At 43.7% G+C, this 144,179-nt stretch overlaps 4 protein-coding genes and 1 long non-coding RNA gene across 6 annotated transcripts; 4 read left to right on the top strand and 1 right to left on the bottom strand.

Moving 5' to 3' along the window:
• Positions 1–42,609: 42,609 nt before the first annotated feature.
• Positions 42,610–91,134, bottom strand: LOC120038981 (netrin-1-like). 2 transcript variants are annotated; one of them, XM_038984507.1, is made up of 7 exons: positions 90,853–91,134; positions 89,497–90,541; positions 61,764–61,952; positions 55,493–55,642; positions 54,277–54,330; positions 50,735–50,809; positions 42,610–45,284 (listed from the first exon to the last, which is right to left on the bottom strand). In XM_038984507.1, the coding sequence occupies exons 2-7, from the start codon at positions 90,509–90,511 to the stop codon at positions 44,965–44,967; spliced, it is 1,803 nt and encodes a 600-aa protein (XP_038840435.1). In that variant the 5' UTR covers positions 90,512–90,541; positions 90,853–91,134; the 3' UTR covers positions 42,610–44,964. The 2 variants fall into 2 exon arrangements, with proteins under 2 accessions (XP_038840435.1, XP_038840445.1); XM_038984517.1 differs by having other exon boundaries at positions 90,884–91,134.
• A 4,725-nt stretch (positions 91,135–95,859) lies between these two features.
• LOC120044043 (phosphoinositide 3-kinase regulatory subunit 5-like) lies at positions 95,860–106,715 on the top strand. The gene is made up of 16 exons (XM_038988634.1): positions 95,860–95,959; positions 96,840–96,940; positions 97,249–97,317; positions 97,462–97,600; positions 97,941–98,010; positions 98,159–98,336; positions 98,623–98,791; positions 99,210–100,039; positions 100,225–100,350; positions 100,457–100,585; positions 102,447–102,540; positions 102,720–102,796; positions 102,896–102,989; positions 103,188–103,270; positions 105,798–105,910; positions 106,028–106,715. Exons 1-16 carry the CDS (start codon positions 95,860–95,862, stop codon positions 106,176–106,178), a joined length of 2,523 nt encoding a protein of 840 aa, XP_038844562.1. The 3' UTR covers positions 106,179–106,715.
• A 10,944-nt stretch (positions 106,716–117,659) lies between these two features.
• Positions 117,660–118,839, top strand: LOC120044744. The gene is made up of 3 exons (XR_005476578.1): positions 117,660–117,764; positions 118,572–118,677; positions 118,790–118,839. It is a non-coding gene; the product is annotated as an uncharacterized LOC120044744 (long non-coding RNA).
• Positions 118,840–128,347: 9,508 nt separating this feature from the next.
• On the top strand, positions 128,348–131,910 carry LOC120038968 (major facilitator superfamily domain-containing protein 6-like). Its single transcript, XM_038984499.1, has 2 exons — positions 128,348–128,628; positions 128,954–131,910. The coding sequence occupies exon 2, from the start codon at positions 129,010–129,012 to the stop codon at positions 130,852–130,854; it is 1,845 nt and encodes a 614-aa protein (XP_038840427.1). The 5' UTR covers positions 128,348–128,628; positions 128,954–129,009; the 3' UTR covers positions 130,855–131,910.
• Positions 131,911–133,085: 1,175 nt separating this feature from the next.
• LOC120044611 (bMERB domain-containing protein 1-like) lies at positions 133,086–142,818 on the top strand. Its single transcript, XM_038989282.1, has 6 exons — positions 133,086–133,164; positions 138,209–138,332; positions 140,784–140,857; positions 141,572–141,686; positions 142,467–142,537; positions 142,697–142,818. Exons 1-6 carry the CDS (start codon positions 133,086–133,088, stop codon positions 142,816–142,818), a joined length of 585 nt encoding a protein of 194 aa, XP_038845210.1.
• Positions 142,819–144,179: the final 1,361 nt, after the last annotated feature.

Raw genomic sequence — 144,179 nt, 5'->3', positions numbered from 1 at the left:
CTCTCTCTCGCTGTCTCTCTAGTTACGCAGTCCAGAGGATTTTCTTAGGGTTAGTCCTATCGAATTCTACTTCTTATTTGGAGCTCAATGGAAACATTGACGTTTCAGGCACGTCCACCATGACACAGTTACAGAATATTCTCACTGAGGTGCATGTTGTGGGCTCAATGTTTTTTCCATACAAACCACAGAAACTGTTTTGTTCCATGAATGCATCTGTTGTACATGACTAATCAAATGACCTGTGAAGTCAGTTAGACATGTCAGTCCCTTTCAGATGATCCCTCAACCACTGTTGGTCCTCCTTAGTGATCTCACAGCTAATTAACTTTCCTCTTGACAATCAGAATCAGAAGTACAGTTGTCGCAAGACTTCAACTCTTTCGGGCAAGTAGTACCCTAGACTGTCCTGATCATCTAGTTGAGCATTCCAGATAAATCCTCCATCCCAGCAGGAATGTCCCATCCACATAGTGCTAAATGTAACAGATGTGAAATGGCCAGCTAGTCGGTGGTGCACGATAATAGCCTTTCAATCGGTTACGTCACTTGCTCTGAGACCTTGAAGTAGGGTTTCCCCTTGCTCTGCAAGGTCCGCGGCCTTTGTGGAGCGATGGGTAACGATGCTTCGTGGGCGACCGTTGTTGATGTGTGCAGAAGGTTCCCGGTTCACGCCCGGGTCGGGGTGAGGGGACGGTCTAAAGTTATACTGTTACATAAATACTCATATGATTTTTCAGCTCAGCATTCTTAGGGAAACATTTGCCACAAGTGATGTTCTCTGTGTTGTAAGAACATGGAGTGAGTCAACTCGTTGTCCAGTGAGTGAGGGTTGGCTGCATAGTGTTTAGTTAGTAGCCTAGTTGTGGTTCACTTCCACTAGAAGGTCCTTATTATTCCCTCCAGGTGTTTCTTCAGGCTGTTGGGGATGGGCTCAACATTTTTGCCACACAAACAGCAAAAACAGTTTTGTTCCAATGACTGCACCTGTTGAGCAATGACTGACTTGACTTAAGCCCATGGCTCCTATAAGTAGCATAGGCCAGTTCATGCCATTCTCAGTCATTTCTTCCTGTACTCCTGTACATCTCTCCTCCATGTGTTTCCAGGTCAGTGTTTCCCAACCCTGGTCCTCCAGTACCCCAACCCCCAACAGTACACCAACCCTGGTCCTCCAGTACCCCAACAGTACACCAACCCTGGTCCTACAATACCCCAACAGTACACCAACCCTGGTCCTCCAGTACCCAAACAGTACACCAACCTGGTCCTCCAGTACCCCAACAGTACACCAACCTGGTCCTCCAGTACCCCCAACAGTACACCAACCCTGGTCCTCCAGTACCCCAACAGTACACCAACCCTGGTCCTCCAGTACCCCAACAGTACACCAACCCTGGTCCTCCAGTACCCCAACAGTACACCAACCCTGGTCCTCCAGTACCCCAACAGTACACCAACCCTGGTCCTCCAGTACCCCAACAGTACACCAACCCTGGTCCTCCAGTACCCCAACAGTACACCAACCCTGGTCCTCCAGTACCCCAACAGTACACCAACCTGGTCCTCCAGTACCCCCAACAGTACACCAACCCTGGTCCTCCAGTACCCCAACAGTACACCAACCCTGGTCCTCCAGTACCCCAACAGTACACCAACCCTGGTCCTCCAGTACCCCCAACAGTACACCAACCTGGTCCTCCAGTACCCCCAACAGTACACCAACCCTGGTCCTCCAGTACCCCAACAGTACACCAACCCTGGTCCTCCAGTACCCCCAACAGTACACCAACCCTGGTCCTCCAGTACCCCAACAGTACACCAACCCTGGTCCTCCAGTACCCCCAACAGTACACCAACCCTGGTCCTACAATACCCCAACAGTACACCAACCCTGGTCCTCCAGTACCCCAACATTACACCAACCCTGGTCCTCCAGTACCCCAACAGTACACCAACCTGGTCCTCCAGTACCCCCAACAGTACACCAACCCTGGTCCTCCCATACCCCAACAGTACAACAACCCTGGTCCTCCAGTACCCCCAACAGTACACCAACCCTGGTCCTCCAGTACCCCCAACAGTACACCAACCCTGGTCCTCCAGTACCCCCAACAGTACACCAACCCTGGTCCTCCAGTACCCCCAACAGTACACCAACCCTGGTCCTCCAGTACCCCCAACAGTACACCAACCCTGGTCCTCCAGTACCCCAACAGTACACCACCCCTGGTCCTCCAGTACCCCAACAGTACACCAACCCTGGTTCTCCAGTACCCCCAACAGTACACCAACGCTGGTCCTCCAGTACCCCAACAGTACACCAACCCTGGTCCTCCAGTACCCCCAACAGTACACCAACCCTGGTCCTCCAGTACCCCAACAGTACACCAACCTGGTCCTCCAGTACCCCAACAGTACACCAACCCTGGTCCTCCAGTACCCCAACAGTACACCAACCCTGGTCCTCCAGTACCCCCAACAGTACATCAACCCTGGTCCTCCAGTACCCCAACAGAACACATTTTCATTGTAGCTCTGGACAAACACACCTCTTTCAACTCATTGAGGGTTTGATGATTAGTTGACAAATTGAATCAGGTGTGCTTGTCCAGGGTTACAATAAAAATGTGTTTTTACATATTCATTCTCGTCAATGACAACATTCTAGAACTGAGTTATGACTCATCTAAGTCTGGTATCCAGGGTAATCTGGTTAATGATTATATAACGTTGATTATGTGGCTCTTTCCTGTTGACAGGAAAGTGTTGACAGTTGTGTAGAACACTGCTAAGATGCTCAATCTTTACTTAAAAGCTACACAGGATACACTTTATTCCTCATGCTGGCCCTGACCAAACCGGTAAGTTGCCCCTCATTATAGCTGCCCTCCTCCACATGGCCAGATTTATAGTGGTCTTCTCCCCTTCTAATGCTCATGCTCATCCTCATCCTTGCAAAATACCATAAGGTCTGAAATAGTTGACATACTGTACAAACAATTATCTAGGCTAAGAAAAAACAAACATATTGTTTATCTACTGCTTTGCTAACTAGCTAGCTAGCTAAAGTGTAGTCAGTGGCTAGCTAAGACAGAAAGGGGACAAGAAGTTCAACACTTTATTCAATTAATTTCAATATAGCACATGGATTCCACATGGATTGGGCACAGAAGGCCTCTGATCGCGCTGGTGAATGGTAGCTGACAGTGTCGGCTAGAGATGACATGCAGGAGCTTCCTGCAGGAAGTCTTGCATGAGGTCTTCTCTGTTGTTAATTAGTATTTCACATTTTTGAGAGTAAATTGAGGCAAATATTGATGAAACTCACCTTGTCCGAGACAGAATTACATGTTTTTTTAATGATTACTTTTTATTTATTTAACCTTTATTTAACTAGGCAAGTCAGTTAAGAACAAATTCTTATTTACAATGACGGCCTACCCGGTTATCAAAACGTCACGCCAGGGTAAGCCTACACCAAACACATACTTAATTTGAAGTGTTTCTAAAATCTCCTATGCGAATAATGAATGGTGGAAAAACAATTGGAACCATTTTCGTGTTTGACCGCTAGGTTTTATGGGTATTATGATGCATCCACTGTGGAGCTCAATGTGGCCGACGGTGGCTTCAAAGCCTCTCAATGGGCAATACATAGCATCAGCAATCCAGGGTTTATACATATCATTGGGTCTACTGGCAATCTCTCTCCGAACTGTGCATGTGCATCCGTCAAATAAAAGGCAGTCCTTTGATATAAAGTTGTTTTTGTCGAAAATGAAAACAGTTTGTTACTTTCACAAGGATGGAGTAATAATATGTTGATCTACTTAAAGGAAAACTCCTCCCAAAAACTGTCTTTTGGTATTTGTTTCATTAGTCTGTTGTTGATTTAGTCCCAAGTGTTTTGCTTGTCAGCTATCAAGGTTTCAAAATATGTAGCTTTCAAAATACAGAAATCTGGCCTATATGATGCATTTTGCATCAAACGTTTGGGATGACAGTGGCAAGAAAAAGTACGTGAAACCTTTGGAATTCTCTGGATTTCTGCATAAATTGGTCATAAAATTAGATCTTCATCTAAGTCACAACAGACAAACACAGTCTGCTTAAACTAATAACACACAAATTATTGTATTTTTCTTGTCTATATTGAATACATCATTTAAACATTCACAATGTAGGTTGGAAAAAGCATGTGAACCCCTAGGCTAATAACATCTCCAAATGCTAATTGGAGTTAGGAGTCAGCTAACCGGGAGTCCAATCAATGAGATGAGATTAGAGCTGCCTTGCCCTATAAAAACACTCAAAATTTGAGTTTGCTATTCACAAGAACCATTGCCTGATGTGAACCATGCCTCAAACAAAAGAGATCTCACTAGACCTAAGATTAAGAATTGTTGACTTGCATAAAGCTGGAAAGGGTTACAAAAATATCTCTAAAAGCCTTGATGTTCATCAGTCCACGGTAAGACAAATTGTCTATAAATGGAGAAAGTTCAGCACTGTTGCTACTCTCCCTGGGAGTGGCCGTCCTGCAAAGATGACTGCAAGAGCACAGCGCAGAATGCTCAATGAGGTTAAGAAGAATCCTAGAGTGTCAGCTAAAAACGTTCAGATATCTCTGGAACATGCAAACATCTCCGCTGACGAGTCTGTGATACGTAAAACACTAAACAAGAATGGTGTTCATGGGAGGACACCACGGAAGAAGCCACTGCTGTCCAAAAAAAACATTGCTGCACATCTGAAGTTTGCAAAAGAGCATCTGGATGTTCCACAGCGCTACTGGCAAAATACAGATTAAACTAAAGTTGAGTTGTTTGGAAGGAACACACGACACTGTGTGGAGAAAAAAAAGCATAGCACACCAACATCAAAACCTCATCCCAACTGAAAAGTATGGTGGAGGGAGCACCATGGTTTGAAGCTGCTTTGCTGCCTCAGGGCCTGGACAGCTTGCTATCATCAACGGAAAAATGAATTCCCAAGTTTATCAAGACATTTTGCAGGAGAATGTTAGGCTATCTGTCCGCCAATTGAAGCTCAACAGAAGTTGGGTGATGCAACAGGACAACGACCCAAAACACAGAAGTAAATCAACAACAGATTCACCAGAAGAAAATACACCTTCTGGAGTGGCCCAGTCAGAGTCCTGACCTCAACCTGATTGAGATGCTGTGGCATGACCTCAAGAGAGCGGTTCACACCAGACATCCCAAGAATATATCTGAGCTGAAACTGTTTTGTAAAGAGGAACGGTCCAAAATTCCTCCTGACCTTTGTGCAGGTCTGATCCGCAACTACAAAAAACGTTTGGTTGAGGTTATTGCTGCCAAAGGAGGGTCAACCAGTTATTAAATCCAAGGTTTCACATACTTTCCCCACCCTGCACTGTGAATGTTTACACAGTGTGTTCAATAAAGACATGAACATTTATAATTGTTTGTGTGTTATTAGTTTAAGCAGACTATGTTTGTCTATTGTTGTGACCTAAATGAAGATCAGATACATTTTTATGACCAATTTATGCAAAAGTCCAGGTAATCCCAAAGGGTTCACATACTTTTTCTTGCCATTGTATACCAGCAATGAAACAAATACAAAAAGTTAGTTTTGGGTGGAATTTTCCTTTAAGACATTGGCCTCAAGTCTAGGTTGTGCCTTTAGACTTAAAACATTAACAACTAGGAATACATGTTCACTTCTCTCATTGACTTCTCAAACCCTGGTCTGGTCTGCAGAGTCTGCTTGGCAAGTGTTCCTGGAAGTCTTGTTATGTTGGACCTCTGGGTTTAGAAAATGTAATAATGCAATAATGGCGTCTTGTTGTTGGCACTACCTCCACCATGGTTCATTGAACAAAGCCTATGGGAAAATTAATGGAATTTTTGTAGGGTCCACTAGCTAAGTGATATTAATCTGGATTTTTTTCTGATCGATTTTATGAACACAGTAATCAGTTCAGAAGAGATGACTAAAGTCTAGTTGGCTAGCAATGGCGTACCAATATAAACAGCATCAAGCTCAAGAAGTGAAACATCTTGTGTATCTCCAGCCTACTGGTAAACATTTACGAAGCACTCACTTTTTTAGCTTCAACACTGATTGCCAACTTAACTTTTTTCATAGCCATCGAGGTAGCAATGGTTGGCCCAGGAGCCTCTGTGCATGCGCAGACAAAACGTTTGGACCATATTTGACCCCGTTGAGGGAGAGATTACAATGTTTCAAACCTTTCAATGGACTCAATTTTCTCTCATGATTTTGTCCAATGACTCATGCTGCAACGTGAATTGTGTGATACGTTTGACAGAACCTCTAATAATATTATATTTAATTTCTATAGTGCTTTAGATTACGCTCCACCGTCCAGGCATGCACACTCTCCTCTGCTTCTCCTTCCATGGCTCCTCCAAGAACAAGAAGGACGCAGGTGGGTACATTGGCTGACTTCATAGCTGTCCTTTTTTGCATAATGTGTTTTGACTCAGTGCCCCTTGAGGCCTCAACAAAAGTGAGGGTCATGCAAGGGCAGCCACCGTTCAGTGTAGGGGTCTTTATTGGGGTCACATCCGGCTCAGACCACCCAGCTGTGTTGAAGACACCCATTCATGACCATGTGAGCTGGAGCGCAGGCTTGTCTTTGCCATGATGACAAATGAGGGAAAAAAGTCATAATCCTATGACCTTTGGCACCCTAATGAAAGAGCGTATTTAGTGAAAAGCTGCATTTGACCTCTAGACTCGCATCGTCAGGAGAAATACGAAGAGCATCGAAGATACAAGACTCACTCCCTCTTTAGAATGTCTCACACCAAAGATTAAGTATTTGGTATAGCCTAATACAGACCTCTTTATATATAATAGCCTGAAAGACCTTTTATGCCAAACTGTCATGATTTCTGTTTACCCCTCATTTCCTGCAGAGGGCAGTGTTTTGAAGGAAACGATGTGTTCACTGAATTGTTTTTCATTCTGCAGATTTTGTGACCAGTGTCAGCACAAATCCTGATGAAGGAGCTCCCTGCTTGTTATGACTGACATGGGACTGTGGCCAAAGACAGAAGAAGATTGTTGCAGCTTTATGTCCCACCCAGGACGAAGAGGACTAGGTAGAGACACGTATGATTGGTAGTAATGTGTCAGGGACCTTCTCACAATGGGTCTCACTGTGATTTTGTGAGTGTCCATTTTAGTGCCCATTGACTCATCCTCTTATATTTATCCTGTCTTTATTTTGATGAAGACAGGTTTGATATTGTTGAGTCATATTGTTGAATGCAACACTGACATTTCAGTCCAGGAGATAAAACCGGAGGACAGTCAGAACACAGCAATTCCTGCAGATGGATGTGTAAAAAGACAGAAGAGGTGTAGGACAATAGGACACCATGTCGTCACTGAAATATCTAGATCAACAAAACATAGCCGGATCTTAAATTGATCCCCATAGAATTGAAAGTGAACAGACAAATCCGTCACACAGAACCCCTCAGTTTTAAGTCAGCCTAAACAGTGGTCTAAAAAGCACAGTGTGAGGTCTCTGTGTGCAGTGGTGACGTTACTCACGCTCGAGTAATCCAAGCTTTTTCCCCCTCTGATATCGTTGTTCAGGAACTATTTGAGGAACAGCGTGTTCATTGAAGATTAGCCAGGAAAGAGAGGAGACAGGGCTCCCCCCATTCTAAGACATTGTTGTTCCCCCTGCATGGGCAGCCCTGAGACATTCTCCTCTGTTTGACCCTGCTGATCTGGGCCTGTCCGGCAGCACTCCAGTGTGACCACAGGCTTTAGATGGGCCTGATTGGCTCAGCAGGTCTCAGCGAGTGGCTAATTGGATAAGCTTTTAATCTTCACACTATCGCCGCCCTGCTGGATTAGAGGCACAGGGAGGCAGAGATCAGTCCTTTGGTAAAATACTTAGTAAACATTTCAGGGGTGTAATATTCACAATAACCTTCTGGACAACAGAAACATGACTACCTAAAGATAACTGACAGGATGCATTCAGATGATAATAATTTCATCTGATTTGGGGACTGTGAGGTATGTGGGGGGGTTAAAAACCAACATACTATACTGCCATTTTGACCTCATGTAAGCATATTTTTTTTATCAATGTTTCGATTGGAATCAGACATAATTAAAATAACATTAAATTAAGAGATTTAAAAAAAAAAAATCTGAAAGGAGAATGTAGACAAGTGTTGAAGTCTCCGTTATGCTACTTGGATTGCCTCAATTTACATAAAGTCCACATACTGTGACATACAGTTGTTTTTACCAAACCACAAATAAACTCTCATCTGGCCTCAATGGCCCTGCACTGCCTGTAGACTGTCATTCCAGCAGGCTTCTATTACACAGCACAGAAGTGTTTATAAAGTATACCCACACAGGCCAAAATACCCACACAGGGCAAAATACCCACACAGGCCAAAATACCCACACAGGCCAAAATACCCACACAGGCCAAAATACCCACAAAGGCCAAAATACCCACACAGGGCAAAATACCCACACAGGCCAAAATACCCACACAGGCCAAAATACCCACAAAGGCCAAAATACCCACACAGGGCAAAATACCCACACAGGCCAAAATACCCACACAGGCCAAAATACCCACACAGGCCAAAATACCCACACAGGGCAAAATACCCACACAGCCCAAAATACCCACACAGGCCAAAATACCCACACAGGGCAAAATACCCACACAGGCCAAAATACCCACACAGGCCAAAATACCCACACAGGGCAAAATACCCACACAGGCCAAAATACCCACAAAGGCCAAAATACCCACAAAGGCCAAAACACCCACACAGGCCAAAATAGAGTAATTGATCGTTCAAACGGGAGTGAGTTGTAATCTTTTTATTCTTACGTCCTGTAAATGCATTTCCAAACAGCCCTCTCCAGTTACTATAGCCATACGTTGTACAGATGTTTCCATATGAATCTGGAGTCCATTCACACATAGCCTATCACACATAGCATACAACCATGCATTACTGATGAATGTTAAACTATCAATGTTGCACAGTGGTGGCTGAACATGTTGGCTAAGGCATGGCATATACCAGGGAAGAGGACACAGGGGGTATCTATGGGTTCCCGTTGGGGTGGTGGTTTGTTGCCAGCTTTTTGAGCCACATGTTCAACTTCTCCAGATGGTGGAGATGTCTTTGTGAATGTGTATACGTCTGTGTGCGTCTGAATGAGTTAGTGTGTGTCTAGAGGTCCTCTGTTGTACGACCATCAACTTGTCAACAGTGAGCATCACCAGAGACCATCATTCAGGACACGACAGCAGCCTAGTGTGGTAGAGCATCATTTAGGACATGACAGCAGCCTGGTGTGGTAGAGCATCATTTAGGACATGACAGCAGCCTGGTGTGGTAGAGCATCATTTAGGACATGACAGCAGCCTGGTGTGGTAGAGCATCATTTAGGACATGACAGCAGCCTGGTGTGGTAGAGCATCATTCAGGACACGACAGCAGCCTGGTGTGGTAGAGCATCATTTAGGACATGACAGCAGCCTGGTGTGGTAGAGCATCATTTAGGACATGACAGCAGCCTGGTGTGGTAGAGCATCATTTAGGACATGACAGCAGCCTGGTGTGGTAGAGCATCATTTAGGACATGACAGCAGCCTGGTGTGGTAGAGCATCATTCAGGACACGACAGCAGCCTGGTGTAGTAGAGCATCATTTAGGACACGATGTCAGAGTCGTGTGTATAGGTGGCAGGGAAGTCAGGCGCAGGAGAGTCAAACGGAGTGTAAATGGAGTCTTTTAATATATGTCCACTTAACATGCTCCAAACACGAAAATGTACATACATAAAATAAACATGGGTGCGAGGACCCGTCGCGCACCTATACACCAAATAAACAACAGTTGACATGAAACAATCCCTGACAAAGACATGAGGGGAAACAGAGGGTTAAATACACAAGAGGTAATGGATGGGATTGAAAACAGGTGTGTGGGAAGACAAGACAAAACCAATGGAAAAACGAAAAATGGATCGATGATGGCTAGAAGACCGGTGACGTCGACCGCCGAGCACCGCCCGAACAAGGAGAGGCAACGACTTCGGCAGAAGTCGTGACACACGACAGCAGCCTGGTGTGGTAGAGCATGCTGAAAGGATTTAAGATGTAAGTCCCAGGTTCATCAGCTCCCTGCCGACAGAGTAATTAGCTTCTGTGACACTAAATAGGGCCTTTCTTCCCTATATGTTACAGTAATGATATGAGTAGTGTTTTTCTGCTGATCTAGACGTTGCCAATGAAGATGGAACAGGGCTTTTCTGTCAGTTTTAACATAACAGGTACACACCACCTACCACAGTGTGCTATCTGAGTGATGAGTAGAACAACAGCGCTCTCTATTCCTTTAGTCTTGTAGGCCTATTCTTTCATATTACATTCCTGATTTACAAAGCCTCAGGATACCAAAAATAAAATGTGTAATCCTGGTATGACTAGGCTGTGATAACAGCATCTGGCATTGTTCACTTTACTCTTGTTTGCACTTCTCTTACCTTTCGTAGAAAGTGGATCATTTCAACATTGCTTCATGTTTTTCTTCGCTTTTTTTTACATAAGGAAAGAAAACAGGCTGTTCCAGCAATACTAGGAATTTACCATAGACGATGAACAGGCTGTTACTGAGAATAAAGAATGTCATTATAAAAAAAGAAGCTGCAGAGTGAACATAACACAATCCCAAAACATTTGTGTGTTGCACTAGTATGGACAGGGATTTAAAACTAGTTTCCAAAATGATATGTCATCCTACAAGTGGACCATTATACTCTGGAATACTTAGGTTGGTCATCATTAAATACTTCTTTTGATTTACACAATTTGATTGTCTACCTAGTCTGTGAATACCAGACAACTTTTACAACAGTAGCTTTTAGAGAAGCATTTAGAAGCTCTGTTGATGAAATAAGACCTCTGGGCTCAGGCTGTAGGTTTAGCTGCATTTGGCCTGGAGAAATATGGAGGGGAGGCTGGGCCCCTGAAGAGCAGGACACAGGGAAGAACAGGATATGTCATTTAGAATAAATGCTGGGCAGGAGAAGATCTTCACACAGCCGGACCCTGACCCTGGGACCTGCCACAACGTGAGTTACACTCAGTCCCCGTGTCCTGCAGGTCCTGCCTTCAGGGTGGGAAGGTGGTCTTGGTAGGAATGAGTGATGCTGGACTGGAGGTACTGGAGAAATAAACTGAAACACTGAAGTATCTAAGGAAATTGGTTTGGCTGAACTGGTGAGCAACAGAGCTGTTAACTGTAAGGTCCAATTATTCTGTTATCTGGCTTTTATTAATTGCCTCTGTGTCTAGCTGAGTCGAAGAGTAAGTCAACTGTGCTGTTCTGATTCCACACCACCATTTCATTGTAATGTAAGCTTGAAGCCATTTTAAAACATCACTGTTTGTCTCACATATCTCAACTCTACAGTGGATAAACTCTCCAAAGTGGTTATATCAGTTCAGAAGTACTTCATTCTCTGTGAGATTTGCTCTAGTTATTTTTAAACTCCAGAGGTTATATCGATCCATAAATCACCTGACTCACAGTGCCTAAACGTTCTGGCTTCAGCCTGCCTGTCTGACAATGGATTTATGACCTGCGGGTGGAGTGGTGAGCGGCGGCCCAATCTCCTCCGGGCCCGCTCCCCTCTCCACGGCACTCGTGTACATATTTAGAAAAGTGTGGGGTGGCGGAACAGTGTCGGGTTGTGGGTCAGACTCAGTGGTGGGATGCTGCAGTTCCTCGGCACCTCTACTGGCATCATGATGAGATACTACTGTACTGTAACAGCACAACTCTCTGTGGTCTCTTAGGAGGGAAATACAGTATCTACATGATAAACTCTGGGTCCCTGTCAGCAAGACAGAGTCATTTTCATGATTTAACAGAGAGAGGGCTGAGTGATTGTAGAGGCAAGAGTACTGTACTGGGAGTCTCGTTTTGGTTTCACATTTATCCATCTTCTCCAACTATGTGCTTTCGACAAGGTTTGGCAGAGCAATGAAAAAGGCTTGTGTGTAACATATCCCTCTTGCCAAGCTTTGGCAGAAATCTCTCATATACGGATTGTCTGGCAACAGAGCCTGGACCAGTGATGTCGTCCACAGGTCCACAGTCTCTGTCTTTCTCACCTCCATTGTGTGGAGTTTCAACAGAACAGATTTGGGCTCGTCCTTTGGCTTTTTCTCTTGCTCCTTGTCCAACTGTTCCTCTGTCATTGAGAACAATCTCTTTTGTTTTTCCTCAACCTATAAGACATGATCAGACAGGATGATGTTTTACTAGTTGGAGATTGAATCGTACCTCTATCCTGATCAGTCATAGACAGGTCTGATGGATGAGGATTTTGAAACTTTCCCCCAGTTGAATGGCAGCCACTGAGGATGGCAGCCACTGAGGATAGCAGATGTGTGCACCACCAGGCTCTCACCTCCTCTCGCTCCTCTTCTTGACTGCATCCATTATTGGCAGGTTAGGCTCAGTGGAGGGGCCTTCAGTAGTAGCCAGGGGCTCTGGGAGGGCTGTGGCCCAGATAGTGAATGGACCAGGGTCTCCATCACAGCGGCTGAGGTCAGAGGTTACGGAGGAAGCGAAAACGTTGTTGGAAAAGAGATGGACAGGGAAAAGGGATCATCGGTCCATCTATCATTCTGGGAGACAGAGCATGTCCAGTGTGTCTGTTGGAGGTTTCAATGCCCTCTCCCTACCACTGCCAGAACATCTGCTAGGTGTCATAGGGTGCAAGGTTTGGACCATTGTAAGGCACAGGCATTTCAATAATCAAGTGACGACAATACATTCATTTTCAATCATTTTTTAATGCCCATTCATTTAAAGTAAAGAATTGCTAAGTTATGAATTGTGTGACTGGTTTAGCCATTGAGTCATTTTCAGTTTTCAGGGATAGATTAAGAAGTTTAATATATGAATAGTAAAATGGGCACTATATGTATGTCCTGCCTTGAAATACCTTTCCATCTGAATACATTTTCACCCTTAAAAGTTTAAGAGGAGAAGAGATACACCAGTGGCTGCTTGGCTTGTCTTCTTGTGGGTGCCAGTGGCCATCAGTAACTCAGCGTAAGGCAGTTGTTGGCATGGCCGCAGCAGGCTGTGTGCTGTGTGCTGGCTCAGCGAGGGGACAGTGTCCCTGATTTCACGGCAGAGTGAAGGAAGCGTGTTCCCCTGTTTGACTGGGAAGAGGGAGGAGAGGCTGAGGCAGTAGGTCACAGCAGGGAGCCTATTAAACACTATCCAATGGCACCACAGGAGCTCCCGTTGTCCCCCAGGAGCAATGGGGATTATTAACCTGTGATCTAGGGGATTGTTCAGACATAGTGGGGAAGTTACTGGAGGAATGTGCGCAAAAAGTTGCTCCATAGTGCAATTCTTGAGTAGTGAGTTATTTTCATATGGTGCAGATTATTTCTGGTCCAAATGAATCATACCCACCAAGCCAAGAAGATGACATGAGTTATGTCAGTTATGTCTGTCTGTGTGTGTAAGTACGAGTGTTTCCTATCACTGAAGAGGGATCTCTCTTCCTGTGCTGATGGGAAGTTGTTTCAAGTGCTTTCTACCAAAACATTTTCATTGGCTGCAGAGCTTGTGTTCACCACAAACAACCTCTCCCAGCCAGCCTCAGTGTTTCCTCAGCTGGTGGATAACCTCCAATGCCTCACGCATCTCTTCTCTGCCATCCATTTCCCGCTCTCCATCTCCTCCTTTCCCCCCTTTCAACACTTCAAAAGATGGCCAACATCCTATACGCTGGCTGACTCTGTTCCATGATCCCAGGCTGAAGGAAATTAAATTAATATGAAATTAAAGGCATTCCTACCTAATCAAGCACATCAAGCAAATTGATATTTGAACTTTGATCCAGAAAGTGCTAGATTACATTAAGACATGCAAAGCTTAGGGTATAGTAACGTCAACAGCAGCCTCCAATTATATGTATGCATTTGTTACAAATCAACAAATAGTGGAGTTAAGGACAAATTAGGTACCAGTAATTTATTTATTGCATGTTATTTAAAAAAAAATACACTGCTCAAAAAAATAAAGGGAACACTTAAACAACACAATGTAACTCCAAGTCAATCACACTTCTGTGAAATCAAACTGTCCACTTAGGAAGCAACACTGATTGACAATAAATTGCACATGCTGTTGTGCAAATGGAATAGACAACAGGTGGAAATTATAGGCAATTAGCAAGACACCCCCAATAAAGGAGTGGTTCTGCAGGTGGTGACCACAGACCACTTCTCAGTTCCTATGCTTCCTGGCTGATGTTTTGGTCACTTTTGAATGCTGGCGGTGCTTTCACTCTAGTGGTAGCATGAGACAGAGTCTACAACCCACACAAGTGGCTCAGGTAGTGCAGCTCATCCAGGATGGCACATCAATGCGAGCTGTGGCAAGAAGGTTTGCTGTGTCTGTCAGCGTAGTGTCCAGAGCATGGAGGCGCTACCAGGAGACAGGCCAGTACATCAGGAGACGTGGAGGAGGCCGTAGGAGGGCAAGAACCCAGCAGCAGGACCGCTACCTCCGCCTTTGAGCAGGAGGAGCACTGCCAGAGCCCAGCAGGCCACAAATGTGCATGTGTCTGCTCAAACGGTCAGAAACAGACTCCATGAGGGTGGTATGAGGGCCCGACGTCCACAGGTGGGGGTTGTGCTTACAGCCCAACACCGTGCAGGACGTTTGGCATTTGCCAGAGAACACCAAGACTGGCAAATTCGCCACTGGCGCCCTGTGCTCTTCACAGATGAAAGCAGGTTCACACTGAGCACGTGACAGAGTCTGGAGACGCCGTGGAGAACGTTCTGCTGCCTGCAACATCCTCCAGCATGACCGGTTTGGTGGTGGGTCAGTCATGGTGTGGGGTGGCATTTCTTTGGGGGGCCGCACAGCCCTCCATGTGCTCGCCATTAGGTACCGAGATGAGATCCTCAGACCCCTCGTGAGACCATATGCTGGTGCGGTTGGCCCTGGGTTCCTCCTAATGCAAGACAATGCTAGACCTCATGTGGCTGGAGTGTGTCAGCAGTTCCTGCAAGAAGAAGGCATTGATGCTATGGACTGGCCCGCCCGTTCCCCAGACCTGAATTGAGCACATCTGGGACATCATGTCTCGCTCCATCCACCAACGCCACGTTGCACCACAGACTGTCCAGGAGTTGGCGGATGCTTTAGTCCAGGTCTGGGAGGAGATGCCTCAGGAGACCATCCGCCACCTCATCAGGAGCATGCCCAGGCGTTGTAGGGAGATCATACAGGCACGTGGAGGCCACACACACTACTGAGCCTCATTTTGACTTGTTTTAAGGACATTACATCAAAGTTGGACCAGCCTGTAGTGTGGTTTTCCACTTTAATTTTGAGTGTGACTCCAAATCCAGACCTCCATGGGTTGATAAATTTGATTTCCATTGATAATTTTTGTGTGATTTTGTTGTCAGCACATTCAACTATGTAAAGAAAAAAGTATTTAATAAGAATATTTCATTCATTCAGATCTAGGATGTGTTATTTTAGTGTTCCCTTTATTTTTTTGAGCAGTGTAGATACACTTTAATAGATACAGTACGTGGCATATTGAACAAGATCAACCGACAGTCACCTAACTTGTATATAGTATGGGCTTAGAATGTTGGATTTGTCCTGTGGCGAATAGTTAAAGACAGGTCTGACCTTAGAGGGGTGAGGTCATGTGTTCTTTGCTGCTAACGATAGAGTGGCTCACATCTGTACAGCAGGTTTATCTACCACCCACTTCTGACAACTTATCATATAGGCAGCTAGATGTTGATTTACTCGAACTGAATGGGAGCTGACTATTCAAAGGGATATCTGTATCAGTACAGTCATCTCTCAGCCTTTATTCTGCTTCAATAGTATCAGGTCACTGATCAACTCCTGGCTCCATGTTCCAAGGCTGACAAGAATGACAGCTTAATTATCCCAGTTTTCCTCAAAACGCCTTGATCAACTGATCAAATGGATCAAAACTGATTGACTTTTGTTTGCATTGACAATAGAATATGCTATATGTCTCTCATATGAATAAGACTGGTAGTATATCTAAGACCAACACTATACAGCATCCTCCAGATGTCCCAATTCACCTTGTGGTCCAATGCTGAAGACCCCCCTCAGCTTCAAAGTGGCCATACTAACACATAGCTCAATGATTCCTGCTGTTATTGTTTTTATGTCTCACTACTCGGTTATGAGTAGGAATCAGCTACGTGGTGCCGTGAGGAGGGAAGAGAGAGAAAGGCGAGAGAAGGAATGGGGTGACTGGCGGTACTTTGAAGTTTGGCGTTCTCTGAAAAGGGTAGAAATCACCTGCCATAAAGAGGTCCAGAGACATGAGTAAGCACTGAGCTATTTGTTCTGGTGCCCGTGTGGTTATGGGTCTCCAGGGAGGGCTCGCCCTGCCGCCCTGGTCTTTGTGAGATCACATCAGTGTGGATCAGGCAGGCAGGGGTCCAGCCGGAGGTGGAACTAATGACTTCATGTGTTCACAGACACTTCAGAGAGCCAGATGCTGGGAGGGGGAGAAGAGACACTCTGGAGTTTTCACACCACGTCCCCCAGAGAGGAGAGGGGGCGTGGTCAAGCCTCTCACATGCACACACTGCAGTCACATACAAATCAGTGTATACACACACACACCCATGGACACACACTCTCACGCACACAACACACATACACATTCAGACCGATCCTTTGTTGCGTCTATGAGGAGAGTGTTTCCACGGTTTCCAGACAGTTTTTCATTGATGTGGAATGTACTCTAATAAATAGGATTCTGGCCCACATCTATCTATTCGATATGATCTGCCTGTCCCAGTAAAAGTCACGTACAGGTTCCGGTGCTCGTGGTCTACAGTCTTATTGATGCTGTCCTGACCTCAAGGATCTGACATCTTATTTAAAGTGGTTAATGACTCCCATCTTTCAGTGTGTTACAGCTGTCATACCGGTAATCCCCCATTGGAAGGATCGCTCCAAGGGAAGTAAATGTCTGGACACTTTGACCTATGATTCTCTTGAGCAAAGTCCATTGAAAGTGGTCAATATTATCAAAATAGTGCATGACTTCTCCTTGATATAGGAGTAAACAGTGACTCAATGATCTACTCAATTTGGTCTTTGGCTGTTGGAAATATCATAATACCTGGGCTGGGTGCTTGTGAGGTGTTGTGATGGCTTAGATATAATTCGAAACATGCAGCTTTAATGAATGCCCAAACCAGATAGATGGCCAATAATGGGTCTCACAGCACTGTGATGTATTTCTTGGGTGTGAAGTATTAATTCTGCTTTCATGCAGTTCTTTGTCCACAAATTCCATTGCCTATTAATTTCAAACAAGGCCAGTTTTTCACATATTAGCCTTTAGTTGAATGTTGTTATTTGGGGCTTTGTGTCCAATAAGCGGCGGCTTACGAGAAATGCGTGTTAATAGAAACCTTGTAAACTCTAAACAGTAGCGTGAATAACACTCAGTCTTTAAGCACTGGGTTTGGTCACTTTGTTACAGACACTAAAATATAAACGATGGGGGAAAACAAGGTGTCGTGCCTGGAAGGCCAATGAAGGAGTCCAACCTCTTCCTTTGAGACAATTGCTTCCTGATAGGCATTCAGCAGTGATGCAGTATGTGGTGATGTTGTGAGATTGCCTTTGTGAGTGACCACAGCACACAGAGTTGGAATGTGACTGTCAGTAATCCCCATGTAACTCCAATCCAGACCGGAAGGCTGGCAGAGGCCAGAGAACACAGATAGAGTGACACCACCCTTTCCTTTTCTCTGTATTACATCCTGGTTCTGTAAGGATCAAAGAGGAGAGGTATCACATACATCCTCAGTCAGCCCAAGAGGGTGATTCTCATTGGAGCCTGGCCACCTCAAAGATGTAGGAAGGGGGTGAGCATCAGTGGAGGCTGGTGACTTGAAAATTGAGGAGGACCCACGGTATAGGGGCGGAACGCACGGAGACGACAAGGAGTGTTTCAAAAATCGTCAAAGACTAATTATTTTAACCTAAAGCATTTAATAAAGACATTTATAGTACAATATTATGGGGAATGGGAATGAGAGGGCTACATACAGTGCTGGAAAGGGATCACAGCAGGGATTGAATGAGGGTATGAGGCATGAGTTGAGGTGTTCAGAGGCTTGACTTCAGTGCAGGAAAGGATTTGACTGGGAAGACAAAAAACAATAACAACACACTACACAGTTAGACAAAAATGCTAAGAATGATTTCAAATCAAATGTTATGTGTCACATTCGCCGAATACAACAGGTGTAGTAGACCTTACAGTGAAATGCTTACTTACAAGCCCTTAAATGGGACATAAATACATAATGTTACCAATTATTTTACCCTGACCAAATGGACAGTGCACATACTGTAGGCTGTATGCAGCTGCTCTTATTAGTAGCCTACAGTTGATCAGAATGAAAAATTGTCTCGTTTTCATCCCATACAGCATATCAGATCTCTAATGTTTAGGTGTAGCCTAGGCTGCTGCAACATTTATGTAAGTAGTTTTTGCTTGTGTCTGTCTGGAGTGATTGTGTTTTCTTTGCTAAATAAATACCGGAGGAAAGTGGAAAGCCTACTTGAGGGCGTGTGAAATTATGCGCTGCGTCAACCTCTCTCTTTCATCTAACTTTTAATGGATGATGCGATGGAAGCTATCAAATCATTCTGAATTGATTTCGACATCCCAGAAAAGCATCGTAACGTGCAATTGCCACTGCAAGCTCCTTGTAGTTGCCCTCGTATCCTCTAAAAGCCTATACTTGCATGCCCAAAACGCAGCGGTGTTGATAAGCCGCTTGAGAACATCCCTGTTTCTTGTTACTTTATCGTTGTGTTGCGCTGTTTGAATATGCAGACCTTCGTCAAGATCGTTGCAGCTTTTTCCCAGAAGCTTAAATCTGATGTGGGCTTTTGTATGCTCCCTGCTTTTGTTTAGCGGTTTAGCTGAACGATAGATGTTCTGGAGGCTACTGTATCGCCCTTTCACACAAGGCTCAGACTTTCCATAAAGCAGGCAAGGCCAGCAATACAGGCTGCTTGTACTTTTGATCCCAATTGGTATTGAACGCCCTCACCTTTTCATCCTTCGTGAAACTGATCTCAGGCAGAGGTCGACCCTTGGTTTTAATTCGCACCTTTTCCGTGTACCCCAGAGAATGAAAGGGGTTCGTCAACAAAATTGTCGGTAGTGTTGGCGGCGAAAACTGCACACTCGAGCTGGTAGCTCTGATACTTGCTACTGAAGTTAGCAAGGCAAATTGAAATAAATTACACTAACTGGACACAAAAATAAAGTTCTAAAATCAGAAAACAATTTATAATCTACCTCCTCCGTCTCCTGTAATTTCAAGAAACTAATTTGAATTTAGTAATATCCCAAAAAATGCTCAACTATCACTTTTCAATCTCTATCCAATAATTTGCCCAACTCACCAAGCTTCTCACACATAGAACCCCCCCCATAATGCTCTGCGGCACAACCCCAATACAACATACTAGGTTAATTCTCTGATCCTAATCCTATGATTGGATGGACAACATGTGAGTTCATACTGCAAAAGCGTTGATTGGTTAGAGGTCGTCATAATTACCATGTAGGTCTGTGGAAGGGCGTGAGGCCTACGAGCCTCCTAGATTTTGTGTTGAAGTCAATGTACCCAAAGGAGGACAGAAGCTAGCTGTCCTCCGGCTACAAAATGGTTCTACCCCAGAGAGTGCTGTTGAAGTTACAATAGACCTTCATTGCAAAACAGTGTGTTTTAATCAATTATTTGGTGACATGTGAATATATTTAGTATAGTTTTATCTAAAAAGGATGACTTAATGTTTCACTATTTGTATTTATATTAAATTTCACCGAGGAGGATGGTCCTCCCCTTCCTCCTCTGAGGAGTCTCCACTGGTGAGCACTAATGAATTCTCTGAGTCAGAAAGGATAGCTGGCTGCTGGATGTAATCACAGACTTAAAGTGATCTAAGAGCAAAACTAGGCTTTAATGGTTATCACTTAGTTACTAACAATGGGGTGAGAATGAGTCAGGAACAGCCCAGGAGACTGACCCTGAAACACATGCAACCCAGCAAAACATGCACACCGTCAATTGGCTGAGTCATCACTTGCCCTCACTATAATGCAGTATGAAAATGTGTCTAAAGCATGTTAGAAAACGCTCTAATACACTCCAAACCAACTCCTATTACATCACAATCCCATTCATGTCTCTGCACTAAAGTTTTTATTTTTTAAATGTCCTTATTTGCATATTTTTGTTGTTGTAAACAGTATCATTCAAACATGGATTTATGGCACAGTGGAAAATGTTTTCAAAAAGTTAGTGCAGAGTCTTTAATTCAGAATGGGATTCTGATGTACACTCTCAGAAAAAAAGGAGAATTGTAGAATTTTAAAGGGTTCTTCAGATGTCCTCATCGGAGAACTCATTGAATAACCCTTTTGGTTCCAAGTCGAACCCTCTAGGGTTCCATGTAGATCCCTTTTTACAGAGGGTTCTACATGGAACCCAGAAGGGTTTAACCTGAAGAACCCTTTTGGAAACTTAAAAAAAAAGAGTGTAATATGAGTTGGTGTGGAGTGTTTTCTAATGTGTTAGACATATTTGCATATTCCATTATAATGAATGGGAAGTCAGCAAAATGTGACAATCAATTGTCTATGTAACGAAACAAAAAAAATGTATATAAAAAAACGTTTGCACAGAAAGAATGAAAATAAGGCCACGTAAAAATGGGTGAACTTTCCCTTTAGACTTTGAGTTTCTGCATTTCAATCTCAATGATATGATCAAAAGTATTTTTCCATTTAGCGGGAGTTGTTTTACCAGACACAGGTAATAACATGGTGCAGTGACTCAGGTGGAGACAACTAGACACAGCTTATTAAGATGCTGAAAGATTCACGCCACCCTCTGTGTGATTAGCAGTATATTGGGCTGAGATGCACTGCCACACTCCGTTAGTGGAACCGTGCCATCAGAGAGATTCAGTTCATCAGTTTGCCTCTAAATTCAAATGTTCTGGATGTTGAGTGCTAGTTATTTTCTCAACAAAACAAATAGGATACCTGTTGATTTACGTGCAGTGTACAGTAAACAGAAAATATACCGCATGGCTTTCTCCATTGTTTGTGTGTGGGCTGGCATGTGCGTGTAGCAGGTGTCGCACAGTGTCACCCCATGCAGAACCATTGAACTGAAAGGGTTTCAGAGCTGTGGTCTTTCACGAGGATGGACGGGCTGGTATCTTTGGGCCGACAAAGGCAGCCATTTCCCAGGCATGTTTATCACACTCTGTCCTCCATCACAATGGAAAGAAGGAGCTGTGTCCAGATGGGAGCCATCAGTCTACATCCCGCTCTCTGTCAGGCATCTCAAACATGACATGTCCAGCACTGGGTGGGACCAGGAATCATTGTGTTGGTTTCCCGACCCTCCCATAGCATTGTAATGACAGGGATTGCCCCGACCACAGCGGGAACCACAGGCCTTTCCCTGCATGAGAAGGGATGCTGGCGATCATTGGAGCAAGGCAATAGGCATTTGAGCCATTTGTAAAGATTCCATAACCTTTAACTATTGTAAGCTCAGCAAAAAATGAAACGTCCCTTTTTCAGGACCCTGTCTTTCAAAGATAATTCGTAAAAATCTAAATAACTTCACAGATCTTCATTGTAAAGGGTTTAAACACTGTTTCCCATGCTTGTTCAATGAACCATAAACAATTAATGAACATGCACCTGTGGAACGGTCGTTAAGATACTAACAGCTTATAGACGGTAGGCAATTAAGGCAGGTCCTCACCAGACATCACCGACAACAACGTCGCCTATGGGCACAAACCCACCGTCGCTGGACCAGACAGGACTGGCAAAAAGTGCTCTTCACTGACGAGTCGTGGTTTTGTCTCACCAGGGGTGATGGTCTGATTTGCGTTTATCGTCGAAGGAATTAGCCGAGGCCTGTACTCTGGAGCGGGATTGATTTGGAGGTGGAGGGTCTGTCATGGGCTGGGGTGGTGGGTCACAGCATCATCGGACTGAGCTTGTTGTCATTGCAGGCAATCTCAACGCTGTGCGTTACAGGGAAGACATCCTCCTCCCTCATGTGGTACCCTTCCTGCAGGCTCATCCTGACATGACCCTCCAGCATGACAATGCCACCAGCCATACTGCTCGTTCTGTGCGTGATTTCCTGCAAGACAGGAATGTCAGTGTTCTGCCATGGCCAGCGAAGAGCCCGGATCTCAATCCCATTGAGCACGTCTGGGACCTGTTGGATTGGAGGGTGAGGGCTAGGGCCATTCCCCCAGAAATGTCTGGGAACTTGCAGGTGCCTTGGTGGAAGAGTTGGGTAACATCTCACAGCAAGAACTGGCAAATCGACTGCAGTCCACGAGGAGGAGATGCACTGCAGTACTTAATGCTGCTGGTGACCACACCAAATCCCAGAGCTGACTAGATACAATTCTGTGTTCTGAACAAGGCAGTTAACCCAAGAACCGGTAGGCCGTCATTGTAAATACAAATTTGTTCTTAAATAAAAATTACATTCTAAACAATGTAAAAACCGTCGGTGAATACCGGTATTAAGAATTTATCTGTGAATGGTTTGTCCTGACAAATCAACTGTACATTTCGGTGTTCCTCAAGGTTCCGTTTTAGGACCACTAGTGTTTTCACTATATATTTTACCTCTTGGGGATGTCATTCGAAAACATAATGTTAACTTTCACTGCTATGCGGATGACACACAGCTGTACATTTCAATGAAACATGGTGAAGCCCCAAAATTGCCCTCGCTTGAAGCCTGTGTTTCATACATAAGGAAGTGGATGGCTGCAAACTTTCTACTTTTAAACTCGGACAAAACAGAGATGCTTGTTCTAGGTCCCAAGAAACAAAGAGATCTTCTATTGAATCTGACAATTAATCTTGATGGTTGTAAAGTCGTCTCAAATAAAACTGTGAAGGACCTCGGCGTTACTCTGGACCCTGATCTCTCTTTTGACGAACATATCAAGACTATTTCAAGGACAGCTTTTTTCCATCTACGTAACATTGCAAAAATCAGAAACTTTCTGTACAAAAATGATGCAGAAAAATAATCCATGCTTTTGTTACTTCTAGGTTAGACTACTGCAATGCTCTACTTTCCGGCTACCCGGATAAAGCACTAAATAAACTTCAGTTAGTACTAAATACGGCTGCTAGAATACTGACTAGAACCAAAAAATTTGATCATATTACTCCAGTGCTAGCCTCCCTACACTGGCTTCCTGTTAAGGCAAGGGCTGATTTCAAGATTTTACTGCTAACCTACAAAGCATTACATGGGCTTGCTCCTACCTATCTTTCCGATTTGGTCCTGCCGTACATACCTACACGTACGCTACAGTCACAAGACGCAGGCTTCCTAATTGTCCCTAGAATTTCTAAGCAAACAGCTGGAGGCAGGGCTTTCTCCTATAAAGCTCAATTTTTATGGAATGGTCTGCCTACCCATGTGAGAGACGCAGACTCGGTCTCAACTTTTAAGTCTTTACTGAAGACTCTTCTCTTCAGTGGGTCATATGATTGAGTGTAGTCTGGCCCAGGAGTGTGAAGGTGAACGGAAAGGCTCTGGAGCAACGAACCGCCCTTGCTGTCTTTGCCTGGCCGGTTCCCCTCTCTCCACTGGGATTCTCTGCCTCTAACCCTATTACAGGGGCTGAGTCACTGGCTTACTGGTGCTCTTTCATGCCGTCCCTAGGAGGGGTGCGTCACTTGAGTGGGTTGAGTCACTGACGTGATCTTCCTGTCTGGGTTGGCGCCCCCCCTTGGGTTGTGCCGTGGAGGAGATCTTTGTGGGCTATACTCAGCCTTGTCTCAGGATGGTAAGTTGGTGATTGAAGATATCCCTCTAGTGGTGTGGGGGCTGTGCTTTGGCAAAGTGAGTGGGGTTATATCCTTCCTGTTTGGCCCTGTCCGGGGGTATCATCGGATGGGGCCACAGTGTCTCCTGACCCCTCCTGTCTCAGCCTTCAGTATTTATGCTGCAGTAGTTTGTGTCGGGGGGCTAGGGTCAGTTTGTTATATCTGGAGTACTTCTGTCTTATCCGGTGTCCTGTGTGAATTTAAGTATGCTCTCTGTAATTCTCTCTTTCTCTCTTTCTTTCTCTCTCTCGGAGGACCTGAGCACTAGGACCATGCCTCAGGACTACCTGGCATGATGACTCCTTGCTGTCCCCAGTCCACCTGGCCGTGCTGCTGCTCCTCCAGTTTCAACTGTTCTTCCTGCGGCTATGGAACCCTGACCTGTTCACCGGAGGTGCTACCTGTCCCAGACCTGCTGTTTTCAACTCTCTAGAGACAGCAGGAGCGGTAGAGATACTCTTAATGATCGGCTATGAAAATCCAACTGACATTTCCTCCTGAGGTGCTGACTTGCTGCACCCTCGACAACTACTGTGATTATTATTATTTGACCATGCTGGTCATTTATGAACATTTGAACATCTTGGCCATGTTCTGTTATAATCTCCACCCGGCACAGCCAGAAGAGGACTGGCCACCCCTCATAGCCTGGTTCCTCTCTAGGTTTCTTCCTAGGTTTTGGCCTTTCTAGGGAGTTTTTCCTAGCCACCGTGCTTCTACACCTGCATTGCTTGCTGTTTGGGGTTTTAGGCTGGGTTTCTGTACAGCACTTTGAGATATCAGCTGATGTAAGAAGGGCTATATAAATAAATTTGATTTGATTTGATCTGTAACCTGTAAAAAATGTATTGTTTTCCGTTTCATATGTTCAAAACCCAAGACGTCCCCTAGACCTACTATAAAGAAGGCTGGTTCAATAGCAATGCGTGTCTTTTTTAAACTACCGATTTTATGATATCATTACATTTTATTCACTTTCCTGGTATTATGGTGACAATATCCGTGGCTCGCTTGCAATGCAACTTCTGGAGATGTGTGAATGCGATCTGATCTGCAAAATGGTTCCGATTATGTTCATAAAACATAGGCCTATTTGGGAGCAGTATAACGGTGAGTGGACATTCTCCCTTTCTATTTATATTGGGTCTTTGTCCAGCTACTGTGAAAAGTTTGGATGTACGTAAACCATCCATATTCTGCAATGTTTTAACATTATATGCCCATGGGGAGAAACTATGGTGCCTGTAAGTGTGACATAGCCTATTTAAAACAAGTTGTTGCTGTCACGGATCCCCAGGTCCTGCTGCTCATTCCTGCTCATTCCGTTCACCAGCTCCTGAGGTCTAAGTCACCGGTCTTCTATGGGTCACTGAACTGGATTCATTACCACCAACCCCGGACTGTCTTGTCTCATTACGCACACCTGGTTCCTATTCCCCCTGATTAGTATGTGTATACATGTGCCCTCTGTTCCCCATTGTCTTTGTCGATTATTGTCCCATGTCCGTTGGTACCTGTGCGCTGTTGTATCGGCTTTCGCGCTACGTGTTTTTGCGCACTTGTTATTACAGGTCTCGTCCCCGTGTATTATTTAGAGGTTTACACCTCGCTCTATTGTTATATATATATATATATACACAAACACACGTGTTTGTTTTGGGCTTTGTCCCCGTCGTTGTCATGACGTACTTTATTTTGGGTGGAGAAATTGAAAAAACTATTATGTATTCCTGCGCCTGTCTCCTATCATTATACAGCGTGACAGTTGTTTCGTTTCGCAACCAGGCAGATCAAAGTTTCTGATGTCCTGGTAGTCTAAGGTCATTTTCCAGAGACGTGTTTGTTGTGCACTCAGTAAGGGCAGGGGGCTGGAATTGGCCTTCCCCGTGGCTAAGCCTCCTGTCTGACCCAAGCCTTCCTTATCTGACCCCGTCAGATTGCCATCAGAGGTGTTTTTGATGTTGTATTGATGTTTGGCTTTTGATGTCAGTGCTGCTTTAATGCCGATGCTGAACTTGTATTTGAACATCACCCCGTGTTCTTGGAGTAGCTGCATTGGAGCTGATGTCCAAAGTGGAGGTGTCTGTTCCTCTTTGATCCTGACTGCTGATTTGTCACCAAGCTGACTCTTCAGCTAAAAGGTTTAAGGCCTACCGTCACCACAGAGCTCTGCACTCTTTACTCTATTTCTAAGATAAATCTTTCTCTTACATGAAGAATTAATGCAGTACCTGATGCTCTATTCGTTACAGGGACCATGAGGCAGTCAAGTAGTAAAGGAGACCGATTTCCTAGTTCTCCCCAGTGTTCTGCAGTTACAGTTATGTTCCTTTGTGACTGTTTGATGTCTTCCTGTATTAATCCGACAACCAAAAGGTCTGATTTATTAGCATCCTATGAGCACTTTGCTTTGACTGTGCTTTTAGTAGGAAGGAACTACAGGCAGACAGTAATGGAAAAACCAGACCCATGCCCCTAAACATACTGCAACATGGTAAGAGTTTTCTTGGTACAGTTTCTAACATTTTCATTGCAAAGTGATTCAATGTGTACAAGTTAATTCTCCACACAGACCATCTTTCCAGATGCTGAGACTGATATCTTCAGCAGTGTCTCAACAATATGTATTGTGGCACATTTACTTTATGGAGATCGTAGGGCAGCACTTTTGGAGGCTTACAAGCATGCTAGAAGCGCTGAACATACCAAGTCACCCTGAGAATATAAGGTTGTCTGCCTCACTCTCACTAAATGTACGCCATGAATAAACCTCAGTATCATCTTTAGGCCTTTCACACCATATATGCCCAGAGTTGTACAGTGGTTTCTTTTGGCTCCTCGGTGGTGCAACAGCAAAAGGGAAAAAAGGCAAGGGGAAAAGTGATTGTGAAATGTGGGAGCGAGTGTATTTGGCAGGGCTCGGCTTGTTTGCTCAGTAAACCCCAGGCCTGTGTTTTGCTGAGGGAAATGCCCACATTGTTGGGCCTGGAGACCGTGGTTACAGGCCACCATGGGGCCCAGCCAGGCAGGTCTGGAGAAACAACAAGATGAAGGTCAGCTAATATAGCAGTTAATTCCACTTCCTGGTCCCCATGACACCAAGTGAGGGTTTATTTGAAGATCCCAGACCCCAAAGTCACTGTGCACTTTGTTTAGTCCATGAGTATTTTTCGCCTGAGCCAACACTTGCGGATATTAATGTATTCTGATGAAGAGGGGGAAAGAGGGGGATTCTGGGCCGGGAACATTCCAATTTCACCCACCATTTTCTGACCCTATTCCCTGTTTTATTTCTGAATGCTCACAGCAGAAAAGCTTAGAAAAGTCTGAATGAAATTTTCACAGCAATCAAGTGTCCGAAATAGTGGCAATTTTTTTTTGATAATTTCTTCCTAGCTTTGTTTGGTCTCTTGGATAGTCTATTTAAACAGTGGAGAAGAACAGCGGTTTACTGTGAGGCAGCTGAAAGGCTTTCCTAGTTGAGCAGATCCTTTCACTACCATTGAGATGGTATTCCACTCATACCTACTTTGGCCCTGACAGTGTGTGTGAATAGACATTAAAATAGCTAGTTTATGAGCTGATTGTCTTAACCATAATTCACCCCAGGCCTCTGAGAATGGTGAGGGGGTTGCTGAAAAATATAGTATGCACCATCCAAAAGCAAAGTGGCTTAATCCTGTATGGAAATGGTCATGAGAAGAAAGAAAATCAACCCTCTCTATGTGCTCTTGGGTACCCAGGCAGGAATGTAGGCCTCTAGTGGGGCTTCTCCAAGATGCATAAGAAAAGCCTTTGTGCTCCAATCTAGTAAGCCAGAAATACAGCTTTTGAACCATAGGCGTTGAAAGAAAGAGAGAAATAGAGAGGAGGATGGGGGAGAGAGTAATTAAGTGAGTGAAGGGGGGTCTGAGGGTGTTAGTGTCAATTGCTGAGGGTGTAACACGTTTGGAATCCAAGAAGCTATGTGTGTGTGCGTGTTTGTGTGTGTGTGTGAGGGATGACATCAAGTGCTTCTTTGAGGCCTCCCTCGATTTAGACTCCATTAAGGTGCTTCGTTCTCTGTTTCACGGAGTCCCATTCTCCCATGCTTAAGCCTCACTGTGAATGAAGGGTGTGAACGATTAAGGGATGGAAGAGGGCCTGGAAAATAGAAACCGGAAAGGTTGTGTATGTGTATTATTTGTAAACTATTGACTGGTGATTAGACTCGTATTACTGTATTGTAGAATTGGAGGCTAGACTGTGTCGCAGCATCTTAACCATGTTACTGTATGTGTATTATTTCTAAACTATTGACTGGTGAATATACTCGTATTACTGTATTGTAGAATTGGAGGCTAGACTGTGTCGCAGCATCTTAACCATGTTACTGTATGTGTACGTGACCTGGTGTGCAGAAGTTCATCAAGGAGACAAGACTAGTCAGTCTTATTTAATGTCTGTGAGTTGATATCTATAAAACATTTGTGTAAAATTAATACAGTAATGTGTTTGTGATGGCGTTACAGTGGATAGAAGCCGTTTTACATTCCCGACCAATTCCGACTATTTCGTTTTTTTTATGCTGATCTTAACTTTCTCTGCCATCCTTTCCTATGACCGAAAACGGCTTCTGGACATCAGCACAGCGGTCACTAACCTCGATTTGGATGAAGATTTCTACTTCAATGAGTCGGCAGCTCTAAACATTCTGCTTACCAGGCACTAATCCCCGGGACTCGAAAGAGGAAGTGGTGGAGAAAGAGAGGCAGGCGAGGCAGCCTCCTGACGAGATTACGTCGCCAAACAAATTGATCGCCATTAGCCTCTGTTCTGTTCACGAATGTACAGTCACTGGAGAACAAACTCCAGTGTATGGAGTGTTCTCGTCCTAATATTTATATATTTCTTAATTACATTTATATATTTCTTAATTTCATTCTTTTACTTTTAGATTTGTGTATATTGCTGTGAATTGTTAGATACTACTGCACTGTTGGAGCTAGGAACACAAGTATTTCGCTACACCCGCAATAACATCTGCTAAATATGTCACTACAATACAATTGGTCACATACAACAGGACCTGAAGAACTGTAATATCATATGTTTCTCTGAGTCTTGGCTGAATAAGGACATGGGTAATATATATATCTTGCGGGTTTTTCCATGCGTCGTCTAAACAGGACGGCAGCTCCGGGTAAGGCTAGGGGGAGGGTTGTGTTCCTTTGTTAACAGCAGCTGGTGCGAGATCTGTAATGTTAAGGAAGTCTTGAGTTTTTGCTCGTGTGAGTTAGAATAGCTCATGATAAGTTGCAGACCATACTATTTACCGTATATATTTTTCATAGCTGTCTATTTAATAGCACAAACCGATGCCGGCACTAAGATTGCACTCAATGAGCTGTATAGAGCCATAAGCAAACAAGAAAATTCACATCCAGAGGCGGCTTGTTTCGTGGCCGGTGATTTTAATGACAACTGAAATAAGTCTTCCCTATATTCTACCAGCATGTCACCTGTGCAACTAGAGGCGAAACCACTCTAGATCACCTTTACTCCACACACAGAGACACATACAAGGCTTTTCCTCACCCCGCCTTTGGCAAATTTGACCATATATATATATCCTCTATATATCCTCCCTATATATCCTCCTGATTTCTGCTTACAAGTAAAAAGTTAAACAGGAAGTACCAGCGATGCGCTCAATACGGAAGTGGTCCGAGGAAGAGGATTCTAAGCTACAGGACTGTTTCTCTAGCACACAGACTGGAATATGTTTCCATCCGATAACATTGAGGAGTTTACCACATCAGTCACAGGATTCAGTAATAAGTACATATCCCAAATAGAAGCCATGGATTATAGGCAAGAACACTAATCCCGCTACGACCTCTGATGAGCCATCAAACAGGCAAAGCATCAATACAGGACTAAGATCGAATCCTACTACGCCTGCTCTAACGCTCGTTGGATATGGCAGGTCTTGCAAACTATCACGGATTACAAAGGGAAACCCAGCCATTGATGCAAGCCTACCAGATGAGCTAAATGCCTTATATGCTCACTTCGAGGGAAGCAACACTCAACCATGCATGAGTGGTACCAGCTGTTCCGGACGACTGTGTGATTTCGCTCTCCGTAGCCGATGTGAGTAAGACCTTTAAACAGGTTAACATTCACAAGGCTGCAGGAACGCATACTCAGAGCATGCGCTGATCAGCTGGCAAATGTCTTCACTGACATTTTCAACCTCTCCCTGACCATGTCTTTAATACCTATATGTTTCAACCAGACCACCATAGTCCCTGAATGCCAAGGTAACCTGTCTAAATGACTATCGCCCCGTAGCACTCACATCTGTAGCCATGAAATTCTTTGAAAGGCTGGTCATGACTCACATCAACACCGTCATCCCAGGATTTCAGTGACCTGGCAGTGTGGCGCCAGGACAACAGCCTTTCCCTCAAAGTCAGCAAGACAAAGGAGCTGATCGTGGACTACAGAAAATGGATGGCCGAGCATTCCCCCATCCACATCCACCGGTTTGTAGTGGAGCAGGAACTTCTTGTCAATAGGGGGGCGCTGTTTTCACTTTGGAAAAAATCGTGCCCAATTTAAACGGCCTCGTACTCTATTCTAGATCATACAATATGCATATTATTATTACTATTGGATAGAAAACACTCTCAAGTTTCTAAAATTGTTTGAATTATATCTGTGAGTAAAACAGAACTCATTTGGCAGCAAACTTCCATACAGGAAGTGAAAAATCTGAAAACGAGGCTCTGTTTCAGGGCCTGCCTATTCAACTGGCTTTTATTTATCGATATGCATGCACTTCATACGCCTTCCACTAGATGTCAACAGGCAGTGGAAGGTGGAATGGGGTGTCTAGCTTGATCTGAGGTCGAATAAGAGCTTTTGGAGTGACAGGTCCGGTATTTTCTTTGTCCTCGAAGGTGCGCAGGGGAGCTCGACATTGTCTTCTGAAAAGCGTTCGGTATACACAGCGAATATCTCCGGCTCTGATTTTATTTGATACATATGATAATAACATCATAAAGTAGGTTTTTTCAACCGAGTTTTATCAGTTTATTCAACGTTTATTGGGACTTTTGGAGTTTTCTGTTCTTTGCACCAAGAGAGGATGGGAATGTTAGCAACCTTGGCTAGCATTGTGGTGCGAATTCGACAGAAGAAATGGACATTCTTTTTTTCAATTTAAAGTTTTATTAAGTTTTCAATCAACCAACCAAACACATTCCACATTCACAGATGTGACTTAAAAAAAAAATATAATAATAATACAAAATTATTTTATATATATATATATATATATATATATATATATATATATATATACATACATACATACATACATACATACATACATACATACATACATACATACATACATACATACATACACACACACAAACAATAATTATAACAAAATTTAAATTATAGAACTTGCAGCAGCACTATCAAGGTTCTTATTAGCTATTTCCAGCCTTAGCTGAGATGACGAGCCAATAATTAGTTTTTAGATTTTACAGCACCTTACACAACACGCATCTGCTCATCTCCCTGATTCCCCCATTCACTCTGTCCAATTTGAAATATAGTTGAGTAGTGGAGACCAGAGTCTATCAAACTTGGGCTGTCTCTTGTGGAGGTCATAAGTGAGCTTTTCAAGAGGGAGAAAGTCAACAATCTGGTCAATCCACATTTTAAATGTAGGAGAAGTATTAGAGGCCCACAATAGAAGAATACATTTCTTAGCAAAGTATGTAATGGTCATGAGCAAATTTTCTCTGTCAGGATCAAGAACAAAGTCCTGCTGGGCATTAAGAAGATAGAGACACGGGGTCATATCAAACTGTACATCTAGTATTTTCTGTGCAGCAGTATGTATAGATCGCCAAAATCTGGCAATCTCTCTACAGCTCCAAAATACATGCATATAGGTTCCACTTTCAGAGGTACATATTTTACAGTTAGGAGAAATGTCTGTTTTCATTTTATGGAGTCTCAAGGGAGTGTAATAAAATTTGTACAAAAATTTGTAATTAGATTCTTTCATTTTTACATTAGTAGAGGAGCAGTATACCCTGTCGCAAACCTCCGCCCATAACTCATCACTGATAGTCAGACCAAGGTCCTTTTCCCATATTATTTTCAAAGGAGTAAAGGAGGATCCTCCTTTCTCAGAAAGGAGTCTATAGATATAGGATATTTTGCCTTTAATGGATTGTGCTGTGACAAGAAGGGTTTCAACTTCATTCAACTGAGTTCTAAACCTCCTCTTGGAAGTAAATGAGGAGATGACATGTCTAATTTGAAGATATTTTAAAAAATGGGATCTTGGCACATTGAATTCATTGCAGAGCTCTTGAAAGGATTTCAGTATAGTGGTCTTCTGATGAAATAGGTCTGAAAAGGTCCTGATTCCTAGAGTATGCCAAAGATTAAAGTTGGCATCCCTCAGGGCTTTTGGCAAGTCTGGGTTGCCTACTATTGGCGAGTGAGAACATATTTGGGAGGAGATGCCCAGGTATTTCTTACAGTCCCTCCACGCTAGTAGGGTGCTGTAAATCACAAAGGTTTTGGCTATGTTGCCCACTTCACTAAAGTTATTAATGAATATAGTTGAGCTTAGTGGCAATGAACCACAGGATTGGGCTTCTATCTGGATCCACGTTGACTCTTGTCTGTTTGTGATCCATGTTAGCATGTTGCGGATTTGGGCGGACCAGTAGTACAATTGAAGGGAGGGAAGGGCAAGACCACCCTTAGATTCAGGTTTCGATAGAGTGGAGAGCTTGATCCTAGGTTTTTTATTGCCCCATATAAATTTGGTGATGCTTTGGTTAATTGTTTTGAAAAAGGAAGCTGGGAGATAGCATGGGAGCATCTGAAATAAATAGTTCAGTCTAGGGAGGATGTTCATACGGATTACATTAATTCTTCCTACTAAGCTAATTGGGAGAGAGATCCAGGTTTGGATGTTGTTCTTGATTCGATCCAGGAGTGGAAGATAATTCTCCTTGAAAAGCCTATTCAGATCTGGTGTTATGAATATCCCAAGGTATTGAAACCCCTGTGTCTTCCATTGGAATGGGCATAATGTCTTTATAGAACTGGTGAGTGTAATATTGAGAGGGCAGACAGTGGATTTGTTAAAATTAATCTTATAACCTGAAAACGTGCCATACTGAGCAATTGTGTCTAAAATGGGAGGAAGGGATTTCTCAGGGTTGGATATGTAGAGCAAGACATCATCCGCGTAAAGCGAAATCTTGTGCTGCAGGCCGCCTGCAGGAACACCCATAATACTTGGATTGCTCCTTATCAACTCTGCCAGAGGCTCCGCCCCCAACAAGTAGAGCAGGGGGGACAGCGAGCACCCTTGTCTTGTGCCCCGTCCCAAAGGGAATCTGTCAGAGTTCAGTCCGTTAGTAGTCACCATGGCATTTGGATGAGAGTATAGTGATTTGATCCATTTAATAAAGTTTGGGCCCATATTGAACTTTTCTAAGACTGAGAACAGAAAGCTCCACTCCATCCTGTCGAACGCCTTCTCAGCATCCAGTGAAGCCAGCAGGACAGGGGTCTTCTGTGCGTTTACTTGATCAATAATATCAAAAAGACGGCGAATGTTATCAGAAGAGTATCTGTCTCTAATAAATCCAGTTTGGTCCGCTTTTATTATTTTGGGAAGAAGAGTGTTTAGTCTTTTGGCGAGCAATTTGGTAATTATTTTGTAGTCGAAATCCAACAAGCTTATGGGCCGGAAGGAGGAGCAGGATAGGGGGTCCTTGTCTTTTTTGAGCAACACTGTAATGCGAGCTGTGTGCATTGAGTCTGGGAGAACTCCGTTTTTGCAAAAATCCTCCAGCATTGGCATGAAAATAGGGCTAAGCTGGGGCCAAAAAGCTTTGTAGAACTCTCTGGGGAATCCATCTGGGCCTGGGGACTTGTTAGGTGGCATGGAGGTAATTGCCTCCAGGATCTCCTCAGGAGTGAAGGGGGAGTTGAGATCTTCTTGGTCGGTCTCTGATAGTTTAGGTAGCGAGATTCCCTCTAGGAAGGAGTGGAGTTCTGCCTCCGTGTGTTTTCTCTCAGAGGTATATAGTTTGCAGTAAAAATCATGAAAAGTTAAATTGATCTTTTTTGGGTCATGTGACCTCATCCTCTGCTGTTCGGATAGCCATAATTGTACGCTCTGACTGCTCTTTTTTTAATTGATAAGCAAGCAATCTACTAGGCCTATTGCTATACTCATGGTATTTCTGTTTAGTAAAGAAACCTTTTTTTTTAATCTCCCGAGTATAGTCCAAATTCAGTTTGGCTTTGGCTGCTTTAAGTTGACTCCAGGAGGTGCTGTCTGGGGATTGTTTATGTACTTTTTCACAGCGTTCCAGCTCCCTCTCCAGATCTAGCCTGTGTGCTTCCATTGCTTTTTTCTTAGAGGAAGCATATGCAATTAGATGACCTCTTAGTGTGGCTTTAGCAGCGTCCCACATTGTGGCCGGAGAAACAGGAGAATCTTTGTTGTCTTGTGTGTAGTTGTCTATCCATGTAGTTACCAATGTATGGAATGCTTCGTTTGATAGCATGGAGGTGTTGAATTTCCAGCTCTTTGACCTCGGGATGTTTTTGCGGAGGTGGACAAAGGCATGATCTGAAAGTGCTATGGGTCCGATTGTACACGTGGCTGAATTTATGAAACTCTTTGGGATAAAAATGTAATCTATACGGGAGTAGGTGTTATGGACATTAGAGTAGTATGTATAGTCCATAGATGAGCTATTAGTCTCTCTCCAGATATCTATCAGTCCCATCTCTTTAGTAAGAGAGTTCAACATCTTTGCAGATCTAGGATTTGTGGTGGGGACTTGAGATGATTTGTCTAGGGTTGGGTTCAGGGTACAATTAAAATCTCCGGCCAACACTCCAAAGGAAACACAATGCTCATTGAACAGGGTTATCATTTTCGACATAAAAGCAGGAGTATCTGTGTTAGGGGCGTATATGTTTAAGATAGTAATTGGTTGCCCATACAGTGACCCAGTTATCAAAATAAATCTCCCCTCCGGATCAGATATGTTTTTGTCAATTATGAATGGAACATTCTTATGGATAAGTATTGCTGTACCTCTACTGTTGGATTTGAAAGATGAGAAATACACCTGTCCCACCCAAGCTCTGCGGAGTTTGGCATGTTCAGCATCACAGAGGTGTGTCTCTTGCAATAGCGCGATGTCTGCTTTTTCCTTTTTTAGAGCACATAGTATCTTTTTCCGTTTTATTGCATGGCCTAGACCGTGGCAGTTCCATGTCAATAGATTTAAGGTACTAGTCATCGTCATCGAACAGTAATCGAACTTTAGTGCAAGTCATCTCTGGGTAAAGGTGGATAGTAGTTACAGCTGCGTTCACATAAAAGGAAAATAAATGGTTTACATAAAATAACAATCTCTGAACACCCCAGCCGAGTTCCCAAACAACTCGACATATCCCGTTGGATCTATTACCCCCCCCCCCCCCCCCCCCCGCTCAGTCACAAGTATGTGTTCCAAAAAAAAAACGGGAACAGTTAGCAACGCACAACGTCTCCCCCTCCCCACCACAGAAATGCCTCATCCTCTCCGCCCCGCATTGAGTAAATGACAACGTAGCCCCCGTCCAGACCACATTAAAAAAGGGAGAAAATAAAATCAATAGCCCAGCCTACATATAGTAGGCCTAGGTTATAATATGGGGCCTATCCCTCTCAGCTAAAGGAACATAAATATAGTTTTGGACGGCTATAATGACATTTAGCAGGGCGGGTGGGTCTTTGGATATCGGCTATATGTTGTCTTACCTCCTTTAGTAATAACAGTAATCGCATTTAGTCAATGGTCCATTTCTCATTGACCGGGGTTGTCTTTCAAAAAACGTTTTGCCTCTTCGGGAGTTTTGAAGCGTCGCAGGGCTCCTTGGTGAAGAATCCTGAGCTCGTTTGGGTATTTGAATCCCCTAAAGATGCCTCGGTCAATGGAGCATTTCTTCACCTCGTCAAACTCTCGGCGCTTTCGGCGTATTCCAGCTGACAGGTCCTGGAGTAAGGTGAGTTTGGCGTTTCCCACTGTGATGGTGTTGGTTTTCGCCGCCTGTAGGACTCGTTCCTTGTCGGTGAATCTCAGGAAACGTATGGTGATTGGGCGCGGTGGTTGTCTGGCTGCTGGTGGGGGCCTCAGTGCTCGGTGAGCTCTCTCGAGTTCTATGGGCCTGTCGGTGGACAGGTGGAGCCACTCGGGAAGTTTGTCTTGCAGGTAACGGATCAGTGGCATGTTTCCCTCTTCTTTTCGCCCAGATTTAATAGAACACAATTATTCCTTCGCCCCCTGTTTTCCAGGTCCTCTGTTTTCTCTTCCAGCTGCTCTATTTTTTTTTAGCATATGCTATTGTTTCCATGGCGTCTGTCAATAAGTTTTCCGTGGATAGGATTCGCCCCTCTGCCTCGTCCAGGCGCCCCGCGTTTATGGTTATCTTGTTGTTTATGTCAGGCAAAGCATTTTCCAGGATTGTCACCTTGCCCCCTATCGCACTGAGCTGAGCGTTAATGGCATCTAGTTTAGTGTTGAGTTCTGTACGTTGGGATCTCAGCTCAGAAAAGATGTCTTCGACAGAGTGCGAGGTTGGCATTCGTTGGGCCTCGGGGGGGAACGGGTCCTCTTTCTCCTGGCTAATGGCGCTAGCTTTTTCTGAAGCTAGCTGCTTCTTGGAGGCTTTTTCCGTCGCTAGTGCTCGAGTCCGGGTAAAAATGTCACCTGTAGTGTCGCCTTTTGTAGCCGCCATGACTTTTTGACTAAAGCTAAATGAGTTTAAACTTGAAGTGGAGGTAAGATTAGGAATTGGAAACTACTTGTGCGGCGCTCCTAGTTCATGCGGCCATCTCGTTCAGGGGTCACGTGATCCCCCAGAAATGGACATTCTAAAACCAAACAACGATTTATTCTGGAAATAGGACTCCTTGTACAACATTCTGATGGAAGCTCAGCAAAAGTAAGAAAACATTTATGATGTTATTTCGTATTTCTGTGGAATATGTAGAATCCAACAGGGCGGAGAATATGTGAGCGCTGTCTCACAATAATGTATTTTGTATGTTGTAGTAAAGTTATTTAAAAAAATCTAACACAGCGGTTGCATTAAGAACCAGTGTATCTTTCATTTGCCATACAACAAGTATTTTTATGTAAAGTTTATGATGAGTTCTTTGGTCAGATTAGGTGAGTGTCCAAAATATCTCCGGACATTCTGGGGAAATGTTGCTACGTATTCACCATGTATAACCACGATTTGCAGCTCTAAATATGCACATTTTCGAACAAAACATAAATGTATTGTATAACATGATGTTATAAGACTGTCATCTGATGAAGTTGTCCAAAGGTTAGTGATTAATTTTATATCTTTTGCTGGTTTTTGCGAAAGCTACCTTTGCGGTGAATAAATGCGTTTGTGTGTTTGGCTATTGTGGTAAGCTAATATAATTCTATATTGTGTTTTTGTTGTAAAACACTTAAAAAATCTGAAATATTGGCTGGATTCACAAGATGTTTATCTTTCATTTGCTGTACACCATGTATTTGTCATAAATGTTTTATGATGAGTATTTATGTATTTCACGTTGCTCTCTGTAATTATTCTGGCTGCTTTGGTGCTATTTTTGATGGTGGCTGCAATGTAAAACTATGATTTATACCTCAAATATGCACATTTTCGAACAAAACATAAATGTATTGTATAACATGTTATAAGACTGTCATCTGATGAAGTTGTTTCTTGGTTAGTGACTAATTTTATCTCTATTTTGTCGGTTTTGTGAAAGCTACCTGGAAACATGGTGAAAATATGCGGTTGTGTGTTTGGCTATTGTGGTTAGCTAATAGAAATACATATTGTGTTTTCGCTGTAAAACATTTTAAAAATCGGAAATGATGGCTGGATTCACAAGATGTTTATCTTTCATTTGCTGTATTGGACTTGTGATTTCATGAAAATTATATTATATGATATCCCTGTCCCGTTAGGCTAGGCTATGCTAGTCAGCTTTTTTGATGAGGAGGATCCCGGATCTGGGAGAGAGAAGCGGTAGAGGTTTTAATAGCTTCGAGTTCCTCTGCGTCCACTTCACTAAAGAATGAACATGGTCCACACCAATGTTCCCTCTAAGCTGTGCGTGGGCACACAGCTCCCCTGGGACTGCCGTTCAGAATAATTATCAGCCCATGCAGAGAAGCACGAGATTCTTCTCTTAACTTTCTAGTTTCCCCTTTAGTTAATACTATCAACTTTCCCTCTACTGTGGGAATTGACAATATTAGCCACTTTCACTTTCAATGCGAAACGAAGAACACTATACAAACTATACAAAACAACAAAACGACGAACGTGACGCTAAAAAACAAATAGTGCTGACACAAACACTACACATAGACATAGACAATAACCCACGAACTACCCAATGAATATGGCTGCCTAAATATGGTTCCCAATCAGAGACAATGATCAACAGCTGCCTCTAATTGAGAACCAATCTAGGCAGCCATAGACATACAAACACCTAGACTAGACACTGCCCCATAAACATACAAAACCCCTAGACAATACAAAACACATACATCCCCCATGTCACACCCTGACCTAACTAAAATAATAAAGAAAACAAAGATAACTAAGGCCAGGGCGTGACAAAGACTTAGTATGCAAAACTAACTATGAAAGAGATGTTCTTGTAGGCGGAACGCACCAGAGTAGGATTCTTTTGCATTGACAGGCACAACTCCTACTCTACAGACCGGTGCGCCATAACCAATCAGCTGCAGTATCCCTATATGCAAATAGAACATTGCCATATATTGATCTGTGCCATTCATTTTGAACTGGACCGTTTTTACAGAATGAGTGGTCGCGAGTAGATGTTTTGAGATCAAGGCGAGAGCTGCATGTAGCCATTTGTGCTCATTTGTTCATATTATTTGCTAATAAGTGAGTTATGAGCCCAGTTATAGCTAATTTATAGTCAGCAATGGGGAGTGGTTGCTTCCAAAAAGAGCACAAAGCATGTGCATTTCTAGCCATCTTTGAAAAGCCTTTCTGTCTTAAAGGGGCAGTGTTGTATTTTGAAACAGGCTTAAATAAGCTAAGTAGCCAATAGGCAGAGGGTAGCATAATTTGTCTGATTCTCTGTAATAGTGGTATGGGAATAATAAACTTTATTTTGTAAAGTGTTTTCTTGCATCAAACAAAACATTTTCAGTCACCTCCTTGTCAGAAGGACAAGTGGATAAACAGGTTAATGTCAAGCCCTGCATATATTTTCCCAAAAGTCTCACGGAATGTAGGCCTACATTGAACACCACACATTGGCTGCTACAGTAGGCTGAATGATAGAACAGCTATTTCCATGTTAAAATATTATGGGATGCATTTTCTCCATTGTTTTTGATGGTAGGCCGCTCTGATAGGCCTACATTATGATAAAATAGCCATAGTAGCCTACTTGACCAATGTTCTAACTGTAACTTTAAGCAGGTTCAGCCTCAGTGCTCACAATAAATGTGCGCTAGAAGTTGCACTGAATTTCCACAACGTTCAAGTTTGCGCTCAGCAGACCTGGAATTTGCTCAGATTACAATTTTTTTTTGAGGGAACATTGGTCCACAAACATCAACACAGTTGTGAAGAAGCCACGACAACGCTTCTTCCCCCTCAGGAGGTTGAAAAGATTTTTCATGTGCCCTCAGATCCTCAAAAAGTTCTACAGCTACACCATTGAGAGCATCTTGACTGACTACATCCCCGTTTGGTATGGCAACTGATTGGCATCCGACCGCAAGGCGCTACAAAGGGTAGTGAGTTTCCAGAAACAAAGGCACTGATTGTATCTACTTTTCAGAGAGAAGGGGATCAGAACCCCATGGCTCTGGTTCTACGCGATTTAAACACACCCTAAAGCTTTCCCTCGAAGAAAATGTGGAGGCACTCTTCTAAAAAGTTAAATGAAGTCTCTGTTTCACAGAGTCACTTCCCCTCACAGAGTCACTTCCCCTCAAGAGAGGAGTGGAGCGGAGGGGGAGAAGGAAGGGCTTTACTAGTGTCAGATTAACCATGGTGGCGCTTGAGGCCCTACTGCCTGTTGAGGGCCCTGGTTGTATTGGGTCTGAGAGTTTCTCACGGCACCTCTTCTCTCCAGGCTAATCCACTCTCCAAGCCTCAGACCTCCCCTCAGCCCTTCACCATCCACCCAACCCCATAGTATTCCCGTCGATGGTTTGCATCTCAAACAGCCTCCGAATGGTGTGCAATGGGGTTGGGTGGTGTAGGTGGGAGGCTGGAGTGTGTATGTGAGTCAGAGTTGTGTGGTAGTTAATCATAACAGTGAAGTGGTACTTCACAAGAGGTGTGAACCAGGAGAATGGGGGTGAGAATCTATTCCTGGATATGATGTGAAAAGTTCAACAGCGATGTGCTCATTTTACCTTCGGACATCACTGTCTCCACAGTAACAGAGTAAGGGGAAGCAGATGGTAATTCTATGCCCCTCAAAAGTTTCAAAGTGAAGCAAGGGAGCAAGGAGCGAAATAGAGATTTCAGTGTTTGAAGCATTTGAAGGTCTGATTGTGACAAAAAATATGGTCTTAAAAACACGGTCCTCTGGCACTAAAACAACCAACTGGGAACTGAAAACATGGATGGTCATGTGATGGGAGGCTCCCCCATTTACTGTCAGTGGCTGTTGTAGACCAGTGGGGGGCATAGGGACACTGTCCAGCCCTGTCCTGTCATGCTGTTAGTTCGGTCCCTCTCAGACGTGCTGGCGGAAGCCTTTGTTTTCGGAGGAGTCTGCAGCCTGTTAACAGGGAAACAATGGCAGGAGTGTGCCTGGCCCTGGGCTGGATGTTTATGGAATGTACAGGGCTAAAGGTGGGAATCCCACCCTGCTGCAGTCTACTGGAGACTGCCTGCATGCGAGCTGAAATCATTCCTCCTCCCAATGTCACTCCACAGCCCTCTCTCTCTGCATCCTGGAGTAGAGCCATGTGTTGCTCCAGATCCTCCTGTTCTCACACTGAGAGTGAGGCTCACACACACCCAGATCCCTTTTCACCTCATTTCCCATCCCTCCCTATTACACAGTGAATAGAGGGAGAGCACATCATAAAACAGTCTGAACTTTTTAGTCTGAAGTGAAAGAGTTGTTTTGGGTGTTCAGGACTGAACTGTGTTTTTGTGGAGGAGGCCTGGAGCTTGGATAGTAAGAACAGTCATCCTGGCAGCCAGCAAAACCAATAGAAACCAATAGCAGCACATAGAGAAAGGAGCAAGAGGCTTGTTGTGCAACTCCAGACACACCACATCTTATGTCTGAATGAGCATTATGAGTTTACACTCATCCATAGTGACCTCATCCTCTGTCTTTCTCTCCTCCATCTTTAAGGCTTGTTAGTTGGGATCGTTTTACGGCCATGTCGGCCAGTCATGTTATTGGTTGTGGTCCCTTTCACTAATGAAGAGCACAGGCTTTTATAAAGGGGCGGTTGGTTGGATCCTTGGGAGTATTTTGGATTGTGTTTCCCTTGAGTAGGCCTAGCCTATGACCAATCAATCCTACTGTAGTGTTGCTACAAACTCCCATAACAGACAAAAAACTAACTAAGGACTTGAGTTGGGGATGGGTAATTTGTATGATGGTTAAAGCAGGGCTAATTTTGGCCATGAACACATTGTTGAGAATGGAGTTTAGGATGTCATCCAATGACTACAATGCCTCCACCTCATAGTTCCATCTGTGCTGCGCATTAACTAAAAGCTTAGTGATATAATCAGCTTAATATCGAGTACTTATTGTCTGTGAAGATTATAGAGTTCAGGGATCTAAGACCAATGAGGATAAGGAATTGCTGAGTTAACTTCTTTGTGTTGTTGTAAATGACTGGAGCTCTTGGGCGGTAATGTCTAATAAATGTTGAATACATTTACTCAATGAACAACTCTTAGTGTTGCTGTTTTCTGAAGTCACCCTCTGTGCTGACTGTACTGAAATGACCTTTAACTAGGAACTTGGTGCTGTTTAGATTATTAATATATATATATTTTTCAACCATTATTTAACTAGGTCGGTCAGTTAAGAACAAAATCTTGTTTACAATGTCGGCCTACACCGGCCAAACCCGGACGACGCTGGGCCAATTGTGCGCTGCCCTATAGGACTCCCAATCACGGCCGGTTGTGATACAGCCTGGATTCGAACCAGGGTGTCTGCAGTGCCTTAGACCGCTGCACCACTCTTGACGTTTAATTTAATTTCCCCAACTGTAATTCACTGTTATTGCAGGAGGAAAACAGACAAAGGCTGATGCAGTCTCATAGGGTAATGACAGACTGTGGTCTTATTGGGCCACACCATTTAGCCCATGTCAATCCCAAATGACTCACTGAAGTACAGAACTAACAATGAGACACAGATGAGATGATGAGAAACAGTTGAAAGTCCACAAGTACTTTTACAGAGCTTTATTTCAGATTTACTAGGCTGTTCAATAGCTACAGACTTTTACTTTTTCATTACAGCCGTCTATTATCCAAAGCAAAGAGTAACCAAAAATAAAAACAGGCAAAAACAAAAGCCACATTGTTTCATGTGTCATTAAATATATTCATTTGTGATAAACATAATATATTAGTATGCATTACAGGACATTACACAAACTTTTGCAATGGACAAAGCTAAACAACATTTACAAGCCCAAGTATGAACACAAGCAACATTCAGATATATTTTTGTAGCAGATATCTGGTCATGACTGAGTACCATTCTCCAAATGGGTGGAAAACTGGTCTAACTTTACAGAGTGGACCCACTGACAGCTTTGATATGTGTAGATCCAGAGATGGATGCACTGGCACAAGAACAGTTGAAATGGATTGCAATAAAAATGTCAATACAAATATGTAAAAAAAAGTGTGTGGATGTGTGTGTGCAGGTGTGCATCTGCTTGCATTTATGTGTGTTTATGTATTTCCCAACTATTTTTGAGAATGTTTATTACAGGTTGTAGATAAGCTTCTCTCTGCTGAAATACACTCCTGGGTATGCATAACTTGTAAACAAGAGAAATCTGCCTCTTTTTCATTTATTTGTCTACCCATTTATTAAGTCTATGGTATTTAAAACTCTGGTTAATAAAACATGGACATAAATCTAGTAAATGTTTAACAAAAAATAGTAGCAAACTATACAGCTATATAACATTTAAACAGCCGGTCACCCCTTTTGTTGAGAACCAAGTAACGTCTTGAAAATGGAATGTCTGCAAGGTGTGAAGTGAGAATCAGATGCGGACACAGTGTGTTGATCACACAGCTTGACTCCTGTGATATTTCATCACTCCACAGGTTTATTTTACAACATAATGCATTTTATCTTTATACAGCATATACATACTGTACATATTGTCATCCACAATTTGGTTAGCTTAGTCAGCTAAGTAGTCAGCATGCATCTATTATTTTAACAAAACGTAGGTTCATTTTGATAGGTCTTATCAAACCACATGAGGTGATTCACTGTTGAAGACATCAGAATGTCCCCCCCACCCCACGATCAGTCCTTTACCAGCAGAAACAGGTCAATGCTCAGAGGAATGTTCAAGCAGTACTTCGTATTTTAACAAACGTGAACCGGATAGCAAACCAATTGCATCAATCAATGACACAGAGTCAGTGGACATTAGGTTCCAGGACCAAAGGCCAAAGGCAGCACATAATCAGTCAAATGTGTGATCTCAGTTTGAACAATCATGAATGGACATACATTAGTTCTTTGATTTTTCTGAAACCATACAGTATGTTAGTTTGTATCCTGCAAGGTGCCATTAAACACTGAACATATCTTATATGTTCTGAATACTGTTGAATAATAAAGGACTAAACATTAAGTGCACGGTCAACTCATCTATTTTAGTTCTTCTAGTTGAGAACAGAGTGCTGTCTAAATACAAAAATATTGTATAATTATATCATGCCTACTGGTACTTTTATTTTGCTGAGGTCACAACCACACTGTCAGGATGGCAAGGAAATGTATCATTTAACAGACTCTTTCCCTATGCTAGTATCTGAGGAGCAACTTCTTCATGACACTTTCATTTTGATTACATAGTTAGCAGTAATAATGAGGTAACAACCACATGAGGAGCTCTTAAATAAGAAAGGTAACTGGCAATAGCTGGCTTGTTTTTACAAGTATACGCTGAAACCACAGTAAAACCTAGTTTAAATGATCAATTTAACGTGTTAACACTCTTAGCAGTTTGCACAGTTTATCTTGACAAGGCCTGGCAAGCAGGAGCCACTCATTAAACATGAGAGAGATTCCCCTTAAGCCATGCCGTGCCACCTCAGCTTGCTAGAAACAACTTTACACAATATATATATATATATATAAAGAGCCTCTTTAAACACATATGTGATACAGTAGATTTCTTTCTGATGTTCTGTAGAAATGAACTGGAAATATAAAAATAATGGTATCACGAATAAAACAAAAAATAAGTAACTTATCTGAAATATTAGGTGCAAACTCTGCAATTCCACAATGAAACAAACCTTGAAGGACAAACAGAACAACAACTGTAAAAAGAGCTCCTTCACACGAACGTTTCTAAAACTAATATTCTCTTTTTGCTTCCACTCAAAGCAGCAGCACTCAGTCACTTTTTCTCTCTCTCTCTCTGTTCACTTTACCTCTCCCTCTTTCCTCTCTCCCTCTGGTGTTTCCTCTTTCTTTCTCCTCCTCCTGTGTTCCTCAGACTGGAGGTGAGCCCCCTCTCTTTCTCTCCTCTCTGGCTCCTCTTAACACTTGCCCCTCTTGTCGCGCTGTTGGAACTTCCTCAGTCTCCGGCCCCATAGGTCCTTCCAGGGGATGAGCAGGCTGCCCTTGTCCGCCACTACGCCACTCTGCCCGAGGGAGTCATCATCCGTGCCCAGCAGCAGGTACTTCCTGCCAAGTTTGATCTTGGGGCACTTGCAGGCCACGTCCTTGGCACGCACCCACAGGAGCTGGTCACCGCGCCGGATGCGTTGTTCACCTTGCTTGTAGACAGAGATGATGTTCACGGTAAACTTCCACCACTCCCCTGCCTTGTCTCCTTTGAGGACGTGCACTTGGACAGCTGGATGACCAATGAGAAGAAGGAGTGAAGGGGGAATAAGAAAATGTCACAATAAAGCAAGCAACTCTTGAGTATAAGAGATCCAGTTAAAAGTGAATGTACAGTAAAACATAGATCCTCCTAATAACACACAGGGTAACTAAGCAGGGAATCCTTAGCAGCCTGTGGGTTTCTGTTCCTGGGGTCCAGACTGGCCTGGGGGTGACCCCTCAGCTGTAAATGTCCTGTTTTACTATAGCTCCAATAACTGCTCCAATGTTTGAGTATGATTCAGGAATTGCTGACCCAGTGTGTGTGAATTGTTCCCCTGGTCCCTCCCCTCAGCCATGACCCCTGACCTCTCCTTGTTGTGTTGGCTAGCATGCTCCGTATTACAGCAACAGTTGCCATAGTGCTCCCCAGGGTAAAGACAATGGGTGCCCGCTGAGTACATTTGAATGAGCACCTCCCTGAGACTGGCTGTAATGTTTGACTGCTGTGGACGTATCCTTAGAAACGCTTTCCTTTCCTCAACTGACAAGCCTGGAGAAAAATAAGTGGCGGGTATACTGGGTTCAACTCAGAAAGTCCAACAGTGAAAGTGCAGCATTCAACCTTTACTAAAGAAATACCACATCTGTTTGAGGTAGAAGCTCTGAAGCAAAGCCATTCCTGTGCTTTTGATAGAATGGCCTTTCAGCTGTTAAGCAGGACGCTGCACATCTTAAGAACCCTGGGCTAGAGCAACCTGGACCTGGTAGCCATTGAACCTTTCTCCCCTGCATGGATTTCTCTGTCACATAAATCTACCATTACTTCATCACTCTGATTGCAAAAACGCCTCAGTCATCGCAACAAGGGGGAAAACAACTGAACTCACTGGGGTAGGAGCTAATCTGTGCTTGAGGTGAAGTGGTTTAGCTGGGAATGTGCTATTAACGATTGGACTAAAGTAGGGGGGAAATGAACCAACCTGAATAGTTTCCACTCACAATTGTTTGAATTGACCCAATTTGGGAAACAGTGTGTGGATGGTGTGAAATGTTTCAAACACACAAATAAATACACACACATACACAAATGCATACATGCACACGCAGACACATACACACATACACACACGTACTTGTGTGTGGACTAATGTTAGAAAAATATAGGTGGCTGAAAATAGCACAGGAAGTATTTTCTTTCTCCTTGTCTCTCTCTCTCTGAATGCCAACGCTCTCTATTGCGAGCCGCATCGATTGTCCCCCATAACAGCCTGGAACGTTCTAAGAGAACAGGAAGGGGGGCCCTGCTAGTGTGAGCAAATTGTACACAATTTCAGAAGAAAGGAGGCCTGTTGGGCTGAGTAGAGCACGCTCTCACAGTCCTGCCATTCATTAACAATGTGTCTCTGGGCTGGAGCCTACTCCTTCATCCAAACACATAAAGGGTGTGTGGGGGGGTGGAGTGGGCCACTATTTATCTTCCCAGCCACAGAGAGGCTTCCAGAAGAATCGGAATGTGTTCCGACCTCATGAGCTATCCGGGTTCTGCTCCCAGAGCCCCATCCAAGAGCAGCGTGAGAATCCAGCAGAGATAGCAGCGAGCTCCCCGGGTGAATGGACCAGACTCAGCTCTCTGCTGTCTGACACCAATGCAGAACCCTCTGTCACTCTATGGGCCGCTCAGGAAATTGGTAGTTCTCTAAGCAGATAGTCAAATACTGTTATACTGGACTGAGATTCCAGTCCATGAGGGGACCAAAGTATGCAGTACTAATCATGGATGTTAGCTGGAAAGACCAAGCAGCTCAGTCCTCACACCTCTGCACATTGCTTCAGTCCTGCTTCTCACCCAACGAAGTTCAAAGCGCCCATGGGGCTGGTGTTGAATTGAGCTCATGAATGGAGATCTAGGAAACTAAACTTCTGTTTTTCTGTTAGCAGACAATATGGTACATCAGTACTACTTGGACCATCTTAGCAGGGTAGCACAGAGGGAGGGAATGAGAGGAAGAGGGAGAGAGAGAGAGAGAGAGAGAGAGAGAGAGAGAGAGAGAGAGAGAGAGAGAGAGAGAGAGAGGGAGGAAGAGGGAGAAAGAGAGGGGTTTAATAACACAATGGCAGCCAAGCCTCCCGCTGGGTCCCCTCTCTGAGCAGTGTGCTGGGGATTGACCCGCCGACAAGGGGGCTATAATCAAATTAGAGCGTGTTTAATTTCAATACTGAGGCCCCTGTCCCATCTGGTTATCAGCTGAGTGACTGATCTGGACCCTGCTGCCCCCAGGGTGAGCTCACAGGGACCGTTGGGTGACGGGGCTGTGTGACCCTTCCTTTCACTGCTGGCCCTGAACGTCTGCAAAAGCTCTTTGATTCATTGTCCTCCCCGCTGGAGGGGTGTCAGCCCAGAATATAACCCTTTGTGGCTGCCGTCGCCGTAGCTACGGCCGCGATGGAAAACAAAAATGAATAAACACAACATATTTCTTTCTCTCCGGGGTGGCAATCCGTCAGCGTCAGCCTAATTTACCACCTGTTTGCGCCCTGTGGAATGCTCCGAGCCGGCAGAGTGCACCACTGTGTTTAAACAGGGGGCCTCTTCCCGCGACCCCGGGAGGCCCGCAGCGCCACTCACACAGGGGGGTCGTGGCCCCAAAGAACAGAGACACTGTGAACCCCACAAAGCCCCAGGGACAGCCCTGAGAAATGAATTAGATTGAGGCAGAGGAAAAGCCTCCTGAGGAATGGTCTCTTCATAAAGCCCCAGCTCAGCCACAGGAGAATCATCTGCACTCAGCTGTTTTGATGAACTCTTGAAAAACCAACCTTCTGCTTTTCATGAATCAGTCTTGTGATTTATAGATTTGTCTGTTCTTTTCATGGATGACTAGCAAGATTAAATGAATGAAAATATGGATTCTGATGGCTGTTCAGTTTTCTGGTGAACTGAAACAAGGAGCTCACATTATTGTCTCTCTCTGTGTTGCACAATATTGATTGAGAAAAGAAGAACATTTGGCCATTTATGCATTGAAACTTTGTTAAAAGTCTCTGATGTATCGCTCTGTTTGATTGATGAACTATGATTGATGATCTGGCTTTTGGACATGTGACAGATATGAAGGGGAACAGTGTGGCCAATGCAGCTGGATGTGTTTCATTAGAGAGAACACTGAACTAAGTCTTAAATGGATAGTTCACCCAAATAAAAAAATGACAGTGGTTTCCTTACCCTGTAAGCAGTCTATGGACAAGGTATCACAGCAATCCATGCTTTGGTTTAGTTGACTTGACTTGAATGGGATTTGTGCCACAAACGCTAAAACATTATCATGTGAACAGTGAAAGTCAAAATCAGTGCCAGGGAAACTACATCAAAGTATGGATTGTAGTCATTCCTTGTCAATAGACTGCTTACAGGGTAAGGAAACCAATGTGTCATTTTGTAATATGGGTGAACTATCCCCAAACCCTGATTATAGCCGATACGGTCTTGAATGAACAAATCTATTCTAACAATCAAAGGCTTAACAATTTGAACACCAATATAATGGCTATAACTACAGAGGAATTGGTGACCAAAATATTCAATATGATATAGGCCTACTGTACAGTTAGGTCTCATGCCAGGAGTCTAAGAGATCTTGCATTGTCTTTCATAAAGGAAACGTATGTGGGTATTTGGCTATAGGGAGTACGATCTGTTCTCAAATGCTGGCAGAGTGCTGGACGTGCCTCAGGGTTTGTGCTGCTGCTGCTGCGGTTGGGGAGATTTGTACGGTGGTTAGCAGACATGAATCTGCTGATAGGAGATCTGCACCATAATACTACTGTGATTAATGGAATGGAAAACCCTCAGAGGCGAGGGAATCACTCTCCATATGGAGATATGGAGGCTACACGGTGGGACAGCACAATGAAACACTATATAGGAGGCCTATGATATGATCCATGGACTGTCCCTACTGCTACTACTGTCTCTCTTACATTACCCCCCACCCTTCTCATTCTTTCTGGTCTGTTTTTAGATCTAGTGGTGCTGTTTTTTGGTGCTGATTCAGAATATAATGATACAAGTCCAGCATCATCAATCATTAAACTCAAATGTCCTTTTAGCTTCAAGTTACAGAAGTTATTTCATTTGTGAAACCGTTCTAAAAAAGCAAGCTATGTAAATACCTGTATTTGGCTTGAACATGAATGTTTTCATATTATTCACTTACTGTAACGCTGTGATATCTACAGTGCATGTAATGGCACATTTGATCACAAGTATTTCAGATGCAGATGAACTCCTGTGGAGTCATTGATGACAGAGTATATTTGTTGTGTGATTTGGCAAATTTTATTAATATGGGGCTTGCTGAAAATTCCTAATGGCCAGATCCCCGCCAGAGCCTCATGCTCCCAGGGTGCACCAGCCTTTCACCATGGAGCAATAAAACTGGACCCTACTGAGGCTGGCGGCTGAGAGCAGGGATTGCCCTAGACCATGGACAGGGGCCAGGGTGAGCAGATCCACAGGGCTTAGAGGGAGGTGGAAGGGGAGAGGAAATTGTCCGTTAGCTGTAATTGAGAGGGACTGTGAGAGGACGCAGTGGGAGCTTGTTCTGCGGCCCTCTGAAGCTCAGAGCCCTCTCTTTATGAGGTACAACTCCCCTAAGACACACACACACACACACATCCGTCAAGGTGGGACAACAAATCCAAATAGTTCCAGCTAAAGCCTGGCAGAGCAGAGCTTTGCAGCTCTCCAAACCAACAGGGGGGCTGGCTCGTGCCACAACCTCTCTCTGAGGACAGTTTCAGCTGGAGTGGAGGAACTGATATAAGCTCAAGATGTAGAGGTAAGAGTTGAATAATCCCTTTGTTTCTCTGCCCAGACACTGATGCCACTGATCTCTATCTTTGGTGATAAAAGAAGAGGCCCTGCGGTGAGGATGCCCCCAGCAAACACTCTTCTCTCTGTCCAGCTCCCCCCACCTCCAGTGAATCTCACATAGTAATGAGTGTATGTCAGTGCAGGGATGTTAGGATATGTTAGACATAGGTTTTGTGTGGCTAGCTTACAGATGATAGATAATAATATGTATATGTTTTCCATGCTAACTAATCAAAGTTTAAGTAGACTGGATACATCTGTTAATGTGCTTTACACCGTCATTGCCCAAACACAGTCTAAAGCTGTCTGGTTTTGAACACAACCTTCAAGAAATACATATATTTTTTGAATTCCATCATTCCATCATGTCTTATTTCCCAGAAAGCAGCACACCTCAGTCTAATACTGGTTGGCCTGTCCATCAGCGGGGTCCCCTGGGCTCAGTTCCGAGACCATTTCCCTTTGATGCAATGACTCTAATCCTGGGAGCTTGAATAAGCCACAGAGAGGGGCTTGGGAGTGGGCATGCCTGTGATTAATAAATACATCTGACCCTCGACAGCTGGCCGACGCCTGGGCATATAATTCCTGCACAGTGGACTCACCATAGTCTTTCTTGCAGTACTTCTTCATGTTGATCTTCAGCTTGCCCTTGGATGCCTTGCAGTGAGAATCACAGTCTGTGGAAGCGAGTGAAATAATGGGTGGATTAGGTTACAGCACAGCCAACATATCACAAACATCTAGATTTGAATTATTCTCTCTCTCCCATGGTTTACGGACTGACCTCAATTATGTTATCTAATAAATGCCTTTTAGGTACATCCAAGGGTCTACACTCTACCCCCACTGTAAGGGATTGAAAGCTTACATCTATTGCCAGGCCATTTTAGTGTACTTATGGTACACTGTCTCTTGTTATGGTGTTATGGTGTCCCTGTGGAGCTGGTGGAGGCTTAAGGCTTCCGCATGCTTCGGTTCGGCTGGCGCCTAGTAGGCGAACCGGACGAGTGTGCTCACATACCCTTAAAAATTACATACCCTGAAAAATTAGAAAAAGCGGCAATAGTACTATTTGTCCATCTTGTGGCGCCATAGCCAGTATACACTTCTTAAAAATAGTTTGAATAAATCTAAGATAACTCAAGAAATCTGTCATTCATTTTGACATTTTTGCAGAGGTGATCTTAGTCACACAATTTTACATCTAACTAAGATGTTTGGTTTAGTATTTCTCAAGTGAACAAAATGTGCATGAAAATGAGTCATCTATCATTGAATGTCGACAAACACTTCATTGAAGAATCCCTACTGTTGACCAATGACCGACGAAGGGGTGTAGACTTCGGCTACCGAACTTGCAATAGCCTCGAGAAAAAAGGTGGAGTGCATGAACAGCCGGGAAAAAAACCTTACCGAAGACCAAAACAAACAAAAACGTCACAAAATGTCATAATACACTGAGTGCACAAAAACTGATTGAAGTGGATTTAACAGGTGACATCAATAAGGGATCATAACTTTCACCTGGATTCACCTGGTCAGTCTATGGTTTTGTACACTCAGTATATATGCACACACTTTTCGGAACAGTTTAGGATGGGAAGCATGCGGACACCTTTACACAGATCCTATTGTCAGCTCACTCCCACTCTCTTCCTCCAACCTCTCCACACAGAATCTCTAGCCTGTCAGAGTCCTGGCATCCATTGTGTCAGCACTCAGGGTTGGGAAGGTCACTCACAAAAGGAGGTCACTGAAGGAAGTTAGCTAGTAGCCTAACAAAAATTAGCAGGGGCCTAAGCAGTATCCATTCCACTTAAGGCGAGAAAGAGAATACTCTCACGTTGGCCGGGGCCGATCTCTCTGTGGCCGATCTCTATGTGGCCTCTGAGAGGAGCCTGCTGCAAACAGGTGGCCAGAAAGAGCTCATAGTTATGATTAATTGCTTTCGGGTCTGGTGCTATCCCTTTGACACCAGGCTGTGTTGACCTGGGCTCGCAGGCGTGCCAAGAGGCTTTATCGATGTCCGCCGACTGTCGTGTTGTCAGGGTGCCAGGCACCTTTTGTAATGGGGGAGATGGGGCTGGGACGAGAGGCCAAACTGAAAATGGAAATCGTTTGTTCCCACTTTCCCACTGACTGACACAAATTGGAACCAGAACATCTCCTGGTTTTGCTCCCCCTCCCAGTGTAATAAGCCCCATGCTCTTTTATGGGGGGGGGGGGGGGGGGTCGGCCAGGGGGAAAGGGGGAGCAGTTAGGAGAGAGGGGACCTTTCAGTTTGCCTGAATATGGACAAACTTCATTATTTCTTCCAGCCCTCTGTCCAGTCCTCCCCTTTCTTTCCCTTTATACTCTGTGTGAATGAGGTTGCCCAGGTAACAGCGGAGCGAGAAAAAAACGCACTCCCCCCAAAAAGGCGGATTGGGGCGGATGCAGGGGGATGGGGAGCAAGTGCACGTATGTGGAGAAAACATTTCTAGTGAAACGCCTGGCAGCTTTCGGGGGGGTGTAGAAATGAAAAAGGGAAGGGAAATCCCAAAGTAAATTAATTTGACGAGTCCATATCGACCACGCCTGATTTCCATTTAAATGTGGCTAGGGCGGGGGCCCATTTGTCTCCCCCTGGCCCCTGGAGGCCTTCATCGTACCTCCCTTTGATAGCTGGCATTGCCCATTAGCCCAGCAGCACAATCCCAGGACTGGCCATCACACCCACAGCTCTCATTAAGGCCCCGGCCCCCGCTGGGAGGACAAACGTCCCCTTTGTGTGGTCTCTCTAGCGGGGCCACCACCATTCTCTAGGGTCCCTGGGGACCACACCACTCTTAATTTGGAGGGTGGTGTCTGTGTGGGGTTCCTGACAAGACTCCAAACCCCATTGCAGCTGGTCGCCAACGTATGTAGCAGGTTGGCCATTCAGCTCAGTGAAATATGTGGAGCCACACTGTTAGTCCCATGTTAATGATCAAAAGTGACAGAACCTATATGTTTTACATGCATGGCAATTTAAAGGAATACTTCGGGATTTGGGCAATGAGGCCCTTTTTCTACTTCACCAGAGTCAAATAATGTCTCTGTGTCCAGTAAGAAGGAAGTTAGAGGCAGTTTTGCGAGCCAATGCTAACTAGCATTAGAGCAATGACTGTACGTCTATGGGTATCTGCTGGCATGCTAGTATCCATTTAAGTAGAAGTTGGACCAAAAACAAGTTGGCTTAGGCAACAGGTTTTAGAGACCAATACTTTGCTCCAGGTTTCTCTTTTTCTCCTCACACGCATGCCAGGGGATCTACCTCACAAGCTTGGACTGAGCAGTGACTGAAAGTATGAGCTAAATGTTACAGTGGTATGTCACTTCAAATCAGTGTTGCACTATAGCACGCAGACTCAGAGCTGTGCATTCCAACAATAGGGCTGTAAATAAGTGAGCAAAGGTTCTCTTCCCTCTCAGCGCAGCGAGAGATGATTGGAAAACAAACTGGTGCAAATGAAGCATGCAATCAGATTATGGGCTGGAGGCTGAGTGGGAATACAGAATGGGAGGCCGGGAGAGAGAGCTGACCAAAAACCTGGATTGAACATCTCCTGACACATAGACATCCACTTAAATACTGCAATTATGGAAGCTGGCCTTTAAAATACTACAATTATGAAGGTGGCCCTTAAAATACTACAATTATGAAGGTGACCCTTAAAATACTAGAGTTATGAAGGTGGCCCTTAAAATACTAGAATTATGAAGGTGACCCTTAAAATACTAGAATTATGAAGGTGACCCTTAAAATACTAGAATTATGAAGGTGGCCCTTAATATACTAGAGTTATGAAGGTGGCCCTTAAAATACTAGAGTTATGAAGGTGGCCCTTAAAATACTAGAGTTATGAAGGTGGCCCTTAAAATACTAGAATTATGAAGGTGACCCTTAAAATACTACAATTATGAAGGTGGCCCTTAAAATACTACAATTATGAAGGTGGCCCTGAACCCAAATAAGATGTAGAAATAGAAAAACATAAAAAATAGAAACTGTGGAATGATATGAATTGTGCTCGTACTAAAATACAATACATTTGTTATGTTATGCTTTAGTAATTGCCATACCCTGTGGATACCACATGGCTCAGCAGTATCACAAACTCACCTAAGGGCTCTTCAGAGCTGGTATAGGTGGAGGTGGGCGATGCAACTGGAATCTCTGCAACAGAGAAACCACACCACAAATATAATGACATTTCACATCACTACTCAGTTTGACAGCTTCATATGTGGAAAAAGGAGCAAAGTTGTTAGAACGTCTTAGTTCAATTTCCTGCTCACCTTCCTTGGGGCTTAAATGAACCTCAGAGCATTGGTGATATACTCTCAGGTATTCCTTAATAGGTTGTCATGTTACTGATTGCTGATTAGAACACAGAGATTGTGCTTGGAATACACATTAATAGCCAGTTTCCCATTTGAGTTTCACTCTCTTGTATTCGTGGCATGCTGTATTGTAAGGTACAGAGAGCCAGGGCCCCTGGCCTTGTTAAAATTGAAGTTGTCAGGAAGTTTGATATAACAAAAATGTAATATTAAGCTATTAAACCTAAAACATATTAGCTTGAAAATATACGAGAAACCAAATAGTTTCAGCTCAATTTTCAAGACCCCCATTTCCTCCATCTTTTTTACACTACATTTGTTACTTTCCCAACAAAATGAAGGAAATCCTATTCCAGTGGGTTCACAGAATGATTTTATCGCTGTGGATCCTGGCCAAGCACACTGATTCCTTTTCCACAATGGCTTTGTTGAATTTCCAAATACAACTTTATCGGAAATGTCACCAATTGAAACGGCTGTATAAATGGTGGCCAATTGTAAATATCTATGTGTCCCAGCCATCCGCGTTATCTTATCTGGTCATGCCAGCTGTGTTGGCGGTGCTAGCCACCCATTAGCCCATCTTGTGTATGGAGGTGTCATTTATCGCCGAGAGGCTGGAATCTGTGGGCTGCTGATACTGCCAATAAACATATTAGCCATCATTACCCTGGACTGGCTGGGTGGATTTATAGGGAGATGGGCTGTTAACGGTGCTGCGGCTCACAAGGCCATGTTAGCCTAGACATTATGCCCTGTTTACTTAAGCTCTGGTCTAAAATATCCATCCAAAGTAATAAAGGAACAGGGGGAAATAACAAAATGAAATGAACTCTTGATTTCCTGCATAACAAGCATGGGTTTTGGTGCGATAGAGTACTTGTCAGCGACTACTCCTATTGATGGGGCCAGTGTTGTTACTAGCTGGGCTTTGGTTGGGCTGACTTGTGTGGTCTGTCTGAGGACATTTCTCTTAGTACTGAGGCAAGTCATACTTATGCAGGGGGCGATAGGAGAGCGGCTCTGCTGGTAGCCCTTGGCACAGCGGTTGCAGGTGATGCCGGTCACGCCGTCCTTGCAGGGACACTGGCCGGTGGTTTGGTTGCAGGTCTTGCCGGCTGCGCCAACTGGATGACAATCACACGCTGTCAGAAGGAAAGAGCAGGAGAAAACAGAGATGAGATTAAATCTGTTCGGTCTTCACTAATATTGGTTTAAAACCAATTAGGCGTAAGGCATCCTTCTCAATTCCCTGTGCTTCTCGTTCCTCCAATGTTGACTCTCTGAACTTCAAAGTAAGCTTTGAACAAGCTTAAAGTGACTCACAGGCCACCACAGATGGGGACTGGGACCTCAACCAAATTACAATTACTCCCTTTTTCCTTAATGATTATATTACTACACCTGTGTGTGTGTGTGTGTGTGTGTGTGTGTGTGTGTGTGTGTGTGTGTGTGTGTGTGTGTGTGTGTGTGTGTGTGTGTGTGTGTGTGTGTGTGTGTGTGTGTGTGCGCGCGTGCGTGAGCCGTGTGTGTGAGCCGTGTGTGTGTTTAAGCCGTATGTGACCAGTCTTTGTGTTCTCTCTGTGGAGCGTTGTGATCCACGGCGGGCAGAGCAGAGCCTGTGCACCTCTCAGATTGAGTTTACAATCTAAAGCTTTTTGGCAAAGAGCTCCTCGCAAATATATCCTGAATAATGTTCCCCATTAATGGGTGAGTGGAACACACTTCAAAGCCGTCTGTTTAAGTTGTTAGTCAGGAGGATCGCACATTAAATGTGAGAATTTAGTTTTGTGCATGTGCACTGCCAAACGTTTACCATAAAGCCTGTGTTTGAAGTTGAAGCCCAGCTCTTTCCATTAGAGTTGTATGTGTTTTATGTAGCTGAAGAGTCATTTGAAAATAGCTTTAAGTGGTCCAACAGAGGCTGGAGTTGGGTGTTATTAGCTGGGATTCAATGGGTTTCATGAATATTAGAAGTCACTTGTTAAATAAAAAAACAAAAACGTTTCTGTCCTCTTTCTACTCAATTTGCAGTATAAGTACATTTTGCCAAGTTTGTTTGACACATTTTATCGAGGTATAATAAAATCAGCATAAAATAATCCTGTCCAAAAAAAACAAAAAAAACAAGGGCATGAATGAAAAGTCATGTTTCTAATCAAGTCCTCCATCTTTACCAGCCAGAATGTTATTGTGGTTCTTACGTCAGGAAACAGTAAATAGTCCCATTAATTTAGAAACAGGATTCTAAATTGTACAGTACATAGACTGAAACTGTAGGCTTGATCTTGCTTTCTGTTGATTTAATGGGCATTATCTTCTATAGCCTTTACAAATGACTTTTTAATGCAGGGTGGGACCAAAAAATGTAAAATAAAACATGAGGTCACTCTTGTCCCTCCCGATGGCATGTGGGTAACATCCATGTGTATTCTAAAGATGTGTGTCTATTTCTTAAGGGGTTATAAGGGATTGTACTTGAAAGCCACATTAAAATAACTCTTGTTTTTGTATTACTTTATATTACTTCTAGAGATGCCACTAACCACACATCACAATAGAGATGCACCACTGTGTCTCCACTCAATCCATCCGCCACCATCTAGTCCTCTTCCTCTGAGCTCAAACCACTGCATTGTGCTCTTAATGTTCTGAGTGCTACACTGGGAACTCACTGGAAACATTAATTAATTTCGCTGCGGTGTGGAGGTAAAGAGTTGCTGAGAGGTTGAGGGGGAGTGTAATTCAGTGGACCGTGTGGCTGTTCCACTGCTGTGGGTTCCCTGGGCCTGGTGAAAGGCTTATATGGCGGAGCGGATGAGAGGACTGGGAATAAAACAAACCGTTAGAGCTGGGGGCCACCGGGGGCCGCCGGGGGCCGCGCTGTGCTCTGAGAGCCGTGTTTACACTGCGCTTGATGAGGGATGAAGTCGTTAATCTGGGAAATAAAACATGAGGCATTCCACACTGCCACTGGAGACGCCGCTGTTTCAGCTTATAAGGCGGAGGGGTCAATTTTGTAACCTCCATCTTTCAGAGAATGGTGATCCTCCATTTTGGGGGTTCAGGTTGGAGAATGAAAGCAGACTTCCTCTTGGCTGTGTTGGGACAGAATTGTGTTTCCTGTCCAAAAACAGCAGAGCGAGATGGTTGGCTGAGTTGAACAATAAATACCATGGGCCCTAACTGATGTCACAAAGCGCTGAGTATGTCACCTGAGGAGAACGCAGCAATCAGGCTGTTGGGGTTTGATCCCAGAGTATGGAACAGAGTAAAAGTTGGGGCAGAGCTGGAAGCCTTCAGGTTACTGATACAGCCCTCTAGAAAGCCTAAGACAGGTTGCTGTATGTGGTTAGTGCATTAGGGAAGGAGAAAAACTCTGTAACACTAACCTGCCCATAGCTTCCTCCTCTGCCCGCCCTTGACTGCATCCCAAATATAGACTGTAAAAATGTTTGGGCTGGCAGCGTGCAGTGAAATAATGATGCGCCCAACCATTAGTCACTTTCGAGAAGTGCAAAAGATCCATGAAATGTGTTAAGAACAACAGCACAACATGAACTACATTTGCCCTGAACTCCAATTAGGTTTGAACTCTGACAGCCACCACTGTGAAACGACCCCAAAACACTCTGGGTAAGTGGCTGAGTTTTATACATGATGGTGGACTGTGTTGATACTTTCACTCCGTGAGACTTGGAATAGTCAGTATGAGTTAAGAGTGGAGGTCCCTTGTGGTCTGCAGTAGGAAATGTAATATGTTGCAGTTCCTGTGACTAATTGGCCAGTGGTGTACCAGGCTGAAGGGCACTGGAGAATAGGTACTCCGAGAACCCGCTCTGAGCCAATAGGAATGCAGCCACGGCTGTGGTTGGAGACCACAATATGCGGGTCTGCACAGAGTCCCTCACGTGTCACTGAAGCGCAAGCTGGTCCCAGTGTAATACAGCACATTGAGATGTTGTAATCGGACCGGAAAACAAACGACTTGAAACAATATTCTGTCTTTCATACAAGGAGGATATTACACTCTTAGAAAAAAAGGTGCTACTGTATCTAGAACATGAAACTATTTTTCGGCTGTCCCCATAGGAGAACCCTTTGAAGAACTCTTTTTGGTTCGTAGAACCCTTTCGGTTCCAGGTAGAACCCTTTCCGCAGAGGGTTCTACCTGTAACCAAAAAGGGTTCTCCTATCGGGACAGACGAATAACTCTTTTTTTCTAAGAGTGTAGGATATTGCTGTCTTTTGAAAGACTAGAAGTCATCCAGTTCAGGGTAATGTGTGATGTTGGTGGATCTGATGCTGAGGTGAAATGGTTGGCTTGTTCAGGGTAATGTGTGATGTTGGTGGATCTGATGCTGAGGTGAAATGGTTGGCTTGTTCAGGGTAATGTGTGATGTTGGTGGATCTGATGCTGAGGTGAAATGGTTGGCTTGTTCAGGGTAATGTGTGATGTTGGTGGATCTGATGCTGAGGTGAAATGGTTGGCTTGTTCAGGGTAATGTGTGATGTTGGTGGATCGGATGCTGAGGTGAAATGGTTGGCTTGTTCAGGGTAATGTGTGATGTTGGTGGATCTGATGCTGAGGTGAAATGGTTGACTTGTTCAGGGTAATGTGTGATGTTGGTGGATCTGATGCTGAGGTGAAATGGTTGGCTTGTTCAGGGTAATGTGTGATGTTGGTGGATCTGATGCTGAGGTGAAATGGTTGGCTTGTTCAGGGTAATGTGTGATGTTGGTGGATCTGATGCTGAGGTGAAATGGTTGGCTTGTTCAGGGTAATGTGTGATGTTGGTGGATCTGATGCTGAGGTGAAATGGTTGGCTTGTTCAGGGTAATGTGTGATGTTGGTGGATCTGATGCTGAGGTGAAATGGTTGGCTTGTTCAGGGTAATGTGTGATGTTGGTGGATCTGATGCTGAGATAAAATGGTTGGCTTGTTCAGGGTAATGTGTGATGTTGGTGGATCTGATGCTGAGGTGAAATGGTTGGCTTGTTCAGGGTAATGTGTGATGTTGGTGGATCTGATGCTGAGGTGAAATGGTTGGCTTGTTCAGGGTAATGTGTGATGTTGGTGGATCTGATGCTGAGGTGAAATGGTTGGCTTGTTCAGGGTAATGTGTGATGTTGGTGGATCTGATGCTGAGGTGAAATGGTTGGCTTGTTCAGGGTAATGTGTGATGTTGGTGGATCTGATGCTGAGGTGAAATGGTTGGCTTGTTCAGGGTAATGTGTGATGTTGGTGGATCTGATGCTGAGGTGAAATGGTTGGCTTGTTCAGGGTAATGTGTGATGTTGGTGGATCTGATGCTGAGGTGAAATGGTAGGCTTGTTCAGGGTAATGTGTGATGTTGGTGGATCTGATGCTGAGGTGAAATGGTTGGCTTGTTCAGGGTAATGTGTGATGTTGGTGGATCTGATGCTGAGGTGAAATGGTTGGCTTGTTCAGGGTAATGTGTGATGTTGGTGGATCTGATGCTGAGGTGAAATGGTTGGCTTGTTCAGGGTAATGTGTGATGTTGGTGGATCTGATGCTGAGGTGAAATGGTTGGCTTGTTCAGGGTAATGTGTGATGTTGGTGGATCTGATGCTGAGGTGAAATGGTTGGCTTGTTCAGGGTAATGTGTGATGTTGGTGGATCTGATGCTGAGGTGAAATGGTTGGCTTGTTCAGGGTAATGTGTGATGTTGGTGGATCTGATGCTGAGGTGAAATGGTAGGCTTGTTCAGGGTAATGTGTGATGTTGGTGGATCTGATGCTGAGGTGAAATGGTTGGCTTGTTCAGGGTAATGTGTGATGTTGGTGGATCTGATGCTGAGGTGAAATGGTTGGCTTGTTCAGGGTAATGTGTGATGTTGGTGGATCTGATGCTGAGGTGAAATGGTTGGCTTGTTCAGGGTAATGTGTGATGTTGGTGGATCTGATGCTGAGGTGAAATGGTTGGCTTGTTCAGGGTAATGTGTGATGTTGGTGGATCTGATGCTGAGGTGAAATGGTTGGCTTGTTCAGGGTAATGTGTGATGTTGGTGGATCTGATGCTGAGGTGAAATGGTTGGCTTGTTCAAAGAGACTGTTTGAATCAACTCCTGCACTCCTGAATTCCATGGCAGACCTCACTTCTATTGTTAGCCACTCATCTTTTTTTCCAGAGAAATCCTCTGAGTTCTCCCCCTCCCCCGTTACAATTCACAGAAATGTAGGGCGATTCATTATAGCTCTCCAAGTTAAGCAAATAAAGTCTAATAAAATGTGGTCACTAGGGCCCGAGTGTTGGGATCCTCCCCTGCTTTAGTGATAAAGGTACTCCAACTACATTGTTTCAAAGACTCTGTCCACAGAAATGCTGTTATTACTGTCACCTGTAACCTCTATTTGAGAGAGATAACTTGACTTGGACAAGGAACAGAGGTAGAAGTTAAAGCATTTGAGGTAAATGCGCAAAATATGCATTTTATTAATCCACATCCACTCACTCAAACCTGCCCCAGCTTGTGCTGGTGTTTGTGTGATTGCATGTGTGTGTGTGTGTGTGTGTGTGTGTGTGTGTGTGTGTGTGTGTGTGTGTGTGTGTGTGTGTGTGTGTGTGTGTGTGTGTGTGTGTGTGTGTGTGTGTGTGTGTGTGTGTGTGTGTGTGTGTGTGTGTAAGTGTGTGTGCGTAAGTGAGTGAGTGACAGGTGCTTGTTTGCTCAGTGCCTCAGAGCCTGGCTTCTCTCCCCACGGTGCAGGGAGACAGAGGGAGTGAAGCTTTTCTCTCCTCACACACTAATCCTGAACAGCATGGACTCAAACCTGACTTATGTGCTCACACCTGTGAGTGTGTGTGTGGGGGGGGATGGGGGATGATAGCGAGATCTGTTTCCACTCAACTGTACGGATCAGCTCACACATCACTCAGTTTGTTTTGCTTGTGTTGTCATGGAAATCCCACTAGACTCCAAATACCAGAGTCACACAGGTCAGCAACACTCACACTGGCACAGGTGGGAGCTTTGTCTTTACAACTATCTTTCACCTGTCTCACATAATAATAAATAGTAGTGAAGTAGTGGAAAGTGCTACGCAATAAAGTTATCAAAAGATTGTTGGAAGACTTGTTTCCTGCTGATAATTTGTTGAATTTCTAGATGTCATGGCAGAACAATTCAACTACATCAAGAAAGTCCAAAACTGAAGCAGAATATCAACTAGCGTGAGGTTTGGGTGTCATGTAGCCATTTTGAGCAGCCCACCCAGCAGATGCCCAGCCCAGCCCAGGTACTGTACCTTTGCAGGCCCTCCTGTGGGAGATGGCCTTGGACATGTCCCGGAAGAAGCCCTCCTTGCAGTAGTGGCAGTGGCGTCCGGCCGTGTTGTGGCGGCAGTTGAGACAGACTCCGCCGCTCCTCCGCCCAGACAGCTTGTACAGCTCCATGTTGAATCGACAGCGCCGGGCGTGCAGGTTACAGTGGCAGGCTGCAGAAAGATGGAGAGAGGGGGAGAGAAAGAGAGGCAAGGGGGAGAATAACACAGAGGTCAGTGGGTTCGCATGCTTTTTACACAGGTGTTGAGTACACTTAATGAAGACTTTGGCCTCCTGAACCTCAACAATCAACACAAAAAAACTCCCACAATGCAACCTTGTAGTTCAGCTAGTCTAGTGCGTCATAAGCTGGAACTGAAAACTGATAAACTCAGCAATTTCATTCACATGTACAGTATATCACGGTAGGGTGTTGACCACGTTACTTTCCAATTTACAAAAGTCTAGTGGAGGGGAACCAAATAACAGCTAGTGAACTGTAGTGTATGGAGACCCTGAGAAAGTTACTGTTACTCTAATGACATCAGTGGGTCAAAGTCCTCTGGTCAGACATGTCATTTGAAGACAATGAGTTATGAAAACAGATGGATTGGCCAGGCTGTGAGCGATCCAGTTTGTAAGAGTAAATGGTGTGGTCCGACTCCACGCTCTCCTTTCCCCTCCACCTGCTTATAGATTTGACCTCTGACCCCTAGTGACGTCAGGAGAGAGATTTCCTTTCCCACAGATCTCGCAGCCTTTACTAACTCTCTTCGTTGTTTTATTGTCATAACATTATGAGGGATAACTTCCCAATTAAATCGGGTGATTCATTCATCAGTTATCTCTGTGTGTTAGAGCCAGGGTGGACATTACACCTCTGCTCTAGTGATATTCTCTTCCAAAGCACTGTGAAAGAACTTCAATGTTTTGTCTTGTATTTGAGCTTTTCTGTTTTAGTCTCATCCAGGCACGTACTGCTGTGATAGGGCTGGAGGAGGAGAAGCCCACATGGTTTCTTATTTGTGGATAATCTCTCCATCAGTGCACCCTGCCTTAAGGTTATAGCCACAAGATCTGAGCGATAAGGGCACATATGCTACACGTTCATCAGCGCTCCCAATCACGTACCAACCAACTCACACCTGCCATTGGGGACCAGGGTTGCCAGGTGGGTGGGATTCAGAGCTGCTTCCTCTAAATTGGGGCTTAAACACACACAGTTACACACAAACCGAGGTGTTTGGCAGCTGTCATGGGCTTATCACACCTCAAATCCCAGGGCCGATCAGCACACTCAGAGCACACCAGACCCCCGGAGCTTTGAAGCGTGCCCCCCCCCCCCCCCCCCCCTCTCCCCCTTGGTCTTTACCGCCTTCTTATCCCAGATGTTATCTCCACTTTGGGTGGACGTGTGAGTACAAATGTAATGGGATTTTTTATGAATGGGAAATGGAATGGAATGCTCTTAGTTTTCTTACCAGAGGAAAACATCCTACAGATAAATGCCCAAATAAAGGAAACACCAACATAAAGTGTCAAGGGCATTGAGCCGCCAGAACAGATAGATATTCTACAAGTGTCTGGAACCCTATTGGAGGGATGCTACACTATTCTTCCACCAGAAATTCCATCCTTTGGTGTTTTGTTGACGGTGGTGGAAAACGCATCTCAGGCGCCGCTCCAGAATCGCCCGTAAGTGTTCAATTGAGTTGAGATCTGGTGACTGAGACACACACACACACACACACACACACACACACACACACACACACACACACACACACACACACACACACACACACACACACACACACACACACACACACATACACACACACACACACACACACACACCCTTCAAACCCCCTATGCACCTTTGAGACCCCTCTTTTAAAGTCACTGAGATTTCTTCTTCTAGCCATGGTAACCAAAATAATGGGTAAGTGGGCATTTTTATACATGAGCATGGGACGTTAAGCATGAGACGTTAATTGCTTAATAAACTCAGGATCCACACCTGTGTGGAAGCACCTGATTACAATATACTTTGTATCCCTCATTTACTCAAGTGTTTCCTTTATTTTGGCAGTTACCTGTATGCTGGTACTGTAACTTTAATCTTCACAGTGAGTCAGATGAAAGTTGAGAGATAAGAAATACCAAATAAGTATCTGGGCACATGCATTCTGCATGCAATATAGGCCAAATCTCCTATTACTTTGACAAGCAGCATGTCTTTGTGTGGTCTGTGTGTATACAATACTGCTTCAGCCTGTGTGTGACCCACTGTGTGTGGTGTCGTTGGGGTGTCTATGTGTCTGTGAGAGAATGTCTGCATCATGTGATTAATAAGTGTTATCTCCTTGGCTTTCCCCAGCTTCTCCTAATGAGCGCTGTGCTATCTCATACACACTTCCCTGGCCAGCTCTCCAATCACTCCGCTAATTGTCCCTCAGTGCCAAGGCCTCAAGTACTGATAAGCTATATTTAGACCAGCTGGCCCAAAATATCCCTCACAGCATCTATCAGACACATTGTTGTGTTTACAACTGGGAAGCCTGACAACAAAACTACAAGTGAAGAAACAAACAAAATCTCCCTAGTTTTCAATATGTGTTCAATAAGAGCTTAAATTTTGTCCAATTACGGGAGGAAATGTGATTTCTGTATTTTCACATCAATAATAGAGATCGTAACAGTGGCTACATACCTGGCAGTGTAGCCTACACGTAGGGCCTTTTTGTTGTTATTTGAAGCACTGTAGAACATACTTAGAGGTACACCATTTCAATCTATTTATTTTCAATTGTTGTAATACTGCATAGTGAAGGACATGGTAGGTGTGAGACGCTGACATGATGAATCATCCCACAGCTTGCTGTAGGTGGATTAATATTCTGTGTTCTGTGAGAGAATCTCAAGGCCATACATGCCCTGTATTGATAGCAGGTTCTGGATTGTTGCAGGGACTCAGCACCTCCCTGCCAAAGACACACATAACCTACCTGTCACCAGGTGTCTGATGTTAACCAAACACTCTGTGTACACGGCTGCCTGTGTTCCTAGGCCGCAGACAGAGGAGTTGTGTGATTTGTATTGAGAGGAATGCTGCGCTTGTTCATGGATGAAGAGGAAAGGAATTCCAGTGAATTCTTGTTTATCCGGGATCAATTAGTCCCTCAGTCAGTGAAGGCCCATAATGATAGTGGCCCATATTATGAGAGGATGATGTGTGCCAAGCCAAACAAGCCTCTCATCCTCACCCTGTCAGTGATCTGAGAAAAACACAACATCAGTGCCCTGAGGAGATGAATATACTTGTCACATTCTCTCCGAGGTATCTAAATCAAATCAAACTTTATTTGTCACATGCGCCGAAAACAACAAGTGTAGTCCTTACCGTGAAATGCTCACTTACAAGCCCTTAACCAACAGTGCAGTTCAAGAAAGAGTTAAGAAAATATTTAACAAATAATCTAAAGTAAAAAATAATAAAAATAAACACAATAAAATAACAATAACGAGGCTATATACAGGGGGTACAGAGTCAGTGTGTGGGGGTACAGGTTAGTTGAGGTAATTTGTACATGTAGGTAGGGGTGAAGTAACTATACATAGATAATAAATAGTGAGTAGCAGCAGTGTACAAAACAAATGGAGGGGAAGGGGGGGGTGTTAATGTAAATAGTCCGGTGGCCATTTGATTAATTGTTCAGCAGTCTAAAGGCTTGGGGGTAGAAGCTATTAAGGAGCCTTTTGGTCCTAGACTTGGCGCTCCGGTACCGCTTGCCGTGTGGTAGCAGAGAAAACAGTCTATGACTTGGGCGACTGGAGCTTCTGACAATTTTATGGGCTTTCCTCTGACACCGGCAATTATACAGGTCCTGGATGGAAAGAAGCTTGGCCCCAGTGATGTACTGGGCCGTACACACTACCCTCTGTAGCGCCTTACGGTTAGATGCCGAGCAGTTGCCATACCAGGCGGTGATGCAACCGGTCAGGATGCTCTCGATGGTGCAGCTGTAGAACTTTTTGAGGATCTGGGGAACCAGGTTTTGTTGTGCCCTCTTCACGACTGTCTTGGTGTGTTTGAACCATGATAGTTCGTTGGTGACGCGGACACCAAGGAACTTGAAACTCTTGACCCGCTCCACTACAGCCCTGTTGATGTTAATATGGGCCTATTCGGCCCGCCTTTTCCTGTAGTCCACGATCAGCTCCTTTGTCTTGCTCACATTGAGGGAGAGGTTGTTGTCCTGGCACCACACTGCCAGTTCTCTGACCTCCTCCCTATAGGCTGTCTTATAGTTGTCGGTGATCAGGCCTACCATTGTTATGTTGTCAGCAAACTTAATGATGGTGTTGGAGTCGTGTTTGGCCATGCAGTCTTGGGTGAACAGGGAGTACAGGAGGGGACTAAGTACACACCCCTGAGGGGCCCCAGTGTTGAGGATCAGCGCGGCAGACGTGTTGTTGCCTATCCTTACCGGCCTGTCAGGAAGTCCAGGATCCAGTTGCAGAGGGAGGTGTTTAGTCCCTGGGTCCTTAGCTTAGTGATGAGCTTTGTGGGCACTATGGTGTTGAACGCTGAGCTGTAGTCAATGAACAGCATTCTCACATAGGTGTTCCTTTTGTCCAGGAATGCCGTGTTTCCATGACAACACCTGATTTTAATAGGTTGATATTTCTGAGTGCTGGGTTTGTTTTCCTCCTATACCACATTGCTTACTGTAAACCTCCTGGTGCGGTGGCTGTGCATCAGGTCTAACTGTGAGAGTCTACAACATTGGTTACTGTAAACCTCCCGGTGCGGTGGCTGTGCATCAGGTCTAACTGTGAGAGACTACAGACTCAGAGATTGAAGTCTTGTTTATTGAAGTTTTGTTTGGCCACGCCCTCAGGAACCTAGTGATTTCCCAATTAGAATAGGTGCATACTTTGCACATGTTTATAGGACATTTTATGAGCTATGCAGTTTGTTAAACAGCATGTTTCAATGTGCTGGTAAAACAAATCCTGGCATCATGTGAAGTTACACCAATAAACAGTTTTAGTTGAAATTAGAGAAGAAAAACGTGTGACATTTCATTCAAAGTGCTTGTTACAGAGCCTACATGATGCCTGCATAATACTTGCATAACACATGCGTGGCGTGTGGGTGAAGCTTCAGAAAATGAGTCACAAGTATTCATTAACATTCATAAAGCACTTATGAAATCAAAGTGTTCCCACTCATTCCCCCATAAATATCCAAATCGCAATGGAACTGTAATATATGAAGTCATAGTTAAGTCAAGTAACTATTTAACTAAATCAATAAAAATGACAAGTGACTAATAGCATGCCTGACTTATGAAAGCATAATGAATCAATCGTTATGTTTTATTAAGGATGAGAACCTATGGTGTTACAGTATATCGGCATCAATGTGAGGGACATGAAAGTCACTATTTGGCTCTTAAGAATTATAGCAATAGCTTTAAGTGGATGATACAATATGTTGCCTTCACAACCGACTGAAAATCACTCCTACATTACTCTTATGAAGTTCTAATACATCATTGTCATAAATATCTGGTTTAATAGAGAAACGCATATATTATACATTTTGGTGCCAAAAACATGCAAAAATCAGCAGACATGCCTCGAAACATTATTGGTAATATGCCTCCATTTCTTTGGGCCAAGGGATTTGTCACAGAATTAAGATCCAACTGTGCATTTGGTCTGTTGATACATACTGCATGACTTTAATGATACAAACGCACCTGAACGTCTTCTGTGGGGCACTCCCGTTAGATCAGTCACCCTTAAGCTCTTAGCTTCATGCCCCAGACATACTCAACATTTTCCTACAATAAATATTTCGATTGCACATTGCTGGAGCAGCTGCTATTTTGAAGAGGGAGAAAAAAACAAGGCCTTTTGGAATGAGCTATCCAGATGATGAATCATTTTACGAGTTTCCGGAATGCTTTTGATGACTTGAGCTGGGGTGAAAAGACAGAAACACCCCCAAAAAATATAGAAACATCTCATATTGGGAGGACTGATTCAGGCAATGGCCATGATGTTCTTCCATAGCAACCCGTCACCTCGGCGTAATGCTAACAAATAAATAAACAAGCGAGAGTGCAGATAAAGAGCGTATAAAGACTTTGATCCGTCTGAGCAGAGCTGACAGGTTGAGACAGACAACTGGTTGAACACGAGGACTTTTAGCATGTGTGATTTGTTTTTATTGAGACACACATTGGAGGCGGTGAGGGAGGAGGTTTTAACAGGATGCAGTGATGAACGACCCTGGGGCTGGGGTTCATCTGCAGTGGAAGCAGCACCTGTCTCAGTTCCTTCCTCAGCTATAGGAACTGAATGGAAACTCTGACCTCTCTACACTGGAAGGTCCTACATCTGCATTGTCCCCCATAGTGGCCCCTCACACCATACCACTGACACTGGGCATTCAGTAGCTCTCTCTTTAGAAGGAATGCACACAGGCATTGATGGAAATATTGCTCATCCATGAAGAACATGGAAGAACTGGACAAGAGGGTCTGCCACAGTGACAGTTAATGGACAGTTGCTGGAAATACTGCATATTGACCAACAGTTATTTTTCACACTTTGACATGCTTGGCTTAAAGGGTAGAGATGATGGAAGCAGATGAGCCCAGGTGGCCTGATTTTACTACAGAGATGTTATCAAACTAAAGTCGTTAGGACGGCCAATTAGTGGCAACATGTCTAATCCCTGGGGGGCTATGGCTTGTGCTTGGTTACCATGACAGCACTGAGTGAGACATGATGATCAATCACTCAGTTCACCTTTAACCTTTGAAGACCTGCCAAACCACACAAGAGTGCACTTTGTGCCCTGAGATGGAAGAGATAAGCCAGGCTAATGAAATGGATTTCTGTGTTATTGTAACGGCAGCCTTCCCTCTCTTCATGAGAAGAGGAGGTGTAGCAGGGATCAGACCAAGACGCAGCGTAGCTCGTGTTCAACATGATTTTAATTACGAAAATACTGAACACTAAACAAATACAAAATAACATGTGGCTTACCGATACAGTCCTAGCTGGTGCATAGAAAACACAGAGACAGGAAACAACCACCCACAAACTCCCAACACAAAACAAGCCACCTATATATGATTCTCAATCAGGGACAACGATTGACAGCTGCCTCTGATTGAGAACCATATTAGGCCGAACACAGAAACAGACAAACTAGACACACAACATAGAATGCCCACCCAGCTCACGTCCTGACCAACACTAAAACAAGCAACACACATAAGAACTATGGTCAGGACGTGACAGTTATGAAATGGTGTTTGATTCTGATGCTTTTCCATTCAACCCAAGGACCCAACCATCCTCTTATGTCAAAGGACAATGCATGGGTCAATACGCTTAGCCCATTTTAGTCTTCAGAAAGGTAAATGCTGATTTTATCAGTAACTGCTTGGCTTATACCAAGTCAGAGTGTAAGCTTATAGGGAAAACTCCCAAGGATAACCTTCCAGCTTTAAGCTATCACTCTTGCCAAGAGAATACAACACGAAGAATGTTAAAGACCTGCTACTGAAGGTAAACGTAAACTTCAGGAGCCGCTACATGGTCATGAAAAGAATCAGACTGCCTAAACTCTGAGGTATAGCACAACACAAATGTTTTCTAACACCATGACAGACCCTGACTATGACAGTGTACCATAATGAGAACGTGCACTCTAAATGACTGTACATTGTGTTTTACTGAAAGTCTGAAAAACACTTGTCCTATGTGTCCTAGCTCAAGTGGCCCCAATTTCTATGTTCCAGAAAACTCCTTTATAAAGGCCCTTTGACCTGGTAATTTCTATGTTCCAGAAAACTCCTTTATAAAGGCCCTTTGACCTGGTAATTTCTATGTTCCACAAAACTCCTTTATAAAGGCCCTTTGACCTGGTAATTTCTATGTTCCACAAAACTCCTGTATAAAGGCCCTTTGACCTGGTAATTTCTATGTTCCAGAAAACTCCTTTATAAAGGCCCTTTGACCTGGCAGCAAAATGTCAGAAGTGAAGTATGTTGAGCAGCACTGTGTGCCTGAGGACTAATAGGATCTCCTTTACGCCACCAACCCCTGTGGCCATGTTTAGCAACAACAAAGCCTCCCTAATGGGCTCCCATTTCCCACTACTAAAGCAGGTTTAATAGCAGTGTGTGTGTTCTCTCCCTGCTCCCCATCTCAGTGGGACACCCTACCCCTCTCTCCCTGTGGGCTCTCTCTCACACAGAGGCAGTTTGGGAAGGCATCTCCCCTCCGCCTCGCTACGCAGTGATGTCATGGGGAGCGCTCTCTTTTTACGAGCGCAGCTCTGTGATCTCTGGCGGAGATCAATTAGCTGAGCAATCAGGCCTCCCCTGCTTTTGTGTGAGTAACTCCTCGTAAAACAGAGCGGTTGCCTGGCGAACAGGCACGTGGCATCTCAACAAAAACAGCCACCCAATGTCAGGCCAAGCCATGCTCTAAGAACGAAGGCAGAATTAAACCGTGGTTCTCCTGTTCTGAGCATAACATTAGCTATTATATTGTAACATTAGCGAATGCTAATGTATCCAGTGTGATGTGTGGTGACTGGTGCCACTGTCAAAACCAGTTGTTAATTGGCCTAAACGATGCCAGTCTACTGCATACAAGATGTCATAACCATGGAGAAGTTGGGGTTGGATCCATGTTGTCTGAGAGTTCATTGGAAGCCTCTCAAAAACCATTGTTGATCTCAATGACAATGTTTGTGTTAGCCATCTTTCCCAAGTACTCCTTTGCTTGTGTTATCAGTTAAAAAGGCATAGCTACTGTATGGTATGCTGCCTTGTCCTTTTAGAATAGCTCAAGTGGAACCACACATCACCTACACATGAACCCACAGAGACTGCTCTGTATCACAACCCTTAACTACAAGAAAAAAGACCTGACACTATGGAACAGCAAAATGATATAATTGTGCAATCAGTAATAGCCAGAGAGCTCTGCTCCCTCCCCTCAACAACTAGTTGTGGTGCAAATGATAATACACCATGTCTTGTGAATAATAATATATAATGAGCAACATATCTCAGTCCATTTATCCTGCCTGCACAGGGATGGGAACAGGACGAGAGCATGCAGGAGAATACCTCAGTGGAAATGATCTCGCTATCAAACAGAGCCCAATCAAACTGCTACTCTCCCAATCCACAGACCTGTTCTCATGGCCTCTGGTCTGAATGAGTCACGCTCTATTTAAACACTCCAGGTCCCCACAGTCAGGAGTCATCATCACCTCCGGGGAGCTACTTATGAATGATAAAGGTCGCTAAGACTTGGCGTGTGGATTAGATGTTAGCGGCCGCACTAAGGGTAATTATGACTTATGTGAACTCCGCTGCTGCCTGGGCGGTCAATGTGGGAAAACATTGGACTATAAAATTTCCAATTAAAGTATCAGGCTGACGTGCTAGTGGCACAGCATCCTGTGGTGTCATGAGTTCCCGGGCGGTGGGAGAAAATAAACAAGAGTATATGGGGGAGGGGTGTCGGTTGGACGGGTTATCTGGGGAGCATTTCCGCTTTAGCCTATGTACTGTACAGCACCGGTGAGGAAATACGCCAGCATGAAAAATATCTCAGTGATGGCACAGTGGTCTAAGACATGGCATCTCAGTGCTAGAGGTGTCACTACAAACCCTGGTTCGATTCCAGGCTGTATCGCAACTGGCTGTGATTGGGAGTCCCATAGGGCAGTGCACAATTGGCCCAGCGTCGTCTGGGTTAGGGTTTGGCCAGGGTAGGCCGTCATTGTAAATTAGAATTTGTTCTTAACTGACTTGCCTAGTTAAATAAAGGTTAGATAAATTATAGGTGGTGCAATCATCTTATCAACAACTTCTTCATTTCTGATTTATTTGTCTATCCCCCGTGGCGGAGAGAGAGCGAGCAGAAATCCGCTGTGCTGTAAAACATAAACGATAATCCATCGTAACCCTGACATGTTTATTGGGCTTTTCTCCCCTTCTCTCCATGGGCTCATTTATAACCACGCAAACTCCCGATGTTATAATCTCTCTCAAATATGTTTTATGTTTTCAAATGTGTCAGGCCAGCCATTTTATTTCTCAATAATCAGAGGATCATTAAAGGTCCATATCCCAGTGTTGTTGGAGGCTTTCCTTATAGTGGCTTGTTAAGCTTTCTCTATTAATCAAAACAGGTGGAAAGCTCACAATGTGAGATAAATGAGGAAATGTTTGAGCCCTTTTCCCAGCTTGCCTTGGGAAAAGGGACTGAGCAGTTCCATTCTGGCGAGAGAAAATAAAATGTTATGGAATAATTGTTAATGATTGTTTTCGTGGAAACACTGAGAAGTCATTGTGAGTTGTGTTATTTCATACTAATTTCACCAAAGTCCCAAAGTTTGTTCTGGTTGCTAGGTGGCTTTCAGGAGATGGAATTGGGCTGGAGAGGAAAAGGCAGGGTTCCTCCTTCTGCACGCCAACGTTTTGTTATCTTAGGGAACCCAATGAACCTACAGTAACTACTTCTTGAGCCAGATAGAAAATACACCAATCTAACCTGTACGTTTGAACCGTCTGGTTCCAATCACTGTCAGATACAGTCTAATCCAATACATTTTACATAGACTTACATCACATTGATGTCTTTCATTTCTGTCACTTTCACTTAGGTCAGAATTATCAACTTGTTTTCAGATAAGATATCACAGAACAATCTGGCTTTTCACAATGACTTATTCAGATCAGACAGTTCCAATATGTCTTTCATTGTAACAGTATGTGCTACAGGCTTGTTATGTTGATTTCTCTGTCAGTTGTGAGTGATTGGAGACCAAGACAAACTTAGAGTCATTAAAGAAACTGCTCTTCGGTGAGAAGCCAAACCTAGAATGAAACAGTAAAATAAGCTTAAAAGTCAACCAGGGCTTGTTAATGATCTTTTGGGGGGTAATTTAAACTGGAATGCAGTGTGTATACGACATGTTAACTTTAAGGGTTTACTGTAATTTATGCACTTCCCTGAGATACGGAGTGGAAACCCTTCTGAACCTACTGGCCACTGTTTTATTTACTGTTTTCATTGTGATTTGAACATGGACACTGAGGTTGTGGCCTGGAAGTTGCTGTGACCTATAAGATCATTGAAATGGCCGTGTCTCCTTTCAATCATCTCCATCTGTTGATGGGATGGGTCAAGTCCACCATTTTGGGTTTGATACGTGTTGAGGAAATGTCACTCTTAAAGTTCAAAACATTGTGTTACAGAGCCCAGACTCTGCCATTGTTACATCACAGCGTAATCTAACTTGGGCTTTGGTCTCTGTTTGTTATTGGGCCTCTTAGCTCATTCCATTTCCCACCCGTCTGTGAGGAAACCAGATACCATATATCTCAAACTCACTATCCTGAAGAAACGAAGCTCAGTATCTTGGAAAATAAACCATCTTGCATAAAGAAAAGGTTTGTGATAAGAGGGCCAATGATCCCCATCACCTCACCAACCCCATGCACACACATTATATGCACACACAAACACGCACACGTGTACACTCAGTGTTCATCGCCCAAGACATCAGCATGGCAGGGAGGATGTTATCTCTGCCTGTGGGTGTGGACCAGCAGGAGTGGGAGGAAGTAACGCCTGAGGGTTTGGGGTTTGGGGTGTGTGGAGTGACCATGACCCCAGGCAAGTGCTGGTTCTCTGCCCAGAGTATATGACAGCCTCCCTGGTTTTCGTCCATCTTCTCCAGGACTGGAAGACTTATGAAAGGCTACGTAATCCTCTGCCTGTGCAGGGTTCCATGCTCCAGGAGCCAACAGAACAGAGATCTGCTCCACAAAGCACAGCAGCAGGAGGAGGAGGAGGAGTGCGATTGATCAATCCCCAGGTTTTTACTTCTTGCAGCAGATGGAACCCTGGGATATTTACAGTTCTGTGGGGAAGGAGGGGGGTCTGGTAGCCATTGTCCTCAAGCCCTACTGATTATATCCTACTGTTATTTATCCCCCTGGATTTTCCCCTAAATCCACTAAGTGGTTCCTTATTCGGAGAAAGGAATTGGTCACTGGGGTATGGGAAAAAAACATGTTGTGTCGGGGGTGACTGAAATCAATTTAAAAGTACTGAAGACCCTTGGAGAGGCCCAAGCAGAAGTTATTTGGACAAATAAATATAAGTGGGAACAACTCCATTTCCTTATCACGGCGGTGATTGGGTCTGCTGTTTGTTTGTTTTACAATGTTCTGGAGAGAAGTCATTCTGAGAAGTGGTTTTTAATGAGGAGGACGAGAAGAGTCACTGAAGTCGTTCTGAGAAGTGTTTTTTAATGAGGAGGACGAGAAGAGGTCGCTGAAGTCGTTCTGGGGAGAAGTGGTTTTTATTGAGGAGGACGAGAAGAGTCACTGAAGTCGATCTGGAGAGAAGTGGTTTTTAATGAGGAGGACGAGAAGAGGTCGCTGAAGTCGTCTGGAGAGAAGTGGTTTTTAATGAGGAGGACGAGAAGAGTCGATGAAGTCGATCTGGAGAGAAGTGGTTTTTAATGAGGAGGACTAGAAGAGGTCGCTGAAGTCGTCTGGAGAGAAGTGGTTTTTAATGAGGAGGACGAGAAGAGTCGATGAAGTCGATCTGGAGAGAAGTGGTTTTTAATGAGGAGGACGAGAAGAGGTCGCTGAAGTCGTCTGGAGAGAAGTGGTTTTTAATGAGGAGGACGAGAAGAGTTGCTGAAGTCGATCTGGAGAGAAGTGGTTTTTAATGAGGAGGACTAGAAGAGGTCGCTGAAGTCGTCTGGAGAGAAGTGGTTTTTAATGAGGAGGACGAGAAGAGTTGCTGAAGTCGATCTGGAGAGAAGTGGTTTTTAATGAGGAGGACTAGAAGAGGTCGCTGAAGTCGTTCTGGGGAGAAGTGGTTTTTAATGAGGAGGACGAGAAGAGGTCGCTGAAGTCGATCTGGAGAGAAGTGGTTTTTAATGAGGAGGACGAGAAGAGTTGCTGAAGTCTGCACATGTGAACTGAACATAGATAAGTTTTACAATTAGAAGCTACACGAGCTTTGCTGTATCTGAAGACACGTTTTCCAGCTGAAATGAATTGAGTGTTGATACAGCACTACCATGAAACAGTATGGATCAGTCAAAATCTTCAATCAGTCAAACATTTTTACTTCGACTTGTTGGTCCAGTTTGTTGGTGTAAAAGCAAACAGTTGCTGGAAAACTCCTTAGCTCTGACGCAAACGACAAGCCTCCTGCTGACTGTCTCAGATTCTAATGAGTCAAGCCTTCGTTCAGCCATAATAGAGCTAGTTGCCATTTGTTGTTTTTGTCTTTTTGTTTAATAGGTCCTGTATCCACATAACAGCAGGGAGGATGGCATCAGCCAAGGGCCGTTAGCTCGGCTTCCACTGAGAGTTTCACAATCATGATGTAATAGGGTAATTGCGATAACCAGCCATGCCATTGCACAGGGAAGTGTGTGTGTGTGTGTGTGTGTGTGTGTGTGTGTGTGTGTGTGTGTGTGTGTGTGTGTGTGTGTGTGTGTGTGTGTGTGTGTGTGTGTGTGTGTGTGTGTGTGGGCAGGGGGTGATAACGTCCCAGTACTGTCTGTGTTGGGTGGCAGCACAGTGGGGGATCTGGTGGGGGGTCTGTAGCTGAGCGGTGGAGCGCGGAGCGTGTCATTTCACTGGGCCATTAATCATTCCCAGACTCCCCAGCTCCAGCGCCGCGTAGGGGCTCCATGCGCTCACACTCAAGCTAGGTGGTCCTGTCGCCGCTGCCATGGCAGCCCAGGCGGGCAGAGGGTGGCGGAGGTTAAACCCATGTAGGTTAAACATGCAAACACACACACACATCAGCTTCCCATGCCTATGTCAACAGATACATCCAAACAACACACACAGATAAACAAACTAATACACATTCATTCCATCACACACGGTTATCAACAGATATAAATATTGCATATTTGCTTGTTTTGACAGAAGTGGCGATTTCTTCTTCCTTGGCTTCTCTTCAGACACTAGAAGATAATACCATCTAGCAACCAGTGTAACACACTATTTAATACCTCTCCATCCTCCACATCCCCCTGTTCTCTACTTTGGAATTACAGACTGCAGATTTTATTCTGGGGGACAGTTTATATGCCAACACAGGATGGATATATAGTAGACAGACTCCCAGCTCTACCTGTGTGCCCCCTCTCCTCTCTTGACCATTGAGAACACTTGTATATTTAAGCCTGTATTTATTTAAGCCACCCCCCAGCATCACTAATGTACCTCAGCATAGTTACCCCATAGAGACAATGAGGTCACAGATTAGCAACGTGTGCGGCTGTTCCATTTAGTTGCCAGACCCACCTGTCTCCGTTTTCACTGTGAGATCTCTGAATTATACAGTCTCTACAATTTCCTCTTGGCTTGTGATACAGCACCTCAAGCATTCATAATATGACCTGTGATATGTATAATGCAACACTTGTCAGCAGTTATCACGTATTAGTAACACTAGACAATGCATTGACTGTTTCAGGTCCTGAAGAGAGGAGAGTGCCCACCCAGATAAACAGCAACTGGACCTGTATGTCCTCTGACACATTGAAGCAGTGTGAAATGACCCCTCATACTCCTCTGACGTCAGAGTCAAGAGAAAATGAATCCTAAACCAACGCTACCATTTCCTTCCAAATGTTGAGGGCCACCTCTCCAAACCGCCGTCCACAACATAGAATATTTTCTCTATTGTCTTAAAAGGCAGAGTAAAGCCTTTTTGGCTTTACGTTGATGTCTGTCTTGAATTATAAGCTCAACAAAACAAAATCCACAAAAACATGAAGCATTTGCCCAAAGGACACTGGATTCCACCAGAGCTTGGATTTTGAGATGTCAAAAATATATGTCTTAGTTTTTTAGTCTCCCTGTATACAGTGAAACCTCCCAGCTCACCACAGCCACACAGGCTGATGTGCCAGAAGGACTGTCCTGCAGACCCACCATATGGAGATACACTGTAGTTTCCATTTCAGTTACGGAACAGAATTAGTCTGGGGATGTTTTGGAATGAGTAACAGCCCAAATGTACTGCTATTCATTACCTTGTTACTCCTGATATTGACCGCAGCTTCTTTTATTTTCTTAAGACTGCAAATTTGACGTAGTTTTTTATATACCGTAAGTGTCTCTACAAACGTGCAGACCATACTTTTTCCTTGAAGAGGCCAAACAATGTACATATTTCCCTCCTGGCACTGTGCTCTATACGCATGGTTTCACATGGACCTAATGATATGATTTTAGTCTAAGTGCAGTCTAACTGACCTTCTATTCCCAGTGGGTTGTTTAAAGGTGTCTGAGTTTTCATCTGTCTGTTGAGAGACTCCCAATACTGACCTGGCTGCAACCCACCTGCTTCCGATTAACTGCTCAAAAAGCTCTCCTGCTGCATGTACTTGTTTTCATTTTTGTGTTTTATTTTGTTGGTTATTTTTCTCTTTCATTCAAAAAACATTTATTTTACAGAGATTAATTTTTAGGTCTGCATGGCAAATTTGCTGTTGCTTGGTACCCATAATTGAATGGTGATTTCTTTCAGCCCATGAGACCTTTCTTTGCTAGCTGTGTTCATGAATAAATACTATATTCAATGAAAACAAGTAACTATCCATACAAAACAATAACTATCCATACAAAACAAGTAACTATCCATACAAAACAAGTAACTATCCATACAAAACAAGTAACTATCCATACAAAACAAGTAACTATCCATACAAAACAATAACTATCCATACAAAACAAGTAACTATCCATACAAAACAATAACTATCCATACAAAACAATAACTATCCATACAAAACAAGTAACTATCCATACAAAACAAATAACTATCCATACAAAACAAGTAACTATCCATACAAAACAAGTAACTCAATAAAGTGAAACCATTTCAGTGGTTATTTGCTCCAATATACTTTCACTTAATATGCTACATTCTTTAACCAACAAAATATTTGTTAAAACAGACAAAATAAAGGTTATTAACATAATAGAAATAACAATCATATAAAACTATTCAAAATAAGGATTAATAACTTGAAAAATCAAAACCTACAAACAGGTCACCAAATCCAGATGGACCTAACCCCTGGCAGTAGATGATGGCTGCTTGGGGCCGAAGAGTTCCTCTACAAGAACATCTATGACATCATCTTTTCAAGAAGTTAGTTTTCCTGTCACATGGGCTACAAAGGAAGCGGAATGAGACCCAGATGGTGGGCAGCCCTGGCCTCGACCCAGACTGGCAGCCCAGGGGAAGGCAGCCGGACTGGAGTCAGCAGAAACAATGTCAATGGTCCCAGTCAGCCACATGGAGAAAGAACTGAGCTGTCAATGTCACTGGTCCCAGTCAGCCACATGGAGAAAGAACAGGCCTGCAGAGAGACTCACTGAGCTGTCAATGTCAATGGTCCCAGTCAGCCACAAGGAGAAAGAACAGGCCTGCAGAGAGACTCACTGAGCTGTCAATGTCAATGGTCCCAGTCCGCCACATGGAGAAAGAACAGGCCTGCAGAGAGACTCACTGAGCTGTCAATGTCAATGGTCCCAGTCAGCCACATGGAGAAAGAACAGGCCTGCAGAGAGACTCACTGAGCTGTCAATGTCAATGGTCCCAGTCAGCCACAAGGAGAAAGAACAGGCCTGCAGAGAGACTCACTGAGCTGCTGCACACATAGAGAAGGCCTCGTCAACATGGGGTCAAAGCAGAGGTCTGGGATTTGTTAGAGCCTGTCTCGTCTTCACTTTTTACCAGACAGGTGGGATAGCTCAACCAGAGATATCACAGTTTAAACAAAGCTCTGTGTTCTATAACAGAGTCTTGTGACTGAACAACCTCTGCAGTAGAACATGAACATCTACTTTAAAAATGCTCTCTCTAAACTGTTCCCTTTGAGACATAGTGAACACAATCCAGTGGGCTTTCGGGGTGATTTAAGAGCTCACATAGAGATTCAGCACACTTTTACGCTATTTTTAATGTTGGTCCAACACAAGTATGTGCTGGACCGCCTGGGAGGAGAGCCTGTGGGATATTGATATAATCACATCCAATTCAACATCCCTGCAGGTGGTAGACGTGTCAGTCCAAACCAAGAATGACTTCTGTTTATGTTCGATAGCTGCCAAATACTTTTAACAGTGTACAAAACATGCTGATAACAATTATAGGGAAAAAAGCATCTTGTGAGAGAGTGTGGCTGTTTCATAGGTTTGTCAAAAAGGGAATACAGGTGCATGACATGCGTCATTTGTATCCTATTTCAATCTACATGTAAATTCCCTTTTGTCCTTTCCTGTAATATGTACTATAAACCAGGGGGTTGGACAGTTTCTTTTCAATTGCTTTCTCTCTCTGGTTCTTTGTGACAGGCTCTTTGTTATGTTGATAGTTTAGGGGGGTTAGACACATGCAGAGATCTGTGTAAGGCATCAGGTCAAACATGGCGGAGGAGCCAGTGGCAAGTGACTGATACTACCCCCCTGCCAGAGAACCCCAGCTCAGAGAGAAAAGAAGGCCATGCTGAATTACCAGGCCTTGGCAGGAACTTTCCAACTCTCCCTCTACATCAGTGGGCCAAAAGCCTATAACATACAGTACATTAAAGAGGAGAACATGAAATCAATAACTAGGCTTGGATGCACAAATGCTCCACAACTGTAAAAGCCTGGTAAGGTCAAAGCCCCATCTCAATGAAATAATAGCATTGCATTTAACCTCTGTTCATAACAAAGTTCAAATTGAACAAGTGCAAAATTACACGTATGAGTGACTAAGGCTACTATCTTCCATTTTCAACTTGCCTCAAAAGTCTTTCCCACGATTTCCTTCACACCCCATCAGTCAACGAAGTGAGGAGAGTAGGTCTGACGCGAAAGGGTCAATGCTACGCTGTGCATGGTTGGAATACAAAGCAGCTGGGATGAATTTAAGAGATGTGCCTCTTCTGGAAGAGAAAACCTGATGGTCAGGGGAGGAGCCAATTCTCTGTGTGTATTTATCTCCTTCATTTATCTCTTCAATGATAAACCAATCACTGGCCTTTGGGGGTGTGGTGGCAACAGATGAAGCTGATCATTGAGATGTATTTTCTCATAGCATCTAAGATGCTAAATTAAAGGCAAATCCAATCAGGAAGATTTGAATTTGGTTTAAATTAACTAACTTGCTTTGCATGCCACATCATTGGATGAGAATGCAATGAGAGGGTAACGGCTGTCAATAAGAATGCATTTCCACTAAATATGTTGGGAAATGGATATTGTTTTACTTCCCCAGTGCAGCACCTGCAATGTAGCCCACTACTCTCCCATATCCACATCTGTCTCTTTCTCTCCACCTCTCTCTCTCCATCTCTCTGTCTCCATCTCTCTGTCTCTCCATCACTATCTGTCTTTCTTTCTATCTCTCTCTCTCGCTCTCTCTCCATCTCTTTCTCTGTCTTTCCACTTCTCTCTCTCTCTCAACTTCTCTCTCACTATCCACCTCTCTGTGTCTCTCCATCTCTCTCTGTCTCTCCACCTCTCTTTCTGTCTCTCCACCTCTCTCTCTCCATTTCTTTCTCTCTCCACCTCTCTGTCTCTCCACTTCTCTCTGTCTCTCCACTTCTCTCTCGCTCTCCACCTATCTCTCTGTCTCTCCACTTCTCTCTCTCTCCACTTCCCTCTGTCTCCCCACCTCTCTCTCTATGTCTCTCCACTTCTCTCTCTCAACTTCTCTCTGTCTTTCCACTTCTCTCTGTCTCTTCTCTCTCTCTCTCTCTCTCTCTCTCTCTTCGGAGTGCATGCTGGGAGTGAGTCGTCAAGCAGGAGTGATTGTGAGAGCGACTGGATTTCTTTTCACTCTATTGGGTTTTGGTATGTAAATATATATATATTGATTAGTTTAGTTGGTTTAAGGGTATTTTTTCTAAATATTACTAAGAAAGTATAGGGGTGGTGGGATAGTTTGAGGTTGTTTTTTTTTTGTCGCGAGGGCACAACCAGCGGGTGGGGCGGGTTGAAATGGCCACTCGTGGAGGTTTGGAGTATGAAAAACTTAGTAGAAGGCATGGAGTGAAAATTCAAGCCGCGGCCGGCTGTTCAGTAGAAGAATGTAGTCTTGCGGTTGGTGCTATCATTGGGTATGATAGCATCAAATCAGCCTCAAGGATGAATAGCGCTGTAGTGATATTCTTAGATTCTATTGAAAAGGTGAATAAAATAGTCGAGACGGGTGTGGTGTTGCGGGAGACACAGACGCAGGTATTTCCGCTTATGAATCCGGCGAAAAAAGTGATACTTTCTAACGTGCCACCTTTTGTTAGAGATGAAGTGCTGGAGCGAGAGTTAGCGCGTCATGGTCAAATCGTATCTACAATAAAGAAGGTTCTTTTTGGATGCAAATCTCCGTTGTTGAAACATGTCGTGTCTCATAGGAGGCAAGTGCATATGATCTTAAAAAAGGACGTAGATGAACTGAATTTAGCGTTCAGTTTTAAGATTGATGGATTTGATTATGTATTTTACGCTTCGACTGAATCAATGAAATGTTTTGGTTGTGGAAGAGAGGGGCATTTGGTGCGCAGTTGTCCCGAGAATGAGCGCGCTGAGACCGGTAGTAGTTATAGTGCTGGTGCAAATAACGCACCACCGCGAAGGGATGAAAATGCTAAGGGTGCAGGGGAAGGGAGAAGGTGGGCAGATGTGGTTGGAAAAGTAGGAGAAGAAGGCATTGTGGATAAGGTGGAAATTGTGGTAGATCAGAAAAAAGAGGGAGGGGAAATAGGTGGTGAGATTGCGACTGCCGTCGCTGAGGTGGTGCTGGAGAATGAAATTGGAGGGCAAGAGGAGGTCGAAATAATGGAAAAAGAAGCAGATGTTTTCAAAATACCGAGGAGTAAGAGGAAGAATTTAAGGGGTGGTGAAGGGTCTAATTCTAAGAGGAAGGTAGAGATTGATAAATCAGTTGAGGATGAACAGGTTGTAGAGATGGTGGAGTTTTCTTCTGGAGAGGATAGCGAGAGTGAGTCATCTGACGCGTCACAACAAAATAGCGAGATAAATGGGGTGGAAGGGAGATATGGAATTGAGAAGATACGTCAATTTCTGAAGGTGACAAAAGGGAAGAAATATATGCAGGATTACAATGTAACTGATTTTTTCCCTGAAAGTGAATTGTTTATTGAATCAGCAAAGTTTCTGATGTCAAAAATTACAGGAGGAGGGTTGAAAAGCCCTGAAATTGCTAGACTCAAGAAAGTGGTCACGAGAGTGATAAGTGATGTAAATTCGAAAGAAAATGAAAGAGTTTAGTTGCAGTTTTAACTCTGTAAAGAGATGGGGTGGCTGTATCATCTTCTGTATATTTTTTTCATCCATGAGTAGTTTTAAGATTTCTTCTTTAAACGTAAATGGGGGAAGAGATGGTAAAAAAAGAGCCATGGTGTATGAGTTAATTAGGGGAAAGGGAAGTGACATAATTTTTCTACAAGAAACGCATAGTAATTTGGAAAATGAAGTTATGTGGCAACAGGAGTGGGGGGGGACAGTGGTGTGTAGTCATAAAAACTCAAAAAGTGGGGGTGTGGCTATTTTGTTCTCAAAAGGGTTTTTGCCTTTGTCTTATGAGGTTGAGGAGATAGTTGAGGGGAGGTTATTAAAAGTCAGAGCAAGGTATGAAAACATCACTATGTGTATGATAAATGTATATGCCCCAGTGGTGACAGTTGAGAGGGTATGTTTTTTAGAGACATTATCAAATACCATTGAGAAATGTAATAAAGAGGATTATTTATTTATTGCTGGGGATTTCAACTGCACAGTCAGCGATTTAGATAGAAATCACCAAGAACCTCATATAGCTTCAAGGACTTTTTTAAAACGCCTCATTGTAACACATGAACTGTGTGATATTTGGCGGAGTCAACATGGAGGCACAAGGCAGTACACCTGGGCGCATGTGAGAGAGAACACCATCTCTATGGCTAGGTTAGATAGGTTTTATTGTTTTGAGCATCAATCTCAGGTCTGTAAATCAAGTGTGATAACCCCAGTGGGATTTTCGGATCATTGTTTAATAACAGAGGTGGTGTTCATTAATGATGTAAAACCCAAAAGTGCATACTGGCATTTTAATATAACTTTATTGAGTGATGCTCACTTCAGGAAATGTTTCAGTTTTTTGTGGGAGAGGTGGAGGTCAAAAAAGGACAGTTTTGTATCCCTTCAACAGTGGTGGGATATAGGGAAAATCCAGATTCAACAATTCTGTAATCAATACACGAGGAATGTCACCAAGGATATCACCAGATCAATGAAAGCCTTAGAGTTTGAAATAGTGGAACTCATGACGTTGGTTGAGACCACAGGAGATCGAGGCCATACTCAGGCCCTCAAGAGGAGAAAAGCTGCATTGGCAGACCTGCTGGGTATCAGAGCACAGGGGGCATTGGTGAGAAGTAAGTTTCAGGGAATATCTGAAATGGATGCCTCATCCAAGTTTTTCTTTGGTTTAGAGAAAAAGAATGGACAAAGAAAAATTATTCATTGTCTCAAATCAGCTGTTGGACAAGAGCTCACTAGCCCGAGTGAAATTAGAAAGAGGGCAGTAGAGTTCTATGCTGAGCTCTATAAGTGTGAGTACAAAGAGGATAAAACAGTGACACAGCAGTTCTTTGATGGGCTCCCAAAGGTGGCTGCAGAAGCGCAGGTTGAGCTGGAGCAACCATTGTCTTTGCAGGAGTTATACACTGCATTAAAAGGCATGGAAAATGGAAGGGCACCAGGCATTGATGGGCTTCCCGTTGACTTTTTTAAGTCTTTTTGGGCTATGTTGGGAGAGGATTGGCTAGAAGTGGTTAATGATAGTTTAACCGGAGGGTTACTACCAATGAGCTGCAGAAGGGCTGTCCTCACCCTATTGCCCAAAAAGGGTGACCCTAGGGAGGTGAAGAACTGGAGGCCGGTGGCTTTATTGTGCACTGATTATAAGATCCTGTCAAAGGCTTTGTCCAACAGGCTGAGGGAGGTGATGGGGCAAATCATACATACGGACCAGTCCTACTGTGTTCCTGGCAGGCAGATAGGGGATAACATTTCTCTGATTCGTGATTTTTTGGACGTCTCTAAGGCTATTGGGTTGGATGCTGGTCTAATTTCAATTGATCAGGAAAAGGCATTTGACCGAGTTGAACATAAATATTTATGGCACACGCTTGAGGCGTTTGGGTTCAGCTCGGGTTTTATTGCCATGATAAAGGTGATATATGGTGACATTGAAAGTGTATTGAAAGTTAACGGTGGTTTGAGTGCTCCTTTTAAAGTGTGTAGAGGTATTAGGCAGGGATGTTCTTTGTCAGGGATGTTGTATGCCATTGCTATAGAGCCACTACTAAATAGCATTAGAAGTCGCATTGAAGGGGTGTACCTTTCAGAGGATATTCCTCCTATTCGTCTCTCAGCCTATGCTGATGATGTAGTTGTGTTAGTGAAAAATCAAGCGGAGGTGGATAGTTTGAGTATAATGGTTGATCGTTTTAGGGGAATATCCTCTGCAAAGGTAAATTGGGAAAAGAGTTGTGCTTTACAGATTGGAAAATGGGCTGGAGGGATCATGGCTTTGCCAGGGGGGCTAGAATGGTGTAAGGGAGGTTTTAAGTATCTTGGAGTGTACCTAGGAGATGAGGGGACTATGGAAAAAAATTGGAGTGGGGTGGTTGAAATGGTGGAAGGGAGGATGAGGAGATGGCGTTGGTTATTATCTCGTATGTCATATAGGGGGCGCACTATTATAGTTAATAATGTGATTGCCTCTGCACTGTGGCATCGGTTGTCAGTTTTAGAACCACCATCTGGCCTTCTGGCTAAGATACAGGCAATTATTGTGGATTTTTTTTGGGATAAATATCATTGGGTTCCACAAAGTGTTTTATATTTATCAAAAGAGGAGGGGGGACAAGGTCTTGTACATCTTGCTAGTAGAGCTGCTGTTTTCCGGTTTCAGTTTATTCAAAGGTTGCTTTATGGACCGGAAAAGGTGGTGTGGAGAGGGGTGGCAGGTCTTGTATTACAGAGGGTTGGAGGATTAGGATTAAAGAAGGCTTTATTTCTGGTTGATAGTAGACAGATTTCTAGGGAGGGAGTACCTCCGTTTTACAGAGGTCTTCTCAGAGTGTGGAGCATAATGAAGGTGTCCAGACGAACTTCAGCGGAGTCAGTGCATTGGTTGTTGGAGGAACCTCTGGTGTATGGGGCAAGACTGGATTGTACAACTGCAGCTGTTCCACATTTCTCCAAGATTTTGGTGAAGGGCAAAATCATCACCTTAAAACAGTTAATGGCCAGGGCTGGGCCCGCCTTAATGGATGGAAGACGGTTGGCTGAACATTTGGGGGTGAGGTCGGAAAGGATTGTCGAACAAATGCTGGGAAGCTGCAGGAAGGCTCTGTCAGAGGAAGAGTGGGGAATGCTTAATAGCCACGAGAAGAAGGTACAAGATGAAGACGTCTCATTTCCAAGACTAGGGATTACACCAAATATCCCAGAGTCAGAGAGAAAGGGTTTATTGTTGGATTTGAGAGGGTTGGAGGAGGTGGGTTTGGATGAGGTGAATGGGAAGGACTTGTATAGGGGGTGTGTCAAGGTGTTAAATAAAGATAAATTGAAAGATAGAAAAGACACTCCATGGAGGGTAAAATTGGGAATTGATGACAAAGTAAAGCCAGCATGGAGAGCACTGTACAAACCACCGTTACAAAAGGGTACTGGTGATATGCAATGGAGGGTTTTACATGGCATTATTGCAGTTAATGCTTTTGTATCTGTCATTAACTCAGATGTTAGAGATGGATGTCCTTTTTGTAATATAAGAGAAACCATTTTTCACTGTTTTATGGAGTGTGAGAGGATAAAACCTCTATTGGAAATACTGGAGTCTTTGTTTAGAGCTGTAGGTGAGTTTTTTAATAACAATGTTTTTATTTTGGGGTTTCAATATAGTAAGCAACAGAAAAGAAAATGTCAACTGTTAAATTTTATTTTGGGACAAGCTAAGATGTCAATTTTTTTGAGTAGGAAACATAAGATAGACACGGGATATGAGAAGGATATAAGATGTGTTTTTAAAGGATTAGTGAAAGCAAGAATAAAAGTGGATTTTGAGTTCTTCTCAGCTGTAAAAGATCTCCCATTATTTGAGGAGAAGTGGGCATATGAAGGAGTGCTTTGTTTTGTAGAGGAGGGGAAATTATTTTTTGTTGAGGAAATAAGTTGAATGTATATGTTCTTTTGTATTTTTATTTTATTTATTTTGAGTAGGAATTACATTTATTGTTTCATTTCTGAAAAGGCAGTGTGTCATTATTTATGTTAATAATTGAGTAGAAAATAAAGGTTTTATAAAAACTCAAAAACTCTCTCTCCACCTCTCTGTCTTTCCACTTCTCTCTCTCTCAACTTCTCTCTCTCTCTCCACCTCTCTCTGGGTCTATTCATCTCTCTCTGTCTCTCCACCTCTCTCCGTCTCTCCACTTCTCTCTCTCTCTCCACCTCTCTCTGTTTCTTCACTTCTCTCTCTCCACTTCACTTTGTCTCTACACTTCTCTGTCTCTCCACCTCTCTCTCTCCACCTCTCTCTCTGTCTCGCCACTTCTCGCTCTCTCCACTTCTCTCTGTCTCTCCACTTCTCTCTGTCTCCACTTCTCTCTCTCTCTCTCTCTCTCTCTCTCTCTCTCTCTCTCTCTCTCTCTCTCTCTCTCTCTCTCTCTCTCTCTCTCAACTTCTCTGTCTCTCCACTTCTCTCTGTTTCTCCTTCTCTCACTCTGTCTTTCCATCTCTCTGTCTCTCCACCTCTCTCCGTCTCTCCACTTCTCTCTCTCTCTCCACTTCTCTCTCTCTCCACCTCTCTCTGTCTCTCTACCTCTCTCTCTCCACCTCTCTCTCTGTCTCGCCACTTCTCGCTCTCTCCACTTCTCTCTGTCTCTCCACTTCTCTCTGTCTCCACTTCTCTCTCTCTCTCTCTCTCTCTCTCTCTCTCTCTCTCTCTCTCTCTCTCTCTCTCTCTCTCTCTCTCTCTCTGTCTCTGTCTCTGTCTCTCCACTTCTCTCTCTCCACTTCTCTGTCTCTCCACTTCTCTCTGTTTCTCCTTCTCTCACTCTGTCTTTCCATCTCTCTGTCTCTCCACCTCTCTCTGTCTCTCCACTTCTCTCTCTCCACCTCTCTCTCTGTCTCTCCACTTCTCGCTCTCTCAACTTCTTTCTCTCTCTCCACCTCTCTCTCTGTCTCTCCACTTCTCTCTCTCAACTTCTCTGTCTCTCCACTTCTCTCTGTTTCTCCTCCTCTCACTCTGTCTTTCCATCTCTCTATCTCTCCACTTCTCGCTCTGTCTTACAACCTCTCTCTCTGTCTCTCCACCGCTCTCTCTCTCTTTCTGATAGTACTCAAAGTCAGGGGCCAACCGGAATCCCAGAAAGATCATTAGCAGCAGCCATTCTGAGCCTCTTTAGCCAGACCACTGAGCTGGGCTGTAGCCCAGTGAATAACAGCCTCCCTCGCCCATTCCACACAACGAGGTGTCAAGCCACCCTTGTTATTCCCTTCCCTTCCCTTGGACTGCATGCTTATTCTGCCTGTTCTGACGCTTTATCTAATGACACTGCTGACATAGAAAGTGAGGTGGTGAAAGGGGCCTCATTCTGACAGCATGATGGATGCCACAAATGACAACCTTTTGTTCTCAGTAAAACACACTGACATGCTGGCCTTGCACAGGCAAAATGCAGAGGGCAAGGGGAACAGAACAGTTCACTTGTTCTGTGTCATTGAACAAACCACGGCAGTGTCAGAACTTGTTTATTTTCCAGGTTTTGTTTCACTGTAGATGAGGTTTGTTCTGTGTGGTACTGTTTATATGCTGTGTGGTACTGTTGATACAAGCACCCAGATCTGTTGAAAAATATACTCTACTGATGGAATTAAACTTAGTTCTGGTTTCAAAGTACCTCATGTCTTGTCCCTCTCTGAATAGTTGACTTGGCCCAAAGTGGAAATGTATTCTCTATGTGCCAAAAATGTCAATAAAACCACCTTAGTCACCCATCCAATCTGGTAAAAGCACCTGCTTACAGAAACACAACATGCCTCTGCGGTCTATCTCTGCAGCGGCAATGTTTCCTTCCTATTGAACTGCCACTACAGTCGGAAACGCTGCTCAAAATGCAATTAGGCACTTGGGCACCCGCACTTCCTTTGGAGAAATAACTTCCTGCCTTTTCTTTCAGGGATTATTTCTGAGAGTAAAATATAAACCTAGTTAAAGCATTTAGACTAAACAGTAATCATCTGTTTTTCATGTCCTCCAAAATGGATAGTATGCCAAGATGACATGTTAATAAATGTATTTATATTTTACATGTTAGTTTTTTTGGGGGGGGATTTCCATTTGTTGATATTAATATCTAACATTTTTACATTTTAGTCATTTAGCAGACGCTCTGGACTTACAGTAGAGTGCATACATTTTACATACTGAGACAAGGATATCCCTACCGGCCAAACCCTCCCTAACCCGGACGACGCTATGCCAATTGTGGTTACATACTTCAAACAAATATCTATGATGTGTTGTCCTAAACAGTACAAATATGTCATTGTCATGGTTGGTGTCAACTCATTCAATTCATGAGTGAAATACTATTCAATTCATGAATTGAAAATTGTCCATTATTTTTAAAGGAGGATGAAGTTCATTAATTCAGTGATTTAAATGTTAATTAATCCAAGGCTATTCAACGTTGATGAGAATTACAATGCATGAGTGTAAAATATTGTATCATAAAACAACGTTTTTTTAAATGTAATTAGGCCAACACATTGTGGTTATATTTTTCCCAAAAATCTGTATTTTGGTTTTGATTTACGTTGTGCATAAATCATTGCAATGTGTAGCTAATCAGCGTTTGATTTTATGTGGGTAATTGTTAGTAAATTAAACTGACTATGCCATTCCATTTTTGTATGGTGGTTTGAGTTATAAAAACTACGTTTGGAACACGGACTTTATCACTTTATTCATCACTTCATCACTTTATTCATCACATCACTTTATTCAATTCAAATCATTCAATTAAATAATTTTCAACAAAATCTATTTTTTTTACATTAACACAATAAGTTGGTTATAGGCTACAACATTTGATATAAATTATGCTGACTTTTTCAAATTGGTTGATATACCTTAATTAATTCACCCTCCTCACAATTACTGTGGTTTTCCCATTTTGAATCGTTATCAAATAGGGCATATTTGAACAGGGTAATGAATTTACTGGTGTAATTTACGAATGCATGGTGCATTAGTTTTATTTGACACAATTAAACGATTTAAAAAGAACTAATTCGCCAAAAACAATCCGTGATTTACAAAGCCTAATTCATATTGGATCAATGTGAGATGCTTAAATTGAATTTGAATTTAAGAACTGAATAATAAACAAATCAGGTCTGCGTTAGACTATGCGTAAAATGCGTTTTTCGAGGCATATTAAGAAACCTGCGCAATCACACAAAATACTTTCGATCATTATGAGTCTTGCAATTTAGTTACAAAGGTAAATAGTTGACTTACCAACAATAGTTGACTTACCAACACATTCGTTTGCCTCTCTTGCGGTTGCGCGCTGCCAAGGACGATCATAATGGAAAGGTTTGCACCTGTCACACTCCGGCCCCGCGGTGTTGTGCTTGCACTCGCATACCAGGTTTCCTTCCCTATCTTTTACGCACTTTGAAGCGTGGCCGTTGCACTTGCACCGCCCGCCAACCTGCAGGTCTGATACCGCGTAAAAGTAGGAATCTCTAGCCAGCTCCGAGTCGTCCTCGTTCTCATCCCCAAACGTGTGCAGTCGGCTGAACGCCACCTTGATGTCGGTGGCTGTCACCCAGTCCTGTAGCACGGGAGAGTTGTCGAAGTCGTGCGCCGAGGGTCTGCCATCCAAGGTGCTGAACGCAATGAGCCCACCTGTCAGCGGGTGCATGTCCGTGTGAGAGTCTGTGCAAATCGCCTCTTGTTCGTTCTGCTTGGTAATTGCCGCCTTATTCTGCTTGTTATACATCTTCTTACACTGGGTAGAGTAGAATTGGAAAGGAACCCAGGATTTGCCATAGTCCATTGACTTGAAGATACCCATAGATTCGGGTCGGGGTGAACAGAACTGCAAGCTCACATAGGTTACCTCAAATTTTTTACCCAAGGACAAAGTGAGCGTGACGTTCTGAGGATACTGGACATAGTTTTCTGACTGCCAGCAGGTGAGGTTATGAGGGTTGTTGAGATCAGTTAAATACGCGGGTGGATGAGTCTTCTTTGGGTCCCCTGCATCGCAGGTGTGGCAATCCCTAGTCCTCTCCTCACCCTTCTCGGTCACGACGCAGTACCTTGAGGCCGGGGTTCCACAGGTGCTGGAGACGCGCACGTCCTTCCCGAAAGCAGAGTTCACGAAATCGGGGATGCACCTCCGGGGGTTGCCGTTCTCATCATAGCATGGGTCTGGAGGGGACGACTGGGCAGCAAACATACTCATCCCATAACCTCCAAGAGCCCCCTTAACCAGCAGAGAAATGGCCACCGAGGTGATCCAAACCTCTAAAATCCTTATCATTGTAATCCGTGCTCTTTAGTGTCACTTGCGCTGAAATGTAGTCGTAGAAAAAGAGAGACATATTTGAGATGTTTGTTACATAGATTTAGAGGAACATTATCATATTATGCATTGCAAAATGAATAGCCTATAATATATCTATATATATGTGACCATCTATATATAAATGTTATTTAGCCTACATCTGAAATGATCCATGGTGAAGACAAACAAGCAGAATACTATTCACACATGTTAATATTAAATCAATAACCTATATACATTTCTGTGTTTTGTTCTCCACACATAAACAGATGAAACACAAACAGTCATGCACATGTATGTGAATGAAATCATCTTACGAGACAAAGAAAACTCCACAGAGGACACTACCTCGGAATAACTGTTCAGCCTGGAGGAGAAGTGTTGTAAAACTTAAGAATTTAGAGGGCAGCCTACTCTCTTTTTTACGCACGAAAATCTACCGCTAGTTTGCCTTTTTCTGGGTTTCTAGACATAAATTGGAAGGACCAGCTCGCTTTTAGCTTCCCTGACTCTGTCTTCCACTCAGTCACACCTCTGTCTACCTCTGTCTCTTGTCTGTCCCATTCCCTTTCTGACGCTCTCACTGTTTGAACAGAAAAGTGAGACCCTGTTATCCAGCAGAGTTTGAGGTCATACGGAGATGCTCGCAGAGCTATAAGAAAGAACAACGACATCCACTGGTGTGTAACAATAAATTATCAAATATACCTCAACTCAAATTTATTTGAAATATGTTTGTATTCAGCTTATTACATCATATTATTAAAACAACAATGATATTAGGATTTATTTTCTTATTATTTCAATTATTCAAAGATCACACAGCTGGCAGGTCCAATTGCAGCGGCGGCAGGTAGCCTAGTAAAGGTCGCCTGGTAAAAATCGTTGGACTAGTAAAGGTAAAAATCTGTTATTCTGCCCCTTGAACAAGCCAGTTAACCCACTGTTCCTAGTCCGTCACTGAAAATACGAATTTGTTCTGTTAGTAAAACGTTTACTGTTGACAGGAGAACAAGAGGAGACAATATCCAGTCTCTATTTCAATTTCTTACAGTTCTTTACTGACTTGCCTAATTAAATAAAGGTAAAATGACAAGTTTTAGATAACTTCAGTGTTCTTCTCAAGTTACCACCTGTGCCACAACAGGATAGCAGATGCAGGTATAACTGATAAATAATAATACAAAAAAACGTTTACATTGAATCTCACAAAAGTGCCAATACAACAGGTTTCATCTCAGCCTTAACCGTATTACTGAAGTACTTCTGTAGCATACGTTGTGAAATTTAACGATAGAAGACCCGCCAAGCTTCAGTAAATTACACGCAAGCAGCGACATCGTGCGGTGGCGGGAAGTACTGTTACGATAAAGGAATTCATAGTAATCTATCCTTGAGACATTACTGCTGACTGTGTCATTGTTTGTTGGCTACTCTGAAGCTCAGTAAACGCTTGATTGGGAAAATGGAAAAGAATGGGCCAAAAGCAAACCAATGTCACATCCCTTTAAATGTTCCACATTTAAAAAAAAAAATGTAATTTTTTTTTCCAGATACGTGGTCATGGCTAGAAGGAATACAACTTTTATCAAATACATTTTTTTAGCTAACCTTACCCTTTTCCTAACCTTAATATAATTATCCTAACCTGATACGTGAATTATCCTAACCTTCTGCGTAAATTCTCCTAGCCTGCCATGAGAAGTCAAATCTGACAAAAGCGGTATCCCATCTAGTTAAAACCCAGATATTGAGAGGAGCGAGATACAAGACTTCACAGTCACACACAGCGCATGTGCAAGGGTTCGCTTCACGTTGCTCACGGCGTATTAGCCAGGGCACCAAAACAGCAGAGCAATTGAGCCTCGCACTTTAACGCTCTTAGTTGTTGAGGAAATTGACACACTGCTGGTCATCACTAGTTTACCACAGCCACAAAGTCAGAATTATGGCTAAAACATGTCCTATATCTGCAATTTAGCTTCTTAAAATCGTATTTTAAACCTTACCATTGCGTTAACCCTAACCTTAACCACACTGCTGATGTTATACCCTAACCTTAAATTAAGACCAAAAATAAAATGTTTGTTTTCATAAATTTTTATGACATAGACAATTTTGACTTTGTGGCTGTGCTATCTTGTGGACACCCACTATGCTGTTAATTTTCTGCATCTACTTCATATGTCATGTCGCTGGGTCTAACGTTAAGGCTTCAAAGATGTTTTACAGTTTCAGTTGACCAGAAGTTGTCAATGTTATGCAATTTTTCAGACATTATAATCTGTCCGATACTTAGATAGAAGTAGGCCTACTTAATTATTTTGACAAGCTGTCAATCTCTTGACAAGATGTCAAATGAGGTAAATGTATTTGAAATGCCCTGCCCTCATACCACCACAATGCCAACTACCTCCTCAACATGACTTTCATTCAGTTCCTGTTTAGCTACACATGCTCACTTGACTTTGAATTTGGATTATCTATTTTCGTTGGGCTGTGGCAGCACACACAGTGAAGGATGTGGTCACTGTATTCGTGTCCCTTCCACTGGTGAGCCACAGCTGGATGGGGGAAAAAACTCTGGGATATAAAGCACTACTGAATGACACATACGCTTCAGGACAGCTGCAGGTAAGATTTAACAATCTTCACTCAGTGTCTGGTCTACTGCTTTGATGAAATGTCAACAGGTCCTTTCTCCTAGAATAATTTAGACATTGTGTAAGAACTTGATGGTGTATGTCTTGACTCAAGACTTGGGAAAGGAAAATAATTGAGACTCAAGTTTTGAGTTTAAGCTGCAGTTGAGTGTGTGTGCAGTGTTGATACCCTCTGTACCCAACAACAACACTGATCTCACTTCTGGTGCAAACCCAGATCAGTCGCTTAGATTTCTTAGAAAATGGGCCCATTTTGCAGAGGTGTGAAATTTCTAAAACTTCCAAAAAATGTTGCTGCAAAGGCAAAGTCTTGCTAAAGCCTTCGTTTCCTGTTCCTCTTTCAACATATCATCCACACAATCTGTCAACAACAGTCTTAACCAAGTCACAAAATGATCGTTGTGGTGTTGCTTCATGTACTCCAACACACTCAGTTATTGTTGCTCCCAGTACAGTGTTGTCCCTGTGTTATGTGGGAGTCCTCCGGCCGGCACCATGGATCACAGGAACAGTGTCACAGGGTGACAATAGGGTGACACCTGCTTCCTCTGCTGAGGTTGGAAGTCTGGCCAGAGCCAGTACAGTAATGTCAAGTAGAAAATTGTCAGTAGAAGGACCTTACGGAAGAGCTCAGAGACTTTCAATGTGGCACCGTCAGAAGATGCCACCTTTCTAACAAGTAGGTTAGTCAAATTTCTGCCCAGCTAGAGCTGCCCCGGTCAACTGTAAGTGCTGTTATTGTGAAGTGGCAACATCTAGGAGCAACAACGGCTCAGCCGCTAAGTGGTAAGCTACACAAGCTCATAGAATGGGACCGTTGAGTGCCGAAGCACGTAGCATGTAAAAATTGTCTGTCCTCGGTTGCAACACTCACTACTGAGTTCCAAACTGCCTCTAGAAGCAACGTCATCACAATAACTGTTCGTCGGGAGCTTCATAAAATGGGTTTCCATGGCCGAGCAGCACACAAGCCTAAGATCACCATGCGTAATGCCAAGCGTCGGCTGGAGTGGTGTAAAGCTCGCCGCCATTGGACTCTAGAGCAGTGGAAACGCGTTCTCTGGCGTTATGAATCACGCTTCACCATCTGGCAGTCCGAAGGACTAATCTGGCTTGGCGGATGGTAGGAGAACGCTACCTGCCCCAATGCACAGTGCAAACTGTAAAGTTTGGTGGAGGAGGAATAATGGTCTGGGGCTGTTTTTCTTGGTTCAGGCTAGGCACCTTAGTTACAGTGAAGGGAAATCTTAATAATACAGCATACAATGACATTCTAGACGATTCTTTGCTTCCAACTTTGTGGCAACAGTTTGGGGAAGGCCCTTTCCTGTTTCAGCATGACATTTCCCCCATGCACAAAGTGAGGTCCATACAGAAATGGTTTGTCGAGATCGGTGTGGAAGAACTTGACTTGCCTGCACAGAGCCCTGACCTCAACCCCATCAAACACCTTTGGTATGAATTGAAACGCTGGCTGCGAGCCAGGCCTAATCGCCCAACATCAGTGCCTGACCTCACTAATGCTCTTGTGGCTGAATGGAAGAAAGTCCCCGCAGCAATGTTCCAACATCTAGTGGAAAGCCTTCGCAGAAGAGTGGAGGCTGTTATAGCATCAAAGGGGCACCAACTCTATATTAATGCCCATGATTTTGGAATGAGATGTTCGATGAGCAGGTGGCCACATACTTTTGGTCATGTAGCATACGTGAAAAGCTACCATCAAGTTCACACAACAGAACTGTAAATATGGTACGTGTGCACAGGAAAGGTTTCGGTGAGTAGGGCAATGTAATTTTATTATTCCATGTCATCACATTCCTGCCTTAAAGATACACTTCCGGGATCTTAAGCACAACAAATATGTAACATATTGCACAACTTGGATTTGTAACATATCACACAAATTGCTAAATTTGTATAATACTGTATCATACAAATTGCACAATTCCTAACATCACACGAAATAGATGATGCCGTACACAATTGGATGATATAGTACACAAAAACAGGGACCCGTTTTGGCTCGTGAGCATCACTTTCAAAACTACTGGCTGAAATGATACAAAGTTTCAGAGTGATCTTTAACTGCCATTACATCAAAATATCTCCTTATCTCATGTAGGGTATGAACTTTACCCTCTGAGTTCTTCCTTAGTCACGTTCCAAGTAATCATAATAGGGAGGCTCTTTTCCTGTTTGTTCTGCCACAGGTGACCCTCAGTTTCCTATTGACATCTCAGTCCCTGTTGCATGGCAACAGTGGCAGGGCTGCCTTTGGACCCCAGCTGTACTTCACAATGACATCTTCCTGTCTGCACACATGAAGAAAGAGACCCTCCAGGCTAAATATAGGGCCCAATAGGGACTCAGGTCTGTGTGAGAGGCCACAGCAGCTTTACTCTGGGCCTAAGGCTCTTATTTAATATATGCCCAATCTGATCATCAGTCTGTGGATTAACAAGAGCCAGGGGAGTTCACACTGCTGAAACATGGAAGTGTTCTTTTCTGATAGACTTCTTCATCACCATTTATTTATTACAGCTTTTAGTCATCCACAGATCAAACACTTGTGGTTGCAAATAATTAAGTAATTAAGAAAAAAACGGCAATGTTGTTCAACTACTGAAAATCCTGTGATGCTTCTGCAGGAGATGATCTAAGATGGAGCACACCTCGTGCACAGAGGACCGTATCCACCACGCCCTGGACAGGTGCCTTTATGGCCTGGGCCACAGCTCTCCCAACACACAGCCCTGGAACGGTAAGCCTCATCACTTAGATTTACTGATCTAATGTTCTTTGAAAAGCACATCTCTTAAGAAGGAAGTTCTATCATCTCAAAATCCAAATGTAATCTCCGGATATGATTAATTAGTGTGAAATTTCACCACTTTCACATCTGAATGTTAATGAATGTGGTACATCGGTTATGCAGTCAATCATGTGTGTTTTCATTCATAAAAAATTATCCCATTGTTGTGAAACAGTGTTAAAATGTTGGGTCATCTAGTTTCGCCATGAGTCAAAGGGGAAATGAAAGAGGTGACACATGGGGAGGAGGAGGTGAGGACATAGCTCACACGTCAAATAGGAAATTGAGATCATTTCTAGGGAATTTCTAGGGCCTAAGTCACTCAAAAGAACAAATGGTATATGAAGCATCAGGCTGTAACACAGCACTCCTGAGTGACAATCAAGCAATAAGGCACGAGGGGGTGTGGTATATGGCCAAGGGCTGTTCTTACATACGACGCATCGCGGAGTGCCTGGATACAGCCATTAGCCGTGGTATATTGGCCATATACCACAAACCCCCGAGGTGCCTTATTGCTATTATAAACTGGTTACCAACGTAATTAGAACAGTAAAAATAAGTGTTTTGTCACACCCATGGTATACAATCTCATATACCACGGCTGTCAGCCAATCAACATTCAGGGCTGGAACCACCCAGTTTGTAATGCGATATAAGTACTTTACATTTGTACACACCCGCTTAAATAAACTGGTATTAAATATGGACAGCACAGTGTCAATTTTATGTACACAGTATGATTTTATGGATTTGACCACCATTCCTACTGAAAGGGGAAGTAAGAAAGTATATTTGTCCTACATCGTGTGTTTGTCTGTGTGTTTAGCTGGCCTGTGCATAAACCGCTGGAGTTTAGAGGAACTAGTGAAGCGAGATCCACAAAACTTCATCATCCTGCTGCAGCAGATTCTGAGGAAAACTAGGGAGGTATGGCTCTCCATGTAATGAACTGTTCTACATCTGTTTAATTTACTGTAGCTGTAATGTAACTGTAATGGAGCTGTAATGTAGCTGTAATGTTGCTGTAATGTAGCTGTAATGTTGCTGTAATGTAGCTGTAATGTTGCTGTAATGTTGCTGTAATGTTGCTGTAATGTAGCTGTAATGTTGCTGTAATGTTGCTGTAATGTAACTGTAATGTAACTGTAATGTAGCTGTAATGGAGCTGTATTGTAACTGTAATGCAGCTGTAATGGAGCTGTAATGGAGCTGTAATGTAATTCTATATTCTGTAGGTTCTAGAGCAGTCCCAGGATGAGCTGGTGGTCCCACTGGCTCTCCTGTTCTCTTCTACTCTTCTGCAGGTGAGCCCAGATACAGTAGACCGCCACACCACAGAAACTCATCATCACCAACCATGACCAGAAACCCACGTGTGGACAGTCTCAGACCAGTCCAATGTAGCGTAGTTCTCAGATGATCCAGTATGTATCTCTCCTCTGTTTCAGACCCCTCACTTCTCCCCTGACTCTGGGGTGCTGCAGGAGGCCTGTGAGGTGTTCCACTGTTTCCTGTCCTGGCCGGAGCCCTGCTGCAGCGCCAGCCGACACCTGCTCTCCCTCATCCAGCAGGAGCTCAGGGCACCAGGTATTGAACCCTTGACTCTATACAGCCTTCCTGTTGGTCTGGGTCTCATCTCATCTGTCACTTGTCACTGTCCTGATTCAAGTTCCATTTTCTTCCACATGGTGGCACTATTGTTTAAACCAGGGCTCTCCAACCCTACCATCCTGTAGGTTTTCGCTCCAACCCTAATCTAGCACACCCGATTCTAACAATTAGCTGGTTGATAAACTGAATCAGACTAGTTAAAACTGGGGTTGGATCGAAAACCTACAGGAGGGTAGTTCTCCAGGAACAGGGTGGGAGAGCCCTGGTTTAAACAATACAGGAGGTAACACCATCACTTATACTGTATTTCCACCAGGTATCTCATTTCAAAGACTAGTGAGAGAAGAACAGGGCTTGACCACCACCACCAATCACTCCAAAACTATGTAAGTCAACACAGGCCAACAAAGACCATCCGTGATTAAATCATTCAACATCGCTCCAACTTGAAACATTTAAACACAAATTACTGTTCTCCTCTTTGTTGTGTGTGTGTGTGTGTGTGTGTTCATAACGTGTGTGTGACTGTATTAGGACGGTATTGTTAATGAGCCCAGGTGAGGATGTCCCTCCCGAGCTCCTGTCTGTCTCTGAGCAGCTGAGTGGTGTCTGTCACTCCCAGAGGGACACCTCCATCACCCTGATCAAACATGCCTTCCAGGCTGCCCTGGGGACCAAGTACCCCCTCCAGATACTGCATCATGCACTGCAGGTATGTCCTATTATATGTGATTCCTAAATTATGTGTTCACAGTTCAGTTACTTCACCTACTGTCACGTAGGTATTTCTATATGATTATCTGTACTCCGGGGTCATAAATTACATTTTTACATTCACCATTTTCTAGCTCCATGGTTTGTTAATGTATTTTTGGTTGTTCGTTTTGGATTTATCCATATATGCATTATGCATGGTGCACCAACACTACTGCAGATAATCTGTATCATACATATACTGCTAGCAAACAGGTTATACAATATCTGTATTTGTCAAACAGTCAAAAGGGGCAGAGGATCTGGAGCAGCTTGTGACTGCAGTAACAGAGGCCCTGGAGACAGCAGCCTTTACACGGGACCCAGACACAGCCAGAGAGAGTCTATTGCAGAGCCTGAAGGGGCTGGTGGAGAGCATTGGCATACCCCCTCCAGACTGCCATACAGGCCCTGGTGAGAACTTTACGACATGCTTCATCATAATCTCACCATCTGGTGTTCCTGGAACAGATAAACTGCTCTACTTTGGGCAAACAGGACGGACTGGAGATGATTAGAGATAGACAGATGAGGAAGTCAAATGAGTAATGACTCTGAGAAACTCACAGTGTCACATACAATGCTTGATCCTACTTGATCTGATTAGTCTTGGTTCTTTGTCTTATTATTAGGAAATGTCCATACACTGACGCTGCCCTTAGCCAAATGTCACATGTACTCCTGGGATAAGGACAACTTCGGTAATGAGCTTTTTTCCCATTGCTTCTTTTCTCCACATTCAAGACAGTATATTTCAACACCATACTGTAAAATCTGTATAGCCTTTGTGTCTGAGGATTGTCAATTAATGTAATTCTGTGATTTCTTCCAGACATTTTAAATGACCTTCTTCAGAGTGAGCTGGACCAGCTCCCAGCCTTTAACCTTCCCAGAGACAAGGGAGAGGAGGATGATGAAGATGAGGAAACAGAGGAGGAGACAATAAAGAACCGATACACAGACCACCGGATCTCCACTGTGTCCACCTGCTCCAAAGACTCTATGTTCTCCAGCTACTCCCTGTCCTCCAGCTTGTCTGTGCCCTCCACCCTGTCTGAGTCTTCTGGAGTGGACAGTGACTTCAGCGAGGACTTGGAGACAGATGACGGCCAACCAGAGACCAGGAGGAGACCTAAGTCAAAAGTCCACCTCAGCCAGCGTTTCTCCATGCTCTTCAAGTCCCAACGCAGCTCCTCCCTCTGCCGACGAGCACAGAGCATGGGCTCCCGTGGTGATGTCATTAGAGACGGCCCATCTGGGGCGCTGTTCAAGCGCTCCAAGTCCTTGCCTAGACAGGTCCGCCTGCCCCGCCTGCCCCGCAGTTCAGGGGTGCCTGCCCCCACCTCAGATGAACCGTTTCCCCAGAGTCACCACGTGTGTGTCCAGAAGAGGCCCATTTTGAGTTGTGAGGAGGGGGAGGGGGTGGAGATGTCCACCCTGGTCAGGGTGGTAGTGTTTGGGGGGGACCGGGAGGCAGGGAGGCTGGCCAGGGCCTACACTGACCTACAGCAGAGGGAGAGCAGATGTCCTCGCCTCACCACGGCCTACAGGCTGCAGTTCTACTTTGTCCCTGTGAAGAGGGGGAACCTGGGAGGTCCAGGAGGAGTGTCCATAGTGCCTGAGGGGCACCTAGGGAGTCTACTGAAATGCCCAACATCTACGGTGAGAATACCCAGCTTCTTGGTTCTTCCAGAAGAGGACAAGAGCATTATCTACAGCTGACTTCATAGTTGTGTACAGAAGACTAAAACATTATGACGTGCCAATTAGATATGACAATGAGAGTTTATAATCTCTCCCTAACCCTAACTTTGTACAACTTATCTTATCTTTGCTGTCACATCCAGAAGTCAAATGCAGTTATACTTCAGGACAGCACCACTGACATCGCCCAGTTGATAGGCATGACTGACCCCTGGTACAAACAGAGCGTGCTCAGTCTCCTCAGCCTGTCCTCTGATGTCCTGTGCCAGGTACCACAATTACAACTTCACCTGGGTTCCTTATCAAACAGACCATCATGTGCCCTTTAATTATCCTAACTGGGGATTGTATTTCTATATGAATGTAATTTCCCAGACAACTTCTAAAGTGGATTGTGACTCAGATAACAGCTCCTCTGAGCGCCTTCTCCTCCTGGCAGACCTGGTGCTGTATTACTGTCGAAATGCAGCACAGCCTGTTCTGCTACAACTCTACCAGGCTGAGGTGAGCCCGGTCCTACTTTAACTAATACATACAGTACCAGTCAAAAGTTTGGACACACCTACTCATTCAACGGTTTATCTTTATTTTTACTATTTTCTACATTGTAGAATAATAGTGAAGACATCAAAACTATGAAATAACACATATGGAATCATGTAGTAACCAAAAAAGTGTTAAACAAATCTACAAATGTTTTATATTTGAGATTCTTCAAAGTAGCCACCCTTTGCCTTGATGACAGCCTTGCACACTCTTGGCATTCTCTCAACCAGCTTCATGAGGTAGTCACTTGGAATACTTTTCAATTAACAGGTGTGCCTTTTTAAAAGTTAATTTGTGGAATTACTTTCCTTCTTAATGTGTTTGAGCCAATCAGTTGTGTCGTGACAAGGTAGGGGTGGTATACAGAAGATATCCCTATTTATTAAAATACCAAGTCCATATTATGGCAAGAACTGAAGGTCAGTCATTGCAGAAAATTTCAAGAACTTTGAAAGTTTCTTCAAGAGCAGTCGCAAAAATCATCAAGCGCTATGATGAAACTGGCTCTCATGAGGACCGCCACAGGAAAGGAAGACCCAGAGTTACATCTGCTGCAGAGGATAGAAATTGCAGCCCAAATAATTGCTTCACAGAGTTCAAGTAACAGACACATCTCAACATCAACTGTTCAGAGGAGACTACGTGGATCAGGCCTTCCGACCGTGAAGCATGCATGGAGGAGGAGGTGTGATGGTGTGGGGTGCTTTGCTGGTGACACTGTCAGTGATTTATTTAGAATTCTAAACACACTTAACCAGCATGGCTACCACAGCATTCTGCAGCGATACGCCATCTCATATGGTTTGCACTTAGTGGGAATATAATTCGTTTTTCAACAGGACAATGACTCAACACACCTCCAGGCTGTGTAAGGGCTATTTGACCAAGAAGGAGAGTGATGGATTGCTGCATCAGATGACCTGGCCTCCACAATCACCCGACCTCAACCCAGTTGAGATGGTTTGGGGTGAGTTGGACTGCAGAATGAAGAAAAAGCAGCCAACAAGTGCTCAGCGTATGTGGGAACTCCTTCAAGACTGTTGGAAAAGCATTACAGGTGAAGCTGGTTGAGAGAATGCCAAGAGTGTGCAAAGCTGTCATCAAGGCAAAGGGTGGGAATCTAAAACAGAATATATATTTTTATTTGTTTAATACTTTTTGTGTCACGACTTCCACCGAAGTCGGTCCCTCTCCTTGTTCGGGCGGCGTTCGGCGGTCGACGTCACCGGCCTTCTAGCCATCGCCGATCCACTTTTCATTTTCCATTTGTTTTGTCTTTGTTTTACACACCTGGTTTCAATTCCCCAATTACATGTTCATTATTTAACCCTCTGTTTTCCCCATGGTTTTGTGCGTGATTGTTTTATGTATGTTCGGTCCGTTATTGTGGGCTCGGTATTACGACATGTTATTGGAATATTTGAGTAAAGTTACTTGTGTTACTCATCTCTGCTGTCCTGCGCCTGACTCCTGCACCAGCTACACCCAGACCATTACATTTTGGTTACTACATGATTCCATATGTGTTATTTCATAGTTTTGATGTCTTCACTATTATTCTACAATGTATGAAATAGCAAAAATAAAGAAAAACCCTTGAATGAGTAGGTGTGTCCAAACTTTTGACTGGTACTGTATTTCAACACTGTATTCAGATACACTGTGAAACATTGTAGGATACAAGGAAATTCTATACAGGCATATCTGTCTACACCAGTAAATGGATGATTGAGTCCACATGACTGATGTTTTTCACACAAACATTTTCACACAAACACGTGCATGCCATTTAAAGTACTTTCAATTATGTGTGACATAGCTGACCCTGGCTGGGGGAGAGAAGAGAAGAGAGGTGTTTATCCATTCCTTGGAGCTTGGACACACAGCAGGGACACGAGCCGTCAAGGCCATGGGTGAGTTTGCCCACCTCGAACACGCACGCATAGGCACACATATGCATGCACTTGCACAAAAACACACACACCACTCGCAAAGGTTATTTAACAAAACATGCCTGTGTTTTATTCTAGAATCTATATTTGTGTATGTCCTTCTACTGTAATATCTAGTCATGACTGCCTCTGTGTTACAGGTGCAGCTAGCAAAAGGTTTGGGATTGATGGAGATCGTGAGGCCCTGCCATTAGCACTATATATTGTTTATAACAAGGTATTATTTAGCACTTTTTCAAAAATACTAAGTAATCAACACAATTACAAAATTACTTGAGAGACATTATTTTCCAACCCTTCCATCATTCTCCTTTAGGTTTGTGTAAGTGGGAGGAGTCAAAGGACAGAAACAGACATGGTTTGCACCTCAATAAACTTGAGGAAAGCCTGCAAGGGACCTCAGCAGCTAGGTATGTGGCTTACCGCAAGCTTTGAAGAAGATGAATTGAGAAAGATGAATACAAAAATAGATGTAATATTTTACACATATTTAGTCATATCTTTCTCTTGACATAACTCCCATTAAATGTTATTTTAATCTTGGTAGTTCCTGTGCAGTTGTTCTAAAATATGACATGAACTACTCAAGATAATGTGTTTGTATCTAGATTCTAAAATGGAGAGTCTTCACTTGACAATGACAGAGGTGTTGAAGATACAGAGCTCCAAATCCAAGAAAAACTACAATCAGGTGAAATAGAGACACATTGCTTGACACCTGGGCAGAAGAGACATAAGCCCACTTAGGGCCCCGCGGCCACCTGGGTGCCCCCAACCCATTTATATATATTATATTATACATATATATACAGTATACATTACCAGTCAAAAGTTTGGACACACCTACTCATTCAAGGGTTTTTCTTTGTTTTTACTATTTTCTACATTGTAGAATAATAGAGAAGACATCAGAACTATGAAATAACACATGGAATCATGTAGTAACCAAAAAAGTGTTAAACAAATCAAAATATATTTTATATTTGAGATTCTTCAAAGTAGCCACCCTTTGCCTTGTTGACAGCTTTGCACACTCTTGGCATTCTCTCAACCAGCTTCATGAGGTAGTCACCTGGAATGCCTTTCAATTAACAGGTATGCCTTGTTAAAGTTGATTTGTCTAATTTCTTTCCTTCTTAATGCGTTTGAGCCAATCAGTTGTGTTGTAACAAGGTAGGGGTGGTATACAGAAGATAGCCCTATTTGGTAAAATACCAAGTCCATATTATGGCAAGAACAGCTCAAATAAGTGAAAAGAAACTACAGTCAATCATTACTTTAAGACATGAAGGTCAGTCAATGCGGAACATTTCAAGAATTTTAAACGTTTCTTAAAGTGCAGTCGCAAAAACCATCAAGCGCTATGATGAAACTGGCTCTCATGCGGACCGCCACAGGAAAGGAAGACCCAGAGTTACCTCTGCTGCAGAGGATAAGTTCATTAGAGTTACCAGCCTCAGAAAATGCAGCCCAGATAAATGCTTCAAAGAGTTCAAGTAACAGAAACATCTCTCTGAAACTGTTCAGAGGAGACTGTGTGAATCAGGCCTTTGTGGTCAAATTACTGCAAAGAAACTACTACTAAAGGACACCAATAATAAGAAGAGACTTGCTTTGGGCCAAGAAACACGAGCAAAGGACATTAGACTGGTGGAAATATGTCCTTTGGTCTGATGAATCCAAATTTGAGATTTTTGGTTCCAACCGCCATGTCTTTGTGAGACGCAGAGTAGGTGAACGGATAATTTCTGCATGTGTGTGTTACGTTTCCAATGGTGAATGAAGGAGTCAGGCGCAGAGAGCAGGGTAGTTTCGAGCAAGTGGATATACTTTAATATTCCAAAATAGAATATAAACGAGACGGCTCCGCCACACAACAAAAGGGCGCGTCAACATCCAGTCCACAATAAACAAGGACAAAATCCACACGAATACAAACACCACAAACAGAATAACAAGCCCGCACAAAAGCCAGCGGGCCTACTGCCCTTAAATAGCCTACCCACAAAACTAAACTCAAAACAGGTGCACCCAATCAGCCCAAACTAACAGAAACAAAAAGAAGAGAATCGATGGCAGCTAGTAGGCCGGTGACGACGACCGCCGAGCGCCGCCCGAACAGGAAGAGGCACCATCTTCGGCGGGATTCGTGACAGTGTGGTTCCCACCGTGAAGCATGGAGGAGGAGGGGGTGCTTTGCTGGTGACACCTTCAATGATTTATTTAAAATTCAAGACACACTTAACCAGCATGGCTACCACAGCATTCTGCAGCGATACGCCATCCCATCTGGTTTGCGCTTAGTCCCACTATCATTTGTTTTTCAACAGGACAATGACCCCACAACACCTTCTGGCTGTTTAAGGGCTATTTGACCAAGAAGGAGAGTGATGGAGTGCTGCATCAGATGACCTGGCCTCCACAATCACCTGATCTCAACTCAATTGAAATGGTTTGGGATGAGTTGGACTGCAGAGTGAAGGAAAAGCAGCCAACAAGTGCTCAGCATATGTGGGAACTCCTTCAAGACTGTTGGAAAAGTATTCTAGGTGAAGCTGGTTGAGAGATTGCCAAAAGTGTTTAAAGTTGTCATCAAGGCAAAGGGTAGTTTTGAGGTCTTCACTATTATTCTACAATGTAGAAAATACTAAAAATAAAGAAAAAACCTTGAATGAGTAGGTGTGTCCAAACTGTGTCCAAAAATGTGGTTGTGCATCAGCAAGTTTTCTCTTGGTACTGTTTATCAGTCACTAACAGTCACTCAATTTGATTGATAAGTTTGTCTAGCCAGCTATCTAAACTTGTAGTAATCATTGTCGAATTCCGACCCTTTACCCATTGGCCCGATTGATATTGTTAGTCACTCTGACTCAGATATCATATTAACATGGCATAATTCATGGCAAGATGTGTAGAAATGCAGAAATTAGCTTAAGAAAATGACAAAAATGTTTCTCCACCCTATGGGAAAATGTGTAGAATTACAGGAAATTAGATCTAAAACTGGCAATTTTCCTCTCCACCACATGGCACAATTTGTAGAATTGCATGAAATTACAGACATAGGATCTTAATTTGATGACTTGTTTGTTGCTGAGAATTGTCCCAACAGCACAGTTCATCGAAATTTAAAAAACATTGACCCACGAACAGTCATGTGTAGTGGCTTACCTTGACTAACTCGTGTCCCTTGCATCCTTGACCTCTCCCCTCAGCAGATCTCCAGGTCAGAGGTGAAGGTGGACAAGGTCCAGGTGAGTGGTGGCAGTGGGACCACCTTCCCTGTGTGTCTGGACCAGGATGAGAAGAAGATCATCCAAAGTGTCATCAGGTACTGTATCAATTAAACCAACCACAGGCCTGATCATGTGCTGCCAATATACAGTATAATACAGAATGATTTTACATGACATGTTGCTGACCCAATAATTATTCTGTTGTTGAGTAGGTGTGAGGTGTCGTTGTGCTGTAAACCAGGCAGCGGTTCTGACTGGAGGTCTCACAGGAGCCGGCCTGGTCAGGTCCAGCCACTGCACCCCTCCTTCTGCTCCCTGCTCTGCCTGCCCATCACCTCCTTCTGTGGCTCTCAACCGTCATAAAACACTGGACTAGGCTACAACGTCCCTCTCCTAAACCACTCAGACATGAACACCCACATGATGTTCTGATAATAATGTATTCCATTTAGCATTAAGCTTTTATCCAAAGCAACATACAGTCATGTGTACATACACTTTATGTATGTTCCCCAGAATCAAACCCACAACCCTGGTGTTACAAGTGCCATGCTCTACCAACTGAGATACAGAGGAAGTTGTATTGTTTTTGCACATCTGGTGTTCTGTGTACTGTAATAGTCAACTCAGTCAAAAATATTTTGGCTGCATTATCTTTTCTCCTGTTTAATTTTTTGACAACCTTGAGTGGATGCCTTGTGATGCATTGTACTGGTGTGAGGATGTCTAGACTAGACAAAGGGGATTTTACTGTTGTGGTGCTGTGAGAAAATGTGTTTCACTCAGGATGTTGTACAGTCCCCATGGGCTTCCATGGGCATATTTAGCAGTGCTCTGTACATTTTCTGTCATTCTTATCATGTTTGAAGATTCATTCATTGAAATGTTCTCTATGCTATAATGTCAACATTTAATGTTTCAACTATGAATGACCCTGTAGACTCCTCGGTTCTCATTGACAAGTGTATAACATGAATAAATACATATATTTATTGAAATAAAGAAAACATATTTAACAGGATTCCACACTGTTGAATTTATTTCAGCTAAGCAATAATATAAAGGAAGTGAACATTGGGTCGCGCGTCAGCCTGCCTACATATTACAAAGAAGGTAATATGTAGGCAGGCTGATAAGTTTCTGTAGCCTACTAGATTAGCCAGGAGGGCTGATGCAGGCTATACTGTAATAAGCCAGGAGGGCTGATGCGCGACCCACGAACCTAGAGAGGCTACATGATAGAATGTGGGTAATGAATTGTCTTTTTTACCAAACTTCCATCTACGAAAACAACGGTGTACCGTGTAGCTGCAGCTGTTCATCAGTCAATTCGTCCACATCCAGTGTCAGCGTACAGTGGCAAAATGCAAGGCAGGTGAGTCTCTGTAGGATGACTACTGTATCATTATATTACAGGCTATACTGTAATAGTAAAGTGTATTTGCACCACCTGTAAAGCAGACTTTTGCGATCGTGTTGTAATAGTGATTGCTGCAATGTAGAGTTTGCTGTTTTTACATCTAGAACTCTAACACATATATGTTACTTTTAATGATCTCAGTCATAGATCATTGCACATTGATATCAATGTCACTGTTGCTTATGACAAGTTTTTTGTAAATAGCCCAGGTCAGCAATAGTTTACATGTAGGCTTATGCTGAGCCAGTCAACTGGGTTCCCTAAGGAGTTTTTCACCCTAGGCTTGCACTTTTAAAGTTCACTTCAGTGACAAATTACAAAAAAGTTATATACAATTAGACTAGGATTGATTTGATTGATTGAAAGAAAGGAACATGAAGTCAACTTTGAAAGTAGGAAGTATTACTAGTGCAATGACAGTGAATGACCCTAAACTTGTATCTGGATATTTATCATGCGTTCAGTATTCACATGTGCATTGTGTCAATTGCATAGAGAACTCAATAGTTCTGAAAATATTTGTCATAGCAGAAGAGGAAGTGTCACATTCATCCAGAAATCATTCTGATCTGTGTAGTTAATACATCTTTTCATTATTGGTCTTTCTGCCTTTCAGTTTGTCAGAGAGTACTTCTCAGTTTATAACTAGTCGTCATGCTCTCTACACCCACACATTTTTGTAGACAGGAAACAGGTTAATTATGGCCTCAACGTGTGATCTGAGGAGGCTTACTGTACTGTACGCTGTGTGTTGATGCGGAACGGCAGCATTAGACCGTTTGAGTTTGTATGAATTTAATAGGGTTTTCATGTATGTTTGTAAATTACATAAATTCATCAATTATATTGTAATGAAACCGCAGAGAGCAGGTCTCGAACCCTCGACCTTCGAGCCCGAGGTCCGGCGTGCTATCGACTGTGCCGCAAAAGCATGCTCGAGCTGCAGAGTCGATTTCCGGTCCGATCACTTCTGACACCAATGTAATGAAACAGCAGGGAGCAGGTCTCGAACCCTCGACCTTCTAGCCCGAGGTCCGGCACGCTATCGCAAAAGAATGCTCGTGCGGCAGAGTCGATTTCCGCGCTTATAAACCCAGGGTCGTTACAATATTTTGTCAAAATAATTTCTCACAAAGTTTCTCTGTATGTATCAACTTTGGTGTCTGATAGGTTAGGTGTCTCTTATCAAGTGAATGATCAGAAAGTCTTCATGTTTATATGAGTTGCGGAGAAGTCCCCCCAGCTTCTGTTCCTTGGTTGTCTTAGAGTGAATTTGGAAAATATTCAGACCTATTGACTTTTTCCACATTTTGGTACATTACAGCTTTATTCTAAAATGGATTAAATAGATTTTTGCCTCATCAATCTACACACAATATCCCAGAATGACAAAGCAAAATAGGTTTTTAAAAACATTTGCAAAAAATAAGACCCTTTACTCAGTCATTTGTTGAAGCACCTTTGGCAGCGATTACAGCATCATGTCTTCTTGGGTGTGACGCTACAAGCTTGGCACACCTGTATTTGGGGAGTTTCTCCCATTCTTCTCTGCAGATCCTCTCAAGCTCTGTCAGGTTGGATGGAGAGCGTCACTGCACAGCTATTTTCAGGTCTTTCCAGAGATGCTCAATCGAGTTCATGTCCGGGCTCTGGCTGAGCCACTCAAAGACATTCAGAGACTTGTCCCGAAGCCACTCCTGCATTGTCTTGGCTGTGTGCTTAGGGTCATTGTCCTGTTGGAAGGTGAACCTTCACCCCAGTCTGAGGTCCTGAGTGCTCTGGAGCAGATTTTCGTCAAGGATCTCTCTGTATTTTGCTCCGTTAATCTTTCCCCCGATCCTGACTAGTATCCCAGTCACTGCCACTGAAAAACATCCCCATAGCATGATGCTGCCACCACCATGCTTCACCGTTGGGATGGTGCTAGGTATCCTCCAGACGTGACACTTCACATTCAGGCCAAAGAGTTCAATCTTGGTTTCACCAGACCAGAGAATCTTGTTTCCCATGGTCTGATAGTCTTTAGGTGCCTTTTGGCAAACTCCAAGTGGGCTGTCATGTGCCTTTTATTGAGGAGTAGCTTCCGTCTGGCGACTCTACCATAAAGGCCTGATTGGTGGAGTGCCGCAGGGATGATTGTCTTTCTGGAAGGTTCTCCCATCTCAACAGAGGAACTCTGGAGCTCTGTCAGAGTGACCATTGGGTTCTTGGTCACCTCCCTGACCAAGGCCCTTCTCCCCTGATTGCTCAGTTCAGCCGGGTGGTCAGCTCTAGGAAGCTTCTTGGTGGTTCCAAACTTCTTCCATTTAAGAATGATGGAGGCCACTGTGTTCTTAGGGACCTTCAATGCTGCAGAAATGTTTTGGTACCCTTCCCCAGATCTGTGCCTCGACACAATCCTGTCTCTGAGCTCTACTTACAATTCCTTTGACCTCATGGCTTGGTTTTTGCTCTGACATGCACTGTCAACTGTTGGACCTTATATAGACAGGTGTGTACTTTTCCAATCAATTGAATTTACCACAGGTGGACTGCGATCAAGTTGTAGAAACATCTCAAGGATGATCAATGGAAACAGGAAACAGGACCTGAGCTCAATTTTGAGTCTCATAGCGAAGGGTCTGAATACTTATGTAAATAAGGTTTTATATTTTTAATAAATAAGCTTTGTCATTATGGGCTATTGTGTGTAGATTGAGGGGGAAAAATAATGTAATCAATTTTAGAACAAGGCTGTAACATAACAAAATGTGGAAAAAGTCAAGGGGTCTGAATACTTTCCGAAAGCACTGTAAATCCACTGTATACAGTACATGTGGTGTCATCAACCTCTGCTCCTTTATCTAGGTGGGAGCCCATGATGCTGAAATGTGATGTTTGACCTCTTGGGATTAAGGAAACAACCCCATGGAACCCTCCAGTAGGTAAACGTTCCCTTACTCAGTCTTTGAACTCATACAGTATTTCAATTATTTATATATACTTTGCTCTTTACTGTTGTTTGTCCCTTTTAATTACTTGGGTAGACTGACGTCTAGTAGTAAGAATCCCCACACATAGGACCACTGTGTTTTTAAACAGAGCTGCTATCTTGTCAAAATATAACATTTGATGTTTATAACTCTATTATTGTAGCTGCCAGTATGTCGTCAGCAGTGGAGGCCAGTATGTACAACAGTATTCAGGCCATCCTCAGAGAGACTGCCTCCTCATGCAGCAAAGGTACATTATCAGTGCATACAACAATAAAAAGTCAACGATTATCACATTCATTATTACGTTGCATAATTATCTATTATAGAATATTAATAGTATTACACAATTTAATAGACTTGAGAACATTATGTGGTCAATTCAGCAGCCTTGTTTGACTTCCTGAAGGTATGCTGAGGTGGACTCTTCATAAGAAGGTGGAGACCCATCCATCTAACAGTGTCTCACTGGTCAGGGTTCTGGTCAAAGAGCTAGAGAAGGTTGGTCTGACGCTACTAGAGTATTCTGTTCTTGCAGAATGACACATGGCATGCCCTTTGTCTTCAGAAGTTTAATTGGCCATTTTAATTGTCAATTTGATGATGAAAGCTTCCTTCATTTGTTGATTCAGGTGGAGAGGCTTGACTATAAGATGCATGTCATTCCATTGCTTCACACTCTCAACTACGTTATTATTCAGGTCAGATTTATTTACCTTACCTTCATCTGAAATAACCTTGATCAGAGTGTAGCTGTCCTGTATTACTGACATCTAGTTTACTGTGTTATTTCCACGTATCATATTTCTTGTGTTGATTTCCTGGTTATCTTTATCCTGCTTAGAATAATTATATTGTTCCTTGTTTGTTTTATTTTGGGATGCCCTATTCAAGCTATGTGATTGTTTTGTGTTTGTGTTTGTTTTTACTTTCCAATCAGCTCTGATGTATGTGTCTGATTGTGATGGCTGCTCTTTTTATTCCGGTGTATCGACAGCAGTCTAGCCGCATTCCATGTAACCTGTTTCAGAGAGTGTATGAATGCTTCAAAAGGCTCCTAACACTTCCAGAGCCCTACTGTACTATCGCACTGAGATACACGAGAAGCATAAAGATGGAGCAGATCACACCAGGTACTCATCACTAGCACTTTACACTTTACACAGTGGCATGTACTGTAGCACAAGCACATTTTAATCATATGAATACAGTATACAGTTCTCCAAACATTTATTTACCTTACTCCCTTTGTTCTGCTAAAGCTCCCTCCCCTACAATAACTTCCTCCACAGGAGCTTTGTATCAGAGAAGGGTAATTGCTGAGCAGAGCCTAAGGAACAAACATTTTCCCCAGCAGGAAAAGTGAGTTTAAAACACCCACGAACACATATGCCATCAGAAGATATTTTACACTTCCCACTGAAGTCAGTTTGTAGTCACTAGCAACAGCTGACTAATTTAGTCATGGTCATTTCTCATAAGGTGAGGGTGGGGGATTGTTTGCTATGTGTGAGCTTGGGTGTCACTTTCCCTTTCACAAACTGATGATTTTGAATGAGGACTTTCCCGTCAGCTACTCTGAGGTTGTTCTGTATCCACAATAGCTGTGCTTACTGGCTGCCCCTCTGACTGTGTCCCCTGTAGGGTATTTGTGTTTGCAGACCCGGCTGTGTTCTCAGGGCCCCTGTGGCAGGCGGTGAGGGCAGACCTGGTGCTGGCCAGCCCCCAAAGTGACATACTGGCAAGACGGGTGCTACTGCACACTCTGCAGGCTGGACTGGTGAATGCCTGTCATGGTCCCATACTGACTCAAGCTCTGGAGGTGAGGGAGGTCAATGGGCTGTGATGATATGAGACGTTTGGATTAATTGATTTCATATCTTGGTATTTGTGTGCATCAGATGGATAATGAAATCACGTGTGTGCCTGCGTGTGTGCGGGCATGCATGTGTGTGTGCCGCAGGATCTAGGAGAAGATGTGGAGCAGTACTTCCAGGAGGTGGTGTTAGCTGTAGAGCAGAGTATAGAGAATGGCGAGGCCGGCCGTGACCAGTACCAAACCAGGCTACAGCACATCTACAGTAACATCCTGACCTCTGCAAACCAAGGTGTGTGTAAAGCAGGATAGGGTTGGGCGGTATCCATATTTTCCTATTGGCATACCGTCCTTACGGTATTACAGGTTTAGTACACAAGGGGGCACCAGAAAACCCATTGGGCATCTATTACCATAATGCTAACTAAATTAGCACAAGTCATAGCAAATTTCCATGAAGGCTGCTAGCTAAATATGCTAACAAGCACAAACGAAAATAAACTAATTGCAAAGACAGGCAATCCAGCTCATGAAGTTATACATACAGTACCAGTCAAAAGTTTGGAGACCTACTTATTCCAGGGTTTTCCTTTATTTTGACTATTTTCTACATTGTAAAATAATAGTGAAGACATCAGAACTATGAAATAACACTTATGGAATCATGTGTTAAAAAAGTGTTTAAAAAGTGTTAAACAAATCTAAATATATTTTAAATTTGAGATTTTTCAACATAGCCACCCTTTGCCTTGATGACAGCTTTGCACACTTTTGGCATTCTCTCAACCAGCAACATGAGGTAGTCACCTGGAATGCATTTCAATTAACAGGTGTGCCTTGTTAAAAGTTCATTTGTGGACTTTCTTTCCTTCTTAATGCATTTGAGCCAATAAGTTGTGTTGTAGCAAGGTAGGGTTGGTATAGAGAAGATAGCCCTATTTGGTAAAATACCAAATAGGGCAAGAACAGCTCAAATAAGCAAAGAGAAACGACAGTCCATCATTACTTTAAGACATGAAGGTCAGTCAATCGAGAAAATGTCAAGAACTTTGAAAGTTTCTTCAAGTGCAGTTGCAAAACCCATCAAGCGCTATGATGAAACTGGCTCTCATGAGGACCACCACAGGAAAGGAAGACCCAGAGTTACCTCTGCTGCGGAGGATAAGCCCAAATAAATTATTCACAGAGTTCAAGTAACAGACACATCTCAACATCAACTGTTTAGAGGAGACTGTGTGGATCAGGCCTTCATGGTCAAATGCCTGCAAAGAAACCACTACTAAAGGACACCAATAAGAAGAAGAGACTTGCTTGGGCCAAGAAACACAAGCAATGGACATTAGACTGGTGGAAATCTGTCCTTTGGTCTGATTAGTCCAAAATTTGAGCGTTTTGGTTCCAACCGCTGTGTCTTAGTGAGACGCAGAGTAGGTGAACGGATGATCTCTGCATATGTGTGGTTAACACCGTGAAGCATGGAGGAGGAGGTGTGATGGTGTGGGGGTGCTTTGCTGGTGACACTGTCAATGATTTATTTAGAATTCAAGGCACACAACCAGCATGGCTACCACAGCATTCTGCAGCAATACACCATCCCATCTGGTTTGCACTTAGTGGGACTATTATTTGTTTTTCAACAGGACAATGACCCAACTCACCTCCAAGCTGTGTAAGGCCTATTTGACCAGAAGGAGCGTGATGGAGTGCTGCATCAGATGACCTGGCCTCCACAATCACCCAACCTCAACCCAATTGAGATGGTTTGGGATGAGTTTAAACCGCATAGTGAAGGAAAAGCAGCCAACAAGTGCTCAGCATAGGGTGGCTACTTCGAAGAATCTCAAATATAAAATATATACCAATTTATTTAACACTTCTTTGGTTACTACGTGATTCCATATGTGTTATTTCATAGTTTTGATGTCTTCACTATTATTCTACAATGTAGAAAATAGTAAAAATAAAGATAAACCGTTGAATGAGTAGGTGTGTCCAAACTTTTGACTAGTACTGTATATAGGTAGGAGCTACCGAATGTCATTTTCGTGGGTTTGGACATTTTACAAGTGAATGTGAATGAGAGACATTGTGCAAAGGAACAAAGTTTTGATGCATGCTAGTTTGAAGGAAGAACAGTACTGGCTCTGGAGCAGCATGTGTACACACTGTGTCTGTGTGGAGTCTGGAGTCGCTAGGGCAATGGGCCTGCCTGCTCTGCTTGGAGAAGAGGGACGTAGTAGTAGACAGCCAAGAACTTAGAGGAGGAAAAACGCAAGGAAATCAAGATAGCATTGGCAGCTGTACAGGTCTCTCAAACACGGCAGAAAGCTAACACCATATGATGCCCTGTTACCTAATTATTTCATTCACTTACTTAGATAACTAGCAAGTTAAACTTAGGGGTCGTGTTAACAAAGAATTCTGTGTTTTTCATAAAGAAAAGACAAAACTCATAAGAAATACCTTGATGCGTTTTATAAACGCAGATCTAAAATGTTTCTTAATGTCATTTCTGCCCGGCATCAGACTAATTTTGTGCTTCAGTTGCACTTCTCCACTCGGATGAGAATTCACAAAAGGGCATTCACACATTCTATAATGTGTAGCTACCTTTCTCTGGTACTTTTAATTTTTAGCCTACTTTTCTCCAGTAAAATGCTAGATTAACTTTAAGCAAAACATTAGGAAATGTAGCTGGCTACATTCTTTCTATGAAAAACATTAGAAATATGTTTTAAAAGACCTTGATTTTTCATACTAAGCTCATTTAGTTGTGTGGCTGCCAGCCAAATGGTGTTGCACTTCCTTTGTCATTTGATAAAAATTCACCTATTTTCTTACACTAATGTATTTTCTGTGAAGGAAAACTATAGTTGCATGCCCCTGCTCACTCTTTTGAAGCAAAAACACTGTTGCCTTTCAAAGTGAAATATAATACCCTTGTCAATACACAGATGGACTCACCTGCTCCCTCTTTCACCCTTTGTACAAACAACCACGTGACTGGCTTAACTGTTCTGGGGAACTACAGTAAGCTTCATAATGTAAAATAGTGTGACAGGTGAAATGAAGAACGCGATCTGCTTTATCTCCTAAGGTATTGCACAAGTTTACTGCAGGTATTTACTTAAAGAGTAGCTACAAACATTAAAATGTATTGAAAAACTTCAAAGAAATCATTTCAACAGTATTGACGGTATTGAAAAACCATCCTGTGGCCATTTCCAAATACCCTGGCATACGGTGTATATGGTATACCACCGAAGGCTAAAGGAGAATAATGAAAGAGATTTGCTGACTGTGACAAACAAGATATTCACTGTTTATTGTGTTATGTTCACTCTCTCTGTTCAGACCCAAAGGCCGGTCGCTCTTTTTCTAACACTCCATTGCCCTCGCCAGAGATTCAGTTCCACCTGTGGACAAACGAAGAGGAGCTGTGTGAGTCAACATAAGAGAACCTTAGTTTCTAGGCCATTATAAAGACTTGAACATTCTGTAAAATCAGACTAATAGATAGTGTGGCAATCTTGAATCTTTCATATTTTTCTATAGGGAATGAGCTGGTGAACTTCACCCTAAACGTTTCCACCTCTGAGCGGAACTCTATGTACCAGGAGGAGGAAGAGGAGGATGTTTCTAAGAGGGTTTCCCTCCTGTCTGTTGATAGTGGAATAGAGAAGGACCTGTCTGACATGGAGGAGCGGGAACAGAGGAATCCATTCACTCGGTCACGGTCACCGTGTTTCAGAGGGAGAATGAAGCCAGAAGACAAAATGGCTCTGGTACAGGAAAACATCAAGGGGCCCACCAGTAGCACCCCTCTCCCTAAAGAGGAGGGGAACCATACCGCACGCATAGTGATGATGGGAGACGACAGGGTACTGGGGAGACTGGCCAAGGTGTATCACTCCATCCGGTAGGATGTACTTCTACTTTCCCTTAATGTCCCTTAATACCTAGTTCCATCCTCATACATGTGAAATTCTGTTTTTATCCAAAGTGACTTACAGTCATGCGTGCATACATTTTTATGTATGGGTAGTGCTGAAAGTTGAGCCCACTATCCTGGTGTTGCAAACACCATGCTCTACCATCTGAGATACAGAGGACTACTGTACACTGTAATTACACTGTAATTCTGTCATTTAGAAATGTGAGTGAACTATTTTACAATGTGCATTACTTTTGTGTGCAGAAAAAGGGAGGCAAAACATCTCATCTTGACCAAGAGAGTGAACCTACAGATATACTACATCCCTGTCACTGATGAGCCTATCGTCAATTCACCTGTGAGCAATAATCCAGTCCAAAATCCAATGATCAAATCAAATCAAAGTTTATTTGTCACGTGCGCCGAATAAACAGGTGTAGACCTTACAGTGAAATGCTTACTTACAGGCTCTAACCAATAGTGCAAAAAAGGTATTAGGTGAACAATAGGTAGGTAAAGAAATAAAACAACAGTAAAAAGACAGGCTATATACAGTAGCGAGGCTATAAAAGTAGCGAGGCTACATACAGACACCGGTTAGTCAGGCTGATTTGAGGTAGTATGTACATGTAGATATGGTTAAAGTGACTATGCATATATGATGAACAGAGAGTAGCAGTAGCGTTAAAAGGGTTTGGCGGGTGGTGGGCGGCGGGACACAATGCAGATAGCCCGGTTAGCCAATGTGTGGGAGCACTGGTTGGTCAGCCCAATTGAGGTAGTATGTACATGAATATATAGTTAGAGTGACTATACATATATGATCAACAGAGAGTAGCATCAGCGTAAAAGATGGGGTGGGGTTGGGGGGGGGCACACAGTGCAAATAGTCCGGGTAGCCATTTGATTACCTGTTCAGGAGTCTTATGGCTTTGGGGTAAAAAAAAATTGTTGTGAAGCCTTTTTGTCCTAGACTTGGCACTCCGGTACCGCTTGCCATGGGGTAGTAGAGAGAACAGTCTATGACTGGGGTGGCAGGGTTCTTTGACAATTTTTAGGGCCTTCCTCTGACACCGCCTGGTGTTGAGGTCCTGGATGGCAGACAGCTTAGCCCCAATGATGTACTGGGCCGTACGCACTACCCTCTGTAGTGCCTTGCGGTCAGAGGCCGAGCAATTGCCGTACCAGGCAGTGATGCAACCAGTCAGGATGCTCTCGATGTTGCAGCTGTAGAACCTTTTGAGGATCTCAGGACCCATGCCAAATCTTTTTAGTTTCCTGAGGGAAAACAACAATAATACCAATAATGTAAAATAAACATCCATCTCATGCTGCACATGTACAGTAACCGGTATGATTTGCTAGGTTATGGAACCAGTCTTTTCTCTTTTTCAGGAAAGCACATCACAAGTTGGAGACAGGTTGTCTCTAGCCTCGTTCTTAGGAAGGGTCGATCCCTGGTACGAAAGCAACATCAACAGTTTGGGAGCCATGATTCCAAAGCTGGCAGGAATTGTAATGAGTACTAATACATGCATTGTTTTATAAAGTAATCTAATTCTGATCATGATTGTCCAAAAAGATCCATCAAATGGGTTCAAGGATACCTAAATGGAAAGTGGTTTTTAAGATAGAAATAGACATCCAGTCATGTCACAGTGAGACCTAATACTGTGTCTACTATGTGCCATTGCAGCAGTCCAGTCACAGCAGGTCATCAGAACCCAACCACTTCCTTGTGGATGTCCTCTCCTACTACCTTCGCTGTGGCCTACAGCCTGTCCACTTCACACTCTACTCTGTCAAGGTCAGCTCCCTGAGATACATCCACATGTCATAGTCACGTGTGTGCATGTGTGTTATCAGCAGGATGTAACACCAACATATGGCAGCCCATGAATAGTTCATACATAGTTCATAGCCCAGTATAACATAATGATTACGGTTATCATCAGGGGTTAAATTGGGAATTTGGAGGTTGGAAAGCCCTATTTGGGGGGGGGGGGGGGGGGGGGGGGGGGGGGGGGGGTTAGGATTGGAGTTGAAGTTAGGGTTAGGGCAGGAGCTAGGGTTAAGTTTGTGGTTGGGGCCAGGGTTAGGGTTGAACCAGAATGTGGATGTAAAGCTAGGCTTAGGGTTGTCGTTGAGTCTAGGTTTAGGGTTGAACCGGGATGTGGACATGAAGCTACCATTTTGGTTAGAGTTGAGGCTAGGTTTAGATTGAACTGGGATGTGGGCATGGGGCTAGGAATAGGGTTGTGGTTGAGGCTAGGTTAAGGGTTGAACTGGGATGTAGACATGAATCTAGGGTTAGGGTTGTGGTTGAGGGTTAGGGTTTAACAAGGATGTGTACATGAAGCTAGGTTTATGATTGCTGTCATCCTAGGGTACCCAAGCCTTAATCTTAACCTTGGTTTATCATACTTTTATCATACTTTTTCTTTTTTCTTTGGACCCGTAGATTGCTGGAGCTTGGCTTTCGCTTTGACCCAAGGTGCAGGAGCCCTGCTTCGAGTAGCTCCGGCTCAATTTAACCACTTGTTATCATTAAGGGGAAAAAAACACAATTTATCCCTAATTTAAGCTTGTTCTTGTTGCCATGTTGTGTTTTTAGATCTCTGTCTCTGGCCAGACTGGCAGCCCTGTGGACGAGGTGTTTGTGTCCCACCTGGATGCTGAGTTCCCGGAGTTTAAAACACTCAGAGAAAATCTAAGACAAGGTACTGTTGTCACAACTGTGAATGCAGCATGAACCGTGTTGTCAGGACAGGGACAGAAACTAGATCATCCTGTTACTGCTTCTGTTGGTGATTGCATAATGTCTCTCTGCAGAGAGATCTAGTAGGCGACGAACAAGGAAGACACATGGAACCTGTGGAGCGGTGGTTTCTGTGAATTACAGTAAGGTACTTTCTGAAGGATTTCTTCCCTATTTGTGTTATAGAGTATTTGATTAGTGGTTAGTGAATGTGTTCATGCTTGGTTAGTGTAGTCACAGTATCATTGTAATAATTTAGGAACAAGTAGTACACTTTTAAATGAAAAGTAACAACTATGGAAATATCTAGATATCCTTTAAATCCGTATGGCATAATGTCTTAACTACAGTACCAAATGTGTATGTGTCTCAAATGCTTTCTGCAGGTCTCCTTGAGCAAACAAGAGGTTGTTCAGGGAATGTCAGTCATGACATGTGGAGTGGGCATCAGTGCAATATCACCCAATGAAACAGAAGGTTTGCATTAAAACATATAGTAACTACATAGCTGTTCTCAATGGCAACTTGGTTTCATTAAATCAAATCAACAATTTGTCATCCCTACTTTCCCTAGTTCTTGAATTCCTCACTGTCAATTTTGACAGTACAAATCCAAGATGCTGCACGGTAAGGATATTTCTGAATGTGTGATAATAAATCATTGAGACCCCAGTAACACCATATGGAAAAGTACTAATACTGTCAGTCAGGCAACACACTGCCAGATGTGGTTTCTTGATCTCATCCTCATGTCTCACCTTCAAAGTAGATTATTGATTAAGGCAATTACAGTATATCACAAAAGTGAGTACACCCCTCACATTTTTGTAAATATTTGAGTATATCTTTTCATGTGACAACACTGAAGAAATGACACTTTGCTACAATGTAAAGTAGTGTGTGTACAGCTTGTATAACAGTGTCAATTTGCTGTCCCCTCAAAATAACTCAACACACAGCCATTAATGTCTAAACCGCTAGCAACAAAAGTGAGTACACCCCTAAGTGAAAATGTCCAAATTGGGCCCAAAGTGTCAATATTTTGTGTGGCCACCATCATTTTCCAGCACTGTCTTAACCCTCTTGGGCATGGAGTTCACCAGAGCTTCACAGGTTGCCACTGGAGTCCTCTTCCACTCCTCCATGACGACGTCACGGAGCTGGTGGATGTTAGAGACCTTGCACTCCTCCACCTTCCGTTTGAGGATGCCCCACAGATGCTCAATAGGGTTTAGGTCTGGGGACATGCTTGGCCAGTCCATCACCTTTACCCTCAGCTTCTTTAGCAAGGTAGTGGTCGTCTTGGAGGTGTGTTTGGGGTCGTTATCATGTTGGAATACTGCCCTGCGGCCCAGTCTCCGAAGGGAGGGGATCATGCTCTGCTTCAGTATGTCACAGTACATGTTGGCATTCATGGTTCCCTCAATGAACTGTAGCTCCCCAGTGCCGGCAGCACTCATGCAGCCCCAGACCATGACACTCCCACCACCATGCTTGACTGTAGGCAAGACACACTTGTCTTTGTACTCCTCACCTGGTTGCCGCCACACACGCTTGACACCATCTGAACCAAATAAGTTTATCTTGGTCTCATCAGACCACAGGACATGGTTCCAGTAATCCATGTCCTTAGTCTGCTTGTCTTCAGCAAACTGTTTGCGGGCTTTCTTGTGCATCATCTTTAGAAGAGGCTTCCTTCTGGGACGACAGACATGCAGACCAATTTGATGCAGTGTACAGCGTATGGTCTGAGCACTGACAGGCTGACCCCCCACCCCTTCAACCTCTGCAGCAATGCTGGCAGCACTCATACGTCTATTTCCCAAAGACAACCTCTGGATATGACGCTGAGCACGTGCACTCAACTTCTTTGGTCGACCATGGCGAGGCCTGTTCTGAATGGAACCTGTCCAGTTAAACCGCTGTATGGTCTTGGCCACCGTGCTGCAGCTCAGTTTCAGGGTCTTGGCAATCTTCTTATAGCCCAGGCCATCTTTATGTAGAGCAACAATTCTTTTTTTCAGATCCTCAGAGAGTTCTTTGCCATGAGGTGCCATGTTGAACTTCCAGTGACCAGTCAGTATGAGGGAGTGTGAGAGCGAGGACACCAAATTTAACACACCTGCTCCCCATTCACACCTGAGACCTTGTAACACTAACGAGTCACATGACACCGGGGAGGGAAAATGGCTAATTGGGCCCAATTTGGACATTTTCACTTAGGGGTGTACTCACTTTTGTTGCCAGCGGTTTAGACATTAATGGCTGTGTGTTGAGTTATTTTGAGGGTGTCACGTTCCTGACCTATTTATGTTAGTTTGTTATGTGTGTTAGTTGGTCAGGACGTGAGGTTGGGTGGGCATTCTATGTTTTCTGTTTCTGTGTTGGTTTTGGGTTGCCTGGTATGGCTCTTAATTAGAGGCAGGTGTTTGGCGTTCCTCTAATTAAGAGTCATATTTAGGTAGGCGTTGTCACAGTGTTCGTTGTGGGTGATTGTCTTCCGTGTCTGTGTTTGTACACCACGCGGGACTGTTTACGGTTTGTTCGGTTTGTGTAGCCTATGTTCCTATTCGTGCGTTTTCTTGTTTTATGTAAGTACGTCGTCTAGGTCTGTCTACACCGTTTGTTGTTTTTGTTAGTTTAATCAAGTTCGTGTTTCGTTAATAAAATATGTCTTTTCACTACGCTGCGCCTTGGTTCCCTCAATACTCCTCCTCTTCGGATGAAGAGGAGGAGGACTGCCGTTACAGAATCACCCACCAAGAATCCAGAACCAAGCAGCGTAATTTGGAGCAACGGGGAAGTATACAGGACTTGTGGAGTTGGGAGCAAATATTTAACGGAGAAGGACCATGGGCTAAAGTGAATCACCGTCCATGGGAACAGCTGGAGGCAGCTCGGAGAGTGGAGGAAAAGAGAGAGAGGAACCGGAGTTATGAGGGAACGCGTCTGGCACGGAAGCCCAAAAAGCCCGTGAGTAACACCCAAAAATTTCTTGGGGGGGGGCTAAGAGGTAGTGGGCCAAGGGCAGGTAGGAGACCTGCGCCCACTTCCCAGGCTTACCGTGGAGAGCGGGAGTACGGGCAGGCGCCGTGTTACGCAGTAGAGCGCACGGTGTCTCCTGTACGAGTGCATAGCCCAGTGCGGGTTATTCCACCTCCCCGCACTGGTAGGGCTAGATTGGGTATTGAGCCAGGTGTCATGAGGCCGGCTCAACGCGTCTGGTCTCCAGTGCGTCTCCTCGGGCCGGCATACATGGCACCTGCCTTACGCATGGTTTCCCCGGTTCGCCTACATAGGCCGGTGCGGGTTATTCCACCTCCCCGCACTGGTCGGGCGACCGGGAGTATTCAACCAGGTAAGGTTGGGCAGGCTCAATGCTCAAGAGTGCCAGTACGCCTCCACGGTCCGGTATTTCCGGCGCCACCTCCCCGCCCCAGCCTAGTACCTACAGTGCCTACACTACGCACTAGGCTACCAGTGCGTCTCCTGAGCCCTGTTCCTCCTCCACGCACTCTCCCTGTAGTGCGTGTATCCAGTTCGGTGCCTCCAGTTCCGGCACCACGCACTAAGCCTCCTGTGCGTCTCCAGAGCCCTGTACACACTGTATCTTCTCCCCCTACTAATCCTGATGTGCTTGTCCTCAGGCCGGTGTCACCAGTGCCGGTACCACGCACCAGGTATAGAGTGGGCTTTGAGAGTACAGTGTGCCCTGTCCCTGCTCCCCGCACTAGTATGAAGGTGCGTGTCCTTAGCCCGGTGCCTCCAGTTCCGGCACCACGCACCAGGTCTACAGTGCGCCTTATCCGGCCAGAGCCATCCGTCTCACCAGCGCCATCTGAGCCATCCGTCTCACCAGCGCCATCTGAGCCATCCGTCTCACCAGCGCCATCTGAGCCATCCGTCTCCCCAGCGCCATCTGAGCCATCCGTCTCCCCAGCGCCGTCTGAGCCATCCGTCTGCAATGAGCCTGCAAAGCCGCCCGTCTGCCATGAGCCTGCAAAGCCGCCCGTCTGCCATGAGCCTACAGAGCCGTCCGCCAGACAGGAGCCGCTAGAGCCGCCCGCCAGACAGGAGCCGCTAGAGCCGCCCGTCAGACAGGATCTGCCAGAGCCGCCAACCAGACAGGATCTGCCAGAGCCGCCAACTAGACAGGATCTGCCAGAGCCGCCAACCAGACAGGATCTGCCAGAGCCGCCAACCAGACAGGATCTGCCAGAGCCGCCAGCCTGCCATGAGCGTCGAGAGCCGTCAGCCTGCCATGAGCGTCGAGAGCCGTCAGCCTGCCATGAGCGTCGAGAGCCGTCAGCCTGCCATGAGCGTCGAGAGCCGTCAGCCTGCCATGAGCGTCGAGAGCCGTCAGCCTGCCATGAGCGTCGAGAGCCGTCAGCCTGCCATGAGCGTCGAGAGCCGTCAGCCAGCCATGAGCGTCGAGAGCCGTCAGCCTGCCATGAGCGTCGAGAGCCGTCAGCCTGCCATGAGCGTCGAGAGCCGTCAGCCTGCCATGAGCGTCGAGAGCCGTCAGCCAGCCATGAGCGTCGAGAGCCGTCAGCCAGCCATGAGCGTCGAGAGCCGTCAGCCAGCCATGAGCGTCGAGAGCCGTCAGCCTGCCATGAGCATCCAGATTCGTCAGTCAGCCAGGAGCTGCCCTTCAGCCAGAAATGGCTATATACCCAGAACTGCCCCTCAGTCCAGAGCTGTCTCTCTGTCCGGAGCTGCCTTTCAGTCCGGAGTTGCCCCTCTATCGTGATCTCCCTCTCTATCTTGATCTACATCTATTTTCTGATCTATCCCTCTGTCTGGTGCTATCCCTCTGTGTTGATTTATCTCTCTGTCCCGGTGTTGTCCATATCATTGATGTTACTAAAAGGATTTTGTGGGGGTAAATTGAGGGTGGACATTTTTAGGGGGAGAGGGAGGTTAGGATTGATTATGGTGGGGTGGGGACCTCGCCCGGAGCCTGAGCCACCACCGTGGTCAGATGCCCACCCAGACCCTCCCCTAGACTTTGTGCTGGTGCGCCCAGAGTTCGCACCTTATGGGGGGGGTTATGTCACGTTCCTGACCTATTTATGTTAGTTTGTTATGTGTGTTAGTTGGTCAGGACGTGAGGTTGGGTGGGCATTCTATGTTTTCTGTTTCTGTGTTGGTTTTGGGTTGCCTGGTATGGCTCTTAATTAGAGGCAGGTGTTTGGCGTTCCTCTAATTAAGAGTCATATTTAGGTAGGCGTTGTCACAGTGTTCGTTGTGGGTGATTGTCTTCCGTGTCTGTGTTTGTACACCACGCGGGACTGTTTACGGTTTGTTCGGTTTGTGTAGCCTATGTTCCTATTCGTGCGTTTTCTTGTTTTATGTAAGTACGTCGTCTAGGTCTGTCTACACCGTTTGTTGTTTTTGTTAGTTTAATCAAGTTCGTGTTTCGTTAATAAAATATGTCTTTTCACTACGCTGCGCCTTGGTTCCCTCAATACTCCTCCTCTTCGGATGAAGAGGAGGAGGACTGCCGTTACAGAGGGGACAGCAAATTGATACTGTTATACAAGCTGTACACTCACTACTTTACATTGTAGCAAAGTGTCATTTCTTCAGTGTTGTCACATGAAAAGATATACTCAAATATTTACAAAAATGTGAGGGGTGTACTCACTTTTGTGATATACTGTATATATAATGGTAGAGGTTTGAGTTGAGCCCATAAATGCAAAGAGGGCAGGCATACGGTACTGCAGTTTGGAGTCACATCTCACAATGATTTTTGCTCCTAACCTATCAGGATATTTAATTTTACCATGCTGTGTTGACAGGAGATCAGAACCCAAAACATTAAAATCAGAATCCTGGAAGATAAGACCTTCACTGTCTGTCTGGACAAAGACTGTCGCAGGAAATACACACATGTCCAAAGGTCAGAGATCACACTCATCAGCAATAGAATGCCACGATGCTCTACCATCTCTACTATTGATGAATAATATACAGTAGTTATTGTGTTGTCTTTTACAGAGAATTTCCCTGGGCTCAAACTGAAATAACTAAGTAACTAACACTCTTTTACAGCATTGAGATCTCTCCATGTTTGGATCCAGGGTATTGCCTCCAGACAAGTTCCAAGTCCAAGTTCAGTGTGGGAAAGGAGAGGGAGGCGGGGCTGAGCAAATACATGTGCAAGATCCTGCCTCTGCCAATCAATACCTTCACTGGCATCAACCACTGAAGGGATTTGATTATTTGGCCCGGGCTCCATTCCGGGCGTGAGCCAGGTGCCCCGCTTTGACCAATGGCGAAGTAAGCTAAAAACAAAAGTGACATTGGTTATGCACGTGGAGTAATGAGTAAGATTCTGTGTTTTCACATGCAAAACGGATTTATTTTGATAAAAAAGTGTTTTATCTGCCTTCCCAATAAAATCTAGTTTTAAAATTCTAACATATGTTTTATGAAAAAGAGATGTATGTATTGTAATTTTAATTTTATTATGATCCCCATTAGCTGTTGCAAAAGCAGCAGCTGCTTTTCCTGGGTTCCACACAAAACATGACATAATACAGAACATTAATAGACAAGAACAGCTCAAGCACAGAACTACAACAAATTATTATTTTTTGAACGCATACATAGCCTACATATCAGTACATACACGCAAACTATCTAGGCCAAATAGGGGAGAGGCGTTGTGCCGTGAGGGGTTGCTTTATCTGTTTTTTAAAACCAGTTTTGCTGTTCATTTGAGCAATATAAGATTAGGGCTCTATATAATACTTTACGCTTTCTTAAATTTGTTCTGGATTTGGGGACTGTGAAAAGACCCCTGGTGGCATGTCTGCTGGGGTACGTGTGTGTAAGTTGACTATGCAAACAATTTGGGATTTTCAACACGTTAATGTTTCTTATAAAAAGAAGAAGTGATGCAGTCGGTCTCTCCTTTATATCAGCCCTCTGTGTCACACCTGCTCCCGCCCTTCCTCCCCCCCCCCCCCCCCCCCCCCCCCCCCCCCCCAGGCCAGGTGGACTCACCTGGCCTCAATCACCTCTGTCATTACCTTCCCCATATCTATCAGGTTCCCCGCTCTGTTCCCTGCTTCTGCATTCATTTTCTTTTGTCTTTGTTTACCCGTGTGCTGACGCTGTTCCTGTTCTGTTACCTGTCTGTTCCTGTTTAAATGTTTGACTCCCCGTACCTGCTTCTCATCTCCAGCGTCGGTCATTACACTCTGACTACAATGAAGAGGAAGACATGCCGCTCTGTTCTGACCATATGTTTTGACCATGACAGTTTACAACCAAAGTAGCTCCAAGTAATTTAGTCTCCTCAACTTGTTCAAAAGCCACACCATTAATTACCAGATTCAGCTGAGGTTTAGAACTTAGGGAATGATTTGTACCGAATACAATGCTCTTAGTTTTAGAGATGTTCAGAACCAGTTTATTACTGGCACCTCAAGACTGCAACTCTTTGTTTAGGGCTTCAGTGACTTCATTAGCTGTGGTTGCTGATGTGTATATGGTTGAATCAACTTTGTTTAATGTCAGTGGCAGGTCAATGGTAAAAATAGTAAAGAGTGGAGGGCCTAGAGAGCTGCCCTGCGGTACAACACACTTTACATGTTTGACATTAGAGAAGCTTCCATTAAAGAAACGCCTTTTAGTTCTATTAGATAGCTCTGAATCCACAATATGGCAGAGGTTGAAAAGCCATAACACATGTTTTTTCAACAACAGGTTATGGTCAATTATATCAAAGGCTGCACTGAAATCTAACGGTACAGCTCCCACAATCTTCTTATCAATTTATTTCAACCAATCATCTGTAATTTGTGTCAGTGCAGTACATGTTGAGTGCCCTTCTCTATAAGCATGCTGAAAGTCTGTTGTTAATTTGTTTACAGAGAAATAGCATTGTATTTGGTCAAACACATATTTTCCCCAACAGTTTGCTAAGAGCTGGCAGCAAGTTTATAAGTCTGCTGTTAGAACCAGTAAAGGCCGCTTTACCACTCTTGGGTAGCTGAATTACCTTGGCTTCCCTCCAAGCTTGAGGACAAAGACTTTCCTCTAGGCTCAGATTAAAGATATGAAAGATTGGAGTGGCTATAGAGTCTGCTACCATCCTCAGTAGCTTTCAATCTAAGTTGTCATTGCCAGGAGGTTTGTCATTATTGATCGATAACAATAATTTTCCCACCTCTCCCACACTAACTTTACAAAATTCAAACTTCCAATGCTTTTCTTTCATTATTTTTTATGCATGAATATGATGGCTCACTGTTCATTGTTGACATTTCCTGCCAAAGTTTGCCCACTTTGCCAATGAGGTAATCATTCAAATAATTGCCAACATCGAATGGTTTTGTGCTGAATAAGCCATCTGATTTGATGAAAGATGGAGTTGAATTTCTGCCCATAATTTCATTTAAAATACTCCAGTGTTTTATATCATTGATCTTGGCTTCATAATACAGTTTCTTCTTCTTTTTGTTGAGTTTAGTCACATAATTTATCAGTTTGCAGTAAGTCAGCCAGTTAGATGTACAGACAGACTTATTAGCCACTCCTTTTGCCTCATCTCTTTCAACCATACTGTTTTTCAATTCCTCATCAATCCATGGAGCCTTGACAGTTCTAACAGACCGTTTCTTAACAGGTACATGTTTATCAATAATTGGAAGAAGCAATTTCATAAATTCATTAAGTGCAGCGTCATTAATCACGTAAGACCCCAATTCTTTTTTTACATCATCCACACAAAATATTTTGCTGTGACTTTTATATCATCTCTTGTACACTATTTTAGGCCCAGCTTTTGGAACTTTGGCTTTCCTGGATATAGCCACTATATTGTGATCACTGCATCCAATGGGTACGGATACAGCTTTAGAACAAAGTTCTACAGTATTAGTAAAAATGTGATCAATACATGTGGATGATCTTGTGTCTGTAAACACCCTGGTTATTTGTTTCTGAGTGATGCAACATCTGCCTAGTAGACGACATGACGGAGCAGATTACTGTTCAATTTGAGAATTACGCTCATTCCCTCACCACATTTGCCCATTCACGTCATGGGCCATAGACAGGTGCACTGTGGTTCAGCTTAATCAATGCCAATGCCTAGTAGTGTGGGTGGGGCTCAACAGGCACAGTACATTTTTTTTTAGAGCTGTCACTCCTGTCTATAAAGGTGCAGACATATTCTTGAAACACAACTAACTTTTGTAATTTTCTGTAACACAGCATACTGACTGTATAAAGACATATTTATCAGTTGTATATTTCCATGCAAATTCCTAATGGACAGTCCAGTGAATTGTTGATGTTTTGAATGTATTTCATTTGGATCGCTTTCTACAGTGCTTGTTTGCAATAAATGTTCTGTTTACACTATGCTATTAAAGGAATGCACTGTGTTAGTAAACACAGAGGAAATTTCTTCTTATATCTTACCCGATTTAAATGTTTAGAATGAATATCATAGTTTGACTGTGTGGATATTTTGTATGAGTTCATTTAATCATGTAGGGCTGGACAAACTCACTACCTGAGTTGTTTTTTTCTTTTACCTGTCTCGCGTAGTTGTCATCCTCACGCCCTGAGGGCGCTGCAGACAAACAGCTTAATGCGTGCAAGGTGTACGACTGCTTTTTCAACTACAGAGAGGTGATATCAGGTGGTATGCGCTCGTGACAACTGCTAAGAACGATATAAGAGACGTTAAAAGTCAGAGACAAAATCACCGCGCACAAAGAATAACCATACGCTAATTAAAGTACTTTCAAAAAGAATAAGTTGTGTAAAACAGTTTACCGTAAAATATGACGTGGACATGGACGGAGTGGACATGCTTCGGTTGAAACAGGTGCATTGACTAGCCTCAAACACACCAGCTGCGCTGAAAAATTGATTCATCCTTTTGACGGTAAGCCATTGTATACTACTGATGTTAGTGGTTGTTTTTGGCTCTATTGAATTAGCTTACAGTTTTTTTATTGAAGGTTTGATTAGGGACATATGGCCCATTATATCTTTATTTAAAGTGATTTTAGTAATTCTTCTAATAGGCATTCGTTAAATAAATAAAGTTAAATAAAAACATGATTACATCCTCAATGTTAAATATGATTGCTATGTACCTATACTTGATTTTAAGCTATATTGCATTATTAAATAGTAAATGTACATGTTAGCTACTGTTTGAAATATGTTTATGGATTTCTATACATATTATTTGTGTTTATTCACAGTGTGTGTTCTGTATGAAGATAGTCTGTGAGACAGCGAGTTCACTTGGCTGGCAGCCATGAAGAGGAACAAGCAGATCGACATTAAGGGTGCTCTAGTCCTCTCCAGCATCTTCCACTTCCTGTATTCTTGTGCCAGAGCCTGCATCCTCCCCTTCCTCACCCTGTACCTCAGATACCTGGGCCTCACTCCCTCCATGACGGGCCTTCTCATGAGCACCAAACATCTCATCTCCCTGGTCTGGAGCCCTCTGGCCAGCTTTCTGTCCAAACACTACAACAAGAGGAGGGCAGTGATTACAGGGTCTCTGGTCTGTTCAGCAGGGGCAGCCCTCATCGTCCTGCTCATCCCATCCACAGGCGTCGAGACGCTGACCAGTCACTGCAACATCTCTCACCTCAGTGTGAGTCCCACTGAAGAGCTGAGTGACTATGTGCATGTTGTTGGCAGTGAAATGCCTACCACCCACACTACCATTGTGTCCCAGTCAGCAGCACATGAATCTTCACCTACAGAGACAACCAGTGACACTATGTCTTCCGCTGTTTCAATGAGCAAAGCCACAACCTACACTCTCCAGCTGCAACATTCCAACAATGTGACTACTCTCCAGCTGCAACATTCCAACAATGTGACTACTCTCCAGCTGCAACATTCCAACAATGTGACTACTCAATGGTCACAAGTGAATGTATCTGTGGCCAACCACAGTATAGGAGGGGAGAGAAATGGCTTAGAGTCCCACCATGGTGCCTCCAACACTTCACCCACAGTGAGGAGGGTTAGCAGGTCAGCAGAAAAGGAGAAGCAGAGGGAGAAGGATGAGGCCCGCTTAGAGTTCCTGGGAAACCTCAAAGTTATGGACGTCCAGCACCAGCTCTTCTTCATGCTCCTCATCGTGGTGTCGATATGGGAGCTGATGGCCGCCCCTCTGGAATGGACCGTGGACGATGGGCTGTATGAGTATTTGGATTTTGTGGATGCCTCTGATCGCTATGGTAGCACAGGAGTGTGGGGGCTGCTTGGGGCAGTGTGTGGGGTGAGTGGTGCAGGACTGCTGGTGAGCCACCTGGACTGCCTCATTGGCTCACACACACCCAGGAGCGCTGTCCACTTCTACTCCTATGCAGCTGTGACAACCCTGGCCGTGCCTGTGGTGGCCTTCCTGCCCCTCTACCTAAACAAGAAGCGTAGTCGCTCCACTGGGCTCTTCAAAGCTTTACAGCTGGTGCGAGGGGACCTCCGTGCCCTGCTGTGTGCTGCCACTACCTTCCTAATGGGGCTGGCGGGGTCTGCGGTGGATGACTTCCTGCTGTGGCAGATGCAGGACCATGGGAGCAGCGAGCTGCACATGGGACTCTCTTTAGCCGTAGCGTTGCTCTCCCGGGCCGCCTTCCCTCTGCTGAGTGGCCGGGTGTCGAAGCTCCTGAGCCCAGGCAGGGTGCTGCTGGTGGGGACGGCCTGCCTGGCCCTGCAGTGCCTCTACTACTCCTTCCTGTGGGGCCCCTGGGCTGCAATACCTGTCCAGGTGCTGAGCTGCTTCAGCAGTGGCGCCCTCTGGTGGGCAGTGCAGGTGCAGTGCGAGGACGTGGCCACGCCGGGCACGGAGAGGAGCGTGAGGAGGGTCTACCAGGCCCTCTCTCTGGACCTGGGGGCAGGGCTGGGCAGCATGGCCGGGGGGTTTGTTGTCCACAGGTTTGGGGTATCTGTGCTATTCAGAGGTGTGGCGGTGATTCTGCTCCTGTGGTGCCTGTTTCTGCCCCTGCTCCAGTGGAAAGCCCCACGCCAACGCAGGATCAACTACTCCCGCCTCCTCGCTGCTGACACCAGTGAAGTGAGCGAATCAGAGTCGGAGCAGGAGAGAGACTGGCTGGAGAAAGCCATGGAGGATGATGAGCAATGATAACATGGGCAGGAGGATAAATCATTAGACCTAAGGAACAATATGCAACATAATGGAAGGATGACAGTATCAATTCTGCTCCTGGAGGATTCCACCACCACTTACAGACATGTCACTCTTCATTTAGTCTGCCTTCTTGCTGCTCCACAAACTGCTAAGTGAATCTGTCCCTGGCTGGTTTCATTGAAAAACAAGTATTGCTTTTTAATTCTCCATTACTGCAGCTTTATTCATTTAGTGCTAATGCTCTAGCATTCCCCACCTGCCCAGAAGGCGTTTAGCATTCTTCAGTTAAACTAAACACATGGACTGCAAGCCTCCCTATTGCACTGGAGGTTGATCTACTGTGAATGCAGAATGAGGATAAACTGTCATTTGCATAAGTTATCAAGAAACTCTGGATAGCAAATAACGGAGAATTAGGTGTTGGCAGGTGACTGTGCGAGTCCTTATGAGTGTTACTACAGTCCACGTTAGGCAGCTTTACTGTCTGTAACATAAGGCCACTTGAGTGCAGGTGTGGTATTTGAGTGAGACAACTCTGGACTAACAGACTCATCCTGTATGTGTGGTTTAGCCTGCTCTCCCATGACGGATACTTACTCTCTTGAGTCCACTGTGAAAATGTTATGTATTGTTCAACTGTAGTAGAAATCACCCCTTGGGTCAATTTCCTAACTAAACATTAAGTGCCTCTTGTGTGGGGGAAGTATTAGAAGCTATCTGTTGTTGGTTGCTGAACTTGTAGGTTAGATGGTGTTTGCTAATCTTGTATTTCAAAGGATGTTTGCCAAACTTGCCACAGGTGACATGGCCCATTTTGACCTGACTGTTCCTTCAGCATATCAGCCAGAGACACTAATATAGTTTAGCACCTCTCCCTGAAACCTCTCCCTAATTTACAATGCTTGGAGTGGATATAACAATACATTACATAGTGGTTGATATACATGTCCAATGCCTAGTAGTATATCAATAAAAAGATTAGTATTATTGTGCCTTGAAGACATTCTCAAATATTGATGACTGGCATTACAATACATTTTGTTTATCTAATGTTTATAGTATATTTATTGATACATTGTAAGTCAATGCAGTGGACAGTATATGTCAATACCTCACAACAGCGTAGTGTCAAACGTCAAATGTCTTGTAGTGTTTTTAAAGAACACAAGCAGGAAACCCAATGCCTCTTGTGTCAATATCAATACGCCTCTTAATGTAACAAAGCAAAGGTCAGCAGTATGTGGAACTCCTCTTGAATCTTTGTATTTGGCCTTGTCTGTCATGACTCATGACTGTGGAGAACAGTCAGTTGAGTGATAAGGAGCTATCAGCCTGAGCAGGCGCCATAAGTAAAATATTTGTTTTCCAACCGGACCAGTCGGTCCCAGATGAGGGTCCTTCTGTTCACGTCCACCTCATACTGTAGACTTACTCACGCACTATCCTGACCTTATCAGACAGAGATGTTTTTTTTGGGGGGGGGGGGGGGGGGGGATTGTCACCTCATGAAATTGACTGAAGTCTTTTATATTTGTATCTGTCTGTGGACTGTAGACTTATAGGATACTGCTCTCTACTGAGGACTTTAGTCTGAAGTCCCTGTGTGTACACAGCTGCTGGATCAGCTTATAGGGTAAGTGACGCTGCCCTGGGTTTGGAGTGCTTCCACCTACTGGCCAGAGGCAGCACTTGCTGCCAGCCCAGTCTCGACAGACCAGACAGAGCTGGCTGACAGCCCCATTCAGTGAACACAGATGATGCTTCCTATACAGCAGCACCATCTGCTCCCTCACCAGTCAGTCCTCAAGGGCCCTGCAGGATGAAATCATGTCAGCTCCTGCATTAACTCAATCAGGCATGATGGAAAATGAATGGTGGAAGTTGATATCACATGTGAATGCTATTCATTCTTAAAATGTTTTGAGGTGGTGGAATATTGATCCCCTCCAAACCTTACCTTTGCAAGTCACAAGGTGGCGCTTCACGTTATACTATCGTGATCCGACTCGAGCTGTGTCCGTGGTGCTGAAATCACACTGTATTCTGCAAATACACAGCCGACGTTCAACATGTATTCTCCACGTGGTGATGGTGTTTCGTTGTGGCCACGTAAATAAATAGGCTGCGCCGTGTAATTTCATTTTCAAATTGCCTAAAGTAGGCTAAGGGTATTAATCTGCTACTGATTTAGCATTATCAAGCCTGAAGTCGTTCAAACCGAAGAAATGGAAAAGGAGAGAAAATCCTTCAAACAATATGGGTCTTTGGAACGAACCAAATTTGATCGACAAGCCGATAAGAAGGGTGAGCCTTTGCAAAATGCTTAATTATATACAGTACATGCCATAGAAAGTTGTATATATGCGGGCTGCCTTTTTATCTATTCTAGTGTGAGTTTGTTTTGCATGAGGAAAAATTGAGTTTGATAGAACGTGGTGCTGAAATCGTAACGTTTTAGTCGATTTTCTTTACAAAAATCCAAAATGTTTTGTGATTTGGAGACTTTATGGAGATTTATATGATACTCAAACTGAGCTCCACCTATACATTGAATACTTGCAATAATTCAGATTAGATCAAAGTGTTGTCATATTCTTCATGGCTATAAGGCTTAATGTTACTCTGGTCCATGTGCTGATCATAAAATGAACAACCCTTGAACAACACTTGACTGGGTTAAGGACACTCATTGGTGAGTGGAATGGACTAGTGATCTGATATTCTTGTGTAATGTCTGTTTTCTTCTGTACTAGTAGAATCATTACATGAACATGGATAATGTTACTGCCTTTAGGAGTAAAAGCCAGGACGGGAAGACTCGTGATGAAAGATAGATAGATTAGATCTGAGAGTGAGAATTATTTTCTGAAAAGAGAAGTTGGTGCAACAAGGCATAGAACAGAGCGAACGTTCACAGGATCTTTACGTAATCCGGTAGTGGGTGTGCAGTGCAGAAGGCAGGGGAGTACACGTTAAAATTACATCTGAAGGCTGGGGGCGGCAAGGCGACCTTGCTTGAAATTAGTAGGCAAATTATGAAAATCGAAGGTGTTAGAGCTGAGGTTGAAGTAGTCGTTTTTTTAACTTGCTCTTAGTTTTTTGGGGTATGCAGAGGGGCTCAGTATAGTGGAATGGTATCCTAAAAGAAGACGTGAAACTGCTGTCCTAACTCATTGTGTTAATCTGTCTGTACAGTGTGAGGATATGACTCACCTTTGCCTCTAGCTGTGACTCTTCACAGGTGACACAGGAAGAGACAGTGATGAGTCTCTAAAAAGGTGAACAGGAACGGAGTACAGCCAGCCACACACAGCCCTGGTAAAGCTCTGGTAATCCAAAATGACATTTTGAAATCCAATTGTGAGGAGCAATTTTCACAATAGGGGCAGAATATTGCCTCCGGGGAAGGCACACACAGCAGGCAACCCACGATCAAAACACAGACGTCAAGCTTGCACTGAGGATTTCTTCAAAATGTGTAATTAGTGAAGATCCATTGAAAAAAGAAACTAGCAGGAGCTGCTAAAATGCTAATGATGATGTGTGTGTTTTTGATGGCATTAGCCTAGTGATTTGGCCTCTGTTTTCACCTAATGTTGTCTTTTCTGACAAGGTGAAGTAATTAAGAGCTAATTGCAGCACTGTTGGAGGAGTCATAGCTGGTCTGTGAGGAGGCTGCAGGATTAACAGCAGTGGTGCATTACTGGGCTTTCAGTGGGCTGCAGGATTACATAGTGGTGAGGAGTCTACCTGGGCGGCTGGAGGTCAGAGGGAGTTGTTGACTCTTCAGGGCAGTTCACTATGGGAGGTGTCTTGAGTTGCCTCATTAAACTAATGTTAACTAAGAACACAATAGCATTGGATCAGAAAAGCCCCTCTGTAACAATAGACGAAAGAAGGACATTCAGCCTTTAATCCAAAACTGAGATCCGAGTCATTTGTCATCAAGCTGCCTCAAATTCCCCTCGCCATCATATTCAATTCTTTCACTTATCCCCAGCCAGTGTAGTGCAAGTCTGTAGAGCCTTACACTGAGCAATGGATGGTTTATTCCAATTATCCAACCCATCGTCTGTTGTAGGATGGAACAATTCTAGTCCAAATGAAGAGGAATCTACAGTGGGCTCCAAAATTACTGGCACCCCTGACTGGCAATGCACAAACAATACTTAAAAAATATAAACAATATAATTATAGAGAAACTCAAAATACCAACATGTGAACAATACTGTACTTTATTAATGTTTCAATGGAACTCACCAAAATCATTTATTGATTTAATTAAAAATCAATGTCCTCCAAATCAAGGTTTCACAATTAATGGCACCCTTAAATATTATTGTAAATAACATCTACCAAAATTAAACCAGGAATTATATTCCACTTATTTAAGTTGATCTAAGTGTTAAGGAACTATATTGAGCCATTACATCACTTGCTTTTTCACTAGGGTATAAAAATGAGGTAACACGCATGCAATATCCCTTTGTCATCCAACACCATAAAGAAAAGAACTGGCAGTTCAAAAGGGACAGATGGTCGTAGACCTTCGTAAATCTGGTAACGGCTACAAGAAAATCCACAAACTATTGAATATATGACTGAGCACTGCCAGGGCAATTATTTAAAAATTCAAAAGATATGGAACAGTTGAAATCATCACGGGTAGAGGACGCAAATGCATTTTGCCCCCCAGGATAGGGAGGAGGATCGTGAGAGAAGCAACAAAATTCCCAAGAATCACTGTGAAAGAATTGCAGGCCTTCAGACGCCACCTCCACAACCACAGGCTCTTTGGAAGGGTTTCCAGAAGAAAGCCCTTAATGACCCCAAGACACAGACGCAAGTGCTTGGAGTTCATTTAAATTATGATTAGAAGAAGGTGCTCTGGTCAGATGAGACCAAAATTGAACGTTTTGGTCAGATACAACATCGGCATGTTTGGCGTTGAAACAGAGACGCATACAAGGAGAGGCACCTCATACACACGTTGAAATATGGTGGTGGGTCAGTGATGTTTTGCGGCTGTTATAATTCCAGAGATCCAAGGCCACTGGTTAAGATTGATGGCATAATGAATTCCACCAAGTATCAGGCAATTTTGGCTGACAATCTGGTTGCCTCTGCCAGAAGGCTGGGACTTGGCCGTATGTGGACTTTCCAACAAGACAATGACCCAAAACATACCTCAAGATCCACACAGAAATGGTTATGTGACAACAAAATCAATGTTCTGCCATGGCTGTGGGCTGAGTTGAAGAGGGCAGTTGATAAGCGCAAACCCAAGAATGTGAAGGATCTTGAAAGGATCTGCATAGAGGAATGGTCCAAAATCCCTCCAAATGTGTTCCTTAACCTTGTCAAACATTACAGGAAAAGAACATGCTGTTATCCCTGCCAGAGGTGGTGGCACTAAGTACTAAATGAGTGCCAATAATTATGAAACCTTGATTTTGGTGAAATGTATTTTGATTAAATAATTGTATGATTTTGGTGGGTTCCATTGAAACATTAATAAAGTACAGTATTTCTCACATGTTGGTATTTTGAGTTTCTCTATGATTTATTGTTGTAGTTGCCCAATATACGTTCATGCACCAGTTAGTTATGCGTTGTTTCCATATGTATAGTGTTTGACAGTTCTAAGCCATTGCAGGTTGAGATGACTATAATGGGGATGATTATATTCAGTGTGTCATATCATCTTGGTAAACCAGGATCTCCTCACGGATAGCAATCACAGCGCTTCACAGACTATGACCAATGAAACAGACCGGCCCCCTCCTGGCACCACTGCCAAATTAGGAAATGTTAATGAGACTGCACGAGTCTACTTAACTGATGACCTTAACCAGTTCATTATAGATTCTAGAAATGTACTAGTCCATGGGTGCTCAGCATCTCTTTCCTACTTTAATTGTCACTGATTCTGTCTTCCTTCTCATTGTCTGAGATTATTTCTCATTGTTCATGAAACTCAGGCATGTATCAATATCCTGAAGTCAACTGTTTAGCGAGATCTGCCGTCATGCCATCCCAGTCTCCGCACCACTGAGTCTCTGCCCAGCCTGGCAGTGTGCCACTCAGAAAGGCACGTTCCCTTCATGCTGTCCCACTGGGGGAGGAAACCCAGGAAGCGTGCTGCACACATGCTGTAATTAAGGCAGGCTGAAGACACACACCCACTACTTATGTTGCTGCCATACTGTTTACTATTGTTGTTATTGTTTATTATTATTATTTATCCAGGTACCAGTCACTTTTCCTAATCCCTGCCTACATTTACATATCTACCTCAATACTCCAGTATCCTTGTACATTTGGTGCTGACCCTGTATATAGTAAATTTATTTTTTCTCATGTTTTAGTTTTTTCTTAGTTAGTTTGTCTTAGTTAGTTTGATATTGAATAATTCACTGTTGGGTAGGGCTTGCAAGTTAAGCATTTCACTGTACTTGTGAATGTGACAAATGAAACTTAACTTGAAAAGACAGGAGTTCTGTTCTGGCCTCTCTTCTATGACACAATCATGTTGTGCTGGGATAGCTGGCGTGAGCAGAATAAGCAGTCATTTGTTCCCATTTTCGTGCTAATGCACAGTACTATGTCAATTTAGCAGTAGAATAACTTGCTAATACACTACATGACCAAAAGTATGTGGACACCTGCTGGTTGAACATCTCATTCCAAAACCATGGGCATTAATATGGAGTTGGTCCCCCCTTTGGTGCTATAACAGCCTCCACTCTTCTGGGAAGGCTTTCCACTAGATGTTGGAACACTGCTGCAGGGACTTGCTTCCATGAGCATTAGTGAAGTCGGGCACTGATGTTTGGCGATTAGGCCTGTTTGATGGGGTTGAGATCAGGGCTCTGTGTAGGCCAGTCAAGTTCTTCCACACCTCAACAAACCATTTCTGTATGTAGCGTTCTCCTGGCATCTGCCAAACCCAGATTTGTCCGTCAGACTGCCAGATGGTGAAGCGTGATTCATCACTTCAGAGAACTCGTTTCCACTGCTCCAGAGTCCAATGGCAGCGAGCTTTACACCACTCCAGCCGATGCTTGGCATTGCACATGGTGATCTTAGGCTTGTGTGCGGCTGCTCACGAACTGACTTGTTGGAAAAGTGGCATCCTATGACGGTGCCACATTGTAAGTCACTGAGCTCTTCAGTATGGGCCATTCTACTGCCAATGTTTGTCTATGGAGATTGTATGGCTGTGTGCTCGATTTTATACACCTGTCAGCAGTGGGTGTGGCTGAAATATCTGAATCCACTAATTTGAAGGGGTGTCCACATACTTTTGTATATATAGTGTATCTTTGTTTTCTTGTTTCTCTCCCAGCAGAGGAAGACATTGTCTCAATGGCGGACTCCACCATCACAATAGATCACATTGAAGGGGAGCTTTTCAGAATCGAGCGGATACGTGATGTTCTAGTACGGAGGGAATCAGAACTAAGATACATGTGAGCATTTTTTTAAATAACTATCCAATCACACCAACACTCAGTTTCTGACATCTTTTGGTGATTTATCAAAGCCCTCTAGTATGAGGTAGAAGAACAGGATACACATTTTGGGCCTTTTCAGTCTCACACATAACATCCATGCCCTGGCTCCTTGTGGAATGGGTTGTGGTTGAACTGTAGTAGGTTTTCACAGGGGTCAATAGAGTTGATCACCTTGGACTTGGTGACGCTCCACATATGACAGCACCTAGCGATTGTGCATGAAGGTGAATACTGTGTAGAGGACAGCAGCACTTTGTCTGCTGTCCTATTAGTCTACCAGCTCAGCTCGTACACTTGTCTCAACACTGCACATGGACTTTGTTCTAAAAACAAACGGTTTTATACTCCTCTCAGTCCGATCCCCTTGGCTGTAATGTTTCTTCTTCATTATTGTGACATGTGCAGGGGAAAGAGGGGAGAGACTCAGAGAAAAGATAATGATGCTGGGTATGGGGAGGTCCAGTTGCTGGGGAGATGTGCACCGATGCATACAGTAGGTTACATTCTCACTATTCCTCGTCAAGACCTTTCTGGGTTGGAGCTTACATATAAGAAACCCTTTAATCAAAGTAAAACATCCTATGGGATTTCTGTGAGAATCAGTATGATTACTGAACACTAACACTGCTCTACACGAACAATAATCACTATTGGCCTGGTAAATAACCGCACTTCCGCTCACCATTAAGTAGATGAGCACAGCGGCACAGAGAGCTTTTCTCACTTCTTACTGTTTCTGTGATTCCTTGTCTTTCATCTCCAGGGACAGGAGCATATTGACGCCAGTCGCTGCAGAGCTCAAGGTCTTTTCAAGGCTGACCACAGCTGTAACAGAGAGAAACTGAACAGTGATAGCATAATAACAAGCAATGTACCTTTGTTCATGTGGAAAAGTAATTACTGTTAGGTTTCTGATGTGTAAAGTAGCTTGTTTCCTTATCTACGTATGTGGAAGTGAAATTAAAAACGAACATGACATGGTTTACTTATGGAATTAAATGAGAACTCTCATTTGCATGCAGTGCATTAGGTGTATGCAGTTCAGCGTGTATTCTTCAATGCTGTAGGCACCACAAGGTGCTTTATTGTGAACGTGTAATGTGGGATGCAGCTTCAGACACAATGACAGGTCAATACAAAGTGAATCCATATTAAAGCACGTAGACAATTTCAATGCAAATAAGCTGTGATGCAGGTACTGTATTGGTCACTCCTGTGAAGTGGCTTGAAAATAATAACACATTTCCTGTGCTGAAAGGGCTTGGGGCATGTGTATCTAGGAGTTAATTTTCCTCTTATTGTCCGAAGGAAAAGCCCAGTTATCCAGAGCCTCAGTGTCTGACCAGTATTGTTTACTTAAACCTCCCTACCTGAGTCAATTAGTGAAATGAGATATGATGCAGCTGCAGCTCCGATAGATTGGGAGTGACTCATTCTCAGAGGCCCTGTGGTATCAGAGTTAATTCAGCTAATAAACCCTCAGCCAACAATAATTTCAGTCCACCTGAGAAGAGGAGAAAGCTAATTCAGTTCGCCATTTCCACTGAAGTGGTTTCTGTCTGTAGGATAGGCTAATATGGTTATTGTTATCATGTCTGTTTACCAAGCTGAAATGGGAAATCGCTTAAATTCTATAGCATTACATTCTACTATGTATTTGGCCATTTAAATGTACTGTGTTCGAGTCACCAAAAGTTATTTTGAAATAAAAGTCATTATCTTTACACTCATGTAGAGTATCTCTCCTAGCTCTGCCTGCCTGCCTGTCAGACAGTTTTTTCACTCAGCAGCAATTCTTTTTTAATTGCTATAATTCGCTGTTGTTATATTGATCACGTTCTAATAGAGGAGTTATTGCAGAAGCTGAGAGCTTGAGGAAAGTTATGCCTCAGTAGACAGGACACCTGCAGGGTTGTCTGGCACATTGTGGTCCCAGGGGAAGGGTGATCACATCAGAAGGTCCTCTATGTCACAACCCTTATTACTGCCCAGCAGGATCTGTCTGACTGTAGTGACTGTCTGTCCTTAAGTGTTAACCCTAGTGTGGGGTTATACATGCAAGCCACAGTGTCTTCAGAGAGACCACTCAACACTGGAGCCAGCATGATTGTATCTTTAAGACTACAATCTCTCCGTCCTCTGTATGGAAGCATTCTGTATGGGATTCAGTTGGTCTGTCAATAAGAGCAATTAGGATTGATTCCTGAGTGTCAGACCTAAGTGTGGTACATGGAGAAGAACAGCCACTGTACTGACAGTCGATACGTGACAGGATCCGATTCTCACCTCGTCCTGGGTTCTCTTCCCCTGGGTCATACTAAACGGCTGTGAAGAGATTGCCTTTGAAGTATATCAATGTGGTTTATGATTGAGAATGAAATAGATTCCTCCATTTTTTTTCCTCAGGATGGACGACATTCAGCTTTGCAAGGAAATCACACGGCTGAAAAAAGAACTTCAGAAGCTGGTGTCTGTTTCAGGTAGGCTACCATACACTCTTAGGGGAAAAAAGGGTTCCAAAAGGGTTCTTCGGCTGTCCTCATAGGAGAACCCTTTTTGGTTCCAAGGAGAACCCTTTTTGGTTCCAGGTAGAACCCTTTTTGGTTCCAGGTAGAACCGTTTTGAGTTCCATGTAGAACCCTCTGTGGAAAGGGTTCTCCTATGGGGACAGCCAAAGAACCCTTTTGGTTTCTAGATGGCATCTTTTTTGTGTGAGGTGACTCTCTGTGTGAGGTGTTCAATTCACATTATAGAGAGCACACACACTCGCTGTGCCAGAAAATGAGGGAATATCTGCATCAAAAGGGCTTATGGTCCAGGTAGTGCTCTAGGAAAGCCAATAATAAAGGATTTGCAGGACAAACAAGCAGAAGATTTGGAGCACAACATCCTCATTATCTCAGCTTATCATTTCAATGTTTCAGCCCCAGCCTCTCTCTGAATTATCTCACATTTGGTAAGTTAGATCCAGTGGTAATGCTGTCCACGCCACTTTCTCAGTATTATAACAGGAACACCATGCACAGTCATCTGGTGGTTACAGATCCATCAGCCTAAGATGAATTTGTCTGGTTCTTAATCTTGAACTGGAGCTGTATGAATGCTTAATGATTCCTAACATCTATGATTACTATATGAACTGTCTGTGACTGCTGTATGACCACTCCATGACTATACTGTCTGTATGACTCCAGACACAGACAAATCCAACGAGGACCGGCAGAGGGAGGAGGAGCTGCTGCAGCAGATCCACAAGCTGGTGGAGACCAGGGACTTCCTGGTGGATGACGTGGAGTTTGAGAGGCTCAGGTGAGTGCTGCCATGATCTTAAAGGCAAGGAGGGTTGGGCCATGTTCTTAAAGGCAAGGAGGGTTGGGCCATGTTCTTAAAGGCAAGGGCCTTTCCATGTAACTATCCATGTTGCCGAAGTAGCATCTAGTGACCATTAATATTCGTGACTCAGTTGTTGTCACCTCTGAGTCATACTGTATCTGAGCCAGTTGGTGAACATTCTTCCATGTCAATGTGAATTAAACCCACGCGATCGATCTGTTGAGGTGGATTTAAAAGGGTATTTTTCACTTCTGTGTTTTATTGAGTATTGTATTCTCTCTAGAGGCTGGGCTGAGCGTTGTGTTGCTCAGTGTATATTTAGTGTAAATGACAGTGAGTCACACAGAGGAAGCAAGCCCCTTCCACATTGCATTTGTTTACAGCGCTAAATTAGCTGTCTTGCATGTCAGGCATCCCTGCTTCTCTGACTACAAGTCTGAGTGACACTTTTGACAGCTCTCAGAAAGCTGGGTGATAGGTGGGGAGCAGATACTTAATCATTTACAGTAAAGTGATGTTGACATTAGAAAATCATGAAGAGAAAATGATACATTGTTAAAGTGAATTCACACCATCCACACATGAACAAATGTCGGAGCCTCTATGCCTCTTTGTCTCTATCCAGTTGGTTATTTATTTATTTTGTGTGTGCATGCTTGTGTATGACTGTGTTTTATGGCAACAGTGGCTGTGAAAGATATAGGAAGATTTTACCTTGTGTTAACTGTGCTCATACCACTATATCTCCTTCAACAGGGAGAGAGAGGAGGACAAAGAAATGGCTGATTTCTTGCAGTCTAAATTCCCCAAGACCTTGAAGAAAAAAGGTATGTGCAAATGTGTTACCATAGTGCTGTTAGTCAAGGCTCTAATATGAAGATTCCTTTTGTGCAGTTAGTCCAAGACGCATTGAATAAACCAAGTTAAAATATGATAACAACATTAACAATGCTGATGTGGATGATAATGTCTCTTTTTTCCCCCAGACGTCACAGAGGACCGAAGGATGACCTCCAAAGCCCAGCAGACTTCGTCCACTCCCTTCGTCACCAAAACCGGTCTCACCCTTCTGAAGGAGTGCTGCGGCTTCACATGCTCTGTCATGTAGACTCCTGCCCTGTGGAGAGACGGAGACACTTTGTTGGTTTCTGGATGGGGTTATTTGTGTTGAGCGGGCACACAGAGCTCTCATACTTCGACTATAACCCTAAACATATGTACAGTGACGGTTGGGACTGTGTTCCCATCAATGAATCTATTGCTCCAATTTAGTGCATTTTGAGAAGTGTAACCTGGTAAAAAAAAACGACTTTAGATTTCAACAAATTTTTGCATTCTGTCATAAAGAGCACATGTACAACTTCATATTGAAATGAGAGTTCAGTTCACGTAACAGGGTTGACCTTAAAATGAGGGACAGACGTAAATTAATCACTAATAAATAACAATCTTCAGAAATGACTTTGTCAAAGTAACAAAATAACTAGGGCTTTACAATGATGGTGAATTTTGGGGTTGTGTTTTTTTATTTGTATTTTTTATTTAAACTTTATTTAACTAGGCAAGTCAGTTAAGAACAAATTCTTATTTACAATGATGGCCTAAGAACAGTGAATTAACTGCCTTGTTCAGGGGCAGAGTGACAGCTTTTTACCTTGTCAACTCTGGGATTCGATCTAGCAACCGTTATTGGCCCAACGCTCTAACCACTAGGCTACCTGCCGCCCCATGAAAATCTTCAAAGAAGTCACATATTGTGCACGGAGGGACATGTCAAAGTGCAGATTTTTTGCACTTTACTAAGTCTTTATTTATATAAAAAATCTTAATTTTGGAATTTTGTCTATCACATGGCACTTCATTTGATATAACAGGCTTTTAAAATTCAACATTGGTGAACAATTTCTACTTATAATTTGAAAGGGATGCAAAAGGCACTCTTTTCGTGGAACGACCCTGCTGATCATTTCCTGATAAAGTATATAGCCTATTTGACTCAGCCAAGTCCATAAATCAACACATATCTTCTTCATCACCATGATCAAACTCAATGACTCTCCCGCTGCAGAGCTTTTAAACGGAGTCACTCACCGTTTCAAATCATACTACAGGTTTTACGGACAGCGTTCCTTATTTGTACATCCGCAAATATTCCTTATTTGTACATCCGCAAATATACACCAACCATCCAAGGGTGGCCCTATAGATAGTCATTTCCCGAAGCTGACCCAAATTTGCTACAAAAGAATGCATCAGAATGGAAACGTTCTGTTGTCATTTTCACTCTGTCCAAAGGATAGTACCTCTGTTAATTGAAACATGGTTACACACCAGAATACTTATTTTGATCATGGTGATGAAGAAGATATGTGTTGATTTATGGACTTGGCTGAGTCAAATAGGCTATATACTTTATCAGGAAATGATCAGCAGGGTCGTTCCACGACTGCAGCGGGAGAGTCATTGAGT

The sequence above is a fragment of the Salvelinus namaycush genome, chromosome 3, assembly GCF_016432855.1.
Source record: "Salvelinus namaycush isolate Seneca chromosome 3, SaNama_1.0, whole genome shotgun sequence".
In the NCBI taxonomy this organism is placed as follows: Eukaryota; Metazoa; Chordata; class Actinopteri; order Salmoniformes; family Salmonidae; genus Salvelinus; species Salvelinus namaycush.
Note: the sequence above shows the minus strand (reverse complement) of the source record. Positions and strands in the feature narration are given on the sequence as shown.

Coding starts and splice junctions, on each gene's coding strand:
- LOC120038981 (XM_038984507.1), bottom strand. CDS start 90,511: ATGATAAGGATTTTAGAGGTTTGGATCACCTCGGTGGCCATTTCTCTG. Junction 54,331..55,492: donor TCCTATCGCCCCCTGCATAA/GTATGACTTGCC, acceptor TCTCTGTTGCAG/AGATTCCAGTTGCATCGCCC. Junction 50,810..54,276: donor CAGCTCTGAAGAGCCCTTAG/GTGAGTTTGTGA, acceptor TCGCTTCCACAG/ACTGTGATTCTCACTGCAAG.
- LOC120044043 (XM_038988634.1), top strand. CDS start 95,860: ATGGAGCACACCTCGTGCACAGAGGACCGTATCCACCACGCCCTGGAC. Junction 100,040..100,224: donor TGAAATGCCCAACATCTACG/GTGAGAATACCC, acceptor TGTCACATCCAG/AAGTCAAATGCAGTTATACT. Junction 103,271..105,797: donor CCAAGAAAAACTACAATCAG/GTGAAATAGAGA, acceptor TCCCCTCAGCAG/ATCTCCAGGTCAGAGGTGAA.
- LOC120038968 (XM_038984499.1), top strand. CDS start 129,010: ATGAAGAGGAACAAGCAGATCGACATTAAGGGTGCTCTAGTCCTCTCC.
- LOC120044611 (XM_038989282.1), top strand. CDS start 133,086: ATGGAAAAGGAGAGAAAATCCTTCAAACAATATGGGTCTTTGGAACGA. Junction 141,687..142,466: donor GTGGAGTTTGAGAGGCTCAG/GTGAGTGCTGCC, acceptor CTCCTTCAACAG/GGAGAGAGAGGAGGACAAAG. Junction 142,538..142,696: donor CAAGACCTTGAAGAAAAAAG/GTATGTGCAAAT, acceptor TTTTTCCCCCAG/ACGTCACAGAGGACCGAAGG.